At 40.6% G+C, this 116,436-nt stretch overlaps 1 protein-coding gene across 3 annotated transcripts; it reads left to right on the top strand.

The window, feature by feature from the left end:
- The first annotated feature begins 37,886 nt into the window (after positions 1–37,886).
- On the top strand, positions 37,887–109,226 carry ANO6 (anoctamin 6). 3 transcript variants are annotated; one of them, XM_042872450.1, is made up of 20 exons: positions 37,887–38,022; positions 63,864–63,940; positions 72,786–72,911; positions 79,747–79,812; positions 79,931–80,209; positions 80,559–80,672; positions 82,148–82,263; positions 82,935–83,069; positions 84,231–84,336; positions 85,559–85,619; positions 89,043–89,188; positions 90,286–90,363; positions 91,862–92,087; positions 92,962–93,131; positions 94,221–94,318; positions 97,014–97,144; positions 97,902–98,107; positions 103,434–103,633; positions 103,987–104,092; positions 105,024–109,226. In XM_042872450.1, exons 1-20 carry the CDS (start codon positions 37,929–37,931, stop codon positions 105,228–105,230), a joined length of 2,742 nt encoding a protein of 913 aa, XP_042728384.1. In that variant the 5' UTR covers positions 37,887–37,928; the 3' UTR covers positions 105,231–109,226. The 3 variants fall into 3 exon arrangements, with proteins under 3 accessions (XP_042728384.1, XP_042728385.1, XP_042728386.1); XM_042872451.1 differs by having other exon boundaries at positions 37,945–38,022; positions 72,824–72,911; XM_042872452.1 differs by lacking the exons at positions 37,887–38,022; positions 63,864–63,940 and having other exon boundaries at positions 72,853–72,911; positions 79,717–79,812.
- Positions 109,227–116,436: the final 7,210 nt, after the last annotated feature.

A 116,436-nucleotide genomic window follows, 5' to 3' on the forward strand; every position in this document is an offset into this window, starting at 1 on the left:
TGTGTATCTTCCTCTTATTTATTTACCTAAAAAACATGTAACATGGCAGAGATGTATCATTTTCCAGTGAAAACACACATGTGGGAAGTCAAAATTGGATGCTGTTCCCAAAGGCTTGGAGTTGTCTTCTCTTTCGCAGAGAAATCCTTTTATTTCAAGCAGGTGCTAACTCGCTTCATCTCAGGGATACTCTCTGCAGAACCTTCTGAAGCAGATCTGTCCCTTGTTATTGTATAGCAGTAGCCTTGCACATTGTAACAGGGTGGTTATGGTGGCTGCAGCCAGCTGGAGAAGTGGAACTCTATCTTTAGACATCAGATGGGAAGGATGGTTCAACTCTGGTGAGACATCACCTTCAGTGCTGTGTCCAGATGTGGCATTCTCAATATGGGAGAGATGTGGACCTGTTGCATCATGTCAAGAGGAGGGCCAGAGAAGTGATTTGAGAGATGGAACACCTCCCTTACGAGGACACGCTGAGAGAGAAGGTTCTGGGGAGACCTAATAACAGCCTTTCAGTAGCTAAAAGGGGAGGCTATATGAAAGTTAGGGACAGACTCTTTAGCAGGGTCTGTTGTGATAGGACAAGAGTTTCAAACTAAAAGAGGGGAGATTTAGATTGGATATAAGGAAGAAGTTTTTTACAATAACGGTGGTTAGGCACGGGAACAGGTTGCCCCAGGAAGTGATGGATGCCCCATCCCTTGAGGCATTCAAGGTCAAGCTGAACATTGCTCTGAGCAACGTGATCTAGCTGTGAGTGTCCTTGTTCACTGAAGTGGAGTTGGACTAGCTGACCTGTAAGAGTCCCATCTAGAACAATTCTATTATTCTATCATTGACAGATTCAATCACAGATTGAACTACTGTGATGCCAGGTGATAACTTGTGAGTTGTGAATTCATCACTCAGCCCAGGCCTCCCCTCATGTCCTTGGGTAGATTGGTCCTGCCAGAATTTGAGCATTTCCTCCATCAGCACCATGACAGTGGTATCTGTGATGAACATGATAGAGTTGCTCCATGCCAGAAGTGCATGGAGTATCATCTTCTGTCTTCAGCAGTGGCAGTAAGTATGAGGAAGAATAAGAACAAAAAACACATATAGTTCCCTTGTTGTGAATGTTCTCAGCTCAAGCTTAAGCACTTACATTTGCAGATCTGAAGGTCATCATCTTTGTGAGGTCTGGATATTAATGCAAGTACTTTACCTGTGCGTACTTTGAGACTGGAGTTGCCTCTTGCTGTAGAAAAGGACAGAATCTAGCCCAGTGCAGCCAACAGCATATTCAAAGCAAATATGTAACATTGTAATATTAAGATACAGGGATATGTATTTACCATGTTCCTAAGAGAAGAATCAAGTTCTCGCAGGAAAGCACCTGTTTTCGAACTTTTCAAGTAGCTGCTGTGTTAATTACGTCTCATAAATTTATTCACAGTTAAGGATTTTTTCTGTCTTTCCTTTCACTGACCAAATTCTCACAGAGTTCCCAAGGGCCTGAGACACTGGGAACCATAACTCAGCACTTGGGAAAGCGCAGTTAGTCCATCCAGCTGTGCTGCAAGAATAAAAGGTATTCACCAAGCAAAAGATGGTTGTTAATGACAGAAGCCTTCAGTGATGGGCTCAGGATTTGGTTTCCTCTGAAGCAATTTCTCCTGCCAAAGTGACTACTGTTGTGTTAATCTCAGCTGTGTAGTTTGGTCTGATTAACACTTTGCACATTTCCGTGAAATAGAAGGACAACACTTGTAGAATTTGACAACAGCTCTGCTTAGTGGAAGGGAGTGATCAGTTGCCACACAATCAGTTAATAATTCATGTCAGGTTTTGTCTAGTTCCAAGGTGCAACTGAGTCATTGTGATGAATTTAAGCAGTTCCCTTCTCTCCCGTCTCTTATTCTGGTTCCACAGCTATATCACAGAATCACAGAATGGCCCATGTTGGAAGGGACCTCAAGGATTATGAATCTCCAACCCCGCCCCCCCACCACAGGCAGGGCCACAGAATGCTGAAATGGCCCTTCCAAGTTGCAAATAATACAGTCAAATAAAAAATTATTTTTTCAAGAGATTCCCAAGGGAGAGGTAAAACCAGCTGAGATAGCTTAAGTAAGGGTGGTAGCATAGAACTGGCTGAATTAACTCCTTAAACAAGGGAAGCCTCTGAGCATTTTGCCCTGGGGCACAGCTCTGTAGCCCTGCTGAGCAGCAGTTATGAATTCTCTGTGTCCTCAGGGTATGCGAGAAAAAGGTACAGTCGGGCCCAAGAGCTATTATCTGTCCAAAGCTGGAGAGATCAGTGCAAAAAAGTACAGATTACTCATTCAAACCTGAACTAATATGGGTGTAAAAAAAAAGGTGGTATCCTTAAATCGAGGTCCTTTTCAGTGAATACAGCCTGGATATCTGTGACAAGGAGATCCTTTGCCAGGGAGCTGGAAAGTGCGTGCTATTTACCTGGATACATTCAGCAAGTAGAGGTGGTATTCTCATTTCTCTTCATTCGGTCCAGCAAATTTGGAAGGTATTTAGGCTATTTGAATTTTGCCAATCTATTAAATTGCTTTTGCTTTAACCAGATTCAATCAGAAGTTTTCCTTAACTGGATAGTCTGGCTTGTTTTGAGGAGGCTGGAAAATGTTAAGATACACTTCTCAGGTTGCAGAGCTTACGGATATGAACATGCATGAAATGCCCAGCACTCTGTTATGCCTTTCTCACTGTAAATACAGGGTACAGCCAAGGCATAGTATTTAATGTATTGAGCACAAAGTCCATGCAACCAAATCAAAGTGTCCCCCATTATATTTTTTCTGCCCTTTCTCAGGTGACATTTCCAGCCTCGAGCCAGCGAGTTTCTTCCTTGCGCCTCCTTCTCAGCCCCGACTCATGTTAAGCTGAGCTTTAGTTCATACTGTCCTTTCAGTCGCTTAACTGGATGCATGTATATTAGCAGTCAGATGCTCCTTTTAACTTTCTTTCCTGTAATTTCTTACTGGTTTGCTGGCATGTTTGACTTGCTTCTAAAACTGCCAAGTATATGACTAGTCAATAAGCTGCAGCAATCAACCACAAAATCCAAAGAAACAATTCTTTATTCATTTCCTTATTTTACACTCTACCAGATTCAGTCAACATTCACTTTTTCTTTTTTTTTTCTTTTTCTTTTTTTTTTTTTTTTTTGGTCATATTTACATAGATTTAATTTTCTTGCAAGCCCTATTTAACAAGGAGAATGTTCTTGGCTAAGACACTTGCTGAAGGCTTAAGCTGCTGAGGCATAGGTTTCAGTGCCAGCGAGTTACTCCAATGTACTCAAAGGATGCTCTTTTATTTTACTACTTAAACTATGTTGTAAACAAGCAACATGGTTATCTCAGGAGAAGATGCACTTTCCAGGACTTTGTGACAGTAGCAGCTGTGAAGCCTTGGAATTCAAAAGAATCATGCAAATAGGGAAAGTCCTACCTACTCTGAGTCAAACTCACACTGCTCTTTTATGCTCTTTTATGACTGAGTTTTCTGAAATGCGCCTTCAGCCAGAGTGGATAAAATGTCTGAGGCTGATTTAAGAAGAGAAATAAGTCATTCAGGTGTTCTTTACATTCTATTAAATTCAGATACACAGAAACTTTAGCACACCTGCTACTTGTAGGTTTGAAGACTTCATGTGGTGTGAGCCGTCTGCCTCTATGCTTTCAATGTTCCTCCTTGGCAGCCTGAGATACTGTGATTGTATTAGTGCCATTTCATTCCGTATAGCCAAGAACAGGGATCTTGATACAGAAACAGACACACGCTTGCAGGAGACAGAGATGAGGTAATTCTAATGCTCTGTTTGCTTGGCATGCCAAAGGCAGCTCTACGCAGTCGTAATTTTACTGGATTCCTTATATGCCACTTTAGAGACATCTATTTTAAACCAGTTATTAACAATTTCCAACTTAGCTCTTCCAGTAAAAATACTGCCATATGCTCTCTACTTTTCTGCTTGCAAGCTTTGGAGTGACATATTCCAGCCAGAGGAAGTGTGAAGCCTGCAAGAGAATACACAGGCTTCCTGGGATTGATCCTGAAATTCTTACTAAATGCCTTGGGCATAAAGATCAGAATTCACTTCTCATAACACAATTATCTGCCGTTTTGTAAGTGAGATGTATTTTCCACGCTTAGAAATAGATGTCCCATATTGTTTTGTCTAACCTAAGCATGGTAAACATCAGTACAGAAAAGTGCATTCTGCAAAATAATATCAGGCTTGCCAGGCACAGGCTAGGCTGTGATATCAGTGCAGAGCTGCTATCAGCTTTTAGCCATTACTCTGAATTTCCCCTCCCTGTTCAAAAATCACTCCACTGACATTTCAGTGATAATGGTATTTGGGTAGGCTGAATATCCTGGACTGGGATAGCCTCTCAGTGTCCTGTTTTGCTAACCTGGGTGCAAATCACTCTGGAGAACTCCAGCCTGGATACACTGCAGAAGAGTGGGGATAGAAGTAGAGCAGGCACAGGTGCTGCTCTGCAGGAAGAGTTTATGACCTTGAGTTTATTTCTACATAATCTAAACTGTTCTGATTTACACCTGCTGCATTTTCTAAAATGAAGTTTAGGACACATTTCAAATGCAGAGTGTGGCAGCTGCATGATTTGAAGCATTAACCTGGCAGAAGCTGACCTCTTCAGCACATCTCACACTGAAAAATGCTGCTGTGATTTGCACTGTCCAGGCTTTGCTGGAGAAGTATCACCGGCACCGCATGCTGATGTGCTGTCCCACACACAGCCTTCAGAATCTCTTCCCAGAGAAGTCAGGGTGAAAAAAGAGAGGAAACTTCTGTTTGCACGCTCTGGTCCTATCACAGGCCATCATTTTCTCCATTTGTCATGTAGTATTTTCAGCACATTTGGAGGCACAGACAGTGCTCAGAAAACGAACTAAGAAATTCTGCTGCCGTCTTGCTGTGTGTGCAGCAGTGAGGGGCAGCCTAGAAGAGAGCCTGGGTGGGCTGGTATTCTGCATGGCTTCCTCTCTAGCTGCCCACACACGCCACTTGCAAGGATTCCAGATCTTGCCAGCCAGGGCTGCTTTTCAAGGGAGGAGCAGAACTGGCATCCAGCCCACAACATTACAAGATTTGGGGCACCCTGTTGCTGCCGTTTTCATCTCTGAGGAGGCAGTTCTCCCTGACACTTGCTTCTCTTCCTACCTCCTGCTGTGTTTTTTTTTTTACAGCCCTGATATCCTGAAAGCAATATAAACTTTGCCAGGTTAGTCAGGCCTTTGAGAAGTCTAGATTTAGCTAAAGCATTTCACAGCAATCCCAGCTGAACTTAACTGTTCACCAGGAAACTCTGCTGTGCTCAGGAATCACCATCATTCTTAACAAACACAGATGGAATTAGCATTCTTTCAATCCAATTCCATAAAAAGCTTCAAGAGCTCAGTTTCAAATGACTGAAGTCATTTCCGTCAAATCTGTCTTGCCATTAGATCTCAGCAAGCTGCAAAAAAACACACAGAAGTAAAATGCTGAAGTGTGAAAAAGGAACTGATTCCCTGTCAAGCTATGTTGCAGATGTGCACCAATTCTTACTGCAGCATGCACCCTGACTTCCATGCATGATTTTAGCTCATGCTGAGAGCTAGTTATAAGGTTATGATCAAAACTTTATAGCTATGCTTCTCCTTGCAGAATCCACACATGGAAAACTGCAGTCCTAAAGGATTTTAATTGGAAATATCATTTTCACAGTTTAGATTATATTTCTTTTCAGCTTTGTGACATACCAGGAGTAAAATAGAGTACATGAAAGATAGCGTATATAGTAGAACTTGTAATTCACATTAAATTAGACATTAGCAGGATCTACTGCCCCAGTCTGATACAAAGGATCCAAAAGGAAGTATATAAAATATACGTTGAGTTCTTGAAAGACAAGTTGTATTCCTGAGAATAAATTGTATTTACAGCTCTGCTGATGTAAAATACAGAGCTTATCCAATAGTCTGTCCAGCATCATCTTCTACACCTGGGTGTGATTTGCTCTCCACACAGCAGTGTTGATACTTCATGTATCTGGTGATATGAAAAGCAGAGTGTTTCTGAGCGCCTTAGGTATTTCATACAACTTCTGTTGTGTACCTTTGACAATTTAGGAAAGTGGTGCAGTTCGAGATTTGTGTAATCATTTCAGTGAATGGTTTCCAATATCGGATTAGCCATAATAAGAAGAGAGAATGCTTCTGAAAAAGGAATCAGGTACCATAATATTAAGATGTGTCTTAATGGAAGATAATGTAGGAAGTGTGCACCCTCTTCATGCTTGCTTTGAAAAGGACAAATTCAGTAATTTTTTTAAACATTGTTCCTTTAATGTTAGAAGTGATTGTTAACACAGAAATGACAGAGAATTAATGTTGTATGTACATTTACCTCTTGGTTTCATTGACATCATCAGTCTCTTTTAAAGTTTGTAACATAATGCAGCGGAGTGTATGAACATGGTCTACTGCATTCAGAAGTGTTTCACCCTCAGAACTGAAGGTTCATGGTTTGGTGAGGTCCCATGTGGCCGACTTGAATGATTCCGGCACTTTCTAACAGAAGTGTTAGGTCACATAATGAAGTTTCAAGGTGGAGAAAAGCACCATATAGTTTCTGCAGTTGTGAAAGAAGGAAAATGTTGACAGCAAGGTCTCAATCAAACATTTGCAAAGCAATTTTGTTGTCCGTTAGTGAAGCAAAAGTTTCATTCAAGGTACCATTGCATGAGAACTGCTGGGCTGTTTCTCTTTACCATTCTCTCTTTTTTTTTTTTTTTTTTTTTTTACTGAGAGAAGCAAATTTGTTACCAGAATAATGTAGAAAAGATACCTAACCTCACAGCAAAGAGAAGAATATGAGTCGTAGAATCATGGTCTATATCCCAGGTTGGAAGGGACCCATAAGGATTATTGAGTTCAATTGGTCTGAGCTGGACATGCTTTGTAAATGATGTACAAAAAACAGAGGGTTACCTACTTATTGCTTAGTAACAAAGAAGAATGGCACAATTTCCATTTTGGTATTAGTAACTGCACAATTTGGGGACCATCTTTTGTGTCAGTCTAACCAAGGTTCTGCTGAACCTTGAAGAATACCGCAGTATTTCACTTTGGTGTTCCTGACAGGTTTGAGCCTCCCTGATCCAACTGGCTGAGGGGCTCCGTGTCATGCCAATCATAGTAGCTGAGCACCAGTGAAGTTAAGACAATTGTCATATTAGTTAAGCTTTTGAAGAACTGGGCCTTATAATTTCTGGTAGGAAAGCTCTCTACGTAGCTATCAGAATTTTGCTGTGTTGTAGCAGTTCTCACAAAAGAACTCTTTTTTATCAAGGTAAACAATAGCAGACTGAAACAACTCTCCCCAGCATCCTGCTTCTTCAGAAACAAGCATAAGTGCTTGTTTCATGGACAATTTGGGGGTGAGGGCAAAAGAGAAGGACTATGAAGCTGCCTGGGGGTTCTGGTCCAGCAGGAGAGTAAGTGTGAATGTTGCAGAACTGCTAGACAAAGCTTGTATTGCTATAAGCAGTGTAGGGACTAGGCAGCCTGACCAAGCACACTGACCCAAATGAAAAAAAAGATTTCTTCAGACAAAGATAATAGGGCTCAAATCTAGCCACTTTAATTTCTCCCCTTTTCTTAAGTAGGGCAAATTGACAGAGAGAGGCAAGGGCCCTACTAAATAATCTCCAGAATGATATATTGCATTTCAGTAGTAGTTTCTGAGACAGTTTGTGTGTTAGAAATCCTTTTTGTTGTTCTGTTTTACCTTTTTTGTTTCCTCAGGCATAACTCTTTGATGTGCACAGGGCACCATGCCATCTTTGCTGTGCATAATCTATAGGCCTGTAAAATTCTCCTCATTTTCGTGTGAAGTAATCCGGTAAATCAGCATTGGAAAAATCTGTAAGACTAAATGCTCTTTTATTTAAAATCAAGTAGCTTTATTTCTGATTTTTTTTTAAATGATTGAGAGCAATCACAGAACACTATCAATTTATTAAAATTCCTCTGAACATTTTTTATTCACCAGACTACGGAACAGAAATATATTTGGTTGCTACTAAGACAAAGAACAGCAATGACACATTTCTTTGTGTATACCAACCTCTCACCCACAGCGCTCTCTCCACTGTTCCCAGCGCCTCAGATACCTGAATGTTGAAGCACTTATCTATATGAATTCAGTCTTGTCTCATGTGAACGTCTGCCAGGCAGGAACTGGGCTGTCAGCTTCATCCCATCAAAAAGACTTTCAGTGCCATGAGCTGAAGGCAGGTTCCAATTGTTAAGTCATTCTGGCCTGGGCTGAATTTAAAGGCAGGCTCCTGGAGCTAACGGAAGTTGCTGGAGGCAACGGCTCAGCAAAAGGCACTAAAATCATATGTCTAATACTTATTCTTTTGACTCAATTACCCATTGACTCTTTATTTTTATATCCAGTGGAACCTAAGGGCGGCAAATGCTGCGTGAGGGGAACAAATCCTGTGTAATAGTTCTTGTTTTGGTACATTCAGTTGGTAGTGATTTATTAAGGGCTGCTGAATAAGCCTGATTAAAATGCATAAACAGTTCTGAACAGTAAACAACCATGTCTAAGGATGAAAAAATGGGACCCACATGCTGTGCATGGAAATTGCCCTTAACAACATGGCCTATTGTTGAACAGATAGGAAGCCAAAGGTTGCTTGTAATCAAATTTGAAGTTTCCCATCACTTATAAAAGCAACACTTCCTTGTGTAAACGTTTCAATTTGTTGTTGTTAAAAACTGCTTCCTGACTTAATCCCTACAGGAACACACCATTTCTTTGATTGCCAGGTAGGAAGACAATTTCAGATAAAGTAACTTGGGGAGTTAAACAAAGTAAAATAAATGTTCAGAGCTCAAGCATTCCTGCAGCAGTAAAATCTGCGTGGTTTGTTAAGATTAGTTAGAAAAAATGACAAGTTGCTTCAATTTAAAGTTAATCTCTCCCAAGAATTTCATCTGCTCTTGCAGTTAATTAATGCAAAATATCAGAGATAAAAAGCAAACAGAGTTAGAGCAGCACTAGCCCTCATAATGGGAGGGCAGATGGAAGCTGCCTGCAGATTATGGATTTTTCCCTCCAATAACATGGCTAATTAATTACAAAAATTTGCATATTAAATATCTGATCTAAAAAACTGTGGTCTTTCCATGAATGTCAGGGGGCTTTCAGTTGCACTTAGAGCAAACACAGCTATATTTCCAAAAAATAAAAGTCGCTTTTGACTGCTTTGACAAAAACAGCTTCATTTTACTGAGACACTTCAGAGCGAGGAAACCTCAATTCCTAACAGAACTATTAATGCTGTTACATTTCTCTTCACACACAGAATGAGCTGTGCCATAGGCTTCCAGGGAGCCACAATTTCACTCTCTGCATTTGAGGTGTCTGAACAAAGTGATATCTTTCTAACATTGTTATAACAATTTTTTTCCTATAGCAAATAGGAACAAATTGCGTTTAACTGTGTCCTCATGTATAAAACATGATTCTCTATTGTCTATCCCCTTTGAAAGGTCCTACAGACTTAGAAGTCCCTAACAACTAGAAAAAGACAACTGTCGCATCTATCCTCAGGAAAGGCCAAAAGGACAAGGTGGGGAATGACAGGAACTAAAGGAACCACATGAGATTCAGAGAGGACAAGTGCTCAGTGCTGCCCCAGGGCACCAGTCCCCTGCAGCAACCCAGATAGGGGATCAGCTGGGAATAGTTTTGTGGTGACTGCTCTTGGGGCCCAGTGGGCAGCCAGGTAAAGGCCAGCCATGTGCCCTGTCAGTGGGGACAGCCAGCAGCAGGAACACAGCCTTTAGATTGGGGGAAGGAATTATTCCTCATTTGTCAGCACTAGATACTGTATCCAATTTTGGACACAGCAGTGCTAGAAGGGAGTGACAACCTGGAGTGAGTTCAGCAGAACCTGGAGGAGATGTCCTTCATGGTGAGAGAGCAGGAGGCAAGGCTTAAATTGACATGAGGCATTCCGACTGCATATAAGGGTGAACTTTCTGCCCACGAAGGCAGTCAGGCACTGGGAGAGATTATCCAGAGATGCTGTGCAGGCTCCATCCTTGCAGAGGTTGAAGACCCAACTGGATAAAGCCCTGAACTACCTGATCTTTGCTCAGAGGTGACCCAGCTTTGAGCAGGAGATTGGACTGAAGTCCTCATACGGTTCTTCCCAGCTTGAATTATCCAATGAGTCTATTCTATGATTCAAGAACAGTTCTTAATAACATGTCTATGTAAACTATGTTGCAAGATCAAACTAGTTTTTAGCAATTGGGACTATTCCATGTAACACACTTTACTGTGTGGACTTTTGGAGAGAGCGTGGTGAAGAAAGGCTCCTCCTAGATCTTTTTGGAGAACATCTACAGCCCTAACTTAGGGATCCTTGGACTGGGGTATGACCAGGATCTGCAGTCTTTCTGTATTTAAGTATCTTCTGGGTAAAAATTTTGGGATCCTGTCTTTGCAGATAGCAAAATACAACTAATACACCAAAATCTTTTTTGATCTAATGTGTCACTGTCCATGTCTCTTATACTCAGCCCAGTGAAAAAAAAAGTGTTCTGTGAGCAGGAAAGATGGCATTAGGGAAAACTTTATTTTGTGACCTGGGGGTGACTCTGCATGTTCTCCTGTAGGATCACTTCTAAATTTTGCACCAACCTAAGGCTACCTAGCTATATTCTTGACTAAAACATTTAAACAAAAAAAGAAAAAAAGAAAAAAAAAAAAAAAAGGAAAAAAAAAGGCAATATTCTTGACTAGAGCATTAAAAAAATAAAAAAATAAATAAAAAAAAAATAAAAAAGAAAAAAAAGAGGATATAATCTTTGCTACTGAATGTATTTTGGCTCAGAGTGGCTTTAGTAATTGTATTTAAACTTAAGGTTGTCCATCCATTGTACACACTCAGATTCTGCCAAACCAAGCAGAACTTTAGAGATTAAGACAAAGCTAAAACTGAACGTGGCTCCCAAAGAAGCCTATGGCATGGGGCAGGCACTTGGACACAACTTGTGCCATGAGGGTTGGCCGTGGGCAGGGGCCATAGAACAGTGTGGATCACTTAAAGCATTTAGTAGCTCTTGAAAATACAGGTTTGGTAGTTGCCCTAAGGCTGACAAGAAGTTTGGTAGATTACTTCTGTAGACAGTGGGGCCTTCTCTACAGGTTAGGTTTGATAAGGATCTGGCTGAAAGCATAGGGTTAAAATTCTAGCTATGAAACTAACCACAGCTAGAATGACTGCAGTCAGCACGAGGGTACTCTCTTTGGAAATTAACTACTTTCTAAGCATCACAAACCAATGTCAGTATTTTCCATACTAACCACATGGCTGCACACAGGTTTTATGAAGTCAAATCTAAAAAATTAAAGTTCTGTCTCATCTTTGCTTTGGATCCTACCCAGTTTGGGTATTTCTCTGGGAAAATCGTAAGCCAAAACTAGTACAAAGATCATAATTTATTTTAAGACTATTTCTTTTAAAATTGAAACAGTGCTTTTGTCTTGATATATTCATGACTTTCTCCTGATACGAAACATCATTTCAAGCATGTGTCAATACTGTTAAGGTGTCATTAAAGATTACTGTTATACCTTGTATATCTTAAGGCTGATGGGATTCGTAGAATCACAGTGTGCAAGGCTGTGAGATGCACTCTGTTATTACCTGCACTCAACGACTTTAGTATTCAAAAGTCTGCTTTCAGCGTGATGCCAAATCAACATGCAAAGCTGAAGATATTTAGTTACATTTTCCTCTCCACAGAAACAGCAAAAAAGCTATTTACTTTCCTAATTTTCACAAGTGACAAGCAGCGTTGAATTTCTGCTATTACTCAAAAAATATTTTCTGTTTATTTTTGCAGAAATAGGAGAATAAATTTTGACAGTTACTCTAAAATATCTTTATTTTCCAACACTTTCAACCATTTATTTTCTTTCTCTTCAATAAATCAAGCCTTATTAATTTTCCTTACATTATATAAATGCATGTCTGTTACAGACTGTTTATAACTTACAGCAAATATTCTGTACCTAATTATAATTCCTATGATGTCCTTCAATTTATATCCACTTAATATTGCTCTCTTATTTCATTTAAGGAACCATTTTTCCCCAGTGTAAAATGTCACCATCAATACCATATTTGATGATGTTACATATCAATCTTTTATGTGATGCTAAATTAAAAAATCTCTTTGTAGTCAACCTAGGATCTCTCCTACTTCACACCTGTCAGTTTTCATTGACTTTCCCATGAAGAAGCTAATTACATTAGTTAAACACCATTTTCCCTTTATATTTCCATGCTGTCTAGTGTATACCTTTCATACGTTTCCCAATTATCTTTCCAAATAATTACTGAAAGAATTTAAGTTTCTGGGTTTGTGTTGGTTTTGTTTTCTGTTGGTTTGTTTATTTTTGTTAAATATAACAATTTATACCTGGATTGCATGTACTACAGTGGAGATTAGTTAACTGAGACTTGAGGTCAACAGGGAGAAGTTACTTAGCAAACACCCTCATGCTACAAAGAAATGTAATTGCCAGCAAACAGCCTTTTGCAATGTTTACTGTGTGTTACATAAGTTATCTCTCTTTGTAAGTCTGTCCTATGCATACAAACTCTGATTCTGCTTTGCCTATCTAAAAGCACATCACTGTGCCCAGTAACCCCTATTTAACCTCTGTTTCCAGCTGATTAAAATAGAATTCAGAAGGATGTGATCAATTACTCAACTAAAGTAGATTGTAATCTAGCCAGGTGTTTGCATAGCACCTACCTCTGTATACAATTACTTCATCTATTCTTTCTTTCACACACACTCACGTGATTTAATTATCTTTATTTTTTTTACTCTGCAGAAGGATGAACATCTCAGTGGTGCCACGTAAGAATCATTCAGTTTTCAGTATTAAAGTACAGCTAGATAAACACTTTCTAACAAAATGGCTAGAGTTGGAAAATACTCATTTGAAAATATTAAAATAAGTTAATTAACAAAACTGAAAACAAGTTTTGCTAGTAAAGACAATTGGTTTCTAAAGGCATTCAGATGCTAACTCGTATGATAGAATCACTGTCATCAAAATGAAACATTTCAGTAAAATCATCTCCTTGTTTCAGAGGCAACATATGCTTGAAATTTCACTTGGGGCAAATAATAATATCCCAAGTTATTATTCCAGCTGGGAGTGCAAAAGGTCAGAACTGCTCATCAGATAGACTCCTTGCAGGGTTTATGGGTATGATGTTTGCTGACTGTCCTCATGTCATCCTCAGTAGAAAGGCCATTTTTTATTCTTTCAAGCAACTTGGAATAGAATATTGATGATCATGTGACAGGATCTTCTCTTTCACAGTTGCAGGCAATAGCTTATCAGCTATTGACAATGTGGAGCTTTTCCTACTATTGTCTTGGTATCTTACAAAAAGGGTTTTCTGCTTTTATTCAAAGTCCAGTCACCTCCTTGGTATTTTCGTAGAAAGCAGAGCTGTGCCCATGCTTCAGCACACTTTCTTATCTCTGCTTGAAGAGACATTCTTAATATCCTAGCATCATCTGCCCTTATTAGAGCCTCTGCCAACCCTCTTTTGCTTCATGCAATAAATCTCTCCTTTTCAGATGTGATGCTATCATCCTTTCCTTTGGCATTAGTTAAACACGCCTTTATGATTTTTTGCCATTTGATACCACTTTTTTTTTTTTTTTTTTTTTCCTCCTTTAAGTGGCCTGCTACTCTTTCAATGCTCATCTCGTGTCTTTGATTACCAAATGTTTTTCTACCATTGTATGGAGTTTCATTCATTCATTCATTTCATTTCATTCATTTTCACATATGATCCTTTCTTGGTTCTGTGCATGCTGTTTATTTTTTATAAAGGTAACACTGAAATGCCCTAATTTATATTACACCTATTCTAGTTGCCCCATTCATTTTCATAATTACTGTTACTATATTATACTTAATATATTATGTTTACATTATTATCTGTAATATAATTAAAGTTTATATTATGTAAGTAAAGTCTATAATATAAAGTCTATATTAATATAATTATAATCTAATATAATTAAAGTCTAGAGGTCACCCACACAAGGTCCACTGTGCCATGAGCTGTATATGCAGATAGAAAAATGAGTCTTATTTATCCCCAGGTACATTCTGACTGTGGAGTGATAGCGCTTAGAAACCTTGATTTCTATTTCAAGTAAGTTTGAAGAAAACTTTGAGGTTCAGCAGTACTATCAGAGCATGGACCCTGAAAACACAGCAGTGGAGGTCCTGTTCTCTAAGATTTTAATATGTTCTTGGTAGTTTTGTTTTACCAAGTACTTGTTTTTAGCTTCTGACTCACAAAGGGCTTGTCTATGGTTATCTCAGAGTGAATTCTGATGATCACAACAGAACTTGGGGTAAAGGTGTGGCTTACTGTGAGTAACAATCAAATCAGATGTAAAAATGCTACTCTGAAAACTGTTGATAGAACAATGCCCAGCCTCTGTGTGTCCAAGAATGACAAAAGAATCCATACAGGAAACATAAAATTGTCATTGACTTGCGAGTGATTTTTATGCCATGTTTTATACAGTGAGACTTCAAGCCATATAATTTTGCTGCTGAAGAGCAATGACTTTAACTAGACTCAGTTCAATTAACTGCTGACCTAGCTTTATTTCTGCATTGTAATTAAAAGAAACAACAGCTGAAAGAACAGCTTCTACATTTGTTTGTTCACCACTTCTGAGAGAACAAAGTGAAAATCTGATGTTATTGATGTGATAGCTCAAGGAGCCTTTGTGGTTATAGTGGTGTGACTATATTTTTGATTAAATATATTTGGAGGCCAAAGGCCAAATCCTACACCACAGCCTGACATTCACTGCAGAAGTAGCAGTGCTTGCTAAAAGTGCTGCTCCTCGCCATGCCCTCTTCCCCTGCAACCTCAAAGCAGAGATGCCAAAATAGATTGTGTACATGCTCTGCATCTTCCCCAATCCAACTATCAGAAATACCAACTTAACATAATCTGCTGTGAAAAGCTGTGCAACATAAACTCCACGATATTGCATGAAAATGCATCCTCACAGGAGATATTTTGCACACGCTGCGGTTCAAGGCTATGTTGAAATTGCTGTGACAAGTCTGCGTTTGGTTCTTTGGCCTTCCTCCTTGCGTAAGATGCTGTGAAGCTGTAGTTGGCCACTATTTTCATAACTTCCCATTCATGCTGGCTGTAGTCCAGGCAACTTGTGGTTTCTTCCTTCTTCTATCCCCTCACTTCACTGTACCTTTCTCAGCACTTCCCTTCTCTCTTCTAACTTTCAGTGAGACACATGATTTCTCCTTTAACCCATTATTTTCTTCCCCCTGTAAATCCTTTCAAAGTTATCTTAGATACTTTGTCTTAGCAAATGTGAGTTGAGATGAAACAGTTGGGGGTGGATCTGGGGAATGCTGAGAGCTGTCATCTGTGTGAGGAGGAGGTGGTGATTTTATGAAGATGGCATGGCAGCTACAAGTTACCAATCAGTAGCTATGGAGACCCCAGGATTTTGGTTTGCAATGATTCTCAAACAGGTTTTTGTGTGTTTTACAATGACCATCAATAAATCATGCCTGGATTTCCAGGCAGCGTTCACTGACCAAGAGCTGACTATCAATGTATGTGTCAGCAAATGTGCAGCATCCCTGCTAGTGCCCCCAAGCCCACTTTGAAGGACCTGAAGAGATATGTTGCTTTCTCCGCATACTTTTTTGTTTGTATTTTATGCATTATGGGGGCCAAATTAACTCACATAGTGGCTCTTTAGAGAAGGAAACATCCAACTGATCAACAGAACTAGTTTTGCTCACAGTGATGATCCACACATGTAGTGCAGGACTGCTTGTGTGTTGCCGATATATTAAAACAGAGTAACAAATGCAAGTGTTTCTCCGCTGATTTCATAGCATAATGTATGTCAGCATCAGGAAATAGGAGGAATAATCCACCTAGATGCCAGTTCTGTACACACAGCAATTCCCTTACTTTGGCTTCCCACCTCTGGTCAGCAGCAAATTTGTAAGTTATCTTAATGCCAATTGTCCTTTTTTTACACCCTGAATGTGGGCAGTCACCAGGAATTTAAATAAGTTCTCCTGATGGAAAGATGCCTTATGACAAAGTATTAAAACCAATCTTTGTCAGGCAAAATTACCTACAGAACTTTCCCATTTCCCTGAAACATAAAAATCCCTTTGGTTTGCCAGTCTGTTATAACTCTCTTTTAAAAAACTATGCACATTCTAAATAAGATGCTAAAGGATGCCACCCAGTGAGCTGCCTGCTACTGCCTGAGGCCGTGAGCACCAGCTTTCAAACAAAACACCACCATTTAAAAATAATTTCAAAATACAATTGAGTCACTACCTGCATTGTTATGCTCAGAGTACTGCAAAAGCCTTAGCAACACTGTGTCTTAAAAGAGGGAGATGTCTTATTCAGAACCCAAATCCATGGTGAGCTGTTATATAGTAAATAGTACCTGGGGCCTTTTCCAGGATACTGAAACTTTGTAGAGACAGGGAGAGAGACGGATGGCAAGAGACTAGTTTACTCTTACAGTGGTTAGGGTTGGACTCTTACAGCCTCGCACATCTTTTGTTGTGCTCTGTTCCTTCAGCAACTCAGCTGAAATCTAGGAGAGGAGAAGCACTATTCAAGGCAGGTAAGCAACACAGAGCCTGGCCCTTAGTTAATAAGGGATTTGCAGAAAAGCCTTTTAAGAACATCCTGTGAATTACTGTTTACTTGCCTTGAAACAGCAATGACAAACAATGACAGCCTCCAAATGCCACTATAGTGTTTTGTAAGTGCCATCCTACCCGATGGATTTCAGTGCTTTCAAAAGTACCATTCTGAGTGGAACTGGAATTTCAAGGAAGCCAAGTTAAAAGATGCTGGCAAATGAATCTCTCCTACAAAGGCTGAAATGCTGGATTACAAATGAGCGATCCCTTTAGCTAGCCTGCTAAATTGGTGTGCAGGCCTGGAAAAAGAGAACAATGAGCTCCTCCTGACACCAGGCTGTTTGTCTGGTGAGTATCCCTCAGTGCAAATGTTGGTACTGTGTGAGTATTTTTTGTGTTTCTATAAAGTCCTAATGAGCTCCTTGGGTGAGAGTGAAACCTTTTGCTTTTTCACACTGTGCTCAAGACCCTTAAACTTCATGGGGTCAGGCCTAAAGAAAGGGTAATGGACCATGAGGTCCAGCTTAATAGACCTGATATTAACACAGCAGCAAGAATGTCACCAAATGCAAAGTTTAGGGCAGGCAATGAATGAAGTATTTGTTACACTTAAATAATATACAAAGATTATAACAGAGTAGTAGCACTATATCAATGTCATCATGTGGGACTTTGAAAATCCCCCATGTATGAAATAACTTTGCAATGCATCCTTGTGTTATAATCACCATAATTTACTTACATGCCCTAAATGATTGATTACATTAATGTGTGTTAAATGTCATATCTAGCCAATAATATTAATCAGAATTTCTCATTAATTTTGGACCTTGGAAACCTACATGTAGAAAGCCTCTCTTAATCTCTGAGATCAAGTAAGAGAATATTTGCATATGAGAAGCAAACAGTTTATGCATTCAGTGGCTGTGATTCCAGCACTGGCAGATCAGTTCATGACAATCTTATTGGAAAGTGAATGAGATTTCTCACTTCTAGTTTTGCCCTGAGATGCTTGTTTTTTGCAAATGATGTTTCATCTGATTCATGAAGCTAAGTGATAACTCATGATAAATTATGAATTATTTGTGGGCCTGAGCCTTCTTGACTCCAACATTCCTTTTAATATGAAAGCTCTAATGAAAGCAAGTGCATAAATACAGACATTCAGGAGCAACAGAAATCAGCAGCTCAGTAGCTTATTTAATATTTATTCAGCTTTTTTTTTTTTTTTTTGTGGTTATACATTTGTAAGCCCAGAAGTGCCTAACACTCTATTTGAAATTGCCCTATATTGAATTTTATTTGTAGATAAGTACCTTATATTTTCTCTACTTTCTATTGTTAGAAGAAGTAAAGTGTAGATGCACATAGTGATTTGGTGAGTTTCTGAAAGAGGCAAAAATTTCTAAAATAAAAGAAAACTTTATTTGAGCAGTAATACTTTCCAATTGGACAAAGATTAAAAAAAGTCCCTTTGACTACAAAGCAAAAGCACATGCCTCACGTCTAGCTGCCCTGCCTGGCCCTGAACTGACTGGCATCAGCACTCACTGCTGCTGCTGCTTACAGTGAGGAAGAGACACAGCCCCAGCTTGCACGAGGGCTGCAGAGGGACAGGAGGGGTAAGGTGGAAACCTCCTTCTCCAGCACAAACTGCAGCATTGCACAGAGCTTGTGGCAGTCATGTTTCTAAGGACAGGCAGTGAACATGTCCACATTTCAAGGCCACGGAGAAGGAGGCCCATGGAAAGAAAAGAAGAGATCATTTCACTTTCCCATGACTGCTAGAGGGAGGTAGGCAACCAAGGTTACTGCCAGATCACCCAAAGAGGGTAAATGTTCCTGACTTTATTACTTGCTGCTTCTGACAGAAGTCTTCTGTGATCATTCTCCATTTTTTCAAGTTAGAAATAAAACATTTTGTTTAATCATTAATCATTAAAACATCATAAAACATAATGTTTTACATTGAAACTATTCATATTAAATTACTTTGTTGTTGTTGTTGTTGTTCTTTGTGTTTTAAATCTTTGACCTCAGTGTTCACGAGTAGAGAAGGAAAGCTCATTGAACTCAGATACTCTGATTTCCCAGACTGGTGTTGCTCATAGCTTTGCATGGAGAAGCCCTGCATGTCTGAACCTGGTGTGTTCCAATTCCAGTGCACCAGCAGGCTACCTTAGCACATCCACCAGAGGTATGTAGCTAAGAAGGAGAGGCTTTGCTAGACCCCCCCCTCTCCCCCCAGGTAGAAATGCAGTTCTAGTGCAGAAACAACATTTGAGGAAATTTCTGCGTGACTTAGGAGAGTTTATTTTATCAGTACTGAGTGAAATGAAGGTAATATTTTCAGAACAGGATCCCCGACTTAGGAATGTGTTCCACTTTTTAATTTGACTCAGGTTAAATTGGAAGACCAATCTCCTTCATCTGTGAATGAGGACAATGCTCAGACAGCCAGGACAGCAGGTGCCTGTTTCCCACCACAGTGTGAGCCAAGTGCCCAGCAACCAGCAGATCAGAAGAAGATCATGACTTTCAAGTTCATCATCAGAGATTCCTTCCGATCATCCATAGCTGGTGAACGTATGTTGCAGCCACGAAAGAAAACAATTCTGTAGAATTTGAGTCTTTTTACTGAACATTATTAACCCAGAAGTTCAGAATCAATTAAAATCTGAATGAAACAAATCCAACTCTAGGAAAACTAACTACAATGAAATAATTCAATCATGAATCAAGCTTAATGAAAATCAAATATTGTATGTAAAATATGTATAAATATGTATAAATAAAATGCTTAGAAGTTACATGCAATTTTGATCAGTGAGAGAAATCAGCAAGGAAACACTGTGCATTAAATCATGAATTCATTTAACTTAAACTAAGAGGAAGATCTGAAACCTGTTCTCTCAGTTCTTGAACAAATGGTATATGAGATATTGCACAAAATGTGGATGCCTTATTTAAAGAGGCAAATAAAGGGATGGCATTTCCATGTTTTTCACCAATTAGGCTCAGACTGCTTTCTGCTTTATCACTGAACTTTTCTAGATCAATTTTCAGGTGGCATTTCAGGTAACGGCTTTGAGATACATTGATTCAGTAGGAATCTGTGCTCTCATTTTTGGCAGTCTGAATCAGACTGTATGTCTAGTGATGCCTAGTGCAAATCATGCAGTAGTTGTGGGAATCTGGAAATGAATAACTCCTGAATTGTATTTATACTGCTACTACTGTTAATAATACTCACTTAGTTGGATGCTGTTCTATCTTGCTTTACTCTAAATTCCAAAAACATTGTTTACCTGGATTTACACTGATGCAAATAAATGAGAGAGATCTAGCAAACAGAGCAACTGGAACACACGCTGGAGAACATACATTACTGTATGTCTTGGATCTTGAAGTCCTTTGCTTTTACAATGTGAACATTAATTCCAATAATGTATTACTTCATGTATCACTCAGCTTTTAGCTGAAATTTTTCTCAATCCCTGCAATCAAAGCAGTATTTTAACTGCTCTCAAGGTCCAGAGCAGATCTTACCAGAGGTGGTGTGTCTCACTTCTGGTGATATAGAGAACAGAAAAGGGATCCAAAAGCCAGAAGCACACAAAACTCTAGCTTTGTAGGAATGATGTAGTGGTCTAATGTACATCTTCATAGTAATATATTTAGATCAGTAACACATGCCATTTTACAATAGTTCAACAGCAGACATAGTACTATCTTCTACCTGACAAAGATGACAGAAGAAAAAGACTGATAACCCATTATCCCATTACATATTTTTGCAATGACAGAGCACAGTAAATTCATTTCCAGCATTAGCCTTCGCACAAGGCTGCACACTGGTGCCAACAGACAAGTCAGCTGGCAAGGAAGCATTCAGGGTTGCAGCCAGGTTTGTCTCCCAGCTGCCACCAAAATCCTGGGCTGCATTTGTTGATTGGTGAAGAGTGGGTACTGTAAGGCTGACTCAACTTTAACTCGACTCTTAATAATCAAGGATACAAGTGTATCCTTGACCCAAACATTGCATCTGCTGAAGTTTGCAATGTAATTGATGAAATCACAAATAACCTTCTTGTCTTCTACTAGCTTGATTTCTTACAGGAAGAAAGTGATTTCTCAAAAATAGTGCATGGGTATCCTTCCTAACAGCAGTTTTTCAGTACAACAGTGTTAGCAAGAGCTCTGCCCACAAAAGTTACCAAGAGTAGAGACAACCGAGAGTTACCTGTTTGGATAGAACTGAAGTAAGAGCAATGGAAAGGTGAAGAATAAATACTCCAGCATCAGACCTATGCAAATCCTCAAAATTTTACTGATTGGAAATTGATCTTCTACTCCTAGTGTGAAGGTGCAAATTATGTATTAGTAGATACCTTCTCATCTAGCTAAGTGCAGGAGAGTGTCTTACTTCCACACTCTAAGCAAAATTGTGCCAACATCTAATCTGTTTTGTACTGTGCTGGAGGGAAGCCTTACTCGGGTTCTGAAAGACAACATCAGGACTTGGAACATCACTAGCTCTTTTTTATTTTTTTTATATAGCTCTTGGAAAAATTTCCCTTGTAGGCAAAAACAAAGATCTGAATTGCTCCTGAATAACGCTTGCATGCTGTCTGAATTCATTTTATTTACAAATGGATTTGCACTCCGGTGAGTCAGATTAAGTGCCAATCTGTCCCAGTGAAGACAGAGATAACATTTCTTTGTGTGTTTGAGGAGGAAGACTGTGAAATATAAAATACGTTGAATATGGTTACTTCACTTCAGCACTTAGGACTCCTGGAGATTATTTCCAAAGTGCTATAATCAGCAATATGGACCCCATTTCTTCTCCTAATTAAGGTAACTGCTTCTACTTAGGTGTTTGGCAAGCACAAAGAATGTTATCCTAGACACTGGATTCATGGTCAAAACTCAACTTTTGCCTTTAAAAGCAAAAAAAAGTCCAGGAGGGAGACTTCCAGGGAGTGGTGGTAGTGGGCATGGCAAACTGAGGCTTCATGACTGCTGTTTTTCCACCCAGATGAGTCCAGAAAGACTTTGCTTCAACAGGATGCCTGTGTCAGAATGGAAGTTTCTAACAGCAGCAAGTGAATGAGACTCAAGGAATTACTATAGGCTCCCTGGCAGCCTCTTTTTTATTCCCCTGCTCCTCCTCAGCTGCATTGAAATTTACAGTGGCCCAACTGTATGTATTTGTATGCATACATTATTTTAAAACAAACCAGCCAAACAAATTGCCAAATGAGGCAATACTATTTTCTCTGTGTTGAGATGGATTTGTTGGCTAATGTTGGAAAGAGAAGAAAGAAAACCTCAAAAGAAAGGTGTTTTAAGTTATCCAAAATGTTTAAGATATTTCTCTTGATTAAATTTTGCTTCTTTTTTTTTTTTTTTTTTTCCCACTATAATATAGTGATCTGTAATAGGAATGAATGGAAACTAATGATACTTCATTCCGTGCAGCATACTCAGTACAGTCCACAGCACTAGGCCAGCTTCTCCTTGTGGCAAATCTGCTTCCAGTACACAGCTGTCAGGAAAGAACTCCCCATGTCCTATTTAGGGACAATTCTCCAGAAATCTGTTTGTCAAATACTCAAGAGGTGGACAACACTATTGCTGAATGCTGCTCCCCACTAGCTGGCTCAGCAAACCTGTATTTTCTGTACTGTAAGATCATTTGTGCAAGTGAAGGCTTTTCTTTCCTTTGAAAATCATGTACTAAGCACTGGAATAAGTGATTGGGAGCTAAAGCCTGACTGGCACTTTTGTGTTCTCTTCTCTTCTTGTTTTCTAGGGGAAAAAAATATCATTCTTCATTCTGGGTTCAATGTTATTTCCTGAAAAATCTTACAAACAAGAGAACTAAATCAGTATATTCAAACACAGCGTGCATGTGTGAGGTTGCAAACCCTATGAGATGTTTGACGGTGTGGGGTCAAATTTACATCAACTCCAACAGATGTCCGACGTTGAATTGTCAAAAGGCCTCCGGAGTTTAAAAACGGAGATTCGATACACATTTTCTTAGAGAAAGATCTCATCACCTTCTGCTTTCCGCAGCGTTTCCGTTTGTATCACGAGCTCGTTGAGAGTTCTCTACTGCCAGCTGCATCAGCCCGAGCCCGTGCTGCCACCCGCCGGCTGAGCGCCTCGCTCCGCCTTGCTCGAGCTCTGCTTCCAGGTAGCCAGAAACAATCCCCAGATCTTTCACTGAGCTGCTGGGTGTATAAATAGCAATGAGAGAGAACTAATGAGCTGCCCTCGGGCTACCTATAAATTATGGCTAAAAGTGACTTTAGTTAAGTGGCTATTAGTGCCTGCGCTGGGCACGCATGAGTGACTGTGTGTTTAATGGAACTAGCATGACAGCCATGTATTGCTAAATACAGCAGTGAAAATCAGGCCCTGCTAGCCTCTCTCCTTCACAACAAAGCCAGGAAACTAAGAAGTGCGAGATGAAATAACTGCATACTCTTTCTTGTATTGTGTTTGTGACAACTTGCTATTATTAATTTTATTGCTAAAATATTATGTTCCTATTAGGATGGTCTTTTTAGTTACACACTGCAGCAATTTAAGTTTATTTCTAGATTACAGATACAAGTGTACACACCAAGCAGCTGTAAATTTCCCAACACATACAGAGAAAGAGGAATTACCTCCATGCGTATCAGGTGAACACACTCCCCCGAGAATTTCTCTGTAGGTACTACAAAGTTATGCCAATCAGCTTCTGACAATTTATTTCATGATATTTGTGAAAATTTATATACACACACGAAGATTATCCAAAGCTAATGAAGAGTTTTATCTTTTTTGCTTCTTTTTTTTTCTTTCATTTTCTTTTTCCCCCTAGAGAATCTATGCCAGACCATTCAGTGCCAACCTTCTCCACAAAGCTTGATTCTTACAGCACTCTTTACCAATCTGGGAGCCTGGATTAATTCTGTTGCAGTTCCCTGACGTACTAATGACTTGTTCTGTGATCATGAGAATGTTTCTTGGCCTATCAGTGCCTTGTAATCCTCAGATCAAGATCAATTAAGTAATCATCAGAAATTATTAATCTGAGTGGAATTGGCAAAGAGTTCTGAAGTGTAATGGTCCTTCCCTCCAGCTGAAATATGCAATGGCACCCCTTTCTGCTGAGACTAAAGCAACATCTGCCTAGACTTCCAAGTAACAGCTTGCTTCAGACATATCTGAAGGTGGCTGATGTGACAGCAGAAAATGGAGACAACTTCAAAATGTCTGTGTGTGCTGGCAGTAACAGCTGAAGAGCCCTGAGCCCCCCAAAGCAGACAGAGGTCATTGTGTGCACGCACAGCATGCCGCTTTCCCAAAAGCCACACAGACCCCAGCAGTTTGCCTTATGTGATGGGAAGCTCTCCTGAGTCAGGAAGAGGTAATTTTGGAAAGCCCAGATGTTCAAAGCCTGTAACATCTGCATGGCCATACACATTCCAAAATGTAAATAGAAACTGCTAAATTTCAAGAAGCACCCTGTGTTTTCCTTAAAACTACCACCTATCTTCTAGATTAATTAGAAGCTAGTGGATTAGGTTGGATGTCAGTGGGACGTTCTTTACTATGGGAGTGGTGAAGTGCTGTAACAGGCTGCCCAGAGAGGTTGTGGATGCCCCGTCCATCCCTGGAGGTGTTCAAGGCCAGGTTGGATGTGGCCCTGGGCAATCTGGTATTAAATGGGGAGGTTTGTGGCTGCGCCTGTGTCGGAGCGGTTGGAGCTTCATGATCCTTGAGGTCCCTTCCAACCCGGGCCATTCTGTGATTCTGTGTGATTCTGTGAGAGACGTTTTTTCTTTGGTAATGGTATTTATTCTGAGAATATTTTCTTTACTAAGCTCTTATCTTTCTATTCACAGAAGAAGTAGCATCTCTCCTTTGAATTTCTGAGGGCATTTTACCACTGGCCCTAACTAAAGCAGCCAGAACCATCTGGTAATTCATTCTTAATGAAAACATATGCTTAGAAAATTATCTTTTTGCTTTGCTTTCTGTCTGTACCCTGTGGTGTCAGCACCTTCTTTCCATATTCTGTACTCCAAATATGACAAATACATTTTAAATACTAAGTCCAGCCTGAATTTCCAGGCATGAATGCAACTACAGAATGCTTCAAAGAGCTCTAGGAAATGGAAATTCACTGCAGAACTAACTAGTCCCACAACGATCAGGCTAACGAATGCACAAACAAACTTCACAGGAGCTGCTGGTCTCTGCTTCCAGGCTTACGCTTCCTACCTTCTTTTACTTTAATATACACTTTCCCCTGGTGACTCATTTTATCTGCACAAATGGCTGAAGGCCTTCTGCTGCAAATGCTGTTTCCTTTCTTATACACTGTGGTGTGCAGAGTCTCTGTAAACTTTGACCAGTGCAGCCAAAAGGCTGCTCTACAGATGCTGGCCCCTTGACCTCTCAGGAAAGGAAGATTTTTCTCATCTGGGGAAGCCGGAAGGAAGCTTTGCAGAATGTACAGGAAGATGCTCTCCTCAGGGGAGCCTGAGATGCTGTACAGGAATGAAACCCAGTGGTCTAAAAGGAGAATCTAACACTCAGACTCAGATCTACTGACTGGCCTTACATGATGCTTCCATGGCTTGCCCAACCCACTGAGGTTGCAGCAAGCTTCTGCCAAGAACAGTGTTTTCTTTTGGGATGCAAACTGCTATTCAGTGTTTGGGGTCTTACTGGAATTTTCCTTCAAGAAGAAAAATCGATGCTGAAGTCATCTTTTTTCTGACTTTTATACTATTAGCACACAAGGACTAAAAAAGAAGCCATCAGATAAATGCAAACATTTTCAGTTTCAAAATTGTTTCATCAGAGATCTCACAGAAAGACATCTCTAGATGTAGACTTTCTATAAGACCACATGCTTCATGCTTGGTCTGGTAATCCCTTTGCTTTCTGGTGTTTCTGTGTTAAGCTGTGGTAGTTTCACTGCTTCTCTTCCAGCCTGGGCTCACCACACTGCCCACACCTCCGCATTTGTAATCAGCCCAAATAAAGCATTCTCTTTTATCTTGGAATGTTACAATGGTGTCTATTGCTGTGTTCCTGGCAATAGCTGGTTCTGTTTCAGCTGTCTAATTCCATGAAGGAGCTTTACTGCTTCTTACATTTTATTTCAAATGAAAAACAGCTGTTATGGCCAGCAGCTACAAGGATATTTTATATGAGCCCTGGGCTAATGCAACCTAACCCCTACTGAATCCTTCTTTCAGAATGAAATTCTGACTTCAAGATTTGATCTTTACAAAGGTCTGAGGTTCCTAGAGAAAACTTCTTGTACTGGCTGGATATATCAAAGTTGAAAGGTCAGAATCAGAAATATTCTTCTTCAACAAAAAAGAAATGTAAAACCAGAACAAAATATTATATCATGTTACTGAAAGTCAGAAATTACAGCCAGCCTGGGAATGCCAGGAGTGTAGCTGGAGGCGGCTCTGTAAGTCAGTTCATTCCCTTTCTGACCAGAGGAGACCTTTATCTGATACTAGGCTCTTCCCCATTAACCTACCCGTCAAAACATCAGCGTTGATTCTGTAATTAAAAAAAAAGCTGGTGTCCCTTAGAGTGGCAACACACTTATATGTCACTTGCCTGTTGCAGAGCAACACTGTTCCTTCAACCCTAGAAGTCCACAACAGTTGGATCATCCACAGAAACATATATGTAGGGCCCATTGCAGTACTGGGAGTGGTGTATGTATGTCCAAGGTCACAGACATCAGAAACACATGAAGGATTTCACTAAGCAGAGAGGCATATTTAGAGGTACCACATCGCACCTGGATGAGGATTGTGCTGAGGTCCAGCCTGGCCCAACTCCCAGATGCCTGGCCAGTAGGCATAGATAGTTCTGTTCACGAGTGGAATGTGGAGCAAGACATCAGTTCTCAGTGGCAGAGAATAAAAGTGGTTGCAATGTGTTCTGTGGCATTCCAGTAGCTGAGATTCATAACTCACAGAAACAAGGAAATTATTTTGTAGAATCATAGAATATTCTGAGTTAGAAGGAACCCACAGCTATCACCAAGTATAACTCCTTATAGAAGTCTCCTTTTGTATTGTAAATTATGTGAATGCTATATGGATAATCAAAACTAGTTTTTATAATACACACAAAGGGGTAATCATTGAAAAAATCTTATAAATGGTAAAGTCCGGGATCTCAAGTTAGAAAAGTCCTTTGCAACTCACATTATGACCCAACCTACAGTCATGGTATAAAATGCTGTTTTCTCCAAGGGACTCTCCCTTCATTCACTAAACAGAATGAAAGAGCTACTCAGAGAAGAAACTTCTCAGTGCTTTGCTGTAGCTGTGCCGTCCTGCATGTACCATGGCTGGTGTTCAGGGACGGGTTTACCCAAAGTTCTTACAGGTTCAACTCTGACACTCCTCCAAAGCAGCTCTGTCACAAGCACTTAATCATAAGGCTTCCTTTATGGGGATATAGAGTCTCTTGTAGCTAGCTAAGGCTTGATTCCTGACCACTAGGTATTATGTGGATTGGATGCGATTTATGGGTGGGGGAGGAGGGGAAAGTAACGTGATGCTGTTTTGTGGGATGTAAACTGAAGTACCTGTACCGGGTAAACCCAACAAAAATGTGCAGACAGCAAACATTTTGGCATCTCCTAAATTCTTCTTAATTAATATCACATCCATTTCATGTTGTTTAATTATTTTAAGGTCTATTTACAAGGAGTGACAATTGGTTTAATGGAGCACATTCCTACAGCCAAGCCAAGTTCCTCCACCAGAAAATAGCAGATTATTAGAAAGAAATTTAGCAGAAATTTACTTCTTTAACATAATTAATATTAGTCTTGTCTAGTTAAGAGAAACAGATGTTTGCAGTATAGGAATGGATAATTAGAAAGAAGGTAATCTCCCAGTAAAGTAAGTAAAGATCAGGGAGCTTGTCCAAGTATCAAATTTTGCTGGAATAGTTAATGCATAGGGAAATCTGAGTGTATCAGTCATCAGAATAAAATCACCAAGAGTGACACAAACTCTTGGGAGTCTGGAGACACATCCAGCCCTTATTGCACACAATAGGCTGAATGCTATGCCATTATGTTTCCATAGAGTTGACTGTATCAGTAACTAAACTTCATAATTTATGTAGTTCCAAGATATGCTGGTGGCATTGAAAAAAAAAAAAAAAAAAAAAAAAAGCAGGTCATGAAGGTGTAGATAGAAGTTTCTGAAGGGAACTTGAATTTTAATGCAAGCAAAGTTGATTTTCCTCTTACCTGTCAACAGTAAAAGGCTATAACTCTATCCAAAGCTCTGCAGGGTACACACAGAAGAGATCAATGCAGAAGTGAGCACATCACTTGAGCTGTAGTTACTGAATAACATCGTCTGCTTCCAAGATAAAGAAAGCTGCTGATGGCAATACAAAGACAGTAAAATCATCTTAAAGGGTATCATGTAGTGGGAAACTGACCGACCAAGGAACAGCAGCTTCCACGAATGCACTGCTGTAAGACTTAGCATTGGTTTAATGGGCTATCCAGCATGAATGGAGCTTGCCCCAAACAATCTGAATGTTATTGCCTGAGTGCTATGATTTAAACTATTTTTGAAACAGCCACAGAATTGTACAACTTAGTTTCTGTCACTTCAAAAAAATGTGAAAAATAGCTCAAACCCGTTCATAGCCTTCTGTGCTTTGGCCTGGCTCCACTCACATCCCACTACCGAAATATCAAATTTATTAGAAAATGTTCTTGTGGTATTTGACTTTGGATCTACTGTTCCTCTATTTTGCTTCAGAATGGAAGGTTAAGAAAAGTAAAAATGAGGAAGCAGGAGCTGTACTGATTTGTGTAAAAAATTCACTTACGATTGGTCACACCTGTAAATGGGGAGGAAGATTTCTTACTTTGAGGCATTCATTTCCAATTGCAATGAGTAAAGCTGCTGTTCACTAAGCAGTCCCATTGGCTTCAAATTGCAGATCTGGAAAATTACTGCAAAATCCAAAGTAGATTTTCTGATACTCTGCAGGATCATTTTGTGATGTACTAATTCATCAGTATTTTGGACTCTATGGTTAATTACCTTGTTTCTGTAAGAAACCATGTGAGTATGGCAACTTAGAGAAGGAAAATAGCTTTGAGATGTAAGGGAAAAGGTGACAACTTTCATCTGGAAAAGGTCAAGTTACAGAAGAGCTTTATGGATGTGCTATATTCCTCCCAGACTGAATACATTGTCTGACATGAAGACGCTTCAGTTGCAGTGTACACAGTGGTAAAGAGAAGGAACTTCAGGTCTTCACACACCACTCTGAAATATTTCTTTGCCTCTCAGAGAAAGTCACCTGGCTCCCCATGCAGATGATTAGCCTTTGATACCCCACAGGTGGTCAGGAACTTGACAGTCAGGAAAAAACACTCATGTTATTGCTTATACTTTTTCCACAGCCATCTCCAAGCCACCTCTAAATAGAAGATGCTGGTGCAGTTATACTTACAGTTTAACCTGCTAACATTGCTTTTGTGGTCTAGTGTGCTTTTCACATCAAAGCCAGGTGAATGCTTTCTCGCTCATGAATTTTTATGCACATTGTTCCATTTTATTCTTGTTTAGCTCACTCGTGAGTTTCTCTGGGTCGGTAGTATGTCAAAGGCAACATGTTTGTGGATGTCATTTCACCATTCTGCTGTGAGCATATTCATGGAAAGCCACATTCTGCCCTTGCTCACACTCTACAGCTCCAGCAATGTCACTGGGGATTTCAGAGATGAGATAAGGTTAGGATTCAGCTCTTTGAGTCCTATCATGCTTAACTTCCTCAGGTAAAAAGCTTGTGTGTTTGCTGGTACCAATAAGCTATGCAATAGAAGGAAATATGTTCTCTCCTAAGTGACCATGGAAACTGGTACTTGGGTTTCCTAGGTGATTTTCTGGCAGGTGGCCAAAGGAGGAAACTGTTACAAAATCAGATCCCAGGCTCCAAAAGCACTGAGTTCCTGCCTGTGCTGAGGAACCTGAGGTGACAAGATGCAGAAACAAACATACCAAAATCCTTGCTTTAAAATCATGGTAGGTGTCAAACACAAGGGAAAAGGAAGTAAGTCTGTGGCCCCATCTTCCTTGAGAAATTAGTAAGCCTGGTATGTTTCCTTTCCTCCTTGTGTCTGATAAATGATATGGGCCAGTCAGGTGCCCCTGCTGCACAGGAGGATGGCAATGACCCAGGCTGCATGAGGAAAGCATCAGAAGCAGGTCAAAGGAGATCACCCTTCTCCTCTGCTGTGATGCTGCCTCTGGAGAGCTGGATCCAGTTCTGGGTCCTTCCAGCCTGAGAGACATAGCGGGGAGAGTCCAACTCAGTGCCAAGATGACAAAAGACAGGAGCACCTCTTGTGTGAGAAGAAGCTGAGAGAGCTGGTTTTTCAGCCTGGAGAAAAGCAGGCTCAGAGGGATCTCATCAGTGTTCATAAACACCTGAAGGGAGCGTGCAGAGATGGAACCAGGCTCTTGTCAGTAGTGCTCGATGCCAGGACAGTAGGCGCCGGGCACAAACAGGAACGCAGGAGGTTCCCTCTGAATACCAGGGACTGTGCTGTGTAGGTGACAGAGCACTGGCACCGGCTGCCCAGAGAGGTTTTGGAGTCTTCCCCAGAGATCTTCAGCAGCCGCCTGGACATAGGCCTGGGTACCCTGCTCTGGGTATCCCTGCTGAGCAGGGGTTGTGCTCATGGACCTTCCCCTGCCAGCCTCAGCTATTTCTGTGATTCTATGGTATCAATCCTACCTAACTTAATTTTAAGGCTCACGGAAGCTATATTCTGATGGAAAATGAAAGACAAAATGACACAGAGAAAGAAAAAAAAATAGCTCCTTAAAGCTGACTAATACCTTGATGTTAGGAAAATCTCACTCTGTGTATACACAGAGTGTATATACATGAGTGCATATATATATATATATATTTGAAATGCTTCATAGTAGTAAGAAAGAATGTTTATCTATCTTACATTTTCTATGGCATGGAAGATACATGAAAAAAGATCAATTTCTCTTTCAAGTGCAATACAGAGATTTGCAGAGCATATCTCTCCTGGGGCTCAAAGCCAGCATTATAGAAGTACCCCTCCTTCCATTTCTTTGAAGAATATCAGGTCTCTCCTTACTGCCTGCCAAAATCACTTCTGGAATAAAGGTGAAGAGGAGGAAGGACTGGTGACAAGACCATGTCTTCTGCAGAACAGAGGAAGGAGTTCATATGCATTTACAGACACCTGCTCCTGCAGCTCTTGGACAAGCATTAAAGCCCAACTGTCGCAGAATACTCCCATACCATGAATTGTGGAGTCTACTGATGTATGCAGTTATGTGATCACAGGCAAGGTGCACCAAACAGCAGAAAAACCCAGTGATGTGGATGCTGCTGCAGGTTAGATTAAGAACCACTGCAAATTAAGAGCAGCTGCAGCAGAACCCCCAGAAATAGCAGAAAGATATTTCCCTTTTGCCAGAAAAGAAAGAGCCAAAGGAGCTTAGAGTCTCTCTCTACAATGGACCACCTGCGGCACCTGTTGGGAAGAAATGCTGAGTATCAGAATCACAAACATGAATCAAGCTGTTACTAAGCATTCACTTGTGCGTTTATATCCATGCTTTCAGCTACAAGTAAAGACATAGGAAGCTTGATTGCCAGATTTTTCATTAAAGCCAGAAGGTTCTATTCTACCTCCACAGGATACCGTTGTTGACAAGTTATTTTAAGATTGTTCCACAGACACAGCATAGAACCAAATTATCCTTAAAAGTACTGTGAAGTATTTTGAAATTAACTCTTCCCTTATCTAATTGAGGAGCTGAGTTCAGAATTCTTCTTCTTTCCCCTTTCTTCAATTTTTAATGGAATATCTGTACTTAGGAGTAGTGGGGGAGATGTACAAGTGCAGTCACTGAAAGCACTCTGCTTACCACAAGCACAGAGCCTGTCTGAAAGCATGTAGAAGGAGCTCTTCTTATCTCTCTGGAAGTGCAGCAGAAGTGAACAATATCTGCAGCATGCATTGAATCAGCCACTGCAGTGAGGGGAGATATACTGATGGGAAGGGGAGATACAGCCTGCGTTAGTCTGACTGTGCCACAGTGATCCCTTCTGACCTTAACACCAACAAAATCTGGACAAAAGGTGAAAATCTGTTTGCAGCCTCACCGGCACAGGGCACACCTTGTCCATCAGTTGAGCACGACGCTCAGAGACCTCAGCTCATCTCAGGCAACATGCCATATGAGGGGCAGCACCGTGCAGAAGGACCTGCACAGGCTTTGTAAGGAGTTGTCGTCTTCATGACATGCTAAATGTGAACCAATGAGCCACACAGCAGGAGAGTTTGCCCTCCACACCATCTACCTGTAGTGAAGTTTGTGGTGTAGTGAAGACTCTCCGGGTAAGCCAGGATAAAGGAGAATGTGTTCTCTTTTGAGGAACGAATAAGATTTACTGGAGTTCTTGTAACTTTGGGATATCTACACAGACGTAGGACTAAGTTGTGTTTTGTAAGTGCAATGAAAATACCATAAATCTAGTACAGTAGATTGCAAATGAAATGGATGTATTTAATTGTTCATAATTCACTTGGTTAAACAACTTCATGAACTCCATGAAGTTCAAATATCCTGAACTGTTGGAGTTCAGACATTTCTTTGTAAAAATAAAAATATTTGAACTCTCAGACTATTATTCCAAGATACACTTCGGTCATGGATAGATGTTTCCTAAGAATTAAATGCTTTGTATTAAACATGTCAAAAACATCTGACTGTTTTCCATATAATTACCATTCTATGGGCAGGCTGTGAAAGAAGGTAGCATGAACACTTAGGTAGGAGCCAGCAGAAGATTTGGCAATACTTACGAGCCTTCCATATAAAGTAATTACACACATCAGTGGGCTAAGATCAATTATTTATATCCTCTTTTATGCATTACAGCTCACATTTTATCAGCAATTGTTATTACCAATTCACTTCAATAGAGGGCAAGAGAGACTGAAGTTGTCATCTCAGACCAAAGGCTGCATGCAAGAGAGTGAAATAAGAAGGTTGGCAGGATTACATACAATTGGAAACGACAGCTGTACAGGGTCTGGATAAGTTTAATTTCCCCTCATGCCTCATTGTTCTGCCTATCTTTGAATCACACTGAAATAAACACACGGACCTGATGGAGCAAAATGAACTCAGAACCCTTCAGAGTACTTCTTTCTTGAGACTGGAAAAGATTGTAAGCACCAATTGAACCATACTGGGAAACACACAGAGGTTTGTGAACTGAAAGTACCTGCTCCCACATTTTCTTTTACTGGCTTTTAAATCAGGAAATTCCTGAAAATCTTCCTGTACCTATGGGAATTTCTTGCAGTGAACGAATGCTTTATTTGATTTTGTTTTGTTTTATTTCTCTTTGATTTTATTTCTACCATAGAACAGAGTCTTTGAGGGCTGTCTAATAATGCATTTCAAACACGTTCTTTTCTGTTACTGAGTTGCAGACTGTTTCAGCAACGCTTTAAAATGCACCCACTGCCAGGCACAAAAGTACCATATCCCAGCAGTTATTGAAAAGTGTAATGTTCTATGAAATCCGAAATAAACATTTGTTTGGTCTCTAGGACAATTACTTCTTCCATTCTACGTAAGAATACAAAATAGAAAGACCATTACATTCTCCATTCTGCAATGAATCCCACAGTGATGGACCACTGGGATATCTGTCTCCTTAATGAACACCTCATGCAACGATATTTGTCTGCTGCTTTTCTTCCTATACATTGCCTGCACTGGTACGATTTGCTGTAGTGGCTTTAATATCTTTCAATCACTGATAGATTTTCCAGAAAACTCTTTCCAAGTTTTTTCTTAAGTACATTTAATTTTCCAGTCCTCCAAATTTGCGGCCTGCATGCCTTCCTGTTGCTCCTGGCCTTTATTCTGCTATGAATGAGTGTGGTTCAAGCAGCATGCATTTTGTCCCTTGGCATTTTGCAAGCACAGTGAAAGGCAACATCTGAATTCCATGCAGTCCTGACAGATGAGAAGGAGTTGATCAAAGAAGGAAATACGACAAAAGTAAGGGCAACAAGTATCAACTCAGGAGCAAATCAAATGCCAAACTATAAAAAGGGAAATAAGCTGACAACTGCACTGCAGAAATTAGTCTAAAACTTAATGAGGAATGCAATATAAAGATGAGTTGATGAGGTGATACAGCTGCAAACAAACAAACAAACAAACAAAAAGCCATTGTCACTCTGGGATATATTAGAAGGAGCACCATACTGGTACAATTGTATTTGCTGCAGGTAAGCTCCTATCTGGAATTCTGCAATTGCTGCTGGGCACTGCACCTTATGGGAGAGGGCTAGGCAATGGATGATGTACAGAGATACAACTTGTAACAGGAATATTAAGATGTTAGAAATGTGAGTGGGTACAACTGCATGAGCACAAAAAAGAATGGAAGAACAATGTGAAAAAAGGGCTATGCTCATAAAGAAGGGCATAGTCCACAGCAGTAAAATTGAGGAATGCTGCCTGTGTTAAGCCCAGGAGGCCTGCACTCCTGTAAAATCAAAGCATGGGGCACTTCTCAGCATGACACCCTGCACTCTGACAACAGGAAGATAGAAACAAGATTCCAGGACATGATGTATGCCATTCCTGTTCCTTGCAGCCCAACCAGAATACAGCCTGTGGCCATTAGGTAGAATCTGTAGAGTGACAAGTCAGCAAACTTCAGATGCAATATTGTCATGCCGTGCTTTAGCATTTCAAGAGTATGAGACCTTTCCAAAAACCAGTTTCTCCTTGTCCAAGAGACATGACAAGGGCTTGATACCTGGCACACCTTTTGCAGAATGGTTGAGATGGGACTTCTGGGTTCACCAGGTCCAAACTCTGCTCAGCAGGGACACCCAGAGCAGGGTGCCCAGGCCCACGCTCAGGAAGCTGCTGAAGATCTCCAAAGAGGGGACTCCACAGTCACCTTGTCCTCTGTTACACATAGGTGACTGCTAACAGACTGCCTGAACACATCTTGGCTCCTGTGAGTGTATGAGGTGTAAAGCAATGAAATCACACAGAAAGTGATTGTGAGGGGCAAAGCCAATGTACACAGAGATTTTGTAAAATAACGTCACCTTCTCCTTTCATAAAGTCTCATATGAGACATTTACACCAATTTCTTACAGAAAGTAAAGCACATGCATCAGAAATCTGTGTTGAAAGGCTGAAAGAATGAGGTTTTGTAACCTAGATGAGCTCCAGGGGAATTAAGGTGATAGTTCCCCATATGGAATATGTTATCACTAGGAGGAAAACAACCAGCTGTTCTCGATGGATGCTGGGAGAAGAAAAGAAGAAAAGAGCTTCAACTGCAGCAAAATGATTTTGGCAGAGTATGGACAAGAGTGAAACCCTGGTAACAGCTCATCAGGGGCTGTTACAGGATCCTCACCAGGACTGTGCGTGATGGCAAGTATTTGTCACCAGATGTTTGCATGCATTCAGACCTGGGCCAGGCTGGCCCGGGGACCAAGGATGTATTTTTGGTGCTTAGTGCCAAATTTATTGTCGTTGTGACTCAGAGGTCCCGGTGCCAGCCCAAATCTATGTCAGTTACAGGCCTGGTGCCTGTGCCAAGGTTATGTCATCACTGGGCTGAACAATCTCTCAAAGTCCCTCCTGACCTCAGTTGGATGGTTGCCACAAGACAAACCATCGCTCATGGACACGATTTTTCCACTGGCTCCACAGACTCCAGTTCTGTATCTCACTACCAGGAATGTTAAAGCGTTTTTATTGTGCTCCTAATTCTTTTTCAACAAAACTGAAAAGTGCCATCCTTAAACTGAGGGCAAAAGAAGAACGTGTTTTACCCTATTTTTTTTTCTATTTCTGCTCACTTTTGGAACAAACCTATTTGTTGGCCGGAGGTTATGTAAGTGCATCTCTTTGAGCAATCTTTGGTTGTTATATGACTGGCAAAGAGGTGGCAGCAGGGTGGTGCTGTTGCTTTTTCCTCTTCATTTGCTTTTTTTTGCTTTTTTTTTTTTTTTTTAAATCCCTATTTTTCAGGAGTATCAAACCCAGGCTTCTGAAGCACTGGTACTTTGCCAGAAGTACACATGGAAATATTTGCAATGGTTATGGAGTTTAAAAAGAGAAACAAACAGCTATGTGTTTTCAAAAAGTTGTATGGGAATTTCAGGCACAGTGCTCCCATTGTCTTTTCCAATAACAGCAATGCTCTGCCTTAGAGTCGTCTATGAAATCCAGCATCAGGGTTTGAGAGCTGAGTGAAATCTGCCCCATCTTTATGTTCTGTAGCTGCTGGGAGATGTTTTGCAGTCTACCTATCCATTTAGCAGGGTCAAGTTAAAAACTCATCTTGTAGCCTGGTTTTGAAATGCTCCTCTTTTCTGCATGTCTTCATGCACCTTGCAGCCTTGAATTGCATTTCCATTCATGAAACATGAAAGTAGTAAGCATGTAATTAAGACAACGGTGGTGTCTCTACTGTGTACCTGAAAGCTAAATCCCACATCAGTTCTATGACAAGCTATGTCTTATGTCACAGTCCCTGCTCTCCTCCCATCACTTATGAAAGAAGATCATACAAGAGAGACCGATCACCTGGGGAGGACCCATAGGGAAGGAGAATGGCTTCATATTGCACAGTGCAGGTATAGGAAGATGTTTGTCTTCTCTTTGTCTGACAGTGACCAAAATGTGCAGAGCATACTGAAGAATTCTATGTTGTACCTGCAGACCATGACGGGGATGAGGATAACCTCGTGTCTGAAGGATGAATATTTCCACAACCATCTAGAGGTTGGCATTTCATTCTATGCAGCCCTTGAGCCTTCTCTTCCAACTTCCACAACTTTCTCCAAGTAACTCTGCTAATACACACTGATTCATATTTCATTTTTTTTTACATGCATGGGCCTCGGTTTTATGAAGTATCTAACAAAGTTGAGTTCTTCAGTAACTGCGTGATATACTCTCAGACCCAAAGGTTTCACTCCTGACCCAATTTTGAACAGGCAAGCTTACGGATGAGTGCAGAGAAAGCTTTGTAAAATCTTTCCTCTAGATCCCATTAGGATCCACTTCACCTTATTAGTTTTGAGACAGCTTTTGATCAGCTTACAATGATACAGTCATGAATATGACTTGTATGATACGGCCAGCTGCAAAATAAGTAAAGTAAGTAAGTAAATAAATAAAAAGCACAGAGATTAATTCAGTGCTTTTCCAGTACTCCTTTTAATCATTCTGGAGGCTGTTAATGCAGGAGGTAAGTGCTTATTTAAGGTAAAATCATGCAATCACTAAGGTTGGAAAGCATCACTAAGATCATCCAGTCCAACCCCAACCCACTACCACCATGCCCACTATCCACGACATTCAGTGCCATGTCTGCGCAGTTCTGGAACACTTCCAGCGGTGCTGACTCCACCACTTCCCTGGGCAGCCCATTGCAGTGCATTATCAATCTTTCTGAGAAGAAATTTTGTTAATACCAAACCTGAACCTCAGTTGGGGCAACTTAAGACTATTCCTTCTCTACTTAACACTGGTTTTGGTGGTGTTCCGCTGCCAGATAACCTCATCTGGATTCCTTTTTCCCATCAAAGGTTGGACCTGAGGATATTTTCGACCTGGGCTATTCTCCGATTCTCTGACGCCCAAACACCGACAGCCGAGCAAGGCGGCGCCTTCCCCGTGCCCGGGATGTCGCACGCTGACAGGTGTCAGCCAGGCACTGACTGCGGGAGCGCAGCGGTGACATACAACGCCTTCCCGCAGCGGAGCGGCTCCGGGCGCCGGGCACCGAAAGGCCGATCCCGCCCAGCGCCTCCGGGAAGGTGCCGAGCCGCCCCCGCCGCCCCGCCCCGCCCCGCAGCCGGGGCCGCGCCGCCGCCTGGATCCGCGCGGGGCGCCCGGGGCAGAAGGGGAGCGCTCGGGGCGGCGGAGGGAGAGGGAACGGCGCGATGCAGGCGGAAAACCCCGACGTGCTGCTGGACCTGGAAGAGGAGGAGGAGGAGGAGGGGGACGAAGAGGTGGACGAAGAGGATGGGGAGAGCGGTGAGTACGGGGCTCTCCCCGGGGCGCGATAAGGGAAAAGTTGCGGGGCGGGGGCGGGAGCCTCGGGGAGCGTTCCTCGTGCCGCTGCCGCTACGGCCATCCTCCGTGGCGAGGAGGGGGGGGGCGGGAAGTCCGTGCCGCTCCGTCTCTACGCACGGCATCGGCACGCGGCGGCCGGCAGGGCGCTGAAGGTGAACCTGTCGGCTTCTCTCCCGCGGGGGGAGGGCGCGGCAGCGGAGCTTTCTGGATGCAGAAGCGCTGCCCGCGCACGGTGCCCCTCTCCTTCGGGCAGCGGGAGGAATGCCGCTCTCGCTGCCGCCCCCGGAGCTCGGCATCCCCCGAGCCCGCTGTGGAAGCGGCTCCTGAGCAGCGCGGCTCCGCTGCAGCGTCAGCGACGGGGTGAAAAAGGGATAATGACGGGGGCCAAGTGGCAAAGCGAGGAAAGACGGTCATTTCGCTGAGGGATGCAGGCAATAAAATGACCGCAGAGTTCTACACTCAAAGGCCGGGTGTTAGTCTGGCCCTGACAGCAGCAGCCCGGCACAATTACTTCTGTAATTGCTATGGGAATGAATTTTATTAGAGCAGTTGCAGCAAACAGCCCCCAAAGGGCAGGATCTCAGCAGTTCAGACCGGCGGGGTCTGTTTGTTTCGTGCTGACTGACCTCAGTTCAGAAGCTGTTCTCAGCCGCAGTACCCGATGTATTCTGAAGTGTTTTCTTTCTGCTGGTTGAAATAGGTCCAGCAGACAAGGAATGCGGGCAAATGTCAGATGAGCACACAGATGATAGATTTGTATATAGGCATTTTATCACATAAGAAGAGTTCCTTCATGCTGGTCTTCAAACTGTTGTGGTTACTTTTTTTCTGACAAGTGCCCAATTTTGATAATGTTTGACTACTGAACTTAGTTTCTGCATTTGTACTCTACTGATGCCAACTCTCTGATGCTTGTGCTGCCTTCACGTACTGATCCTCAGCAATGGCCAATTTGCCAATTCAGTCAGCTCGGGCCAACAGTGCACAGAGCTGGAGCCTCACCCAGGGTCTCTGGAAATCAGAGCACGTCTGTTCAGCACTGTTTGCCTCTGCTCCAGATGCTGTGGGAGGAGTATCTGTTGCTATATAATAACAGTCCAAAGGCAGATGAAGTTTTCCATGTTGAAGTGCAGCAGAGGGATTGTTTGACTCCATTCCTCTAGAAAGGGTGGATCAGCACCACAGCGCATGAATCAACGCGTGCGTTTTCCTTTCCATTCTTCACCCCAGAGAACAACAAAATTGTTTCCTACTCATGACTCAAGTGTGGGGTTAGTTCAGCTCCCAGAGCCAGCAAGTGTGAGCTGCTCACTCTGCTTGCAGGATGTAGCAGTTTGGAGCAATGCAACATGTGGTAAAATTAAATAAAAATGGAGTGGGATGATTTCATCAGTTGCTATGCAAAGAAATTCCAGTGCACAGCTCAGTTGTTATTATTCCTTGCAAAATGTGCGGGTAACAATCCCGAGGTTTTTACGTTAGATATAATCAGAGGATAGCTGGTTTATAAGTCTGAGAAGCTCGGTGATCACCCCTTGCTCTCCAGTTTTATGGTACTGTCTGCATCTTTACCAAGGAAGCCAGCCTTGTCTTAGTAAGGAGGCAGGACTTCTGAGTCTTTTCCAGTTCATTCATGATCAGCCCAAAGCATGCATAGCTCATCAGGTGAGCATTACCAAATCCTGACACACCAGGGAGCACTCCGGCTGGTGCTGGCAGGCAGCTGGTTTGGGTTCTTTGTGCTGATGACAAGCAGAGCACTCCTGCCAGAGCAGACGTGGGCGGGAGCCCAGAGGAAGACCAGAACTCAAGAGCCTGAATTCACTGCAGAGCACTGTAACCATGCTGCCTGCACATATAGTGTTGGAACCCATTGTTCAGGTGGCTTTTATTTAGGGAAGGAAACCTCTTCCCAAAAGTGGGCTTTTTTGACAAGCTGAAAAGCTTTTTTTTTTTTTTTTTCCCAGTGCTTAAACTTTTTGTTTTGGAGGCAGACTGTTTTCAAGGGGAGTGTTACGTCAGTGACATCCATCTGTTTCTGAGATCTCCTCTTACTAGGCAGGAATGGTGGGAAGGACATGAAGCTGTGGTTGCCACAGAACTGAAGCTCCCCAAGCCCATTATTTTCTGCCTAGAAACTGCCAGTTTCATAAGCTGTAAAGTTTTTCTTTCCCTGGTGCCAAAACTCATATAATGTCTAGATTAGTTTCTTTGTGTTCGAGGATTTATAGAATATCTGAGTGTGCTTTCCAGAAAAGCCATCTTTTGAGGACAATACCAAGGGTATTCACTCCATCCGACCATTCTGTGCCAAATACTTTCCTCTCTACTGGGTTACGTGAGCTCTTCCTTATTCTTTTTTTTGTCTTGTTTTTGCTCACAAATAACTTCTAGCAGTTCCTTGAACCTTGTGTGTATGTCTTTTCCTGAATTTTGAAGCTGCTGCAGTACTCAAGACCCGTTTTATAGCTGGCCAAGAAATGGCAGTTTTTGTCAAGCTTCTCCTTGTCACTCAGCCTAGATACCATGCTGATGAGAATTCCAGTTCTTTATGAAAAATATTTCATGCCAATGTTCAGCACAAATTTTTACCAACTACAATTGAAACGTACAGATTTGGCTGATCCAAGGAGTGCTATTTGTGGAATTACATCTTCCAATCATATGTGAGGAGGCATTCTTCTGCAGCCTGTTTCCTTCCAGATTTGTGCAACTGCTGTACAATAGAAATCCCATTCTAATGGGTGATGTTTAACACAAACAGTAAAGAGCAGACACAGCTACTTTTTACTCCATTGCTTCTGCTCACTGTTCTGTTCTCAGCTTGGTTCCTCACAGTATACTGAATTTTCCTTTGGGTTGTAAAGGGCTCTTAAAGGTCTTTTAGTCCAACACCCCTGAAATGAACAGGAGCATCTACAGGTAGATCAGGTTGCTCAGAGCTTGGTCCAGCCTGATTCTGAATGCTTCCAGAGATGGGGCATCTACCACATCTTTGGATGACCTGTTCCAGTGTTTTATTACTATCACTGTAAAAAACTGCTTCCTTATATCCAATCTAAAATGCCCCTCTTTTAGTTTGAAATTATTTCCTCTCCTCCTATCATAACAGATCCTACTAAAAGTCTGTCCCCTTCTTTCTTATAGCCCCTCTTTATGTACTGAAAGGCTGCTATCAGGTATCCCCAGAGCCTTCTCTTCATCCCCAGGCTGAACAGCCCCAGCTCTATCATCCTGTCCTCGTGGGAGAGCTGTTTCATCCTTTGAATCATTTTCTGTGGCCCTTCTATGGACCATGTTTCTCCTGTACTGAGAACTCCACATCTGGATGCAGTTTTCCAGGTGAGATCTCAGCAGTGCAGAAAAGAGGGGCAGGATCACTTCTCTCACTATGCTGGCCACACTATTTTTGATGCAGCCCAGGATACAGTTGGCTTTCTGGGCTGAGGGCACATTGCTGCTCATGTCCAGCTTGTCATCCACCTGTACCCCCAAGTCCCTTTTGGTAGGGTTGTGCTTTATCCTAACATCCCCCAGCTTGTATTGATAGTGGGTGTTACCATGACCCAGGTGCAAGACCTTGCAAGTAATGAATGTCATGAGGTTCTCCTGGGCCCACTGCTCAAATCTGTCTAGCTTTCCCTGGATGGCATCCCATCCCTTGGGCTTTTCAACAGCACCGCACAGCTTGGTGTCATCCGCAAAATTTCTGAGGGTCACTCGATCCCATCATTGATGTAACTGATGAAGAAATTAAATAACAGTGATTCCAGTACTGACCCCTTATGGACACCACTTGTTACTGATCATTTGGACACTGAGCCATAGACCACCACTCTCTGGGTATGACCCCACAGCCAGTTCCTCATCCATTGAACAATCCACTAATCAAATCCTTATTGCCTGCTTAGATCCTCTAAATTTTCCTACTCAGTAGTTTCATTAATTTGACCTGCTTCTCATGTCCATCTTGCAAATATTATTGATACTCCAAAACGAACATACTCCATACTGATCAATTACTTCAGTATTTCCCTTCCTTTTCTGAAAAGTGGTCAATTATATACTGAACTGTCCTAAAGGCATCAGAAAGTCTGAACAGTTGGATTTGTTGATGATGGCTTCATCGTGCAATTTATTGATTGTAATCCTCACACAGTGGGAAATTAAAAATTTGTGTACTCAGGAGTATGTGCAATGATCAGATCTGATAACAACATGCAAAGGTTTTTAAGCAGATTTCTTTTAAAAAGAAATGGGCAGTATTCTCCTTTTCATTCTATTTACTGCTTTAAGTAGGGCTGCCCCTCCTTACCCTTTCACACTTGCCTTTCTGTCTCGCTCCAATTTATAGGAGGGAGAGGAGGTTCTTTGAATATCTGTATACCCAGTGTGAGATTAAGAAACAATGGTTCAAATGTTGGTCTGACCAGTTTATTACAGAGATGGGGAAGGGGAGGACGGACACGATTATGAATTAGGGTAATGGGGAAGGGCAGGAGGGCAATAGAAAAGATAGGAAAGAAGAAGCAAGGAGCCTTTATAGGAAGCAAGAGAGAGTCACCACCAAGGATCCAATGGGGTTCATAGTTAAGTCATTGATCTTCGGTAGTGGTGGGTCATTGGGCAGAGTTGTTCTGACAGCAACGACGACAGTGACCATGGTGATGATGGCCCCTTTTCAATGGTTCCAAAGTGGTCAGCTCTCTTTGGAGTGACGGCTCAAACCCAAAGTGGTTGAGTCAGCTCTTCTTGGAGTGGCAGGTTCTGGCTTTGGGATCTCAGTGGAAACTTCTTTGTTTCTATCTTCTGGCCTTGCTGGCAGATAAGAGGGAGCAGGGAGGCACCAACTTGTATCTTGCCTTCACAGGATACAATGGCATCATCCCCCAGCCTTCCATAACAAACTGGAGTTGTTTGATCACAGGCTAGATCTTCCACCAGTAAACTGTCCTGAGCACTATCTTCCGAAGGCAAACAGCTAAAATTGTCCACACAGTGATATTGATTGCTACATGACAACACCCATCACTCATCTTCTAGACAAGCCAGTCTTTTCACAAGAAATACCTCAGGAAGCAAGCTTTGAGCCAAAAAAAGACAAAGAAGGATTCTCACACTCTCTCTCACATTCTCTTCTCTGTTTTGTTACCAAACTAAGATTATTGGGGCATCTTTCAGTTTTCCACTCTCCTGAAGAAGGCTGTGGAAAAGGTATGTCTGATGAGCTGAGAATCTGGGATTTCTGTTCCCTGGTTCTGTGCTCTGCTTACGACACTACTTTGGTAGAAATGTAAAGATGAGCAATTCTGTGTGCACAAGTTTGATTTCACTTTTCCTTTCTTGTACATGTGCATCCAGCAGGTGAAGAACATGAGTAAGCATCCCCATGGGGTGTAGGCTTATAAACATTTGACCTCAATTGCTGTGACTTAAGGTACTGAGGCAGCAAGAGGATCTTCATTGCGAACTGGGGCACAGTTCTACCATGAAGGAGAAATTGATCTGTAATACTGGATACAATGTAAACTGCTTTTCATGCCTCCCTTTCCTCTCCCATCTATCTGTTACCCAGTGATTTACACGCATTTCATCCTCTCTTCATGCTTCAATTTTCTGCCTTCCACTCACCCCATTTTGCTGAATCCTGACTGTGTGGAAGGAACAGATGGGTCACCAAGATTTTGAGCTGTGCACTGTGGGTACTGCTCACTTTTTAATTTTGATGTAATGATTTTTCTACAAAACTACTGAAAAAACACAGCAAGAGTATAAATATTTAACTACAATATAATTACTGGTTTGTAGCTATTTATAATTTATAAACTCTGGAGGAGATTAGAATATTTTGAGAAAAAGACAGGAAATTTGGAGTCTGATAAGATTAACAGATTCAACAGATACTCTCTTTTTTAAGTTTTGCTACCATAACGGAATTCCCAGTTGTTCATTAGAAACTTCCTGTATGTTGAGAGTAGTTTTGTGATATCCCATTTTTCATATTTGAGCAGAATACATGAGTGCAGCTTACAGATAAGTCTGCAGTCAGGAAGTAGGACAAACTTGCTGTCTGCCATTGAGCCAGCTTGGGCCATTTGCACAACTTGGATAGTAACAGTTACGCTTTCCTGCTTATTAAGTCATTAACTTTGCCAGAAAATATCATCACAGGTGATATTTTTTTTTATGTAACTTCTTTTTTTTATGTGTAACTTTTATTTACACAGCTGTTCATGAGCTTTTTAAAAGTAAAACCATCCTGAGCGTATTTATGCTAAACACATTAGATTTTTTACTTTAATTTTTTTCAAGCATTATCGTTTATGCAAAAAAAAAAAAAAAAAAAAAAAAAAATTAAACTTATTACAGCTTATTAAACTGATAAAATACAGTGTTTGTGCTGATAATACGTAGGGCTTGTGTTACATGGTACAGGACTGTGCCTAGCAGTTCTGTAGTGCTACCGTTATTGGAAGCAATGCAATCCAATACTCATGAGGAATGTCCATATGTCACAAGATTTGCAACTTGTGCAGTATATCAGATTCCAAGAAGAGATCTTGAGTTTCAGGAGACCGGAGACATGAAGGGGTGATCTGTCTGTGGTGTAACAGACGTCATGTCAGTGTATGGCTCACACAGATAGGTGTTTGAATGTGATTAAATATGGAATATGAAGTTGGTCTGCTATCATATGCATGGAAATTTCAACACGATTTTTATCATGTAGATCATTTCATCTTAGTACTTTTTGGTACCTGTCACTTCCTGGGAAATGACGACTTGCATGCTGTGGGATTAAGGTCTGCTTTGCCATGAGGTGTGTGGTGAACCCCAAGGGGAACTAATGCTAGAAGTGATGTTTTCTGCCATGGTGGTAGGGAAAAAAAAAAAACACAAGGGTGATTTTGTCTGAGAAAAATTACCCGCTGTAAATTAAATAGTCTTGTAATGCTTTCCAGTTCACCCTCTACAGAGATATTTTCCTTTTTTTTTTCATTTTGTTTGTTTTCAGTTTGAGATGATATGTTCTTGTCTAAACTAAAAATAAAAAATAAATCTTGTCCCAACTAAAAATAAAAAATAAAAATCAAATAAAAAAGCAGTAGCCTTAAGTTTAGCTGTGAACAATCAGGAAAAACAGTTGCTCTTTTTTTTTTTTTTTTTTTTTTTTTTTTTTTACAATAGGTGCCAGGTAGTGTGACAGAATATCCTCTGCTTGTCATGAGAATAGCTTTGAAAAAGGTGTTGCCGGCATGAAACATGTAGAGCCCCTGTAGGTGTGCATGTAACAAGTGTTCAACAGAGTGTAAATATCAATGTGGAGAGGCAGAAAAGAATGGGGCCATAGGTTTGGACTATTTGTAGTTTTTATATTCAGAAAACAAGGGTGGGAATGGAAATATGCTGCAAGTGCTGAGCTCTGTATCCTACTGAATAGAAGAAAAACGTCTTTCTACTGCTGATCCGCCATATGGTTCTAGTGCATGCCTCTGGCATAGTCCTCCCTAGAAATTTTAAGTGTCACTCTACAGAATTTATGTTATTTGTGATTTGATTTATATTTTTAATTTAAAAAAAAAACCACACACTGCAATTCATGGGTCTAATATCACTCATGACTTTTTATTGGATTTCTGATTCAAATTCAGGCTTTGCAGTGAATGTGGGTAGAGCAGTTTTGCCATTGGATGGAGTATGTTTCCATCCACTGAACAAGCTAAGATCAAAGCCCACAAGCGCGTGGTTAACATTTTGTGTTAGAATTTGGGGTTGGCTAGTCTGGAAGTTGAAATTAAAACCTTAGGATGTAACTTTATAAACATGTCAAGCCAGCATACACTGGGTTGGCTACCAAAAGAAGTTTCCTTCCCAGGCACCTCAAAGTAACAGCTTCAGTGTTTGTGACCTTTTGGCCTTCTTCCTTGGGGTACATTATTGGCAGCACAGAGGAAATAGGAGACTGCAGAGAGCTATACAGCACCCTTTAACTTCCTATTGCTCACCTATGCTGTCTACGAGATTTCTCACCTACAGTGACTGTTGGTTTATCAGGGATGAACTGCTGAGTGGCAAAGGGCAGGAAAAGAAGACTTCCTTCTTCCACTAGCATCAAGCAGCCTAGTACATATTCTTCCATTGCATAGTGCAATCCAATAGGGGTTTAGTCCCTTTTACTTATTAATAGAATCATAAAGGTTGGAAAGACAACTAAGATCATCTAGTCCAACCATCAGCCCATCCCCACTGTGCCCACTAACCATGTCCTTCAGAGCAGTATCTCTGTGTTTCTTGAACACCTCCAGTGACAGTGATTCTACCACTTCCCTGGGCAGCATGACCACAATTTTTGAGAGGAAATTTTTCCTAATATCCAATCTTCATAACCTGTTTTGTCAGAGCAGCTTGCTCTTCACAAGCCTTCCAGTTCTAAGCCGTATCAAAATAGATGGAACATTTCCTATGCAGTGATTGACCTGTTGAAGATCATAATATTACTTAATACAAAATAGCCAGTTAGTCTTGTTAGCTTTGTCAGTGAAAATAGCCATGCTAATAAATTGCATGCTGTGTTTTTAAAATGATAAGATTCAGACCAGTACAGGCGCTGCTCACAGAAACAATCAGGAAGACCATAGGATTTTGGAAAGATACACATTTAAACATCTTTAATTAATACAAAATTCAGACTGGAAAATTAACAAAGACATATTAAAACACAAAGCGTCTGGACTTTAAGCAGTGCAGTTACAAGTCCGCTGGAGCATAAACATCTTTCTTTAATTGATTTCATGCCTCATGTGGTAGAAATTGCAGCTTAGTTGCAAATTGTTGGATAGAAGCTAAATAAGACTCAACCCTTCAATTCAGTATTTACATTAAATAACTTCCAGCTAAGCCACTAATCATCAGTATTCTTTAGACGTAGCCAAAAATCAACATTTTGTGGTAGCTTCTACCAATTTTGCTTTTCTTCTAAAGTTATTATTCCTTCCAGATTTTTCTTGTTGGATTCCCCTCCCTGATCCCCTTAATCTGGTCAGTCAGGTCCTTCAGCATTTTTTCAATGTGGTTTCTCATAGGTCATTACATATTTGCATAGGAGAGTGTTCCCTGTAGTCAGAATGAACTGCTATGCCGGTGCTCTTCTGCAGCAAACAGCCACCACCTCTGTTCTGTCCAGGTGCAGAGCTGCTGCTGCAGCAGTTATGTGACTGAGAAGTGCAGTGTCCTGTGGGCTCGTAGCTTGCGTGAATCTTTAGCAGAAGTGGAGAAACTGCCCTGCCCACAGAGAAGCTGGGGTGCGTTGTGTCAATGGACTCCACTAAGCACCAAATACCAGGATTTGTATCAGTGGTAAGAATACTGGAGCACAGCCAGGTTCTTGGCTGAAAGAGTCTGACAAAATAAGGAGTATCAAAGAGATAGAAAAATAGTAGCTCTGACTAAGGAGGTGGAAGTAAAGACGCAGCATCCACTGAGACCTGGGTACAGACTGACCAAAAAAAAGGAGAGGAGAGGAGGGGAGGGGAGGGGAGGGGGGGGGAGGGGAGGAGGAGGGGAAAAACAGTGTATTAATAAGAGTAAAACTACCAATGCAAGTGTTCACATATGTATATGATAAGCAATGGCATAAAGATTGTTCCAGGTCAGTTCATCAGAAAAGAAGCTACAGCATGGGGCTAAGGTTACATAACTGTGAATTATAACAATTCATCTGTGGCATTTTCGTGCATTTTTTTAATATATACTAAAATTAATAACGTGTCTGTAGGTAATTTATCCATCAGTGAAAATACTATGTTTATACAATTAATTATTTGAAAAAAAAAAAAAAAAGAAAGAAAGAAGAAAAACCACTGCTGTAGGTTTAGCACTGCAGTTAGAGATAATAACATTTAACAAAATAAGGATGAGATGATGATCCAGGGGGCTCTATTGTTTCCAGAGAGTTGTGTTAATTTGCATGTAATATTACTAAATTTATTTGATCTCTCTATCTGTATGTTTTTTCTTAAACTGTCTAATGGAGTTTTTGTAGGCATTAATGAACAAAGGTCAGGTCAAACAACACACACTTTACCCTTGTGAGCTGCCCCTTTGATGAGAGTGAGAATAGCATCATTTCTGTAAATGCTGTTCTTAGTAGAGAATGCAGAACTAGTCCCTAATGAAGGAGATATCCTTATTAAATATTTCATCATTTCAGCATATACTGATCCATTCTAGGGAAAATAATTAAATTCATCCAGTTATCTGTTATAAAAGACAAGTAGGAATTTACACAAAGGACAAGTTTAAGAACTGATGTCCACATTTAAGACAAAGAGCAAAGCAAAGATTGGATTACTTAAACATGCAATGTATTTAAAAATAAAAGCAACATCAGTATGATTGGAAGAAGGAGTAAAGAAGTTTTAATATATAAGCTTCAATGGCAGCATGGTCCAGCTAAATGAAGCTCTATTAGACCATTCCCTCACAGAAGTAGAAAGTTTTGGGTAGAAGATGGTTATTAAGCATGCAGCAGCTGGTTAGAAATAAAATCAGAACTCAGCTGCTGAAACTACAAAGTATTTCCTGATTAGGAGCCCAAAGTATGCAATTTCTTTCTAAGCTCCGTTTCCACCACTGGGAATGCTTACATGAGTCTATGCACCTACACATGCAAAGCTCAAAAATTCACATAGGTTCAGACTTTAAACTTACTATTTTCACAGTCAAAGTCACTAGAAGTATCTTTTGGGGACCCCCATAGTGTGTAACAGCTGACTGTAAGAAAAATTTTTAAACTAACGTTCTGAGAAACTCATTATAGAAATTCAATTATATCTCTTTTGAGGCATGTAAATTTGAGAGCGAGAGGTGTGATTTTATAAACACTCCTCAAACTTCAGATTTCACATTAAGCAACTTATTGGTCCACAGGCACTGAACTCTAACCAAACAGCCATTTGCAATTACAATTTGGTTAATCATCTCTGTTCCTCCTGAGGAGGTCCCACAGCTGCCTGGAGGCTTAGCATTCCTGATGAGCACCACGGGATCATCTCTTCTGCTAAAAACAGCTGCATTTGTAGCTTGAAGCTTCTCCTGTAAAACATGCTGAAGGCGGACATACACTGCTTTTCCATGTAATTGTGCTGTTGCTTTGATAGTAAGCTTGAGATTGATCTCGGCAAGCCTGTTGGATGGCAAAAGAGGCTTGTCTTTTTTATGTTTCCTGCCTAAGGACAGCTGGTTTGGTCGCTCTGGGATAAAAGAATAAGAAAGGATTCACGTTATTTTAGGCAATGAAGAAAAGGCCTTCAGCTGAAGAAGGCATGCTGGCAGAAACGCTGGTGCGTTTGTGGAATAATGTACTTCAGCTCTGGAGCAGATGAAAAACAGTTTATCTTATGTTGTCCAGAGAGTTAAATATATGGTTACTGCTGAAGTATCAAATCACAGTCCTTCAGCAAATCGGCATTCAGAAATATGCAGGTTTCTTAGGCCAGGTCCTGGGCACGCATGTGGTCTAGAGAGGGAAGGTAGCATGCTCACATTAAAATGGTGAATGGCTTTCACTTCTTGTTTTTATCCTTTGTACTTCTTAAAACTAATATATTTTATGTTTGCCTATTTAATCCTATCAGGAGAAACTGAAGGAACTGAAGGATCTGGGACTGTTTAGACTGGGGAAAAGGAGGCTGAGGGGAAACCTTATTGCTCACTTCCAATGCCTGAAAGGTGCTTACAGCAAGAGCAGGGTTGGTCTCTTCTCACTGGTGACAGGTGACAGAATGAGGGGAAATGGCCTTAAGTTGTGCCAGGGTAAGTTTAGGTTGGATATCAGGAAACACTTCTTTACAGAAAGGGTTGTTAAGCTCTGGAATAGCCTCCCCAGGGAGGTGGTTGAGTCACCATCCCTGGATGTGTTTAAAAACCATTTGGATGTGATGCTCAGGGACATGATTTAGCAGAGGGTTGTTACAGTTAGGGTAGTATGTTTTGGTTGTGGTTGGACTTGATGATCGTTAAGGTCTTTTCCTACTTGAGCAATTCTATGATTCTGTGATTCTATGATTGTTTTGGTATGAGTACCAATATTTTTGTTTAACATAGCTGAGTTAAATTAGATCTCACTACAGCCAATCTGAAATTTCTCAGGGAAAGAAAACACATGTGACCACTGATATGGTGTTCTATGGTGTTTGGAGCCAAGCAATGCTACTGACAGCTGCTACATTGCCAAAATTTAACTTGCTTGGTCCATGGAAGGAATCCTGATTTTTACAGGGTTACCTGCAGTTCGCTTACAAAGCAGCAAGAAGTTCTGGAGCAGTGGGCTGCTGCTATGCCTGCATGTCCACCTGTGTAGCCGGTTACACAGCATGAGAAAAACACTTTTGAATTTAATGGCACTGTCAACATCCATAAAGTTATTTAAGTATGTAAATGCTGCAGTCTCAGCCCCCACTGCTGTTCATAGTGGTGGGGGTTTGGTTTTGTTTTCAGTTTTTCCACAGCTATTCATGATAGAAGGATAAATATTTGTCTAAACAATGGTACTCCATGTTTTAGTTGTGGTTGGTGGATCTGGGGGGACTCATTTCCTCTGAATGGAGGAGAATTTAATTAAATGTTTTAGAGATAGATGTTTATCCTTCAAGAAGGACAGAATGTGTCCATGAGAGGTGTTTCCATATCTGTCACTGGGCGTCACAGAACAAACCCAGTGACCCTTCTGCTCAATTAGATTTTCTTGAGCAACTTCCTGCATACAGAAATAACTCCAGATAAATCCTTTTTCCTTTCAGGAAGTCTCACAGTTCCCTTTCATCCCCTTCACTATTTTTTTCACCTTTATCTGATGGCAGCTTAGCATCAGTGATTCTCTTGGCCTTTGGAGTGCCAAGCTTGACTCCACAAGAGCAGCTCCAGCAAAAGAGAAATGTCACTCAGCCATAGGTCAGAAGTGACAGGAGATGCTCCCAGCATCCAGCCTGCAAAGTGCCAGCCTGCACCAAACAGGCAGGAGGGCTAATTTGTTGGATCCTAATTTGCTGTCAGTTTCTAGAGATCTCCTTCTTGATATCAGACTGCAATTCATTAAATTCCTCTAACAGGGAAGTTTATTCTCCTTCAGCCAGAATTTGAAGTTGACACAAGAGATAGGAGATGCAATACTCTGGCTTGTGTTGTAGGGGTCAGGCTGAATGACTTCCTGCTGCCTCGCTGCCTGCTTGTCTATGAGCTGCATTCATGCACTTCAAAAAGTTCATTTATATTTCTCTCCACACAAAAAGTACAATCTTCTGTAAAACCACTGTGGTTTCTTCTTAAAACAAAACTCAGTGTAGGCACTATAGAGGGTTTATGACCAACCTCTTCACAGACCACCACACTCACCTGAAGCCTGCTGGTACACTGCAGTACATAGCCAACCTAAGTGTAAATGAAAGGTAGCTCTGTAGGAGGATGCTTTGTTTTTGCTTTTTTTTTTTCATCCTCTAACCTCCACAGTTCTAAATAAGTGGATTAGAGTCTCTGTAGAAATGCATTTGTTAAGAAAGGCATGGCTGGATCTCTCAGCACTGGTTGTAGGTTCATGAAAGTCTCTAATGTCATATGAAAAGAGCAAGTCAATGGTTCCCAGACCACACGTTTTGTAGACACTGAAGTAAAATGTCTTTCCATGCATTGCAAAGCAAAGGTTTCATCCCTTCCCTGCCCCTCATTATTTTTTTTTAAGATTTTGTGAAATTACACAGTGGTAAAGGTGAGCTAGTAGGAAAATGAAAGAATTTCTCTTTGGCGTTATACTCTTTGTTAGTTTTACTCCTTGGCTTTATTACAGCTGAATGGCATGTAGGATTCAAAGCCACTCATTTTTCATCATTGTCACTAGTGCATAATGCGACTTCTTTTTGCTTCCTCCTGAGATAAGTTATCAAAATACATACTTTCCATGTTTTTATGCTACCTGCCAATCTAAAGGAAATTTGTGTTTTTAAATTCATCTGCTTTCTTTCCTGATGAGTACTAAAATTGAATTTAATCACTTTATGATGGCTGGTCCTCTGGGAAGGTGCAACAATTGTTAGAAAAAGTATACAAAAGGCACTTTACATCACATAATATCACGTGCTTACTTTGTTTGGTCTAAAGCTGCCTCCACAGTTCCAGCTCTGAAAGACCTTTTCATGATGGCCCATGCTGAAATCTGATATATAACACTACCCAGGAAATGATCATACTATATGTATTTATTATACTTGTAAAATCTTTACAGATCCCTGAAGGGAAGTTGTAGTGAGGTGGGAGTCAGCCTCTTCTCCCATGTAACTAGAGATAGGACTAGAGGGAATGACCTCAAGTTGCACCAGGAGAGATTCAGGTTGGACATTAGGAAATATTACTTCTCCAGGAGAAAAGTTGGAACGGGCTGCTCAGGGAGGTAGTGGAGTCACTGTGCCTGGAGGTGTTCAAGAAATATTTAGATGTTGTACTGAGAGACATTGTTTAGTGGGAAATACTGGTGACAGGTGAATGGTTGGAGTGGATGACTTTAGAGGTCTGTTCCAACCTTGGTGATTCTATGATTCTTATAAGGTGTATATATTCCATACATGAATAACATCATTGCACATCAAGCCCTCAAAAAGTGCTTGCCAAGCATTGGGAAGCACTGCTGATCTTTTTCCTCGAGGATCTATGGCATCTGCTTCAGAGGGTGTAGCAGTAGGTAATATATGTGAGAACACTGCTGTGCCACCTGGGGAGGAATTAAAAATTACTTGCCCTCACTCTCCCCATTGCCAACAAGCGTAAGAAGCAGTTGCAGGTTTAACAGGTACAGAGGGAAATACATGAGTTTAAAAAGCCACAAGATCATTTAAAATAAAAAGATACTGCTTCTCTCTGATCATGTCCTCTGGGAGTTTGACTACCTCAGCACCCATATTTTACACTTTGGCACACAGCATGGCTGTTTTGATGCAGAGACCCTCTGGCCAGTCTTGAGGACAGGAGACTGGGCTAGATGGACCTTTATGTCGATCAGTAAGTACCTTCTTGTGTTCCTTTGTACTCTTGATATCTTTTGGTTGCACATACTTATTGTTTCTTAAAAAGCACTGGCCTTGAGCAAAGCTGGTGGACAGCCTTATAGCCAAAATGCAGTACAAGAATATGAATAGTCTCAGGCTAAGACCTGCAGCTGAACAACCACCGGCAAGTGGAATACATAAGAAGGGAATCTTTTTATGTAGAGAACACTGATCAGGTTCACAAACAGTCCCAATGAGGGCTAATGATGTTACGAGCCTTTTAAGGCTATGCCACCATCAGGTATCCTTCCTGTTAACGCCCCCTTTCTCAGAAAGTAATTTATAAACCTCTATGTCTTGGAAGCTGCAGCTGTTCAGCACAGAGCTGTCAGCACTCACCTGGCTGTAGCTGGTGGGCATCATGCACAGAATTGTCAGCAGAATCCAAATTTTGTACTGATAGTGATTGCAATAAGCTTAAACACACACAGTTTTGTTTTTCCGTTATGGCACTGAATTCACATTAATTACATTATTCTGAACTGACTTTTAAAACTCAATAAATTTGATATATGAGTCACTAAGGAAAAGTGTCCATAGTTGTTATGATTACTCTTCTAACAGTACACTTTGAAATTACTCATCAGCAGTGCAGAGTGCTCCTACACGAGGACCACTAATCAAATTGTCTGATTAGGTGAAATTCTAGTCACTCAGCAGTTTCCCCATGCCAATTTGCAATAATAATTTTTCCATCACTTCTGCTCAAGGAATCTCTCAACTGCTTCAGATATAATTTCATTTCTAAACTGACTGTATAATTAAATAATACAGTATAGCCAGCAGGAATCTTTCCTCAAATTTAAATGTAAATGTTACCAGTTACCAACAGGAGCCATAGAATAATTGGCTGTGGCTAATTATGTATTATGTCTAAAAAATGTTAACATTATGGTTGCAAACTCAAGCACTTACAAGTTGGGCAACGTCAGAATGCACGTTGCCCAGGCAACTTCCATTTTCCATCCATTTGCTTGCATGCATGTTACACTTTTTAATTGCACAATCATGCTGTTCTTTTTTTCCTCTTAAGTCCACTGCCTCATTCAGTAAAGCAGTAATAAGCAAAGATTTCTTTTTATCTTCCTCATTAGGAGCATGCCTCTGAGCCTTATTTAATTCACATTATTCCGGCCTTACATAGCATACATTTTTATTCATCTCTTCCTCTGTGTTTCTATGACGCTCTGTCTGTGTCCGAGCACTATTTTGAAAAGGGGTGTGTGTGAGTGTCAGGTTGCCTAACTTCCCATTTAGGCAGGGCTGGAGTTTAGCAATCCAGACTCCTGTGATAAGAATGCAGGCAACTTAAGTGATAAGAATTGAGGAACGCTATGCATTGTTTAACTGGATTTATGAAGGAGGTACTGGACTGGAATGCTTGTACCATCAGCAGGCCTCTCTAAAACACATCTGCGAAGGTCCAAAGAAAAGAATTCATTCTCAAGCAGGCATTTCTGTACAACCTAATAGCATCATCATTCTGTGTCTATGGCTGTTGAGCATACAAAGTTGTTTGATGGCTGTGTATGCTTTTTCAGACGAAGCTGTCAAATATTTGTTAAATCACTGATTTTTATGAAGCAGCATTTCCCAGGGTTACTATTCTAAGTATTCCTGCTCCATACCTCCAGTGTACTTAGGCACAAATGCTCAGCTCTGCTGTAAAGGTGCTTGGTAAAGGTGCTGGGGCGTTGTAGCAGCCTGGCCAGTTAGCTTGAACATTTTGCTGGGAAAAGCTAGACAAACTTTGGCTCCAGTACCTTGCTCAGCATGCTGAAGCCAGGGCATAAAATGCACTCAGATTCTTTGTCAATCTGATAATCTTTCTGCCTTCCTATAGTCTGTAAACCCCTTTCAACTTTTGCAAAAATTATCTGATGATTTCAACAGACTAGTCTTCCTCCTTGACCAAACCTGGACTCATCCTCATTGCAGCCCCATCTTGCATACTAAAGGAAGGTATGGTCTTAAAGAAAAAAGAATAATTCAGAATTTATAGCAAAACAAAAAAAAAAGAAAAAAATCCTTTGCTTTAAAATTTAAATTTAAAATCCACCTACTGTGATAGATCAAGTGGTAGAATGTACCTTTTACTTAGTAAGAAACAGACATGAAATGGGAAGCCTGGTTTTTCCCAAATCCTGTTTTAGGCACTTACATCCTTTTTTTAATACCAAAGCCAATGTTCATTTCAGCAGGTATATAGTTTAGTGCACACTTTGTTTTCTAATTTGTGTTACATGACTTTTTCCTTATCTGTCAGATAATTACTGTTTACTCACAATATTCATTAAGATATGTTTTGTTGACAAGGCGAGTTAATAAACCATGGGGAAAAGCAACACTGAAACATGTTTATTCATTGTCCTAAATATGCTGTGTACATAAAAAGAAGGTGCATCTGCAAAACATGTTACATTTGCATCTGCAAAACATGTTGCATTTGAAGTAGCTTATTAAGCAAGAGAAATATTAACAGTGGCTAATTAAATTGAAAGATTAATTAATGAAATTGATTGATTGATTCTGCTCTCTGAGAGCCACGCGTTGTGTTTTGTATGTGATTAATGTAATAAGGCATAAAGCCTGCCATTGCATGTGGGCACTCTTGAATCTCTCACCAGGAATTTATCTGTAGCTTTAAATGCCAGCACCTACTGCAGATCTCTCCTAATACCCTTTGCACTGTTTGAATTAGCAGATCTCACTGTCCACCAACTGGACTCCATTCACTTTTTCAGCCTTTAAGAGGTTTTTCCAAGTAAAGAAAAAATTCTCTCAGAACTTACAAATGCAACTGAAAACCAGAGATGTCTGTAAGGTGGTGCTGGTGCATTCTGTGACCCGGTGATCCCTTGTGTGCTGTGTTCCTAATGGAGCTGAGGTTGTCGTTTTTCTTAACCCTAGAGACTGGAAGAGTTTGCAGTTTTGACAGCTAGAGTCACAGCGTTCACACTGTTGTTAAGAAAATAAGGAAATAAAGTTTGTGTGTATGGGTGTCTTGGTATGGAACATGACATAGCAGGAATCCAGCATGAAATGAGCTTAGTTGACAGTCAACATGACAATAGCTTCCTACCCAATTCCCTATCTCATTAAAGCAGCTGCTAACTGGAAGAAAAAAAAAAATAGGAAGAATAATTTATTGCATCATTTTAACATACTTTAGTTAACAGAAGAAGTGGAGAAGAAAAGATGATCCAAGCCCATGTTCCAACCTGAGAGTAATTCCTGAAAAGATTATCACTCTGCAGCCATCTGACCATTACTTTATACCGTGACAATGTTGGCTTGCTGTGTGACATCTACATCCAGTACACAGAGAACATATAGCAAATGTTTAAAATTACAGCAGGCGAGATGTGTTAGCGCATTCTAAAAGGACAAAGAATTTCTTCATCTATACAGATAGATGAAAGCCAAAATAATTCTTACCGACAGACATTTCAGCTGAGTGTGAATGAATGGAAATTGCTCAGCCTCAGACAAAAGCATTTAGAATATTCTTACGAGCAACACTTGGGCACTGATTTACAGTCAGCTGCTGTCTGCTGTGCAGGCGACAGAGGAACGCGCAGCCCGCCGGGCTCTGCTGTGTGCTGCAGCACTGAGGACCAGGCGCTAGCGTTTGCATCTCAGTGGATTCCTCTAGACTCAAAGAATCGTAACTAAAGAGACTTCAGCCCAAGTGTCTGCTTTCTAAACTGAAGCTGGGGCCCATCCAGGTCTCGTGGAAATAATCAGGATTTTTTGTCACAGGTTTCGGGCAAGCGTTCCACTTTTGGTGGAATCCTTTTGTTCCTTTGAGCTCTGAACACACATGAGCTGCTTTAAAATTTGGTTACTGAGCCCCAAAATTTTCCAACTAGGTGCCTCCTAAATGTTTAGGCACTGCTATCAGCAGAATCATTTCCCCAGAGTCCAATTTCTGATTCTGTAAGTGCTTCCTAATTACACAGATTTTTGGTGAGATACCTCAGCTGTGTGCTAGCAGTTTCAGGAAGCAGGCTGTTCCATTTGCAATTCTCTTCCTATTAGCAAGTGAACATGCTCTCTGTTTAGGACTACTCATGGAAGAGTATTTATTTTTGAAAGCTATACCACATGTTCCTAATGCTTTGTTTGCACAGCTGTAAGGAAAGATAACTTAATGGGAAGAATAGTCTCTCAAACAAGAAAGAGTTGTCTTCCAAGACAGCCATTTCACTTCCTTTGTAGCACAGCAGCGTGGGTGTGGGTTCATATTGGACATGCTTGTATGTCAGAAATTAAAATCAATGTTTTTCTTATTATGCAGCATAGAATAGATTTCACTTTGACAGTACCTGCAGATCTGCTCTGTGTGACTGCACAAAAATGTAATTTAGTGACAGCTTGAAAAGCCATTTTGGTGTTACTAATTGTCATGAGTTTTCCGTAGGCAACCATAGGAGGAGAGCAAGAATTTCACACTGAAGGCAGCTGTGTAGATCTCTTATCGTCTCTAAACAATAGATTATTAAGTACAGTTTGTAATAAAGATAATTCAGTTTTACTTTAAAAGCATACCTTTTTCTAAAGTGAAGAACATGAGTTCAGTAGCATGTTTTCTTCAAATAAGGCCTACAGATATGAAGTAAAACTGATTTCAGCGTATTCCAGTGAAATAACTGAAGTTTAAAGAATAGGTACTAATGACTGTAAGCCAAGAGTGGAATGAAGTGAAACCATTTATAATCTGTGATGACAGCTCTGCCCTTGTGCATGAGGAGGAAAGGCCGTGTCCCAGAGAACAGCCCATCTGCAGCAGTCACTTTAACCCAGGCACAGCTCTGACCATCAACAAGATCCTGGCAGTAAGGTCTCCTCCTGGCAAGGAGTATCGTGCAAAGATCAGGTCTACATTTTGGTAACCTAGGAAATAATTTTGTTTATTATTTATGCTTACCCAGTTAAGCTGTGAGATGAAGGAAACGAGATTAGCTCAGGAGGACTTGATGATTGGGAGATTTTTTGTTTAAAATTGTCTAGGTGATTAAACTATATACGTAGGCTGGCATTAAGGATCAACACCATCAAAAATAGTTAATGTTTAAAACTGACTTTTAAACAAGTAGCTCAAAGCAGCTATTTGCCTTGATTAACTCTGCTTTAGAACTCGAGATCTCATTGTCCCTTTCTTTCTTTGATTCAAGGAAGAGGCATATTTCTGCTTTTTTCAACTCCTACAGTTTTTTAGATCTGAAAAAATTCCTATTCATTGAACTGAACATACAAAATAATATACAACATAAAGTACTTTGCACTAGGAAGAGAGATTATGGCTCTCAAAAAAGTCTAACAGTTGAACAGTTTCCTTCCAGAATAATTCCATTCGTACAATGGTTTTACTTCTCATAAAGTTTCAGCAAGTATTGTATATGGCTTCAATATTTTACACTTAACTGCAAAAACAATTTATGCAGGTTGTGATCAGTTCTGAGAGGCTTTTTTTTTTTTAATAACTATTAGATTAATTTATGTGGGGAGAGAGATAAAATCTGATATAAAGAGGAGGGAAGGCAGGTTTTTGTCTTGTCTAAACAACACAAATCAGACCCTGTTTTGTCCATAGCCTAGGAGCTCATAGTGATGTCACAGAACGATACCTTCAGTATCTGAGTAAATGTTAACATTTGGAAAAGCAAAATCTTTCTTCAGAGGGGAAAATCCTTGGTAGTGGTGTTAATTCTCCTCTTTCTGATCTTCCAGGGCATTTAAAACAGCATGGCATAAATTTGTCTCCCCTTTTCTTCCCTTTCTCCCCTCAAAATCTAGGGCAGAACGTTCTACTTCAGTATCACCATTTTATAATGTCAGGACCAAGAGACAGCTGGATGTTCTCCTTAAGAAAGCTGACAACTACATCAGGTCCCCTGAAGGGTGGTGGCTTGACTTAAGTCCCCATTTGGGAGTCAGGTACTTTTCTGGTTCTTTAGACTCAACCACCTGCTTGCCTCTCGTTATTATTTCCACAATTCTGTTACAGACAGTGGCTGCCATTTCCTTGCATGGTATTGTCTTGGATACATCAGTACCCATCTTTTTTAGATAATTCTCTCCAAAACATTAGTTTTATTCAAGGCAGAAATAGTTTCGTCTTCCTAGAGAAATAAAGTGAAAGTAATTTGGCTTGATTAGAGAGAGGGACTCAGAGTAGTTTTCATTCACTTCAGAGCTCAGTTCATATCCAGTCATACTTCATCTTCATACCCTTCATACTTTCCCATAGCTTCTGAGACAGAATCTGTGAGGTGGGGTTTCCTGCTGGCTGCCTCTCAGATTCCTACCTGTGATAGGACTGCAAAAGCACTTTTCTGCTAACACAACTACAGGGTGCTGAGATGAAGCATCACCACAGTGTGCCTCAGTTCCTGAGGAGCTGCACTGTGCAGCTCTAGCAATCTGACATTGCTCCCTGGCTTTGCAGGTGTGGTTGCTCATGAGGCACCATATTCAGTGCCAAGGCTAAGATCTTGTATTTTGCAACATTGCACAGGTTTGTTAAAGGAAGTGAAGCGACAGGTGCTATGACTTTGGTGCTGTAAAATCACTCTGGCTTCTTTTAACAGCCCTCTCCTATTAGTTTGGCTTATGTAGGTGATTTGCAAGCCTAAAAGCTGTTGTTGCCCCTTTCCCACCTTGGATTATTTTCATTAAAGAAGTAATCTATGATAGCCAATTTTTTTTATTTTTTTTTTTTTTTTGACAGTTTGGCAGCTTTAGGCATGTTTGTTAATGTCTTACAAAGCTAAGCCCAGCAGTCTTATCAAACACCAGCTTATGCAATATCTTTGCAGTTTTCTTGTCATTGTTGTGCATCAGGATTTTTTGTTTTTGTTTTTCTGACAGTATCTTTCTTTTCCCTCTGGATATTGCTTTTTCCCCATTTTCATGCCTCTTAATTTATAATTCTGTAAAACTTTCATCCTCATTGCCTGCACCTTGGGTTGCTCCTATTACTTGACTATTCAGACTCTAAGGAAAGGTTTAATTCTTCTTTATTTCAAAGAGAGAGCAGCTTCCATGCCTATCAGTATGCCATAGACTCTTACCTCTGCCAGAGCAATGGGTAGAAATTGCTAGTAGTAATGTTTGTGAAAGCTTTTGAAATTAAATCATTAAACAGGAAGCTCACTGAACTTCCTGAACAATTCACAGTCAAAAAAAATCAATTAACTAATTAATGAGACTTTTTACTTCGCCTCTCAAAGAATTTTAGGATCTTTATTCAATCCAGTCACAAATGTTAGCCAACTGTGGTTTACTTGACTACGTGAAAGTATTTCATAAGCATCTGCACTTGACATGCTTTGACCCAAACATTAACAGAGGTGACAGTGCTTCTGAAGAAGGAAAAGATCAGCAGAAATACTATTTTAATATAAAACCTCAGAGTTATCTTTGTTGACCATGACTATGAAAACACCATGGGGTCTGGAAAGGACCTAAAAAGCTGATCCAGGCCACCCTCCTAAGATGCATGCCAGATTCAACTCGGCTTAGATTGTTCCAGCATATTTAATTAATCTGTGATGAAGAATCTCTGATGTTGTAGACCTCACATGACCTCAGCAGCCTCCCCAGGCAGTCTGTTCTTCTGTTCTCACAGCTAGAAAGTCCCAGACTTTCTTGGTGGTTCCCCCCCCCCCCCATGTCTTCTTCAAACTGGTTTATTATAAGAGGAAAGGTAGAAGAAATAAATGAAGTTATTTTGGGAGGTAGAACAGAAGCACTTTGTATGGACGCAGCTCTTTCTGGCAAATCTGAGGTTCTGCAGGTACCACTTCAGTCTGAGAGACTGGAATCATCTCTTCCAGCCAAAAGCACAAGTGTCTAAATTGACATCGCTGACGCAACAGAACACCATCAGAACATATCTGACATAAGCACACAGTCATGTAGTGTCAAGGTGCTGCATTCTTTGATCCACACAGACATTACCCTGCGTTTAATCTGGGAAAAGTTCTGGGTTAACGTTCCAGAGGAAGTGAGAGTGGCAGGTTCCTTTTGCTGGACTCCCTTTACTGTACCAATGGCCTAGGAATTTACTGGATGATGTTTCAAGTAAATATGTGTTCATATGGTAAATATTAGTAAAATGATGAAGTGTGCATGATATTACTAGCCACAGACAATGAGGCAGAAGTAAATTGTATTCATGTATAAATTTCTCAAAAGGATATTCCTGGCCAGGCCCAGATCCATCAGGATTTCGGAAGTCTGGAGTTATTCTTCCTACTATGAATGCTACATTTCCTTCTTCTTTTCAGCTCTGGCTGAAGGGATTCTTAGAGAGTGCTTTTGAAGGATGTGTGGTTATACACCATATAGATGTCAGAAATAGGGCTTTTCAATGCACAGTTCTTGTCACTGTAGTTCAGTGGCTGCCATAAATCTTCGTATCTGGATATACCAGTGTCCGCATCTGTTTGCCTTGTGTAATAACACTGGGTTTCAGAACACATGCCTGCATCTCAGAACAGCACGCTCATCTTACTCTTTCACCATGCCCATTATACATGAGAAGAAGCATCCCCTCTTCTGTGGGTTCTGAAGCACTTTGTATCTGCATATCTTCACGTCAGAAAGCCAATACCAAAGGAAAACAGGGTGATGCCCTTTACACCGACATCAAGGGTACATATTTGTCTTTCTCACATTAGAAAGAGTTGAACTCATTAAGTCGTGGTAATGTGCATTTACAGCAATTTTACAGCTGAAATACGCCCATGTTTTCTGAGCTCTCATGTTGCAGCCTCAGCATGTCCACTAGTCCACATTTTCCTGTTCGCTTTTTAGAAGCTGACAAACATTTATAAAGATGTTAATGCTTTTAAGAGCTCCCAGTCTTTGAATATTCACCTGGACCTGCCTTGAGGTTATGATTCAGAGGTTTCTGAAGCTATATTGATGGAAAAAAAAGTCATGGGTCTCTACCTTAGGGTATACATTAGTGCCACAACAGAGATCTGGAAACTGACAGTTCAACATCTGGAACAATATCTCTACCAAACCGTAGGAAACTGTGTTTAAACCACATTTAGCCACTTAAAAGCCATAAGAGTTCTGTTGACTTGTAGAGCTCAATAATGACAACAATCTCTCAGTGCTCTATTTTTAAGTGTTTTGACATATCTTCAGGTGGTTTAAGTAAGCATCAATGAAAAAAAGCTTTCTAAAAGTTCTAGAGAATTTGGATACACGTCAATGAAGTTTTTTAAAAAAAAATTCAGACAGATCAGTTTTGTTGGTCCTAGCATTGTATCCAATGAGCATTCAATCCTTCTAAAGACAGTGTAGATTTGATTTTTTTAGAGTATTTATTTATGTTTTAGAGTTTTGGACTGTTCTTGATAAGTGGAGGTTATACTTTCCAGGTATTACTGTCATCATGGTACCATTTACATCTATGATATCAATGTAGGGCAGTCTTCGCTAAAATGCTTCATTATATTAAGGCAGAAAGCAGCCTTCTCTACCAGTGTTTTCTTTTATCTTCAGGATATTAGCTGAGTTCTTCTTAAGACACCCCCAAAATACTCAAACTAAAACAAAAATATTGTAGACCTCCTTGTAATTTATTTCTGAGAGCTTTTTTAGGATGAATTTGTGGGTTATTCACTGGATTATCCAGTGGTCAGCTTCCCCAGTGTGCTTGATAACGGTATCACAAAGTAGCATACTTCACAGGATCATTTTTAAGTTTTGCTGTATTTTCAAGACCAAGGTAGTTTGCACATGTTTTTTTTTCTTCTAACAGTTGCTACTGGGGAAACAGGTGAGAACTCATCAGGACATCAGTACACAGTGAATCCACAGGTGTGATATTAGATTATGTGAAAATCATTCCTGTTATGTAGTGATGCTGTAACATTCACTCTCTGTATCATATTCATTTCAGGATTTCAGAAAAATAGTCTGGTGCTGTTAATTGAGATTGCCTAAGTACAACAATCACCTAAGTACAACGATCATGAGCTGTGGTTATTTCTTCAGGTGGAGCCAGTTCTGATTCCTTTAGTCATGTACAGATACTCCTAACTATAGCAAGACCATAGACAAAAGCTTTCTGAAGAACTAAATAACATATGTGTAACACATATGTATAACCAATGAGTATAAAGACTTGTAATTATGAAATAAACCAAAGAGTTTGGCTAACCAGGTTATAATAACAAAAAGAGAATAGACAGAATACTTACCTGCACCCTAGGCTCACTGCAAAACTCCAGAGGAGGGAGCTTCAGAAGAGACCCTTTCCCACTCATAGCCAGCTCTTAAATGACTCTAGGAGAGGTGCAGCCAGGCTCCACCCCTTCCAGAAGCACAGCTGAATTGCCTTCACCTGTGCTCCCATGGCTGACTCATTGCTCGCCTCAGGTGATCAATCAGAGGTTCAGGCTGTGATTCAGCATTTCCCATGTTAATAAAGTAGGCTTTGCATCACTGTTGCTTGGTTGGTAGGATCTCCAAGCGTTAACATGTCATCCTAGTGAAATCTGTTTTGTTCTCTTGCCACCTGTTGGTTACTACTGACGTGTGAGAGACAAACATTCTTCTGAGAAACAACCAAGTGCATGGCTCATCCAGAAACCGTTAAGTTAATAAAAAAAAAAATGAAGAGGAAAAAAATATTACCAAAATGCTGAAGTATTTTATCTTTTTGTTTGTTTGTTTTATTTTCAGTCTTGGAATTGAACCAAGTGATTATTCCCTCTTACGGAACCGTGCCAGATCAGCAAAACCTTCATGCTCCAGAATGGGTGGGTACTTCTTTACTTTAACTATGGCTACCAATAGTTTTTTTCTTGTGTAGATCTTCAACAACGGATTCCAACAGAATGGCAGCCACTGCATTTGCAGCACAGCCACTTCATTTGTCTGACTATGCTATATCTCTGCTTCCCTAAAGACACCTGAAGTCTTTGGCTCAGGTGTAAGGATGCAAGTTGACACAGTCACTGAACACAATTAAAAGTGACAAGTCACTAGATCAGTTACAAATATATATTCACTATAAACCGATAGACACACATGCACTTCATTTCTGTATGTGGTTTTGTGTCTGCGTGTACAGGATTTTTGTGTGCTTGTACAAGGATAAATACATGAATACACCCTACATATAAACATACGTACTCTATAAATTCAGACACACCCAGGTATTAGTTGGCCAATGTGAGTTCAGGGCTTTTCTCAGAGAAAGCTGGGAAGCAGCAGAGACTGAGGTGTCAAAAAAGGAAAAAGAACTGGAGGTCTCTATTCCCTGTATCCAGGGAATTTCCCCAGCAAACCTAATGTTTTTTACAGCTATCAGGCTTCTTGCCCTAGCTGAAGATTTCCTGCATCAGATCCCATTTATCTTTAAGGTCTGGCCAGCTGAGCCTAACAAGCCCTGCCACTGGGTGTGCCATGGCACATGCTTTGCCAACCTGATGCCCATGTGGCATGCTGATGAGTCCAATTTCATTTTTTACTCTAGTGCGATACTAGTACAGTTTGCAGTTGCACAGGGGTATCGATATAAGCCTGGACTCAAAAAGCTGTAAAATCATATAGCTATTATAAAGCTATTGGAGTTACTCCATAGAAACAAAAAGTCTGCTCTGCGTTTCCTTACTGTAACGGCAGAAGTCATTGTCATTGGATTTAAGTGTCCATAGGTTGTTGTATCTATTCAGGCTACCTTTACAAGTGGATCAGTGTTAAAGAAGGACAAAAATTAAAAAAACAGGTTAAACATTGCCAAGAATTGCTTTCTGGACTAATTAATTTTGAGCACCTAAGTCATGGTTTTCACATATGGGAATACATTCAAGAAATTGCTGCAATGGTGGCATAAAGTAATGACATCTAGAGCTGGTTCTCAATCAGCCCTGTCCAAGATATTGACATGTAAACTATTGCCTATTTACAAGTAACTGAAACGATCTGTGCCTTTTTCTCATCATCATCAACTAAATAGTATTCAAGGAATGACAGCCTGCTACTGCTGCTACCAGCTATCCGAGTAGCTTGCAGAGGAAGACTGTCATATGGGTGTGGAGAAGCAGGTCCTGCTGATGTCTCTGTATATGAGGAAATATTTTGTTTTCTTCATATATCTAAAACAGCATACAGTACAAGGGTCATGGTGGTTTTTCTCCTGTATCTGATGTAGGAAACAAATACCAAATCCACTAGGAATGAAGTATCCTTCTGTGAGCTAACCCTGCCTCTGAGCACTCTTACAGGGTCTTCTTCATTTGATGCTGCTCCAGGCTCTGTTAATCTTTCTCTGAAGGAGAAAATGGAATCAAGACTTTCCATTTCCTAACTGAGGGCCCTGACTAGGATGTTATAAAAATCCGTCTGAGGATTTCTTTGTGGTTCAGTGATTATTTTTTTTTATGTCTTTATATGAAATGAGCTAGCATCAGAACAATGCCATGTACCTTGTGGTTAGAAAATTCTTCATGAGCAGTCGAAGTAGAATTTATTTTTATTTCTACTAAAAATCAACTGCCCAAATCAATTTTATTTTTAGTTCCTCATGTGGACCAGCACTTGTCATTTCTGTTCAGTTTTAGCAGAATCTTTTCCACACTGCTCATTCCATGTTAGAACCTCCAGGGTAGTTTCAGTGACCAAAACAGTTGGATAAAATTCAGTTCTACCAAGCCTGCCCATGAGGTAGATGTGTGCTGCTTCATACAGGTGTAGCTAGAAAGGGAAACTAAATAGGAAACCTAGCCTTAAACTAGTGTATAGAAGGAAGTGCTCTACCGATTGTCTAAACTTGCATTATGCTTTCTAGCTGGGTTTACTTTGTGAAATTGATCCAGCAAGGTTGTACACACGGCAGAAAATTGCAGGGAAAGTATTAGAGGTCTTATGTAGAGAAACTGAATGTGGTCCCAGGTAATTGGATTTTACCCTGATTGTACTATAGAGCTTTTGTGCAAGAGATTGTGTACATCCAGCTTTTTGTCTATTTGCAGAGTGTCAAAGAGGAGTGCCTGTGGTTTGTTTGCATTAGCACAGCGTGGTCATATACAGGCCTGAGGGTATTGCTCTCCAAAGAGAGAGCCTTTGCCAAGCACTCTAGAAAACCCAGTGCCTTACACTGGAATTCCAGATTCGGGAGCCAGGCAGCAGTTTTGACTAAGATTCCTCAGTGATCCATGCAATCACTGTTAAATTGGGATTATACTGTTGCTTTCTCTCCAGAGAGATCTTGTGAAAATTGATTTCTTAACACTTGCATGAGTAGAATAATGAGATTATAGAAGGAGAATACCACGGAAGTAGAAGGAAATCTCCATTTTAGGTTTTCAGACTACTTAGATGAAGTATAACAAAAAAGGCATTGAATAAAGAAGACAGCAAAGAGTGTAATAGAATGTGGCTTTGCAGCCAAACCATGTGTCATACACAGTATATAAGGAAGACAGAGTTTCACAGACAGCCTTCATCTAAACTCTTCCCAGCTCTCAGTTGTTTTGCTTTGCAGCCTAGCCTTAGCTGCTCCAAAGATGGATAGCTTAAATTTGGATTTGATAGTAAACACAGTTCTGAGATTCTGCATCTGCAGAGGGAGTTCTTTGCCATTAACTGCTTTCCAGCTGTGTTAATGCTATTCCTCAGACATGATTTCTGCAGCAGAAAGGCGTCAGTGAATTCTGATCAAGTGCTGGATGTTCCTGCATCCAGAAAAGGAGAGGTGCTGAAAAATGTGTTTTCAGGGGACTACTGTCTTTGCCTTCGTTAGAAGTGAGGGCACATGGTATGTCTGTAGGAGGAGCTGGGGTTCTTCCCACAGCCAGCAGCTGTATGTGGGCTCAGGCAGAAAGTCCAGTGGGTGTCTCATCAGAAGTTAGCTCTGGAGGTGAGGCTTCCCAGTTTCTTTGCATGTTAAGGTACTGAGAATAACATCTTCTGATTCAGAACTTGCTAACAATCTAATTGTTACTAAAAACAGAACTGAAACAGTCCTTTGTTGTTATTAGCAAATATGAGTCATGAGAGAGAATGCTGAATGCACAGCAGTTATTGCCCTATGGAGGCACATACCAACATTACTTTCTCCTGGTGTGCAAATGAACTTACAACCTGCAGAAGGAAATGCTTACATTGGTCTTGGTGTCAGAGCAGAGGTCTCTAGTGGTCACTCAGAATAGAAAGTAATTAAACATCATATTGTGTAGCTGTGATAATAATTAAGACTTCACATTTCTGTAACATTTTCACCAGAGGAGCTCAAAGCACTGTACAAATAATGGTGTTTCACGACATCCGGGTCATATTACACATTTCCTTTTTAAATATTTGATTGGAAGAGAAGTATCCTTAGGTCTGTGGAGAGAGAAGGGCAGCACCATGACATTTCCACCAAGGCCAAACCCACTACTACCATGCAGGCTGCGGTACCCTGCCAGGTGGGTTGTGTGCTGGAGGGTTCTCTGTTGGGGCTGGATTACACTGGTCATGTTCTGCTCACCTGTCCCAGCACTGGTTTACCTCCTGCCGTTCTGCAAGAACCTGTTTGGAGATTCTCTGAAAACTATGTGATATTGCAGACAAGTGGTTTAACCCTCCAGTAACGATTAGTTTGCCACCGCTGACAATCATACCAAAAGCTCCTGTGGGCTAAATAAAGGACTTCTTTTATCCTTCCAATTAGTTACGCCTTTCCTGCAGAAACTCTTTTTTTTTAAAAAAAAAAAAAGAAAGAATTTACAATACTGTGCTTGTTCAGGATGTAGTAAGTAATAAAAAATATCTGCAGTTCCTATTCCTCCTATTTTTTCAGTATCTAAAGGGGAGCTAGAGGAAAGAAGGGGATGGACTTTTTAACAGGGTCTGTGGTGACAGAACAAGGGGAAATGGCTTCAAGCTTAAAGAGAGTAGATTTAGGTTGGATATAAGGAAAAAGTCTTCTACAGGTGAGGCACTGGAACAGGTTGCTTAGTTATGTGGTTGAAGCCCAGTCCCTGGAGACTTTGAGGGCAAGGCTGGATCAGGCTCTGGGCAACCTGATCTAGCTGTGCATGTCCCTGTTCATTGCAGGGGAGTTGGACTAGATGGCCTTCAGAGGCCCCTTCCAGCTCTAAGGATTCTATGATTTTTCTTCACTCCTGTCACTGTTGCTGCTGAGGAGAGTTCAGGTCTCCTTTATCGCCTGCTGCAGCATCACACGTAGCTATGGCTACAGGATCAGGCTCAGGAGTCAGGCACAGCATCTCCCTTGGGCACAGCCATCCTGGTTACATGTGAGGAATCCTGAGAAGCTCAGGGACTTAGGGCCAGTTCCACCACTGGGGTTTGGTCACTCAGTCTGGGGCACCAAGCTGCTGGGAGCCAGGGGCAAAGAGCTCTGTGCTGGGTACACATGTGGAAGGGCTGGCTGGGCTGGGCCTGGGCCTTCATGGCTCTTGCACATCTGTCAGCACGGTGCCTCACAGCCCTGAGTCCCACTGTGCTGCCTGGGAGCACCAAGGCACCACGGCCGTGAAACAGCACTTTTGATGTTGTATGCCACGTCTGCACTATAAACGTTTCTGAGCTTTTTGTTGCTGCAGACCACCACCAAACTTATCCCTTGGAGCCATTATCCACTGATCCATATCCTGATGTGACCTGAAGCACAGAGATGCACTTCTTTCACTTTGCTGGCCTCACTGCCTCTTGGCTGGCTCCCACAGAGGTGCCCAAAGTGTTTCAGATTCCTCCTGCTAATAAAGCAGAGAGTGGCTCCCCATCTCTCTGGTGGCAATGATTGTACAGCACTCTGCAAGGTACTAAATATAATCACTACTTTACAGCTAAAGGTATTTTTTGTGTATTTATTAATGTTGTTAATCAGTATTAACTTGCTATCCGCTTGAGTATCATTATAATGTTAAGGTGCACAGCCAGTTGTCTCCCTTAGTACTTAAAATGATTAGACTGAGGCTAAGAAAATTAGAAAGTGCTGTAAATAGACCCCATGTTTGCTTCTTCCAGAACAGAAGTATCAATGGACCTGTTCATTATTTTCAGTGATAATGTGCTGCTGATACTTAAGCAAAATTATGGATTGGAATTTCAGCCTCCATTAACTTGTGTGTGTGTGTGCACAAAGTTGTTTGCATTCGCCTGATAATAACATTTGCAATATTGTAAAATAATATTACATATTAAAAAAAAAAGCAACCCACTGTCTCCAAGGAATTATTAACTTCAGTGTATACACATCTTTTTGGTTTCCAGCCCTGTTTCTCCCCCAGCAATCACATTGAATAATATATGATTTTTCATTACAAACTATCCAGTAGGGATTATAAGACATACCACATGTCTGAGTTAATATAACTGTCAGAACTTTAACCATTGCATTCCCTTTCGTGTTTTACTTCTTTTTATTGCACAACATCAAATGTTATGTTACAATTGACTTGTATGGGTCTTAATCTTATCTCTTAATTATTCAGGCTTAACGAGTCAATTCTTTATTACTTTGTTGTTATATAAAACATTTATTGATAGATCAATAGGACAATGGAAATTACGTCAAAGAAGTTAGCTTCATGGGTATGAACTCGTCTGTCCAGGTTCGTGCAATCCAGTGTTGATTAATCTTTCATCTATATTCAATAATATATACCTATAGTTTGATATGTGTAGAAAAGTATGTTTGTAGTAACGTGCATAAACTTATGTCCACAAAAACATGTATGAAAGCAAATTCATGGGTCAGGATACTGATTACTGGGAATTCTCTGCAGCTGGTTATTGCCATTCTAGTTAAGCCAGTTATTGCTGAGTTACACACTGGCTGTAAATGCGTGACTGTGACTAGGTTTAAAGGAAAAATACTCAGTGAAGTTACACAATCACAAATTAGGAAAAACTTGATCTTACATTTGCTGTTTGCTATTTTGTTCTTTTCTATCCTGTGCACAGGTCATATAGGAAGAATAACTTAAAAATGTAACAAAAGACTTGAAATCTCTTAATTCTGCTATGCTTTGAAGTGCTTAAATTTTACAGCTAAACTGTTCCTCTTTAGACAAAAGTTACAAGGCTGCTGTTTCTAAAATTTAATCGGACCTCTTCCTCTTTTGAATATCCTTCTGGTTTAGATACTGGTAACACTTCCCCTTGTTATTCACTGTCATAAGTCTGGGCTCTGTATTTCCAGCATTGCAACACAGGGCAATTTCAGCCAGGAACAGAGCCTGCTGGGTTCCCAGCAGAGCACAGGGGCTGCAGGGGATGTGCTGGGGTCCAGCGGGCCTTGGCCCTTAGTGCCTTTTTACCTTGTGATTTTTTTACCTCAGTTCATACCACATTCAGACACAGTGGTGCCTGGGCTCCATGTGCACCCAGTGCAGCACATAGGTTTCTCTCAGGCTCATCACTGTCCAGCCCCATTTGCAGCCCTGAAGCTAGTGAGAAGCATCAGCACTGCAGCCAAGCAAGTTAGCGGCTCAGTGTGTAACAAGGGCATCAGGACACCATGCTTTTCCTGACTGCGTCTCTCCTGAGCACAGCATGTGGTGCTCATGCTCAGAATACAAAAAGTGGCAGATAACTCCAGATGGGAGACATACAGAAGTGTCCACCTGGGAACTACATGTCTTAAGCTCTCACTGCAGAGAGATCTAGAGTGTGAAGATCATGAAGTCCAGCCATCCACCTATCACCAACACTGCCCAATAAGTCATGTTCAAAACTACTACATCTACCCTTACCTTAAACACCTCCAGGGACTGTGAACACCACCATTTCTCCATGTGGCCTGTTCCAATGCCCAACCACTCTTTCTTCTTGGTTGTATTTTAAATGAGACTCAAAATGGTAGCAGCAGGCTAAATGTTACACCTTTGCAGGTCCTTAGTTGGAAGAAGTCTCACAAGAATCAAGCCTATTTGCTCAATGGGACTACTCCAACTCCAGTTCTCATGAATATAAATCTGCACCTGTGACTGGCTTTGGGCAGCAGAGATGCTCAGTGCTGTTGTGGTCCATCGATGCCATCTGAAAGTTTAAACCATTTCTCCTAAACCATTACAGTGTGCATCTGTCTGTTGATTTGGTGGCTGTGTATGGATGTTTCCTGAGTGCCAGGCTAGGCTGTGAAACCAATACATGACATATCTGTACGTAGTCACAAACCTCTTAGCAGATGTAGGATTCAAAGTGAACTGTTCTAACCAAAACCTGCTCAAACTGATGAAGCAAATAAGGTAACAGAACGTCTTTGTACATACAACAAAAAGTACTGAATCTAAACTCTGCTGAGTTCATTTAAAATACATAGTTTTTGTCTGAATTATGGAGAGATGCTGTATTCTGGGTGGCTGATATGCCTGGCACCTCTCATGCAGTTTGGTCTTCATTGACAGGGAGATTTCAGAGAGATTAAATCTGGGAATCTTTTCAGTGAACCCAAAGGCACAGTATGTTCTTGAAATTATTTTGGGGCATTTTGCTGGTCTGAACCTACCCAAGGCCACCCTGCATGTCCAGCCCTCTGGAAGGGCTTCTCAGCAGTTCTGCATGGAAGTCTTGCTGGCTTTTGAGCTTTTGCCATCTCTTATGCAATGCTGAGACCTCTTTCAGACATTTGATATCCACTAACATTAGTGGCTCTACCCATATTAATATTATGTATGGATCTGGCCAAGTATCTTGGAGTTTGCTACTCACTGCATATCATGACAATACTGATAACATTACAATTATATATTAACTGAGAGGAGGGGTTGTAATGTGTGATAGTGCCCACAGAGTACTCAGACTAGAAGACCATTACTACAAAAACATTCTTGAACATTCAGGTTACACCGTCATCAATGTGTCTGTATTGTTACACACACAAAATAACACATGAAGATGTTATTAGTGGATATGACAATCTTTTCTACTTTTCTCTGGGGACTAGATAATGGCTTATGGATATATTAATCCTTTTGATTTGTGCATATATTTTAACATGATGGATGTGTGGTATTCAACAGTGTGTTCTGCTTGCTGAGATTTTGTTAATAAAAAGGGAAAAATAAATTCACATAGGATATGTCCATTTTGAGAGCACATCTGCAGCCTGACCATGTTCTTTATTCTCTGGGCAATTATTGTTTTGAATGTTAGCATGCATTAAGTGACTGGTTTTTGTTGTTGTTTTTTAATTGCAGAGATGTGTAAACTTCCAGCAGGTACAGGGACAGATGGGAACACGCTAATTCTGAGACTCCCATCAGGAGACAACATATCTTATAGACAGAATATTGTATCATGACAGCATGCAAACTACTTGATAGATGCGTTATTCAGATGTAGTGCTACAGCCCAGTGCTCCTCCCATTGCCAAAAGCTAATATACCATTTTAAAGAAGAAAATTAGGTTAAAGTTGTGCTGTCTTTATATCATGAAGAGATCCGTCAAACTCATCAGGATGATTCTTTTTTTATCCAATTTACTCAGTGCTCATTGTGATTCACTTTGGACTTCTTACTATATGTGTCTAATACACAATAATGAATAATGAATTTCTCTTTTCACTGAAATACTGTGTAGCAGGAAGTAAGTAAGGAAGGGATTAGTAAAATTCTTCAAATTACCCTAACCTATCTGCCTTACAGGCTGATTTTGATAATAAGCCTGATTCCTTGTTCTTCAGCGATGGGCAACGAAGAATTGACTTTGTTTTGGTATATGAAGATGAAACAAAAATGACTCATAAGAGGAGTAATCATAAAAAACAAAAGGTAAGTTATTTTTTTTATAAATCTGAACATCTTTTGGGTGCTAGAGCAGTGAACATAAAGGACAGTGCCCGTAACCGGAACGCCAATTGCATTGCCCTGTTGTGGGAGTACTCCTGTGAGACAAGCTCATAAACCAAGCACTGTGTCCATCAGCATGTGCTGATGTCTGACTTCAGAGCATGCTCCTTGGAGGGAACCCTTCAGGAGGTTTGAGCAGAAAAATACTGGAATCAGGATCCCAGTTAGAGATAGACACCAAGATCTTCAGACTAGGGCAGTTTTCTTTTTCTATATCTATGGTGCTTGAATTAGGCCTCCAGTGGACTTTGGTATTAAAATCAGGATAAGCAAGGAAGAACCAGCTGACTGAGTGCTCCAAATGACAGTTAAATACATAGCTGCTGACATTTTGTCCAGTGAAGTACCTGAGTTGTTTATGGGGAATACCTGTCACTTTGCCATCTGAGTTTCTCCAAGTACCACTCTTTGCCATGATGCTTCAGCAGTTTGACCCTCTTTAAAGACCCTTCAAAAAATCTTACTCAAGCAGATAATTGCTAGATGCTTCCTAGCAAATGTTAACGGCGACCATAAATATTTTTTAATGTTATTTTTTAATTTTTTTCACAAGTCTGTCAGAGAACTTTATTCATTATCGCATCTGAGGCCATAAAAATGGCTTCAGATGCAACAAGAGCTTTTTAAACTGCAAACTGCCTGAGAAATATGCACCCACTGAATGGTAGTTCCCTTGGAATTTGCACTCTCCCACCCACCACTGTCTTTGATTTAGCAGTTCTCCATGTTCCTTCTGGTAGAGGCAGGCAGGGACAGAAACACCAGTGAAAGCAGCTCATATACAAACAACGATTAGAGAACAGAAGAGTAGGAGTAAAAAGGCCATAGCTAAACTTGTTGATATTCCTTACACGGTGTTGTCACTGGCACTGTCAGGGCAGCTGTAAGAAATGTTGTTAGTAGAGCTCAAGAGAGTCCTGCAGTGGGCGGATGTTGAATTACACATGTTCACAAGATAAGTGGTAAAAATGAATTGAAAGAGCAACAAAATTAGCAACAAAGTCTGCCCCCTTGGAAACAACTATTTTTATCAATTAGCATTTTAAATTTGTTTGTCATTACCCAGATGTATGCAAAAACATGAGTGTATTTTCCAAATAGTGAACAGTGGAAAAATATTTTTAGTGCTGCATGAATGTTAGAACAGTAGACAGATGTAAGCTGTGAAAAATTAGACCTGAAGATTATGAGCAAATGCACTAGGTTCATGCAGAAAGAGGTTGCTTTCAGAGGTCTAGGGCAAGTTCTGTGGTAGGCTGCCACAGTGGTTAGGAGCTGGAGCACTTGTCTTGTGAGAAGAGGCTGAAGGAGCTGTGCTTATTCAGCTTGGAGAAGAGAAGATTTCAGGAGGATCTAACAGCAGCACACTGGTATCTGCAGAGCTATCCAGGAAAACAGAGTCAATTCTGTACAGTGGTGATAGGAGAGATAGGAGAAGGACAAAAGACATCAGCATAGACTGAAGCAAGAGAGGTACATAGTGGTTAAAGATGAGCTATGAAGATGGTGGAACAGGCTGTGCAGTCCCCTTCCTTTGAGCTTTTCAAGACCTGACCACACGCTCCTAAGCAATGTGGTCTGAGCTTAGAATCGGCCCTGCTTAGAGCAGGAGGTTGGGCTGGTGACTTCCTGAGGTCACTTCCAGCCTGAATTTCTGTGTGATCCTCTGATCCTAAGGTACAGCCAGCACATAACCAAGGCAGCTCTCTATTTTCACCATGTCTTTCAGTACCACAACTCTTCATTTGATTGCGTTTTTATTTATGTTTTGGTGAAACCAAAGACTATTTTCAGTTACTTAACAAGTCTGCCATTGTGAGTCTGTGAGATTGCAAGGGATGGTGAAGATGTGTCAGAAGATGAACACAGAGTTGATAGCAATTGTTGCAGCTGGGATAGACATAAACAGTGAGAACCTGTAGCCAGAGGGCTACTGAGGAAGGCATGGGCAGGAATTTTGATACTGGAAACACATATTGTGTTGAAAGCAATAGAAAGCATAGAAAATTGGGATGAAGATGTGGCAATCATAGAGGATTTCCTAGAAAAATAGATACAAGTATGATGACACCAAGCTGGAGAACTAATGAAGGAATCCAAAGCTATAATGGAACAGATAAAATGTTACACAAACTCAGGTACGTGAGGACACTTAAAGGAAAGAGGAAGTAAAGAAAGGATTTTGTTTGTTAACCCTATAAAGATTGAAATGAATCACCTAGTCATGACTAAATGCTTGTAATACTGATCGGAAATACTGACTCCCTCTCACCCTCCAGCACTTCACACATAGGTGTAATTAGTTTAGAAAGCATTTCAATTATCCATTGTTGAAGAAAACTTAAATAGGTAGAGATTTCCTAAATTCTCAGCATGAACAGGTGCAGGTCAGCTCCAAGCATGCAACTACCTCGAAAATACAGAGGTGCTTACTTTCACTTGAAACCTGTTGCTGTGCAAGTGGAGGAAGCTGTATCCCCATGAGAGAATAAACATTCTGTCCTATGGCAGTTCTGAGGAAGTTATGGAGATGATATTGCTCAAGATATATACAGGTTTCATCCATGTAGGCATAAAAGCAATTTGATAGCTTGTGTCCGCTGACAATATCATTTGCTTGCTTGTTTTTTGGGGTGAGTGTTATTGTGCTTCCCTCCTGCTCATGTGCCCTAAAGGAGGCAAAACTGAACTACTGAAATCATGTCCTCATGGAAGCTTCTAACATAATTTACAGATTCAAAGGTTAGCAGATAAGGTTCATATGTGCAACTCAGTTTGAACTCCAAATCCTTTTAAATTATTTTACAATTACTTCTGCAAGTACAACAAAAGCAAACTATCAGGAATAGATTCCAGAAACTCTGCCTAGCAAGCAACTGAGATTCCAGCCCAAAGCATGTTTTTTAAACCTCACAATTTTATGTAATGTATTTGTCAAGATAGGTTGCCATCAGAAGAGAAATTAAATATCAACATCTCTTCCAGAATGCTCCTAAATATCACTTTTATCTGTCAGGATCCCGAAGTAACTAATTGTGAAAGTTAAAAGGTCAATGCCAGACAGACAAACTCAAAATAAATTGGTGTGGAATGTCATTCTAGTCCATCTGCTTTCCCCTAGCAGAAATAAACTGAAAAGCTGTCAGTGACATAAGTAGGAATGTAGACAATGTGGGCAAGGCTGGATAAGTTTGTCTTCTTAGGCAAACAACGAGCAGTTCCCACATCTAGATTTGTTTGGATTAGATAGCCAGAAACAAAAAGCATGAATAACTTTCAGCAAACCAATTGCACTTCTCCCTGTTGTCTGGAGAGTGTCACACCCATGGAGACAGAACAGTGTTTGGGGTTACACAAAGAGCAGTAGCTGGGTGCTGTTTTGTGCTGTAATTTGACACAGTGAAAGATGGCAGACTGTATACACCTGTGGTGTGCCCAGCCAGCCTACTCAGGAAGTTTGATAGCAAAGGTAAAAAAGACCTTTGAACACTGATACTGTTATGGGAAACTTTGCTCAAAAAAAATTCAAGAAAAACATGAGGTGTCATTGTTCTATCACTGCAGTGGAAGGAAGTGCTCCCTACAATTCACAAAACAGAAAACCCTGTTAATGGTCTATTACCAATTTCCAGACTCTCTCTTGTTAGTCTCCTCAGCTTGGCAAGACAGTGGTCAGACACTGAAAGCACCATGGTGAGAAAGCAGCTCCCAAGAACTAACCCTTATACGTGCCTGTAATTGCTGATAAGCATTTACACTATGCTTTCCCTTTCTTAAAATTATGTCTGATTATATATCCTGTATTGTCTCAGACTGTTGTCTTGCCATTCAGTCATGAAAATCCATGTCAGTTTTACATTGGCAGCATTACCATAGTTATGTTGTTGTTACAACTTAATCTTGCAAGTAGCTGAGCAAAATACCAAATAGCAAAATGAGGTTGGAGTAGTCTCCACAATCCAGCCAAATAAGACATTATATCTTTACACTGCGTTCCCCAGTAAGTGCAAAACCACTGTAGAGTCCTTTGGGTAAAAGTCTAGTTTCTCCATAGATAATCACACACATAATTCAATCATTTATATAAAATAGCAAAGCCCCTAATTAGCAGAAGTTCCCAGGGGCTTTACTTCCCGCTGCTTGCATTAATGCATTATTAGAAATCTTAATATTGTCAACATTTCTCGCAGATTTTGAGGGCAAAATTAATTTGAGGAACTCCTCACCATAATCAATTATTAAAGCAATCTGAATGGTAAGATAAATAATAATTGGAAAAAAAAAAAAAAAGCATTAGATTTATACAAATGTAAATCACTCAGCATCTGTCTTTGTTTAAGAAGACGTGAAACAGGTATCTGGCCCTATGCCTTCTTTATTAGCAAAAACGAAGCAGAACTCAGGTTGAAATGTTTTCATGATTCAGTATTATTCACCTTAAAAAGAACAATGTGAATAAGGAGGATACAAAGAGGTAGAATTAAATGAATAATTTTCAGCATGGTGGAAGAGTTAATAATAGAATGACAAATAACTCCTGTGTGGTACATATTTCAGTGATCAGGCAAAAGGACTGAGAGGAAATAATTATGTAGTTAGCTCAGAAGCCAAGATGACATGAACCTTTAGCTTTGAGGAAGAATGGAGAACACTATTACCCATGAAATGTTGACAAATGCAAAGAAAGATTGCTGTGAGGAAAAGTCTCATTCACATTTAATTGAGCACTCAGTTCAAGAAAAAGACTTAGATTTCATGGGAAGCATACATGGTAAGGTACAGTTACATTGACACTATTTTATATATTTACATATGTGTAATAAACTATAAATATGCATTGTATATATACAATCTTACATACATAGGAAAAAAAACATAAAGATCATTATAACGTCATTAATAAAGAAGTGAATTTAACTGGACATGAAGAAATACTTCTGTGAAAAGTGCAGATTGAAAGATTTGGATCTCGCTGTTCCTAATCCATACAGGAAAGAACAAAAATGCAGAAAAATCTAAAACACGAAGAAAATATCTTTTTATAAAATATGGTATTAGTAGTGTTAGCCATTATGACCATTGCTACAGGTAGATGCTGCAGTTGAGAACTAACAAGATATAAATTATTAATTTCAAGTATTGCTAGAATTTTGGAAAGAATGTTTTTTCTCCTTCAAAGATTTTCAACAGTCTTTAAGCATTAAACAATAGAATGAAATTTATATGGAGATACAACTGACCCATTCCTGTGGAACTCCTGAAGACTTTTGCCCTTTTGCTGAAGTGTCTCAGATTTGTGCCCTGGATTAGATGGGTCTTCATCCTGGTCTTGAAGACCAGTTTCCACATACCTATCAAAGTTTCAAAGACTGTCTAATTGCTTACTTATTGACTGTGGCCCTTTGCAACAAGACTGAATTTAAGCACAGATCTTAAGGCCACTATTGTGGTTGTAGAGAACCAGGCTATAGAAGCCATTGGACCATTGTGTCTTAAAGAAAATCAAAGCTGCTGTACTGGGAGCATAGAATCCCTTAAGCACAGAGCATATAAGCAACTAAAAAAAAATTGTCCAATGGCATGAAGATATTTATGGAGCAAAAGAATAATATATAGAAGCTACTGTGAGGACTGCACTGCATACCTAGCGTTGCCCAATTCAGGAATAAAGCAATGAGTCCCAATTTGTAAATGTATCACCTTCTGCTGAAGCCCTCACAGAGGCCTCACACCTCTCACAGCTGTCTGCAGCTTACCCACCCTGTTACCCACACTGGTACTTTGATATGCAGTGTGTAGGCCAAGGAGAGCTGGCCACGCTCAACTTTGTAAACAAGTAGTTTGCTAAGGAACTGTCTGGTTGGTGTAGATAGTCTTCAAAGTGGAATGCTATACATGAATTTTCAGATTTTTTTCTAAATCTTATTAAGTTCTATACTTTTTATCCTGGTGGTAGAGAAGCTATATTGTTTGGGTTTTTTTTGAGGGAGGGGAGTTGTGTTTGTGAATAATCAAATTCATTTCAGATTTGAAATATCAGCCAGATATATTTCAGATTGTTTGTAACTGCCAGCCAAGTGCAGCTTCTGTGAGCTGAAATTAAAAGGATCTACGTATTTCAACCTTACTGAGGGAAACTTGTCATATCCTTCTGGGGACATCGAATGCTCATAAGAAAGCACCACTGATTCCGCAAATGTTACAGCTATCAGTTTTTTCCTTTAGAGCTGCTTATCTATGGACTACAATGTAGAGGGGTCCTACAGTTTGAACCACTCTGTGAGCACATATGATTACTGTGGAATAAGAGTAAGAAGAGATATAATGAGAAGGAAAGTGGTTATTGATTTTCATGGAAAATCCTTGAGAGAAAAAATATTGTTTAGAAGGCAGATTAATGGGAGAAAGGAGACTGCCCTCAGTAGGTCACTTAATGCCTAAGGGCAGAGGGGGTCACAAGTTTCAGTGGTAATTGCTGTTAACAGTCAAAATTTGGGGCAAGTTTTTACCTCTGTAATGTTCTATAGACTAAGAGAGTGAATTCCAATTGCATTGGAGTGCAGTATTGCTCATCAGACAAAAAAACCCTGATCTAGATTAATAGGGAAAGCTGTACCTCTGTACCTACGACCACAGTAGATGCCAAGTGGGTTGTGGAGATAGTGACCCAACAAGTCTTCATTTTGGGATGCAATTCTGTTATCTTGTGCATACAATTTTGGAACAGATGCTTTACAACTTCAATGCCTTTTAACAGAGGAAGAGACAAGTATATGAATCAAACCTGATAAACAACGGCTTGCAACTTGAAGCAACACGATCGGTGAGTGCTCTTTCTTTTGTGTGCATTCTGTGCCTGAGAACACAAGCTGCCCCTATGTGGATAAGGAACTGAATATATGAACTGACCTTTACATTTTTCTCCTCTTCTTGGCTTCCAGGTTTTGGATGAAAAAACTGTTTTTGTGAAAGTGCATGCACCTTGGGAAGTGCTATGCACATATGCTGAGGTCATGCACATCAAATTGCCTCTGCAGCCCAACGACCTGAAAACTCGGGAGTCAGCTTTCAACTGGTTTACTAGACTCTTCAGTGTGGATGAAAATATTATCAAACCTGAGCAAGAGTTTTTCACTGCTCCTTTTAAAAAGGAACATTTATCCAACTTTTATATTCAAGACAAAGACGCATTTTTCAATCCAGCAACAAGAAGCCGAATCGTAAGTCCATGGAGTATTTATAGCCTTTAGTCTTAAAAGGCAAAAAACATTTTAATCAAAACAGTGTAATCGCCCTCACGAAAGCATCCTGAAAAACTGGAAAATATTTGGGATGCAACAGTTCTGTGTCATTTATGAAAGAAACTGGGGAATCTCAAAGGACAACATGCAGAAATCTGTCTCATTTCTGTTCCACTAGAATTTAAGAGAGGGGTTGAATGGTTCCTATGCCCTGTGTGATTAAATGTCTGCATTGCTTACCCTTTCATAATCTGTATGTTGAAACACGTACAGCCACTTACGATTACTTTCAGGTTGCAAGAGACACAAAATATTTTGTAAATTTCAGGTTCATTTTATCCTATCCCGTGTGAAATACGCGACCAAACAGAATGTAAAGAAGTTTGGCATTAACAAGTTACTGGACACTGGAATCTACAAAGCAGCATTTCCCCTTCATGACGTAAGTCCAGAACTTGCAGTAACAGTGTATTTAGAAATAAAAGTCTGCAGATCAAGAGTGTGCTTTTGATAGTAGAAGATACAAGCCTTACTCACTGGTGTTTTTATCCACATGGTAGAATATGACAGAGTCCATCTTAAGAGGATTATCTCCAAAAGGCTGTTTGTTAAAAATGTAGCTCCATGACTGAAACATGATATATTTTATGTAGGGTATGTTAATTTTGTATTCTCTGGGAGATACAGGTCAGTAAAGTGCCTGGCTAACAGAGGAACCTGGGAACACGAGACTGATGGTTCCCACCTAACGCACTCTATCATCATTTCTAAATAAGTTTTCACGTTTTTGTACTACTTCATTTTCCAGTATAAAAATCCATACCAAATGTCAACATTTTAATCAAGATGTAGAACACAAATCTTATCTGTGAGCAAAGACAAATATATGATTGTATCTACACCCACACACCTCCTCCCCCATCAGAACCACTCTTCTGTGCCTGAGGTGTATTCTGCTGAGAAGAAAATGAGAAAATGGGAGGTCAGGAATGGTAACTACGTGAGATGTTTGTACTCTGCTGAAAATATTCATGAGGTCTCTGAGGATTTAAAGAAAATTTTTAAGTCATAATCAAGACAAATCACGTTTCTTGGAAGTAACTCAAAGCTTTACAGGATAGAATTAATATCATTCGTGAGTATCTATTTTTAAGGTTGTCTTTTAAAGATTTAAAACCTGCCTTGCAGTCTAATTCTGTCATGGCATGGGGAATTTGGGCTCAGTATGCCTAATAATTAATGACTGTCTTTTTATACAATCAAAATTATATATCAGAGCTACTCTGAAAATCAGAAGTCACCTATTGATTTCTACAAAAGTGATTTTTCTTGTTGTATTACAGATATAGAATGGAAAATTCCATCAAATAAAGCAGGTTTTACTGAAATAGGTTTTCAAATAACTTGGTAAAAAACATAAGGATTACCTCCAAGTCAACTGTCTTTTAAATATAAATACAAAACAGAGACTAAACTTCCTGGATTCATCCCTTGAACTTTCTGATCTTCATTCCAGAACAATATTGCTTTAGAATAAAGCATGTTACCATGTGAAAGCTACTTAAAATCCATATTAAAGCAGTCCTGTTCTAAAATTATAATAGATCCTTTTTTGATTTGTTTTACGAAGTGCCAATACACTGACACGGGCTGAGAATTTAAGTTCATGGGGAGGGTCCGTTGCTTTCAGTTCACATGTGTGAAGTGCCTGCTTTAGTATTCAGAGTCTTTCTGACACCCTTCCAGCATGAATCCTGATGCAATCTCAGAGCTACTTCCCAGGTGTTTCCCTGGATTGCAGTGCAAAAAGGCTATTCCAGTGTCTGGGTTCATGCCGCAAGGTCTGTGGATATGAGAGTTGACCCATGCATTAATGGTTACATTAATTATCTTCTTCCCACACTTTCTTTTTTGCAGTCTAGTTTTGGGCACCTGTCAACTGATCCTGACTGCCCAAGTGAACGTTATCTTCTCTACAGAGAATGGGCTCACCCTAAAAACATTTTGAAACTGCAACCCCTGGATTTCATCAGGTTGGTGGATTTGAATGAGCAGCATGGAGCTGTGTCAGGGGAGGATCAGGCTGGGTGTAGGAGAAGATTCTTCATCAGAAGGGTGATCAGGCACTGGAACAGGCTCCCTGGAACGGCGGTCACGGCCCTAAGCTGCCAGACTTCAAGAAGCACTTGGACAGCAGTCTCAGACATGGGGTTTGGATTTTGGGTCCTGTTGGAAGCTGGGAGTTGAACTCGAGGATCCTTATTGGTCCTTTCCAACTCAGGACATTTATTCAGTGATTCTGTAGTGCGACTATGGCTGGACTAATGCTGAAGTAACTAGGAATTTATGTAAATAGGAATTTATAAAACATGTCTGGGTTTTGAGATGTCAAGACGCAGGCAGGTACATATACCTCTATCAGCTTATGCATGGGGGCACACTGATGAATCAATTCATGACAAACATCCACTTAAAATTTTTCTTTGTTAGGTATAATCTGTCTTTTTTCATTTTCTTTCCCTTCCAGTTCTCATATGCAAGCATAAAAGAGGTGACAGAAATACATAGAAATACCTAACCATAATACTTCTGCAACCCCAGAGTTTAAACTAGAGGAATCTGACAATGAAAGCTGTCATATTTGAAACAGAAATTTGAATTTACTTGCATTTAATTAAATAAAAAAATACATTTCTCTCTGCAGGAAATACTACGGAGAGAAAATTGGAATCTATTTTGCATGGCTGGGCTTTTATACTAATATGCTGATCGTGGCTGCAGTTGTAGGAGTTGGCTGCTTTCTGTATGGATTCTTCATGAAGGATAACTGCACATGGAGGTATCTAATCGGGTCTATTTTAATATTACATGCATTTTTTATCAGTCCTCTACTGAACACAGTAAAGACATAGCATTGTAGGAGGCAAAATGAAGGAGCACAAGTTATGAATTTGAAAGAAACGGTAGAAAATATAAGATAGATAAGTAATAGATGTTCCTGTGCCATTAGAGCACTAGACATGTTAGTCTGTTACCGCCGTATTTTCTTCATACATTGCACTAAGTCACCACACGTTGCATAGAAATAAAAAGAACAGTAATCAGGAGTCAGTATAAATTTCTGTAACATCATTTTCAGAGTGTTAATCTTTAAAGGATGTATCCAAAGGCCCTGATAAAAGCCTGAACTTGCTTTCTTCTATTTTGAGAGAAGAAAACAGGAAGAGCAAGAGCACATGGGGCTTCAGCTGCCCAGGATACACTGGGAAGAGAAGCATAGCGATGACACATATTATCTCATCAGAACATGGTGAGATTGAACCATGACACAAGGACCAAGGAAAGAACACCTGGGTGCCAAATCACTTACAAGACATCACACTGCACAGCTCCAGTCAGGAAGGGAGTTTATCCTTATAAATCATGCTGAAAGTCTCTTCCAGAACTCCACTCCAGTGGCCACTTTATACTCATTTAGTCATATTATCATTTAGTTAAATTATAATAAGCCTCTACCATGTCAGACTAAAGAAGCCAGACTCTTGCCACCCCTTAGAACACAGTCTCCAACCTGAGCCTCTTTGGAAGAACACAGGGACCAGTTAGCCATTTCGGTTCTGCTCCTTGCTCTGGCAGGCAGCGTTCCTACTCCTCCCCTTGGCCTTGCCATGATAGCCTTCCTGAGTGTGCAAGTGTGTATTTGTGTATTTCCTACTGATGGACCTGAGCTCTTCGAAGAGATTTTATTTTTACTGTCACTAGTTTTGAGAAATGCTGCTACACATAAAGGATGGAAAAAGTATTTTCTGTCTAGGTCATCCAGTTTAGAGATGAGGGCTAAAAAATGGCAATGGGGATGTTTTGAGGGAGGGGGGGAGATTCTCAAAAGAAGGCCACTGGTGAATTATTTCTCATATCCCTGACATAATTGCACTGTCTTTGTGCACAGAAGGACTAAAGAATTTAGTGTTGGTGAGTGACTGACTAGTTTTGTTTTTAGCCAAGAAGTATGTGATCCCAACATAGGAGGTAATATCATAATGTGCCCTCAGTGTGATAAAGTATGTACCTACTGGAACCTCACCATCACTTGTGAATCATCCAAGGTAATTACATTTACAGCTTGTAGACATGCTATTAACCCTTAGTTGCACTTTCCCTAGTACTGTGTATAAAACAATGTTGTTCTCCACTAATGTCCTGCATAATTGCTGGAGCTGTGCAAATAGTTGTGCCTTTTGATACAGCAACTGAGCTATGAGAAGTTAACAATTTAAAAATGTTCCATTCTGATCTAAAATGAAAAAAAAAAAGACTTTTTAGTTTTACATAGCCCCCAATGTCTGAAAGATTTTTTGATTGAAAATGGAACATTGTGGCTTCATTTCAGGATAGTCCTTTCCTTTTTTGGTAAACAAAGCAAAACAAAACAAACATTCAATTACTAAAGACTTGATTGAGTAACTCTGAGTCAATTTTGCCTAGGAAAAGTTTAGAGCATGTTTTGGCGTTTCTAAATACTCTCCCCTGTCTCCCCAAAGAAATTAGCTGAACCTGTGCCTTGAATTTGACAAGAGCTGTCAGGAAGTTATGGGTACATGAGGAGGCCAATATTAGCTATGGCAGGTGCTGTGAATAGTGTCCTGTTAAGCATGGCATGGCATGGCCACACTCCTGCACTCAGTGCACATCCAGAATTTCTTTCTCCATTAACTTTTGCCACTAGGCTAGGGTTAGACTTTTGTCATTCCCTTCCATAGATTCAGCCACTCCAAAGTTACAGGTTTTTAGCTATTCATTAAAAGTGTTTTGCCCTACTTTAATGGATATTTTTGCTTCAGTGCACTTAACATAACAGGCAAAAGAAAGAAGACAGGAAAAAGAATATTATGAAAAGAAAAGGCAAATACCACAGAGGTATCTCATCAGAATGCATGTTACTAACTACCTTGATTTGTTGTCATCTTACTTATGAGAAGCAGAGATGTTCATTGCCTTTTTGTGACTGTATTAAAAATAAGCACTGCTTTTCCTCTTCCAGTGCAACAGATGGAAGGAAGTTTAACAGCACACCACACTATTATCCTCTTGCTGCATATTTCATTTACACTTTTAATGCCAAGCTTTGCAGTTAATTTCCTTAGTTTACCAGAGGATGTTGTACATTGACAGAAGTTGAGAAAACTCTAGCAGTGAAGATTGTTTCTTAAACTACGCAAAAGCTAGAAATCAGCCTGTCCAGTGAGCAGCTTCAGTTCTGTTTCAGTGCAGAAGAAATTACTGTTTGATTGTGTTTCAAGGCCTTTTTTCTGTTCCTTTTTTTTCCAGAAACTCTGTATATTTGATAGCTTTGGAACACTGGTGTTTGCAGTGTTTATGGGAATTTGGGGTAAGTCAATTTCTGTGGCTGTGGTTTGTCATGTGATTTTGGCCAAGCATACAGCATTGGCCAAAAAAGTGGATAAATTTACAACTGCTTCATTTTCTAGCACTCGGCAATTCACCACTAGGTAGTTCAGTAAAAGATACATAAATTCATGATAGATCTTTTTAGCAGCATAGAATCATAGAGTAGTTTGGATTGGAAAGGACCTTAAAGATCATCTAGTTCCAATCCTCCTGCCATGGGCAAGGACATGTTCCACTAGATCAGGTTGTCCAAAGCCCCATCCAACCTGGCAGATACTACAGTTGACAGATGTCTGTTCCTCCGTTTTTCCCCTTACTGCACTGTTAAGGATAGATGGGCAGGTAGGTAAAAAGAGCTTATTGTGTAAGAGAACGAAAAGTTGTAGAACTTAAATGTTGGTCTTCTGTACCTGTGTTTGTTTTAACTTGGAGAAAAGTCTGAAAGAAGTGAGTAGAGCTGCCTTGTGTTCTTCCAGCAGGAGCCACATGCTTAATTCCATCCATCAAAAGAGCTGTTTTTTCCCCAAAATCCTTGCAGCTGCCTGTGCCTATTAACAACCATGTGACTGTGGAAAGCAATTGAAAAATAGCCATTTATTGTATTTCCTAGTCTTTTTTTCCTCCTGTCTTCATTTAAGGAAGAGTTTTTTGTAAAAATGTAGTAGTTACAAGCAGTGGAGATATTTTTTATCAGAGAAAATATATCTGAAACCAGGATTATTTCTTGTGGGTGAAACCACTTAGCTACAATGGATTAGACATGGTTTATTTTCACAGAAACGGTTTTATTTGTTCATATTAGCAACTCTCTTAACTGCCTTTTATTGCACTGCCTTATCCAGAAATTGTCAAAATAATTTACAGTTGAGGTATAAAGGGTACTGCAGAGAAAATAACTCATTTGACACTTACAGTTCATATGTAGGCTGACAAGAATGCATAAATTGTTTTCTTTGTAAAACACACTGTATACTTATTTTCCTAATAAGACTAAAGTGCTTTAGAATAACTACTTCTTTAAAGAATTGTAAAATGAACAGTCATTTCAAAAAGAGTATTTCCTTCAAAACACTTGCTAAATTCAAAATGCCAGCAGGAAATAAAAATAAAAATAAAAGAATTAGAAGTTCGATACTAATGTAATCTTCCACCATTTGAATAGCTAATTTAGTAATTTGCTTTTTAATTAAAAATTCTGCTTCCTGTTTTGAGGAAGGTTCCAACAGTAATAATTACAAAGTTAAGCTGCGTGGTTGTAATGATGGCCACAAGATCTATTAGTCTTCTCATTGTAAGTCCACTACAGAAAGAGGTGAATTGTATTACAGCAGTTTGGACAAAATTGTACTGAATCCAAATGACCCAGGGTCCTGGTACAATTCCAGCTGTAATTTCTGTCTTGCCCTGGTACTTTGGTAAACCTCCTGATCCAAAATAATCAAAAGACTATTCGATTTTTACATACCTTATCATATCATCATCATCAATATACTTTTTAATAGATCTTTTATTTTTTTTAACTATTCCATTCAAAGATCTCAAAGCACCATAAAACAGCCAGGAAGTTGGCCTCAAGAATTAACCCCCTGCACATTAGTGCTCTGGATGAGGGCTTTTGCCACTTCTCCCCTGGTGGCATGAGCAGGTTGGCAAAGCTCCTGAGAAAGGAGCAGCTTCCACTTCTCTTGCTGCCATCGCTGGAGACTCTCTCTGAGCAAGATCAGCAAACACATTCTCCAAAATGCTGGTATAAAATAAAGAGGGGGGCGAAGGAGGGGGAGAAGGTAAAATATTGCAGCAGCTCCTTCCCAGTTCAGAAAGAGCAACTCGGCTGCTGGATTACTTACTAGTAGAAGTTTTCTTTGTCCTGGGGCTGTGAAAGCTGCCCTGTGCTATGAGCCCTGCTTTTGCTGTTCGTATAGAGGGCAGCACAGACATGGGCCCTGCACTCCTGGCCTCCCCAGAGCAGCTGGATTTGCAGCTGGAGCTAATCAGGCTTGCCTACAGTTTCCCTTATTTGGGCTGGGGCCGCAGCAAGCAGTTAGAGGCTTGTGCAAGGCTGATCTCTTTGCTCTGCAGGCAGAGGCAGATGTGATTCCCTGGCCCACTGCTTGGAGTGGCCTTAGTGCTTGTGAGCACGAGGTAGCAGAGAAACCCCTCTGAAAGAGGCCCTTGAGCAATCAGAGAGGAGGATTTCTAGGGGTTCTGCCTGCATGCAGATGCCAAGGTCATCTCGCAGCCCAGCCCACGTAGTTTATTCATTTATAAATGCTTCAGTACGAAGTTTATTGACCACACCTGAATTTGGAAATAACCTTTAATGCTTGGACTTACAACTGCATGCCGTCAGTGCTTCATCATTCAGGATGAGGTGCCAAACTAATTAAAAAAAAAAAAAAAAAAAAAAAAAAAAACTTTTGGGGGGTTAATTACTCCCAGACAATGGGAGTTACAAGAGAAGCACAGTGAAGGCACACACTCACTCCTCCTGGAGACAGTGCTGCACAGCCACTCATTGAATCTGAGGACACATGGCCACCAACAATACAGCATCCCCTGCACTCACACCCATGTCCTGAGCTCCTGCAGCCTTCCCAGCTGAGTCTGTCATTGCCTGTGCTGTCAGACATACCTGCATCACACCTCAGGTCAAGATCGTGAGCTTGGTTGGACTGGTGTCTTTCAAACACCATGTAGGCATCTATGTGCTGGCTTCCCTTAATGTTCTCAGCCGCAGGAACGTAGTCCAGGGAAACTGCTGACTCAGCCCAGAGGGTCTCAAAGCTCCTTGCCATGCAAAAAGATCTGCAGCCGCTTCAGATTTGTGCCAGCGGAGGAGGAAAGGAAGCTGTGGTTAAGCAGTTTTGCCTGAGCTAGCATCATCAGTTCACATAGTCTGCAAACTGATCATTTGTCCACACAAAAACTGCAGATTGAATGAACACAAGCTTTTCCCTGTGGCAATTTTTTGCTTACTGAGGTTTTCTTTGTGATAAATCCTGTACTCTCCAACATTTTGTCTTCATCTATCTATACAACTTGCTGTCTTATGTATCCCATGGTAAACTTTTTCAAAAGCAGCCCATAGTATGAAATCCAAAGTGATTATATTCCAGCCTTGGGCAGAAAACAGATAAATGTATGTGTATTCTTTAGGATGAGCTTATGACACCACTTACCCCAGGTTTCTCTTACTAAAGTACCTAAATGTCCAAAGCTGTAATTCCATAAAGAAGTATATCAGTTATTTTCTTCCTCATGGGCACTTGACACCATCATACTAGCTATTAAGGGTTTTGCTCCATGCCTGTGGAAAGTTGTATGGAAATATGAGCCATGTGGTACATATGAGCCCAGCAGTTCAATGTCCAACTGTTGCTTCTTCCGTTTGTCTTCTGGACAGTTACATTGTTTTTGGAGTTTTGGAAGAGAAGGCAGGCTGAGCTGGAGTATGAATGGGACACAGTGGAGTACTTAGAGCAAGAAGAACAAATTCGCCCAGAATATGAAGCTCAGTGCACTCATGTAGTAGTGAATGAAATCACACAGGTAAGGACTATTTTGGTAACTGGTCAGAGCTACTGCAATAGACATGTTATGGGAGCACTGTGAAAATGATGAATCTGGAATGGAGCAGAATAAATTGGCAGTGCTTCAAGGAGAGCTGATAAGCTGGCCTGAATAGTGAGTTTATAAATTCCAGATGTGTAGCAGGGAAGTTCTACTAACCATAGGCATCTCTTAGTTGCCTGTTGGAGGAGCTATGAAACTCCTGTGTCATTAATGAACAGAAATAGACATTGTACCTAGCTTAGGAGAGAAACTAAGTCTGCCTTATTAAATCCCCCAATAAACAGTCCTGTGCTGCTGCCAGAGGCCAAGATCACAGAGCATTTGCTGTCTTTGCCTAAAAATATGCCAGGAAAAAAAGAAAAAAAAAGAAAAGGTGAAACAGAGGGAAGGATGTTGCATTATGTATAATGGCAAGGCATTTTTTCTATCCTGTTTGAAATGTATAAATAGGTATTGTTGCCAAGTGAATGTAGATGCAGTTACGATTAACAGCAAACTCACAGGGACAAGGATAATCCTCATTTTAATGAAATAGGATTCATATTTATGAGGATCTTAGTTTAGATTTCTACTCATTATATATTTTGAGTAGCTTCTGCTTTTGCAGATCACTTTAGCTCATCTTCAGTTTTTATTATTCTCTGTCAATATATTGCTCTAGCATTTATTGAATTATTTGCATTGCTTTCACATTGCATCCACATTATACTAGAGCTTGTTAGAGGACACTTGAAATGATTCCAAATTAACTGGTTTGAAAGGCAGTGATCTTGGATACTATGATCAGCCAAGAACGATGAGTCCATTCAGAAAGACTATGCACCCTATTGTAGCTAAAGACAATAAGAGCTGAGGACATGCAGCCTCTATGGAAGTCATTTTTGTCTTAGAAAAGGCAGTAAAAAGAGGCAACTGTAATCAGGTAAGTCTTCTGAAATCATGAATAAATGTGAGTTTCCAGGATAAAAAAGCAAGACATTTGGTGTCCTGTCACAAAGGGCTAACTGATGCGTACAAAAACGTATGAAGAAAAGATTGGATGTATCTTTGATCTGTTTCTGAATCTTTTGCAGCAAGAAGAACATGTGCCATACACTGCCTGTGGGAAGTGCGTGCGTATAACTTTATGTACAAGTGCAGTCTTCTTCTGGGTAAAGTTCTCCTTTTATTCTTTCACCTCATCAATTTACTTCTTTACTAAGTGTCTAAAGATAGATTTTCCTAACCTGATCAAAAGATACCAAGAGAAGAAGTTCAGTTAAATTTCCATCTGATGCGTAAAACAAGGCCATGAAGTATGGATCCACATGGACAAGGTCACTGTAGCCAGCAGATAACTCATTAGCATGCAGTCAGGAGAAAATATGCATTGAAGCATCCCACAGCTGTAGCTTTGTGAATGTCATTCACTGTTTTTTCCCTCATTATTTAAAGATAAATGTCTTCGCTTTTGTGAAGAGAGCAGGGAAGAGAGTTGTGGGGCTTTTTTTATGTGTTGTCCTCCCTGCCAATGTCTGCCCTACTCATTCCAGCTGTTTGGTTCAATATAATATCTCACAGCTCTGGACTTCTTTCAGGTTTTTTGTTTCACTTAGAAGAGCAAAGCTGAGCACTCTTTGATCTTCTAGAGCTGGCGCTTTAATTAAAACTTAACCTTGAAAGAAATCCAGCCACCCATGAAACTGTATCACATGGTAAGCATGCCTAGAGAGGTTGCCTTGAAAAGCTCGGTGTTTCAGCCTGCTGTATGTTCTCCTCACGTGTAGCATGAGCAGCAGCTCCAAAAGAACTCAAGAACTCATCCTAGATAATAGGAGACAAGACAACACTGAGACAGAACAGTGGCTGGCAGTCCAGAAGCACCTCTTAACAGCTGAAACACAACAAAAAGAAGACTGGCTTGCTGCTGGATTTAAGTAGGCAGGCATCAGGTTGAAGGATTCAGGTTGAAATCAAAGAGATTTGATCTAGTTTTGCCATTATGTTACTGTACTCTCAAATTCTGTGCTAGGAGTGTGGAGGGAGAAGAATTTATGACATTTTGCCGAGATAGTAAACAAAAAATGCACAGTTCTGAGGATCTGAGTCTGAATAATAGCTAGAGAACTAGCAAGAAAGCAGAAAGAGAAGAGATGGAAAGTAATGTGAGGTGCCTGGAGCATGAGTACAGCTCCTGCAGATCACATGAGATGGCTTAAAATGTGTCTGTAATACCATCATGTGAAAGAGAAGTGACAGCCCTCTCCAGGGTCAGCATGGACCTGCTGAGCATATTTGCCACCCCACTAGTTACCCAGTGTCCTCCTGGAACCATCACAAGCCTTCAGGCGTGAGATTTGATTACACATCTCATTATGTTATCTCACATGGCAACAAGGCTTGTTATTAGTCATAAAACAGACCATCTCTTTTTGTTCCTGCAGATTCACTGTGCTACATGAAAAATGCTTCTTTAATGGACTCTAGATTTATTGCCTTCTATCCCATCTGCGCATCCTCTTGTACTTATGGGATGGAATAAAAGGCACACAACCAGTTTGTTTTTGCCTATTGTAAAATGAATTTCAAACTTTCTTCCCAAAACCAGTAGTTCAACTGGATTTAATTAATATATTATATATTAATATATTTCCTACATTCTTCTGGCAGATTCTTTTGATTATTGCTTCAGTTATTGGAATCATTGTCTACAGACTCTCTGTTTTCCTGGTGTTTTCTGCCACATTGCCACGGCACATTAATGGCACACAAGCAATCCGCAAGTACCTGACTCCACAGACAGCCACCTCAGTAACAGCTTCAATCATCAGCTTTATCATCATTATGGTTCTGAACATCGTTTATGAAAAAGTAGCGATCCTCATTACCGACTTTGGTATGTCTTCACTGTGCCTCAGATTGAAACTTTGGCTACAACAACAAGCAAAAATAGCATTTGTATTTATAATCAGAACTCCAGTAAATGAATATCTATACCATGCTTTTCAGAATTTTCCCACCGAATCATATGATACCATCTAGAATTTTTCAAATACAGATTTTCTGACTATAAGAGGAATGTGATATTCAGCTCTTTGCCTGGAAACTCCTTGTGTAGCCAGCATCAAAGATGAATTGTTTACAATTTTGTGCTTGTAAAATAGGCAAAGCAAAGAAAATTACTATAATAACCAAGCTTTATGAAAACAGATCAGTAATGCATAACACATTCAATTACATTAGCTTTTGTTTATGGGGAGAATAGCTATTTTCTTGTAAATAAATGAAATAGGGTCACTGTTCCAAAGCTAGATGCCATTCCCTTGTTATTAAATAGATAAACAGTCACAAATATTATTATTCTTTATATCCAGACCATCAGCTATAAAGTAGCTATTTACTTTAGATGTGTGAAGTAGCGTTGTGTTTTAATATAGTTTCATTTAATACTGTTTCATCAGTTGAAAGCATTACATTTGCATCTTTCCTGAGTGTTCTAGATTTGGGAGATTTTTTTTCCAAGTTATTAGATTTTTTGCTTGCTCTTTATTGTCAGAAGACAAATTCTTTCCTTTTTACTACCCATACAGATTTAGAATTAGCATAGCAGCTACCATATACATAGGGATTATGTACAATCTAATTTATAATGCTCTCAGTCACATTAAGGAGCACAAGTCATATGCATACTTTTCCAGCTGAGGCTCCAAAGCAGCTTTTAGGTACTTGCTGATTGGCCTTTTCCTTACTTTTTTTTTCTATAATTGCAGAGCTTCCAAGGACACAAACAGAATACGAAAACAGTTTGACCACAAAGATGTTCTTGTTCCAGTTTGTCAACTACTATTCTTCATGCTTCTACATAGCTTTCTTTAAGGGTAAATTTGTAGGTTACCCTGGAAATCCAGTGTATTGGCTAGGAAAGTATCGCAATGAAGAGGTAAGAATATATCATAGTACTTGCTTTTAAAATGCAAGAGCCATTAGTCCAGGTATTGTGCTGCATTTGGGATTGTACAACATGCTGGTATATAGTTGGGGTTCGGAATGTGACTGCCTCCCAAGCTGCTTGCCTCCTCGTTAATCCATTGCACAAACGAATATGCCACAAGACTAGCTGAGCTTAGAAATGTTTTTTATGTACCCAGAAAAGCTCATTTTCCCATGGTCCAACACTCAGGAAGGGGAGTAGATGTAGGAACATTCTGCTCTGCTTTGCGCTGGTGCATCCTCAACTTAAGCACTGTATGCAGTTTGCATTACCACAGTATAAGGACCAAACTGTTATAGAGAGTCCTGCGGAGGACTGTGAAGATGGTGAAGGTTCTAGAATGCAAGGGGTATGAGGAACAGCTCACGTCCCTGGGTTTGCTCAGCCCAGAGCAGAGGAGCTGAGGGGAGGCCTGATGGTGGCTGCAGCTCCTTAGAGGGGCAGTGCTGAGCTCTGCTCTGTGTGACAGCGACAGCGCCCGAGGGAACGGCGTGGGGCTGTGCCAGGGGAGGGCAGCTGGGGTTGGGGAAAGGGTCTGCATCAGAGGGTGGTGGGCATGGAACGGGCTGCCCAGGGCGGTGGGAATGACACTGAGCTGCTGGAGTTCAAGGAGTGTTTGGACAATGGTCTCATAGATAGGGTTTGAATTTTGGGCAGTCCTGTGTGGAGACAGGAGTTGGACTCAAGGATCCTTCTGGGTCCCTTCCAACTAAGGATATTCAGTGGTTCTATGAACATGAGTAGATGCCTTCCTCTTCTGTTGGGTGATCCTCACCTGATGACAGTATAGTACAAACCTGCAAGACTTCACCTGGTGTTTTGTGCTTTCAGTAGTGTCCTGTAAACCTATCATATGTGACTATATTTCACCTGGAGTTGACTTTTGCATAAATTAGTATAAATGTTTGCCTAAATAGTCTTCTGTAGCTTAAAGAAGTGCTGTTATAATAAATCAGAAATTCATTCTTTTGAATGCTTCATTCTTGCTTGAAAGGTTTCTCAACTTCAAAAATCTTTCACGTCTCTCCCAACCTGTAGTGTGATCCAGGTGGATGTCTCCTTGAACTCACAACTCAGCTTGCCATCATAGTAGGAGGTAAAGCAATATGGAATAACGTTCAAGAAGTGCTTCTTCCGTAAGTTCAGACTACTAAGTAACTTGCCCTTTTGCATTTGAAAGATGCTATTTTGCTTGATTCGTTCAGGAGTTTGGTCACTAAATTTGATTGGAGCAAATTGCATTCTAAAAGAACGTGGCTAGTCTTTTGGGACTTTTGGGGACTTTTTAGATAGTTTGGTTAGTTTTGCTTTGGTAGTTTTGAGCTTCTGTCTCTGTCATTTTGACCGACATTAGTTCTAATCAGAAGTGCTTTCCTCCTCTGCAGATTAGACTTAATGTGCATCGTGTTTGATACTTAAAATTGAGGCAGCAGAAGCTCTGAAAATACTGAACTAAATACTATTGCTTGATGTTGAATTCAGTGATTTGTTGCTATACATGTAAAAATTATGAATAATTTATTAATTTAACTCATCTCGTTTTATAGTTATATGTGACCTTCAGAGTCCCTAAAAATGCCTTTTTTAGCATGGTAGATCTCTGGAAGGTCATATTTTAATGTAAACAATAAACGAAGCGCTAATAGTGAATATTCTCCAAGTAATTTAGATGAAGTTACTATCCAGGACTCTGTTCCAGCTCTCAGAACTTGTTCTTTATTTTAAACTGATTGATAACTGCTTACACTACTTGGAATAGGAAACTCCGAGTTTGCTTATGCCTTCCTGAATGCCATAAACATCAGTCCACAACATATTCCATTTGGCTGTGGTTCTTCCAAGCCCACAAATTGTGCAGCAAACCAGTTTCAAAGCATGTCACAAATACTGTGTAGCTAGTGTGCTCTGCTGGGTTACTGGTTCTCCAGACCCAAATGCTGCCAGTTGCAGGATGGGACTGTAGACCCATCCCTCTTTTCAGCATCTTTTAGCTGGTTAAAGTGTCCCTAGAGTGAGAATGCCTGCAGATGTCAGTTACAGCCATAAACAATTGATTCCTACCATTTGTATATAGGTAACACATTCACCTAACCAGAATTTTGAATTCACTTTCATAGATGACAAGTAACTTTTAGGTCCTGAAATGCTGAGTATCATTTCTGGATGTGATTTTTAATTGACCTCTCATTGTTCATTTCTGCAAGTAAAAGAGAAGTGTTTTATTTTCTTTCTCTGTTGATTGACATTCCTCCACCTTCCTTTTCTGAATATAGGCCTTTGACCACTGAAAATGTCTGCAACTGATTCATCAGTTTACTTGAATTTGTGTGCAACTCTTTTAGACACAAATTACAGCTGCACTTCAATCCTTGTAGCAGCTAATCCAGGCACAAGAAAGTGGTCAGGAGTGGTTGGCATGGATTCACTCAGGGGAAAGTCTTTCTTGACCAACTACTCTATGATGGAATAACTGGCTTGGTAGATGAGGGGAGAGCTATACTGTCTGCCTTGGTTTCAGTAAGGTCATTGACAGTGCTCCCCAGATGACCTCTACAAACTGTTGATGGGCTGGATGAGTAGACAGTAAGGTGGATCAGCTGTGTTCAGAGAGTAGTGTTCAGCTGAAGCACAAAGTGTAGTTAGAAGCCAGTAATTAGCAGTGTACCTTAAGGATCAATACTAGATCCAATCCTATTTAACATCTTCATTAATGATCTGGATGAAGAGGGAGAGTGCACCCTCAGAAAATCTGCAGAAAATTGGGAGAAATGGCAGATATACCAGAGGGTGTATATATCTGCTGCCATCCAGAGAGATTTTCTCAGGCTGGAGAAATAGGCTGACAGGAACCTCGTAAAGTTCAGTGAGGGAAAATGCAAAGCCTTTCATATGGGGAGGAACAACCATAGGCACCAGGACGTTTTAGGAGCTCATCTTTTCAGAAAAGGACTAGGAAGTACTGGTGGATAGCAAGTAGAACATGAGCAAGGAGCGTGCCCTTGCAGCTAAGAAGGCTAATGGTATTCTTCACTGCATTAAATGAACTATTGCCAGCAGGTCAAGAGAGATGATCCTTCCACTCTAACATGTATGCTGCGTCAACAGTGCTGAGTTCCCTAGTGCAAAACTGCTGGAGAGAGCCTAACAAAAGGCTACCAAAATTATTAAAAGACTGAAGCATCTCTCCTGTGAGGAGAGACTAAAAGATCTAGATTCATTAAAGATCAGGAGAGATTTTACCAATGTCCATAATTACCTGAAGGATTGCAGAGGTTTTGGAGTCACACTCTTGTCAGTGATGCCCAGTGCCAGGACAAGGGGTTCCCTCTAAACACCAGGAAGCACTTCTGTGCTGTGCAGATGATAGAACATTTGGCACAGACTTTATAGAGTGGTTGTAGAGAAACTGCCTGGACACGGTCTCAGATAACCTATTCTGGTTCTGCCCAGAGATCCCTGCCAACCTTAACCATTCTGTGATTCTGTGATCAGAAGGGATTCATCTGTCTGTCCAGAGGCCTACTTTTGTCTTAATTTTCTGTTATCTTGAAATGTCATTGACCTGTACAATATAAGTGTAAAGCACTGCAATTCTGATTAATTTCCTTTTTACAATCCTGTTTGTTGTTCTAAATAACTGCATTCAGGATAAGATAAAATTATACTCATGTTTGAAGGACGTTTTCAGTAGTTTGGGGATAACTAAAACCCACTGTGTTATAACAGCAAGAGACTGTTTGTTTTGGGTACATTTTGTTTGTTTACTTGCATTTACTGAACTTTGTAGGCTATTTTACCAATTGTAGTGGTCTTTTTCTCTCTGACTGACAGTTGGGTTAAGAATCTAATTGGAAGATACTGTGCAGATGCTAGATCAGAAAAGATTGTTCCACGCTGGGAACAGGACTATCATCTGCAGCCCATTGGAAAACTTGGATTGTTTTATGAGTATCTTGAGATGGGTAAGTAGCCATTTAGTTCCAATTTCTTGTCTGTGCTGGATACTGTGTGGGTGTGCTCTAAGGAAAATTTTCATACAAGTAGTATTTAGTATGTTTAGAAACAGGAGGTATATTAAATTTTTAAAAATCCAGTACAAGTTTTGATGAGCTGTTATAGCTTTGTGAGCTTTTATTAAGCAGCTTACTTCTGTTAAGACCTCACTTAAGACCTCACTTCAATTTCTAGCTAAAAAACAGAGTGAGCAGTTGTGGGTGTGCTGCTGCTTCATTATCCTATGGTCCAAGAAGCATGCCCAGAAGTCACTGGGTCTGCAGTCACTTATATGTTGCTGGTTTCCTGGTCACTGACAGAATCCTGGCTTGTTTGCCACCATCTGTTCTGCAACAGAATTGCAGCATACTTGTCACAGCACCCAGGCACCCATTACATCATTGTTAGCTCAGGCTTTGCAACACAGCACTGAGACAGATAGTCATTAGATTTCCAAGTCTATGTGGAGAAGAAACGAGAAATAAGAGAATGTTTAAATTCCGTAACAGTTCCTTGTGATGTGTTGTGAGTTTTAACATTGTCCCGTCCCCTCCACCTAGAAGGTATTTCCAGTAGTGTTACGCTTATATATTCTCACACACATAAGATTCTCTGGGAGCTCTGCTACTCTTCCTTGCCCCTCATTCTCTCAATGTGAGTATACAAAATCTATGCTTATCCCCATTTAAAGAACGCATCAAGGCATGTGACCTCTCCCTTTGCCAGTTATACAGTTTGGCTTTGTCACCCTGTTTGTGGCATCATTCCCCCTGGCTCCTCTTCTGGCTCTTATCAACAACATGTTGGAAATCAGGCTGGATGCGTGGAAGCTGACAACCCAGTTCAGGCGCATGGTTCCGCAGAAGGCACAAGACATCGGTGCGTGGCAGCCCATCATGCAAGGCATAGCCATTCTGGCTGTGGTGACCAATGTAAGTAGTGTGCCAGCCACTACGAAAGGTAAAATGCCTTCACTGCAAGCGTTGCATCTAAATGTGGAATGCCGTGTGTATCAGTGTTTGTCATGCCAGAGTGGCTACATGAGGCACACAGATGATCCAAATTAATTACAAGTTTCAGTCCCTTGTGACATTAGCCCCTGTGAAGCAGGCTTTGAGTTATTTTTCAGATGGTTTGGAAATATGGCTACAGTCTAAAATATTAAGTCTAAGTAAAAGAAATTGTAGTTGAACAGTTACTACTGCTTTCATTAAAAGTTATACATATAAAGACATATCTTTTCTGAGATAGTAGCACACAATAAAGAGATATTTTTGAGAGTCTATAATTAAATGTATTAATTTTGAGAAAAAAAAATATGTTAGAGTTCAGCTAAGGCTTAATTGATTGTTGTTTCCAACTTACAATTCTTCTGGTCATACCTGAGTTTAGCTTTGAGCAGTTTTGCAGTTAAAGCAGTAATTCAGCTTCTTTCTGTATTTAAAAATACAGTACATGCTCAACATTATAGTACTTATCTCTTGAGATAAGAATGAATTCCTAAGAATATGCAAATGAATCCATTTTTCACTTGCAGTTAAAACCAATTTTGAAAATGATTTATTTAACATATTTAGAAAACTTTATCCTTTCCTCATGAATATACTCTTTAACAATGAAATTTATATGTTTCAAATTTCTGTATTGCTATGTCACCAAAATCTTGTACAGGCTGCACAGTGGGAAGAAAAATATTCCAAGTAATCCATTGGACTTTATCATTCTGAGTTGTTTGATTTATTCTTAAGCAGTAACTCATATGTATTCTGTTTCTAAGTTTCCAGTGTTGCCTTTTCTCAAAGGAGCAGTGACCACAGCTTCCCTCTGCAGTAGCAGTAGCTGTCTGTAGGGATTCATTCTGACATAATCTGAGATGGCCACTTCCTCCAGGACCTCCTCGCAGTAACAGTGCCTTGTTGCACTCATTGGGAGTTTCTGGAGAAACCTGTAAAGTCTGAAGTTCACCTCAGCCTAAGCTGGCATAGGAGTCTCTGCCCATTTTGAGGATGGTGGAATTTGGGTAAGAGGAGAGAGATGGAAATGAGCACTCTAACATATATACTACTGGGGACTTATTTCAATGAACAGAGCAATTCACATTTAAACCAGGACATTAGCTTACTTTCCTGTGTCTCAGGCACCTTTTACAGTCAGTAGGTGTTCAACCACCTGTGTGGGGTCTCCATCCCTGGGATTCTACTTTTCAGAAATCATGAGACAGATAGGTGTACCTCCCCTCTCCACACCCAGACAAGTTCCCCTGCATATTGCTCTCTTTTTTCCTCCACTTTTAAATGTCATTGTTTTGCCCTGAAAGGAAGTGGATATTTTCAAAGAGTGGGAAAGATGAGCTCCCATGGCCTGACAGCCTATTGGGCTGCCACCTTCTCAGTAGTTTGTTTTCACGGTTACTGAAGTTGGGAGTTGTGACCGTGCAGAAATACGAGTGTAGGATGGATTTTAATGATTAGGAATATTTTATATGACAACTTCAGCTATCAGGCATTTGGCTGTAATTCCTTTCAAGAATTTTATCCCAAACTATAGAAATCTAACAGGCATGGTAAACATAGATAGGATGTAGAGAAGAGACTTAGGAAAACATAAAAGCAGATAAATAAACACGAAGAAGTATCAGAAGTAAAAAAAATCTTGAGGATGGAAAGTTTACAAAAGAATCTAGGAGATAAATAGATAGACAACAAACTGGAGCATATGCTCCAGTGGTTTCACACAGATCTACTGAGGCACATCAAACATAAATGCAGCTGTTCCATAGGCGTGTGAAACATCCAAGGCCTACCAGGAAATGTGATGTTAAAATTTAAAATAAAAAAGATGTGACTTTGGTAACACATGTTCAAATTATTAGAAATGTTGAGTGACACCTGGGATACTGCTGGGATCTTTTGGTTTTACTGTTTGTGTAAAAAAATTGTTAATGACAGCTTTCCCAGCAAATTAGGGAGATTGTGCAAACACCCAGATGTAGCATAGCTAGAGTAACATAGAGGCAAAATTACTGCTGCATTAATGTCCTCTTTTGAACTGTGCTGCTACAAAACCTGTAAAATATAAGACAAAGCTTCTGGTGTCCTAGAAGGAAGAAATAGGTAGATAGATTGATATATAATATGTATTAATTATGTAATTATATTATAAATTGTATACTTTTTACATAAATTAAAAAATAATATATATATTATGTTATTGGGTAACCTGACAGTCTTTCCTCGTCAATCCACCTAGGACTTGTAATACAACTAACTGTGAAATAGAAGACTGAATATATATCTTAAGATTATTATAAGCATTGTTACAAGTACCTCAATCGAAGACCTTATGGTATTCAGTGCAGAGTTAAAGTTGGTGACCTTATGGTGACTCAGATGTGCAGGCTTCTGTTAGGAGTGTGTACACGACCCTGCTTTAGCTCCTGCAGAAAAGTGACCCAACGGTAGTTTTAGGTGTCTGTCACTACCCATTCACAGCCCATCTGAGGCTACTACAAGCTTTGCAGTGTTTCCATCCCAAATTCCTGATGTGCTCCATCCCTGAAGTGATATCTCTGAAAACTCAGAGTCCTCAATGTGCACAAGTGCATTTACAGCTTGGTTTTGCTCCCTGTCCTCCTTGCCAAGCACTCAATCCCAGTGCTTGTGACTGCTAACAGCAGGCATGTTTCTTTTCATAACCCTGTTTGGAGATCTTGTGTGTCAGATGCAGTTAATCTTAGTATGATTGTAGTGCCTTGGCCACTGACACCAGGCAGGCTGATAGCAAGGGGCACAACAGTAGAGGCCGTGCTCAGGAGTCTCTATTGCAGGTGTTGCAAGGCATTCAGAGATCCATATTTCTTTCTAGTGAAGTGTGGTCTCTAAAGCCATGTAATAGAGATACTGAAAACAGTTTTCTTCCATTATCTTCAAGTTTGTTTCTCGTTTCACATCCAGGATCTGGATCTAGTGTAGGCCATTAATCTTGTCTTTGTCATCCCTTTGCCATCACTATTTTTCATTAGAACATAGAAACTGTTTCTTTTCTACGTGACTCCTACAGCTGATTTGATTTGGGTAGAGTATCTTCCTCTCCTTCCCACACTGGCTTTGTAACACCTACGAGTATCTTATCAGCAACTTTTGCCAAAATATGTCCATTTTGAGACTTGCCACTCAGGCACTGGACTTGCTACAGCATGATATCAAAGCATCTGTTGTGATTTAAAGACTGATTTTAGTTAGTTACAGTATAAATGGAAAACTGTGCATGGTATAGCTTGGGAAGTAGAGAGTGTGCTATTTGTTTGTAGTTCCCCAGCACAATACTCTAAAATGCAGCCCATAATTCAAAAGGAAGAAAAGCTTTTCCTTTGAGAGGATGCTGTAGAATTAGCTTTCGTTTTTCTGTCCTTGTAGCCCTCTGGAGCACATCTGGAGATCATTCAGGGAGGGGGAGGAGTGTGAGACGGGGCTCGGATTTATGATGATGAGAGACCTGAGGCCTTGCAAAAAAAGTCATAAAGAGCAAACGTTAAGTTGTATAAATACTGTATTCTAGCATCTTGCTGAATGATACATAGAAGCAGCACCAAACCAAATTGGTACAAAGGGAAAAGGATGTTTTTTGCCTTACTGTTCAGTTGCTTTTAGTTCTTTTATGGTCTGACTTGATGCAAACCTTATGGGCTAATAAGCAGTAAGAAATTATATTTAACTAAAACTTTCTGTGCTTATACTTCAGTTAAAAACAGTGTAATTTAAGTGTGAGGTCTTCTTACTGAAACTGCAGGGCACAGTAATACATATTTCTTGTCAGCCAAAAACACCTACACTGCATGTAAATATAAACAACACATAATTTTCACTTCATTCCTCACTGGCACGTATTGCTTAAAAACAGTTTTTAAAAGTTCATGCCACCTACATTTTATTTAAGCCAAAATACAGTGCAAAAAAAATCTTTTCAAAGTGTTGATCCTTGAAACGTTTAAACTCTTTTAGTGATAGGATGCCTCTCTTTTCTTTCTCATCAGCCAAATTAACGTTCTCTCAATTGAACTAAATTGCAACAACATTCTGGAGAACAAGAGAAAGATTTTGAACCACAGCCTCAAACTTAAGTCCTGTTTCTGCAACTTTGTCTTATGGCGTAGCAGATCAGGGATGGGTCCAGCTGGGAACCTTCCCCACACAGGTTGTTACCATTCATGTCATCGGGTATTTTTGTCCACTGCCACAGGACTGAAGAGTTCTCCTCCAGCCATGGCATGCAAATAACCCCTAGTTCCTGGGCCCTGGGCACATGCCTGCCGTATTGAGTTGGCTGGGCAGCCTCGTGCTGGGCATGAAGCCGCAGTGGAAAGTCTTCCTCACAGGGAAGCCTTTTGAATTTGCAGTAGCAGAGGAGGATACTGGATTAAACATAGTAAACTTGTCCTCTGGAATAGGATGTTTTGGGAAGTTCATGCATTTAGGAAAGACTTCCTACGACAAACCCACAGATCCAATTTCCTGCTCAGTTTGTGACTAGCAGACTGAGTAGGACAGAGTGGAACAGGGCCTCTCCTGGGAGCTTGATAAAAACAAGTGGTCACGTCATATGTAAAGCAGCACTGTGCAGCTGCTACTAAAAAAGTGATCTTGGCATCAAGAGCAGTTTCCACATGTACTGACACTGAAACTCATGAGGCAACAACTGCCAGGACAAATTTGGACTGGCTGTCACCTCAGAAAGAGTGGGATGTTTCTAGGGTCAGAGCTGGATCAGCTATTTCTTTATTTAATTCTTTGTATGCAAACTTCAGGCTTCCTGGTGAAATTTAATTTTCTGTTGCTGAAGGACTCTGCTGTGGTTTCCATAAGTTTCACCAGGCAGATTTTCTTCAAGCATCTCATGTGTACCTCTGATAGCAAGTATGTTTGCTGGAGGTTATCCTAGCATGGTGCGAGGTGAGTTTGGTTGCTGACCTCCCCACCATGTTGAGGAGGATAAAAGTGTATCGCAGCACAACTTTTTTGAGGCATCCAGCAGAGCCAGTATACTTTAAAAACTAGATGGACTGCACATTCCAGAAGGAGATTGTTTGTGCCTGTGAGTGCCTCACTCACAGAGGGAACCACTGACTGGAAAAGCACATACTTTCTGTTTTTAGCTTGTACTGTAAATTTTGAGATACTAAATATATGGCAAGGCTGTGCGTAGTAAGGCTTATTTCTTAAATGCTACTCTGCTTTTTTGTCCCCTCTTTCTAAAATGCAGGCCATGATAATTGCTTTTACATCTGACATGATTCCTCGTCTGGTTTATTACTGGTCCTTTTCAGTCCCTCCTTATGGGAGCCACAGCAGTTACACCATGAAGGGGTATATAAACAATACACTCTCTGTCTTCAATATATCAGACTTCAAGAATGCAAGCAAGCCATTTTCCCCCTGGTTTGGGAACCACACGACATGCAGGCAAGTGTCAAATAACTATCCTTTCCCAGTGACAAGGGTTAATATCACTGCTTTAATATCTAAATAATCCAGATCCATTAAAAATACGCAGTAAGAAATGTTAGAACATTGTGCAAGCAGCATAGTTTGAATGGCAGAACTGAGTGAACTATCCACCTATAAGTAATACTTACTTCATTTTGTTTTCCTCATATGCTTTAAAAGTGACTTAAGAAGGTTTATCACTGCTGCAGTTGCATTCAGCAGTCTGTTCAGGCTGTGCTAAGCCAGGACACGGCTTGCTCCATCCTCTGGCCACAGAGCCGTACTGCACATTGCTGACACTGGCTGCTCACTCTCTGCATTGCCTTCAGGTACCGTGACTTCCGCTACCCTCCTGGGCACCAGCATCAGTATGAGCATAACATATACTACTGGCACGTCATCGCAGCCAAGCTGGCTTTCATCATTGTCATGGAGGTAAGCCTGTAGGGGTTTTCAGCATAAGTGATTTAGACTCCTCTTTCCTCCCTGCAGAAAATCCTTGGAAGACATTCTGTTCAGGCACAGCTGTCAGAGCTTTTAGTACGCACTGGTGCTGGCATGGACTCAGGAGAGGTAAATTAAGTGTAGCACTGCTAGAAAAAGTCTCTGAAGTGATGGCATCCATTGAGGATTGCCCTAGTATTTGCAGTTTCTCTTCTCAAAAACTGTCAAGCGATTTCTAGTATCAGAAAAAGAAGGGACAGTAGCACCAAACATTTTTATATGTTTTTAGAGGTTTGTGCCCTGCTTAATGAATACATGCAATGCAGCACATGTGCACTGAGTGACCTGTGTAAAGTCAGTCACTGCAAGAGGTGAGTCTGTAGATGAGACTGGTTAAAGAGCAATTGCTCTCTCCCATGCAGCAACAGTGTGGGGTTAGGAAAGATGGGAGCCAGTCCAAGATCAAAGGAAAGGAATACCAAATATTCTTTCATTATAAAATGTACTTAGTGCCTGATCCAGGGACTACTGAAGTCACCAGAAATGTGCAGCTTGCTAGAGCACAGTTCCATAGCAGAGGAATGTCTGCAGCCCTGGAGGCATTTGGACAAACCTGAAACAATTTAGAAAGATCTGTAACCAATATTTCCACAGTCTGGGGGGAAAGGAAGCACTGAGCACCAGGGTTCCCCAGAGCAATCAGAAAATTCATTAGTAGCATCGGGATTAGAAAATCAGAAAGTTTTGTTTATCAGACAATTATTCTATTCATCTCTGCTTTTTAGGATACTGTTCCAGCGTAGTAGATACTGGTACAAAACCACAGCCTTAAGAAATAGGGTGACATTTCAATATTTCTCAGAATAATAATAACATCCTGTTCAACCCAACTGACATTTCTTTTCATTTGCACCTTCCCCAGCATGTCATATACTTTGTGAAGTTTATTATTTCCTACATAATCCCGGATGTGTCACAAGAGACCAAGAGCAAGGTCAAACGAGAGAAGTACCTGACACAGAAAATCTTGCACGAGAACGACCTCAAAGTTGTGAAAAAAACCATAGGGAAAATCGCCGACAAAATTATTGAAGGAGTAGACAGCACTTTCCGGCCTAAAACTGAATAAGGATTTATTTTTTATATGGAGGAACAGTTTTTAACCAGCTAGTGCCTGCCCAGGCATTACCAATAGTTAACCAAACGCTTTGGATGAATTTGCCTTACTAAACATGGTTTCTTGCAGCTGTCACCTGCTCTGTTGCCTGTTTCTCTTAGGCAAAAGCAACCACTGAGACTCAGTTTACAATTACCCATTTTTTAAACCAGCTTTATTAGGACACATTTTAACATGTGAAGGTAAAAATTATCGTTTTAAAACGATGCAGATTAACTCTGAAATATACAGAGTGCTTTCCTTTTTATTTAGGTATAAGCTAGTAGGAACTTGAATAAAACTTTAATAACAAGAATTACTTGTTATAAGAACACCACCACTTTCTGTGAAGGAGCTTCAATTACTTGGTGATGCAAACCCCAGCTAAAGGAAGGAAAAGCCAAAACATGGAGGAAAGAGAAGGAAAATGCAACTCGCAAGCATGTTGTTAAGCTGTTGCAATTGACTGACTGAGCACTGTTCTATGCTTCGCTGACTTAGAAGTGCATACTAAGACTTAAATGGATAAAAAGATATTTCAATTAATCGTGGGCTTGGATCACAAGATCACAAGCAGCGGGACTGTAAGCTGTTTGCCAGCCTCTGTGTAAACAGGAGAATTGAAATCAATGCATACAACTGACTTCACTGCACTTGGAGCAAGTGGAAAACTCAGTTATTTTCTCTTTTCCCACATCAGTGTACCTTCATTAGCTCACTTGGCCATTCTGTTCTGAATGAACACAGCCTTTAGGGTCTCCCAGCTGTAACAGGAATGAGTGTTAAAGTTCTTTTCATGAACTAAATAATTGTAGAGGGCTGTCTTTTGCCTATACCATAGGCATTCTCTTCCCTGATTTTAACACAGAAAGAATTTGCAGATGGACTGTTCTGGTGCCACACTGTATGCCAAATTAAATGTGGACAAGACCATGAATCTATTGAAGCTGCAGATCAGAATAAACCATTTAATATGCATTTACTGTGTTACAAAACTTTAAATAATCAGGAAGATGTTACAAGTGTGGATGAACTTGCCAGAGCCATCAATCATCTTCACATTATGCTGCGGATCTGCTTGGCTGTTTTGGCCTCAGTTGCATCCTAGGAGTTCAGGAATTACAGGGTAAATGTGTATGTAGAGCTCTTACAGCAATGATGTTCCCAATTATTAACTTGCTTTCTTTTTTTAATGGCTCTTGTACACCAATCCCTATGAATTGTGAAAGCCAAAATCTTGAAAGAAAGGCAAAAATATCTCTGCAGTCTGTAAACCAGATGATTACTGCTGGGTTTGTAATTTTGTACTCTTAAATGTCATTCATATGCACAATACTTAGGCAGATATTCACCTAGCTTTTTACATATTAAGAACGTTTGCGAAACAAAGTAGCATTGGTAAGTTGTATTTTATGCCATTAAGAATCAGAAGAAGTTAAACATCTGAATTTTGTAGAAAAACTTCAAAATACCTCAAGCCCATCCTTTGTAATGGCAGCATATGAACCAGAAGAGGCGGCACACGAAGGGAATTATTTCAGCAGATTGCACACAAGCTTCCACTAAGCACAGCTTTGCAGAATGATTGCATAGAAGAATATGGGAGAAAAGCTTGGTTCAAAAATCAAACAAAGGTTAAAAGATGAAAGACAGAAACCTGGAGGTTCCAGAGAAGACTTACATTTCTGACAACCAGGAACTGAAGTTTGCTTTATATACTGCCTGGGAAACCTGCTGCCAAACACTACCTGAAGATGAAAAGATGCAGGACAGAAAAACAAGATCATAACCATAAACAACTACTGACCAGAGCCATGATAAAACTGGTGCTTCTTTCCACAGGAAATTGTACTCTTTGACATTTATTTTTGTGGCCAGTCAGAAGCACAAGTCTTTAAATTTATGAGGAATAAAATATAAATTTGGCAGATGGATAGACAAACACTCAGAAGTTTCTAAACAAGACAGGACTTCTTGTTGAAATATATCACCCCAATACCGATATGACCTTTTTCCAGAATATCAGAATGATTAAGGTTGGAAGGGACTTTTGGGTCCATCTGCCCCAGACCCTGCACAGCAGAGGCACCCAGGGCAGGGTGCCCAGGCCCACGTCCCTGCAGCTGCTGAAGGTCTCCAAGGAGGGGACCTCACAGACTCTGGGCAGCCTGTGCCAGTTCTCCATCACCCTCACAAATACAAAAAGATTTTTTCTTATGTTCAGATGGAATTTCTTGTGTTTCAGTTAGTGCTTGTTGCCTGGCTGTCACTGGGCGGTGTACCAAGCTTTTCTTTATAACAGAATTTTGTCCAGAAGACCATTTCATGGAATAGCTGTGATGAAGTACTCAGCTCCATGCAAACTCAGAGCTTCTGATTTTGGCTTCAAGTTGGTATTTCCCCATATATGAACTAGTATTTTCCTATCTGCAGCAGTGTTCGGCTGGGAAGTGCCATTTCCTTCTCCCCGTAGCGGATCACGGTGCCAAAGTGCCTTAAACACCCTCTCAGGTGCCGTGTTGGAGGGCTGGTGCTAGCAAATAGGTATCGTGTGACAAAGGCAAAAAATAAAAATCACGAAATGGGCCATCTCAGTTAATTGTTTGGTCTTAAGGAAACTTTGATTGCCCTCTTTGGCAAGTAAAGAGACAAGGAAACAAAGAAATTAAATGCCTTGCCTGAGGATACACTGTGAACAGTAGCAGAGCTTAAGACGGATTTTCAGGAGTGCCTGGTATTCTGATCCTTTTCTTCTTCCTGTGCCTCCCAATTGCCTCTTATAACAAGCGCTGCCTGAAGGAGAGATGGCCCTGAAGGTCAGTATTAATAAATAAATAAATAAATGAATGAAAACATGCTACACCAGCAAAGTCTATTTATCTATGACTTAAGTCTCCTCTTGTAGTGGACTCCTGACCACCTAAAATCATAGAATATCCTGAGTTGGAAGGGACTCATTGAGTCCATTGCCTGGCTCCACATAGGACCACCCAAAATATAAACCCTACGTCTGAGCGTATGGTTCAAACACCTCTTGAACTCCGTCAGACTTGATGCCATGACCTGGGGAATGCTGGATGAATTTCTAGATTACCATTTTGTTCAGATCAGGAGTGTGCTTGAAACTAGTCTTCCACTTGTCCCACCGCTTTCTGGGTGGTGGCTCACATATGGTCTCAGAGCTCATGAACTGGATTTTTATTGCCTTGAGCCAAACCAGGTGATAGATCTGAGGTATGCACATGATGGTATACTTGTTTCTGGCAGCCATTTTAGTCCACAGCCCTAAAACCAGAGCTAGTCTGCAGAGAGCAGTGAGTACTGGTGGGCAACAGCTTCTCAGCACCAACATTTTGATCAGTTATTTGCTTCCCAAGTGCCATGCTACTTGCTAGTGTAGCCATAACATCTGATCTCAGAAAACACTGCATCAGGAATTCAGTTCAATTTGCCATATGCATGGTGCTTTTGACAGCACAAAGTGCCTAAACCTCTGAAGCTGTGCCATGTAAATAAGCCTCTACCTCCAACTGCTGAAACCTCCAACAAACCTCCAACAGTGAGCTCTACAGAGGCACAGGAACAAAGTGCATGTGGGGTGGGGGCAACTGCCAACATGCTAGTGTTTTTTTCAGGACTAGGTCACTTAAATAATGTTTAAAGATCTGCTTGAAGGAAAAATTAATGTTGATTTTAAACTCTGGATCAGTCTTACCATTTTTACATTTTGTACAGGTCTGTTGAAGTCAGAATGAATTTGAGTCAGTCACCATTTCATTACCTAAAAGTAAGATATGAGCAACATAAATTGCAGGCTGTTGCCACTGTTTTACTCTGTGTATGTTGATAAAATTCAGAATGGAAGAATGTATTTTTTTTGTATTTTTTCTAAGAATGTTTGCTGTTAGATTCTGAACATTGCAATTTATATTTATTGTTATTAAATAAAGACTATTTTAAAATAATAACGCAGTTGTTGTTGATTATCCTTGTTTGTTTTTGTACAAACGATACTGCTGCTGCCAAAGCCACATTTAAATTCTTAGAACATCATCACTGTCTAATTTCCATATTCTCCCTCTTTTTCAATCTTTTGTCATTAAACTGTTACTGCTGCTGTAATTTATCTCCTGTTTTTCCTGCATCCTCTAGATGGAAGTCATTCCTTTCATCCCCAAGTCGATGACAAGGACCATTATGTTCTCATACAAATAAACAGTTTAGGTCTTTATACCTTTTCACTCCTGTCATGATAAGCCCTGTGTTGTGCTTCAGAGTCATCATTTATTTCTTCATCTGTATCAAGTATGTGAGATGCTCCCACCTCCAGGCAGGCCAGATGCTGTGTTCCTTATGCAGCCCAGGCAGCAAGCAGTGGTATAGCACAGCACAGCCTCCGAGGTGGCAGCTGCTTCATTTTGTCTGAAACAGAGGTGACCAGCAGAGTGCAACTAAACCAACTTCCAAATCTCACTCTCTGTGTCTTCTTGTCATCTGTCTAGATCGTCATCATGTCTCTTCTGCTTCTACTCCAGTTCTTCCTCCCTGTGATGCCGGCATCCGAGACATTCCTCTGCTCCTGTTCCACAGGGACACCCCTGCATCGATCTGGTTTTAAGTCAGAGCAAAACCAAAAGCAGCTTCATCACTACTGATAATAAAGAGTTATTTTTCTAAAGGCAGAAGGATATAATCACAGGCCAAATCTGTATGAGGACAGTGTGTTTTTAAATCCTTATTGACAGATACATTTAAAACTCTTCAAAGAACAAGCTCGAGAATCTTGCTGATAGCTACACAGATAGCCAAAGTAGCATATTACTTCTGATGTTGCCTGCTTAGTTTCAGTTGTTTCTGTCCCAGAATGTATGAACTGCTTTTATTTTGGATAAGTGTAAATGCCAGATGAAAGTGCACTGTGCTCTGCCCCATCTGGTACACCCTGCCTGTTCACTATGCACATCACAGGAGAGTTCAGCAAAGGTATCAGCAAGGCAGGTTCACCATTTACACCAAGCCCCCCCCCCCCCCCCTCTTTTTCTTTTTTCTGTTATATTTCCATTTTTTACTGTGCATCAATAACAGATTAAAAAAGCATTGAAGAGATACAGATGTAGTTAGTCCTCCACGTGGCTTGGGGCGATATTTTTGACACAAGAAAATAATGTGTCTTAATGGGCTGGAAAAAGCAATGAATATTTTCCAGGAAAACTAACAAATTCATTTCTATTTACACCTGGAAGTGCATCAAAAGAAGAGCCTTTAAAAGTTTTTTTTTGGTTTTTGTTTTTGTTTTTGTTTTAGCACGTTTATTACATCCTCCAATACAGTTATCCTGTATAAGCAATGCTAATAACTGGGATTAAATTTACATTTTATGTCAGCAACGATGCAAAGAAATTAAATCACTTCTCTTGCTTTTAGAGCATATTAATCAATTCTGTACTTACCCCAAGCAGCTCTAGCACTGTAACTACATAGGGTTACAGAAGTGCATGTGCAAACACATATCTTCTGCCCTCTTTCCAAAACACACACACATGCACACACTGACGGCTGTTCTGCCAGCTATGAAGAACATAACTCATCACCTGCCTCGCTATGAAAGACATTTATTTCCAGTAACAACAAAGAAAGTCTTCCATCCAGCAGTATGAAGGTAGGCCATTCTCTATAAACATGTAAGATACACCAAATGCTAAAGGGGACTAAAAAGCACACAACACAGATCATCAGACCACAGAGAAAATCCCACCAAGTTCATTGTTATAGCAAGCACCAAAAATGCACCTCTGGCATATGAAAAGAGAGCGGGGAGGGAAAAAGTCAAATTCTTAAGTTGTGCAAGAATAAGTAAATTACATCCAACTATGACAGCATTAACAACACAATATCAAGGATTTATATTTTTTTTGATGCTCATGTAAGCCTCCCAAACCATTTCCCTGCTCCTGGGCAGACAACGCATGACAAGTGGATAAATAAGCTGTGCTCCCAGTCACACGCACCTGCCAGCTATCATCTTACCTTCCCGCTCTTGTGCGATCCCATTTGGACACGAATAAGAAGTCTCCCCTTACAGCCGCATTGTGCTCATTCATGCAGTCATTCTCTAAACCAGTCTGGCAGCTCAGAGCGAGCAGAGTTACACTTAAGCCCCTGTGACCAGGGCACTGCAGGATCCTCGCTTTTGGTCCGTTCCCTGCTGGAGTGGGAAGTGGTGACCGATCCCTCCCACCCAATGGGCAAGCCCCGGTGTCCACCTACAGCACCAAGGATCCATGGCTTATAGAGTTTGTCAGGTTGAGCTCACCAAGAAGTGAGCCAGGGGTTAAAGTTATTTGTCTCATGACAGATCTGCTCTTCGGGTTAGCTGTGCCTTTAAGAGTGCTCTGTATGACTGCAGGGCTAGGCTTGGCACCTGGTTTTGGCCTGCTGAATATCCCTATTCAGGGAGAGCTATTGTGCTTTGACTTTTTGCTTCACCTTAATCCAAATGAGTTTTCAAGTTCAGACAAGCCCTCTGGTTGTTCATAACTTTAACTACATAGGACTTCATACAGGCAGCTACAAACTGGCAGAATCGGGCCCTTCACTATTGTCTTAAGCATGGTTTTGGAAAGAATACGGCACTGTTACTTTTGGGTTTGCCAAAGCAAACTGTGACCTGGCATCTGAAAAAAAGGAAGGAGACTGGGACGCGTGGCAACAACAGATGTCTGCCGTGCAGCTGGGACGTGGACAAAGTCAGAGGGAGGATCTGCAGGAGGTTGTGGTAGGAGGCTGAGGCTGCAGGGCAAGGGCAGCTCCTTCCCCAGACACAGAGACCCCATTTCAGTGCTGTCAAATGCTTCAAAGCAACAACTAAGAAATTCTTTCCATATCTGCTGTTAATTAGTAACTGCTTACTTACAACTAGGAAAGGCAAACACTGGTCTGCCTCTCCTGGAGCGCCATGCTTCAGGAGTAGCAACAGACTGACCTTCTGCAGCTCACGACATTTACCTATTGTATTCTCTTTAACAGGTACATATGCTAAAGCACATTGCATATTATAACAGTGTTTTCACACCCTATTACAAATTAATAGTACAGAAGAAAAGGCCTGCATTTGTTAAAGCCTCGTGCTTCAACAAAAAAATAAGTAAATAAATTAATAAATAAAATCTGATTTCTTGCCTTGTCAGTCTGTTCCCAATTTTTTTCCCCAGTGATCTATAAGGGAAAAAAAATGTCACCACCCCCAAGAGGAGCCTTTATTACCCTGCAGCTGAAGTAATGACATCTTACTGACAGCACAGCAGAGCAAACAATGTCTTACTGAAAGCTCCAGTGCTGAATTTGGGCTGTCCTAAGGACTTGAGACCAAGTAAAATAAACAGGTTTTGCTACCGAATGAAAGACAATGGCTGTTCGACTTTATCAGTGGCCTTTAGCACTCCTAGACACAAAGAAGGTATGCACAGCTCACTGAGATATCATTTGCTAATTCTGTACTTCACCCAAGTAATTAGACCAGCTACAGATATCTTTGAGGACTGAACTGAGGTTTTTGCTTTTCATTATTGTGTAAGATTTTACTAAAATTACTAATGTAATTTTACTCATTTTACTAATGTATCTTTATTCTTTAGGTAGTGTTTCCCTCTAAAATATCCTATCAGCATCCTGTAGGTAAAATGAGATTTTTGCAAAATCAGTTATCTTTTTTTTTTTTTTTTTTTTTTTTTTTTTTTTTTTTTTTTTTTTTTTGAGTCCATTGTATACATTTGATTTTGTCAGGTGTGTTCTGAAGTTGATGGACTCACCAGTCCAGGCAAAAACTACCTCTATTTTCATATATTCAATCTTATTCTGGATCAGTGAGTCAAAATGCCTCATTACAGACCCAGCCAGCACCAGCAGCAGTACCAGGAGATGGTACATGCAGGCAGAAACTGGGGCTCATGAAGACCATTTCCACTCTTCAGGTATCCCTCTTCAGTGAAAGCTGAATTCTCAGGGAAATGTTAATAAATACTTACGTTGACTTTTTTTAAACAGAGAAATACCAGGACATTCCCAGTGGTTCTCTCCATTGTTCACACCCATAGTTCCTACACAGACATTAGAGGCTCTGCACAGCACTCTGCTAAGGGATCATTCCTCATCTAATGAGCAAGAGAGAAGCTACGGATTCAGACAGATAGAACCAAAGATAAACTTCAGCATGATGTGCAACGGGATCTTCAATTTCCATATTCTTCACTCAGGAAGGAGATACAAACATGCCTGATCTTTGAGGTGGATTGCTTTTCCTTCCTCCAGACTCAGGATTGCCTGATTTGTGCACATGATCTTATAAGCCAACTCTGATTTGTCTTGTTTCATCTAAATCAGAACCACCTACTGCATCAACTTCTAAATCTCTGAATGAGACAACTTGGCAAAAATTCCCAAACCTTTACTTTTTCTTTTTGCTTCTAGTTTTTACTTGGAATTGCAAAGAAAGAGGACCAACTATACTTATATTCTATAGTTAATGCTTACAGTAGCATCACAGCAGTGGTTCTTCACCACCCCACTCTGGTGGTGCCCCTCAAGTATGACATCCTGTAGACTTGTAAGAATACAGCACACTACTTTTCAGTCCAACATACGGCCCTGGTCAGCCTCAGACATAGACCTAGACACTCAGCATCCTGTATCTTGTTACCCTTTTCTGCTTTATCTTCCCCGTGATAGAAGTTTCACCTCATTTAAACAACCTATCTTTAAGTACAAACAGATTCATCTGGTCTATCTATAACGAAGAGGTATGAGTAGTTTATTTTCAATTCACAAAGTAGTGTCAAAGCTCAACAAGTACAAAAATCCCACAATTTATGTGTCAGGCTTTACACTTACTCCTGTTGTGTGGTTTTAAGTGAGATTATTACTTGAAAAGTTGTAGATAAACTTTCTTGAATGTCCAACACCAGAAACACCAGGAAAGTTGAAACCATGTAATCTGAAAAAGCAATTTATTTGCCAAGTATCTCCAGCATTCAGTTCACAGATATCTTAAATTCAGGTTACCTCATTATTTATCTGCAAGCACACTTCTAATATGAGAATGGAAACATTACACTTGGTCAGTTTGTAAAACTGTTACAATTAAATCTAATCAACTACTTTCACCAGTTCTAACTGCAGGAGCCTGAAGTATTTCACTTCTATTCTCAATGCAGACAAGTATCTTTCCAAAGAAGAAATAGGGAAGATCAGAGAATCATAGAATCCTTAGAGTTGTAAGGGACCTTTAAAGGTCATCTAGTCCAGCTCCTCTGCAATGAACGGGGACACCGCAGCTAGATCGGGTTGCTCAGGTTGCTAGATCAGGTCCAGCCTGACCTTGAATGCCTCCAGGGATGGGACATCCACCACATCGCTGGACAACCTGTTCCAGAGCTTCGTTATCATTACCACAAAAAACCTTTTTCTTTATATCCAACCTAAACCTCCCCTCTTTAAGTCTGACACCATTTCCCCTCGTCCTATCACCACAGACCCCGCCGAAGAGTCGGTCCCCTCCTTTCTCACAGCCCCTTCAGACACCGACAGTTCGCCCTCAGCTCTCCCCGCAGCCTTTTCGTCCCCGGGAGGAACGAGCAGCGGGGGCAGAGGGAGAGCCACAGGGCCGGGTTTCACCTAAATCAGCATGACAATCACATTGCTTTGCAGAACATTGTCCTTAACAGAGGTTGTCCTTAGCCTGATCCTTAATAAAGGGGATAATAGCTCGTGAGAACAACGGCCACAGGAGATATTTCTAGTCAGCTTTTGTTCTTGTACTTGGCCAGTTTGTGTGCTGCCTAAGGGTATAAATAGAGGGACTATAGAAGAGATTAGCAGACTTTCTTTCCAGCCGGACTCATGTGCCAAAGCGATGACTCTATTAGCATTGTTTCCCCTGAAAGGTTTGTTTCACTCCGGCTTTCAGAAACCAGCACAAAGGCACCAAGCCCTTCCCGAGGCCCCATTTTCTCCTCCAAAGAGTAGCAGCGAAGATCTTAACACCAGGAGCGCACGCTTCCACCTGGCACAACCCAAACGCTCTCCATTTCCCCTCGGCTCCAGGGGCAAGGCTGCTCTGAGGGTTTTACACCTCCGCATCTCAGCACCGCACAGCCGCTTTCTGACGGTAGCATTTAAGATTCAGTATCTGGAGATGAACTTAGCGATGGCTTTGGCTTTTCATATGCCTCAAAGATAGAGCGCATAAAATGTCTCCTATGTACGGTCACCCCAACGTCACGTGTTAGAGGACAGAGAAACCAAGGAGTCAAATGCTAGGCCTCACCTCCCTGAGCTTTAGAGCACGGACAGCAATGCATGAGAAAGTCACCTTGGGATCCCTTTCTAATTAACAAATAGGCACCATTCAGGTCTGATCCTTCTGATCCATTTTTGACTGACGTTGGTATGCAGTGAATCACCTGGGGGTAAACAAACACCTACTCTGTTGTCTGTAGGTGACCAAGCAAGGTTGCATTTCTGCTTCAGTTCTCTATCAGATGGGCAATTTACTAAGCCCCCGGCTTCTCAGTTTTCTTTCTCTCTTTCTTATTCTTCCTTCCTCCCTTCCTCCCTTCCCAGTACAAGAAAGACGGGGAGCTGTTGGAGACAGTCCAGAGGAGAGCCACAAAGAAGATCAGGGGACTGGAGAGCCTCCCCTATGAAGACAGACTGAGGGAGCTGGGCTTGTTCAGCCTGGAGAAAAGAAGGCTGCAGGGTGACCTCATTGCAGCCTTTCAGTACCTAAAGGGAGCCTACAGACAGGAGGGGAATCAACTCTTTGAAAGGGTAGATAACTGCAGGACAAGGGGAAATGGTTTGAAGTTGGGGAGGGGAGATTTAGGTTCGATGTCACTGGGAAAGAGTGGTGAGGTGCTGGAACAGGCTGCCCAGAGAGGCTGTGGATTCCCCGTCCCTGGAAGTGTTCAAGGCCAGATTGGATGGGGCCCTGGGCAGCCTGGTCTAGTATTAAATGGGGAGGTTGGTGGCCCTGCATGTGGCAGGGGGGTTGGAGATTCATGATCCTTGAGGTTCCTTCCTTCCTTCCTTCCTTCCTTCCTTCCTTCCTTCCTTCCTTCCTTCCTTCCTTCCTTCCTTCCTTCCTTCCTTCCTTCCTGCCTTCCTTCCTTCCTTCCTTCCTTCC

Source organism: Lagopus leucura, unplaced genomic scaffold (assembly GCF_019238085.1).
Source record: "Lagopus leucura isolate 7727_CA_CO unplaced genomic scaffold, USGS_WTPT01 Super-Scaffold_100008, whole genome shotgun sequence".
NCBI lineage: Eukaryota > Metazoa > Chordata > Aves > Galliformes > Phasianidae > Lagopus > Lagopus leucura.

Excerpts from the sequence above, each read along its gene's own strand:
- ANO6 (XM_042872450.1), top strand. The coding sequence starts at position 37,929 with ATGCAGGCGGAAAACCCCGACGTGCTGCTGGACCTGGAAGAGGAGGAG. Across the intron at positions 83,070-84,230 it reads AAGGATAACTGCACATGGAG|CCAAGAAGTATGTGATCCCA; the intron begins GTATCTAATCGG and ends TTTTGTTTTTAG. Across the intron at positions 93,132-94,220 it reads GAAAGTATCGCAATGAAGAG|TGTGATCCAGGTGGATGTCT; the intron begins GTAAGAATATAT and ends CCCAACCTGTAG.